This window comes from Odontesthes bonariensis, chromosome 13 (assembly GCF_027942865.1).
Source record: "Odontesthes bonariensis isolate fOdoBon6 chromosome 13, fOdoBon6.hap1, whole genome shotgun sequence".
Taxonomy (NCBI): Eukaryota; Metazoa; Chordata; class Actinopteri; order Atheriniformes; family Atherinopsidae; genus Odontesthes; species Odontesthes bonariensis.
Window position 1 is genome coordinate 38,452,539 of NC_134518.1, and position 140,714 is coordinate 38,593,252.

The window sequence follows — 140,714 nt, forward strand, 5'->3', positions numbered from 1 at the left end:
CGTCAGCACCTGTAACAATTCTAAATTTCACTGGCGTGGACCATATGTGGATCTGCTCTGTCCATTGCTCTGCACTCCTTTGTTTCTGTTTACTCAAAGCACGCTCTTTCATGAATTGTGTTCCGTTTTAGTATGACGTACCCATCAAATTTCTCCAACACAGTCTCATAATCATCCTCTTCCTCAGTGAAGGTGAATGTCTTGAAAATATTTTCGGCTTCGTTGCCCATTGCATAAATGAGCTAACCTGGACGTCTGCATCCTCATAGCTTAGCTTGGAAGCTGACCTGAATCGCGTGAATCTCTGTCTCCACGACGGCCACTCTCCCGGTTTCTCGAAGTTAAAGTTTTCCGGAGGCTTAAACTTGGCCTTTGTAGTGTGTTCTATCCTACAGCACTTCTGACACCATGTCAAATAAACTGTTGGCCGACACAGCTTATTGAACTCGACTTGTGTGCTTTATTCACAACTCGCACATGAACACACATGTCTCAGGTCTCTTTAGTCTAACTCGCGAACTCTCGCGTTACTTCCTGTATATAGTAAGTGACTACGTAATGCAACATTTACATTACTGATACCTTGACACCGGCTATGTGTAAATGTGGCCTCAGCGTCTTTATTTCACCTCCAGAACCTCTGGGATCAGTTTGCTCTCTTTCAGATTCACAGCTTGTGTTGTTCTTTACTTTTTGGTCACATGATCACCCCCCCAACGCTCGCTATGACGTCACATGGTCGCATGAATGGCCGGCTCACATGTTTCTGAGTAAAGATGATGAATAAAACAGGAGGCTGGAGGTTGTTCATGACTGAATGTCAAAGCGAAAATCTGTAGAAATTTAGGTTCCTGATCCGCAAAATGCGCCATCGGCGTAAAGAGCCGCAGGGGGCCGATTACGGGTTTTTTAATTATTATTTTATTTTTTTAATTTTTTATTATTATTTATTTATGTTTAATTATTTTTTTTATTTCTTTTTAATGATTTTATTGCCTTCTTGTGATTTTATGTAGCTTTAAAGCACTTTGAATTGCCTTGTGTAGGAATTGTGCTCTATAAATAAACTTGCCTTGTCTTACCTGTCAACACCTGATTACGTCATCAGTGCCTACAATCACACCAAGTCAAACTCACCGTATCAGTGGTTTATGAGTGTTGGCAACCGGTCTTTCACTGCTCAAACTGCTCAAACTGCTTCCACCGGGTTAAGCACACGGAAGTACGTAGCGTTCCTTTTTCAAAATAAAGGCCTGGCTTTATTAAGATTTAATTCAATTTAAACATTTAATTAAATCAAACAAAGATAATTCAATTCATTTTTATTTATATAGAGCCAAATTACAACAAATGTCATCTCAAGGCACTTAGATAATAAAGTCCAATTAGAGCCAAATCCAATTAATTGTAATCATAATTATTCATAAAATAATCCAGTTCGTTCATATAGAGCCAATTCAAAAACAATAATAATAATTATAAATTTTGTTTATAACGCACTTTATATTTACAATAAAATCTCAAAGTGCTACAGTGGGATAAAAGACAAATATTAGGTTCAAAAGCAGGGAGAGTAAAATGCAAATAAAATACACAAATAAAAGTAGTGAGTCCTTTAAATGCAAAAACGAAATAAATACAGGACAGAGCATTCAAAGGGAGATCATTAAAAACATTGGGTAAAAAGAAAGGTTTTAATAATTTTTTTTTTAATAATAATTTTTAATACAATAAGGATGGACAGCAGACAGCAGTGCTCATTTATCACTTTAAAGATAAAGATGTACTTTAGTGATCCCACACTGTGTTACAGCAGCCGGTGTAATGTGAAATAAAATATAAACACGGTATATAATAAAAGTATTTACAAAAATATACTGAAAAAGTTACGTACAGTAATGTGAAAATGAACAATTTATGTATAAATATTAAATAATGAAGGTACTGCATAACTCTATAGTTTTACTTTTTACTTCAGAAACATGTTATTAAGAATGAAAATGACCTGATTAATGACCTGATCAATGACCTGATCAATGACCTGATTAATGAGCTGATTAATGACCTGATTAATGAGCTGATCAATGGCCTGATCAATGACCTGATCAATGACCTGATCAATGACCTGATCAATGACCTGATCAATGACCTGATCAATGACCTGATTAATGAGCTGATCAATGGCCTGATCAATGACCTGATCAATGACCTGATCAATGACCTGATTAATGACCTGATCAATGACCTGATCAATGACCTGATTAATGAGCTGATCAATGACCTGATCAATGACCTGATCAATGACCTGATCAATGAGCTGATCAATGACCTGATCAATGACCTGATCAATGACCTGATCAATGACCTGATTAATGACCTGATTAATGACCTGATCAATGACCTGATTAATGACCTGATCAATGACCTGATTAATGACCTGATCAATGACCTAATTAATGAGCTGATTAATGACCTGATCAATGACCTGATTAATGAGCTGATTAATGACCTGATTAATGACCTGATCAATGAGCTGATCAATGACCTGATCAATGACCTGATCAATGACCTGATCAATGAGCTGATCAATGACCTGATCAATGACCTGATCAGTGACCTGATCAATGACCTGATCAATGACCTGATCAATGACCTGATCAGTGACCTGATCAATGACCTGATCAATGAGCTGATCAATGAGCTGATCAATGACCTGATCAATGACCTGATCAATGACCTGATCAATGACCTGATCAATGAGCTGATCAATGAGCTGATCAATGACCTGATCAATGACCTGATCAATGACCTGATCAATGAGCTGATCAATGAGCTGATCAATGAGCTGATCAATGACCTGATTAATGACCTGATCAATGACCTGATTAATGAGCTGATTAATGACCTGATTAATGACCTGATCAATGAGCTGATCAATGACCTGATCAATGACCTGATCAATGACCTGATCAATGAGCTGATCAATGACCTGATCAATGACCTGATCAGTGACCTGATCAATGACCTGATCAATGACCTGATCAATGACCTGATCAGTGACCTGATCAATGACCTGATCAATGAGCTGATCAATGAGCTGATTAATGACCTGATTAATGACCTGATCAATGAGCTGATCAATGACCTGATCAATGACCTGATCAATGAGCTGATCAATGACCTGATCAATGAGCTGATCAATGACCTGATCAATGACCTGATCAATGACCTGATTAATGAGCTGATCAATGAGCTGATTAATGACCTGATCAATGACCTGATCAGTGACCTGATCAATGACCTGATCAATGACCTGATCAATGAGCTGATCAATGACCTGATCAATGACCTGATCAATGAGCTGATTAATGACCTGATTAATGACCTGATTAATGACCTGATCAATGAGCTGATCAATGACCTGATCAATGGCCTGATCAATGAGCTGATCAATGACCTGATCAATGACCTGATCAATGAGCTGATCAATGAGCTGATCAATGGCCTGATCAATGACCTGATCAATGACCTGATTAATGACCTGATCAATGACCTGATCAGTGACCTGATCAATGACCTGATCAATGACCTGATCAATGAGCTGATCAATGACCTGATCAATGACCTGATCAATGAGCTGATCAATGACCTGATCAATGACCTGATCAATGAGCTGATCAATGAGCTGATCAATGGCCTGATCAATGACCTGATCAATGACCTGATCAGTGACCTGATCAATGACCTGATCAATGACCTGATCAATGACCTGATCAATGAGCTGATCAATGAGCTGATCAATGACCTGATCAATGACCTGATCAGTGACCTGATCAATGACCTGATCAATGAGCTGATCAATGAGCTGATCAATGACCTGATCAATGACCTGATCAATGACCTGATCAATGACCTGATCAATGAGCTGATCAATGAGCTGATCAATGACCTGATCAATGACCTGATCAATGACCTGATCAATGAGCTGATCAATGAGCTGATCAATGACCTGATCAATGACCTGATCAATGAGCTGATCAATGAGCTGATCAATGAGCTGATCAATGACCTGATCAATGACCTGATCAGTGACCTGATCAATGACCTGATCAATGAGCTGATCAATGAGCTGATCAATGACCTGATCAATGACCTGATCAATGACCTGATCAATGAGCTGATCAATGACCTGATCAATGACCTGATCAATGAGCTGATCAATGACCTGATCAATGAGCTGATCAATGACCTGATCAATGAGCTGATCAATGAGCTGATCAATGACCTGATCAATGACCTGATCAATGACCTGATCAATGAGCTGATCAATGAGCTGATCAATGACCTGATCAGTGACCTGATCAATGACCTGATCAATGACCTGATCAGTGACCTGACTAAGAGATTCAGCTTCCTCCAGCACTGAAGAAACTGATTCAGTTATTTATCGTCTTCTGTAAATTATTAATATAAATGTTCCTTATGTTAAGGATCTAAAAGTTACAGTAAAGAATAAATAGAATTCATGTGGAAGTGATGCATCTTCAGCCTAAATCTATTCAACTACATTAAACTTTATTTATTTAATATTTTAAACAAGAGTAAAACTACATTAAACTTTATTTATTTAATATTTTAAACAAGAGTAAAACTACATTAAACTTTATTTATTTAATATTTTAAACAAGAGTAAAACTACATTAAACTTTATTTATTTAATATTTTAAACAAGAGTAAAACTACATTAAACTTTATTTATTTAATATTTTAAACAAGAGTAAAACTACATTAAACTTTATTTTGTTTAATATTTTAAACAAGAGTAAAACTACATTAAACTTTATTTATTTAATATTTTAAACAAGAGTAAAACTACATTAAACTTTATTTATTTAATATTTTAAACAAGAGTAAAACTACATTAAACTTTATTTATTTAATATTTTAAACAAGAGTAAAACTACATTAAACTTTATTTATTTAATATTTTAAACAAGAGTAAAACTACATTAAACTTTATTTTGTTTAATATTTTAAACAAGAGTAAAACTACATTAAACTTTATTTATTTAATATTTTAAACAAGAGTAAAACTACATTAAACTTTATTTATTTAATATTTTAAACAAGAGTAAAACTACATTAAACTTTATTTATTTAATATTTTAAACAAGAGTAAAACTACATTAAACTTTATTTATTTAATATTTTAAACAAGAGTAAAACTACATTAAACTTTATTTTGTTTAATATTTTAAACAAGAGTAAAACTACATTAAACTTTATTTATTTAATATTTTAAACAAGAGTAAAACTACATTAAACTTTATTTATTTAATATTTTAAACAAGAGTAAAACTACATTAAACTTTATTTATTTAATATTTTAAACAAGAGTAAAACTACATTAAACTTTATTTATTTAATATTTTAAACAAGAGTAAAACTACATTAAACTTTATTTATTTAATATTTTAAACAAGAGTAAAACTACATTAAACTTTATTTTGTTTAATATTTTAAACAAGAGTAAAACTACATTAAACTTTATTTATTTAATATTTTAAACAAGAGTAAAACTACATTAAACTTTATTTATTTAATATTTTAAACAAGAGTAAAACTACATTAAACTTTATTTATTTAATATTTTAAACAAGAGTAAAACTACATTAAACTTTATTTATTTAATATTTTAAACAAGAGTAAAACTACATTAAACTTTATTTTGTTTAATATTTTAAACAAGAGTAAAACTACATTAAACTTTATTTATTTAATATTTTAAACAAGAGTAAAACTACATTAAACTTTATTTATTTAATATTTTAAACAAGAGTAAAACTACATTAAACTTTATTTATTTAATATTTTAAACAAGAGTAAAACTACATTAAACTTTATTTATTTAATATTTTAAACAAGAGTAAAACTACATTAAACTTTAACAGTTACAGATAAAATGAAGTGAACCAACATGTCAGAAATAAGCAACACAATAATAGTATAATACAATAATTAGCACTTTGAGATTTTATTGTAAATGTAAAGTGCGTTATAAATAAAATGTATTATTATTATTAGTAAAACAAGTAAAACAAACATAAGAGTAGAAAAAGGTGTTTTTTTTTAACGTTTTTTTCCGTTAATGATCAGATCACTTTTCACCTTTAATTGTGAAAATCCCAGCCGGAAGTGCGGTGAATTATTTCGTAACCTTGACATTTTGGTGCCCTCAGAGAGGGGAGACAGTAAAGTTTATCGACCGTCTCCTCGGCGGCTCATGTCGGGTTTATAAAACTTTTTAACAAACTTTACAGACACTTCCAGGGAACTTTTCTGAGTTTTGGGGAACTTTTCGTGTCATTTTTCCATTTTTGGACGGAACCGTGAGCCGGAGACACGGAGTTCCGGAGCTGGCAGCGGTGCGCAGCGTCACCTCTTCCTTACTGTAAACCGAAGCTAACCGAAGCTAACAGGCTAGCTCAGCTAGCTCCTAACGGACCGTGACGGAGCCCGGACTGTCACCGTCTCTCCGCGCCTCTTCCCGGGGACCTGGCGGGCTAATCTGACCGGGTCTCTGGCCAAAAACTCCCGAAACTTTTCAACCAAACTTCCCGCAGATGGAGTGTGGAAGCAGCTAACGGTTAGTCCGGGGGAACCGGAGGAAGCAGCCGAACTTCACCGCCCTGCTGTCGCTCCTCGCTTGTCTAAACCAGGTGAGGCTTTATTTTATTCAGCTTTATGCTTCTAAAGTCTGGAACTTCTTCCAGAAAATGTGAGACAGGCCTCAGCTCTGACAATGTTTAAATCCAGGCCGAAAGCAGTTCTGTTTAGCTGTGCATATGACACCTGAAAGTATTTTATCTGCACTCTTCACTTTTTAATTAATAAATTAATGGTTATTTTTAATGGGTTTTTTAATTTTTTCAACGCCTGAATTTATATAGCTGTATATAAAAAATACAGCTATATGTGTTTTAGCCTTTAAGTAGATGGTAAATAATGCTGAGATTATTAATTTCACTTTTGCACAAAAAAAAATGAATAGAATTTTTTTGTATGGTGCAAATTTGCGACAACAGGCATCCTGGTCATTTTGGAGTCAACGCGTTACTCCGGCTCCGGTTTGTAGCATACAGTATGCGACAATAGGCGTTAAGGGGTTACATTTTTATTATTATTTATTATTATTATTTTTTTAAATTATTATTATTATTATTTTTAATTATTATTTTTATTTTATTTATGTATTATTATTATTATTATTATTATTATTATCTTTTTTTTTTCTTTTTTTTTCTTTTTCTTTCTTTTTAATGATTATATTGCCTTCTTGTGATTTTATGTAGCTGTGAAGCACTTTGAATTGTATGAATTGTGCTCCATAAATAAAATTGCCGTGTGTATGAATTGTGCTCCATAAATAAAATTGCCTTGTGTATGAATTGTGCTCCATAAATAAAATTGCCTTGCTTTGCCGGGTTTGAGCTCCAGACCGGCGCCGCCAGGATGGGAGACTCGTCCCCGAACTTCAGCCTCCTGCACCGGATCTGCAAGCTGGTGGTTCTGCTCTGCTTCCTGCACATTTCCGTCACCGTGGTGTTCTACGTGCGCTCCCTGGACATCCGGTTCGCCTTCGTCCAGAACCAGCAGTCCCACCGAGCCTCTCCCGTTCAGGTCCGAGTCCCGGTGACCAAAGAGGCCGAAACCGGGCCGGAGGCGGCCGGGGAGGAGGGGACGCAGCCGGGGAAGAGCCTGGAGAAATGTCCGGAAACATCCCCCCTGCTGGGTGAGTCTGTGTGTGGGTCAGAACCGGGTCTGGAACGGACCGGTACCAGCTGTCATAGTTCAGGGGTTAAAACCCAGTTTAACAGCACCAAGCTGAGGAGGAAGGGTTCTGGACCGGGTTCTGCTGCAGAAACAGTGGGTTCTGCTGCAGAAACAGTGGGTTCTGGTGGGTTCTGCTGCAGAAACAGTGGGTTCTGCTGCAGAAACAGTGGGTTCTGGTGGGTTATGCTACAGAAACAGTGGGTTCTGCTGCAGAAACAGTGGGTTCTGCTGCAGAAACAGTGGGTTCGGTGGGTTCTGCTGCAGAAACAGTGGGTTCTGCTGCAGAAACAGTGGGTTCGGTGGGTTCTGCTGCAGAAACAGTGGGTTCTGCTGCAGAAACAGTGGGTTCTGGTGGGTTCTGCTGCAGAAACAGTGGGTTCTGCTGCAGAAACAGTGGGTTCTGCTACAGAAACAGTGGGTTCTGCTGCAGAAACAGTGGGTTCGGTGGGTTCTGCTGCAGAAACAGTGGGTTCTGCTGCAGAAACAGTGGGTTCGGTGGGTTCTGCTGCAGAAACAGTGGGTTCTGCTGCAGAAACAGTGGGTTCGGTGGGTTCTGCTGCAGAAACAGTGGGTTCTGGTGGGTTCTGCTGCAGAAACAGTGGGTTCTGGTGGGTTATGCTACAGAAACAGTGGGTTCTGCTGCAGAAACAGTGGGTTCTGGTGGGTTATGCTACAGAAACAGTGGGTTCTGGTGGGTTCTGCTGCAGAAACAGTTGGTTCTGGTGGGTTCTGCTGCAGAAACAGTGGGTTCGGTGGGTTCTGCTACAGAAACAGTGGGTTCTGCTGCAGAAACAGTGGGTTCTGCTGCAGAAACAGTGGGTTCTAGTGGGTTCTGCTGCAGAAACAGTGGGTTCGGTGGGTTCTGCTACAGAAACAGTGGGTTCGGTGGGTTATGCTACAGAAACAGTGGGTTCTGCTGCAGAAACAGTGGGTTCGGTGGGTTCTGCTGCAGAAACAGTGGGTTCTGCTGCAGAAACAGTGGGTTCTAGTGGGTTCTGCTGCAGAAACAGTGGGTTCGGTGGGTTCTGCTACAGAAACAGTGGGTTCTGGTGGGTTATGCTACAGAAACAGTGGGTTCTGCTGCAGAAACAGTGGGTTCGGTGGGTTCTGCTGCAGAAACAGTGGGTTCTGCTGCAGAAACAGTGGGTTCTGGTGGGTTCTGCTGCAGAAACAGTGGGTTCTAGTGGGTTCTGCTGCAGAAACAGTTGGTTCGGGTGGGTTCTGCTGCAGAAACAGTGGGTTCTAGTGGGTTTTGCTGCAGAAACAGTGGGTTCTGCTGCAGAAACAGTGGGTTCTAGTGGGTTCTGCTGCAGAAACAGTTGGTTCGGGTGGGTTCTGCTACAGAAACAGTGGGTTCTGCTGCAGAAACAGTGGGTTCGGTGGGTTCTGCTACAGAAACAGTGGGTTCTGGTGGGTTATGCTACAGAAACAGTGGGTTCTGCTGCAGAAACAGTGGGTTCGGTGGGTTCTGCTGCAGAAACAGTGGGTTCTGCTGCAGAAACAGTGGGTTCTGGTGGGTTCTGCTGCAGAAACAGTGGGTTCTAGTGGGTTCTGCTGCAGAAACAGTGGGTTCTGGTGGGTTCTGCTGCAGAAACAGTGGGTTCTAGTGGGTTCTGCTGCAGAAACAGTGGGTTCTAGTGGGTTTTGCTGCAGAAACAGTGGGTTCTGCTGCAGAAACAGTGGGTTCTAGTGGGTTCTGCTGCAGAAACAGTTGGTTCGGGTGGGTTCTGCTACAGAAACAGTGGGTTCTGCTGCAGAAACAGTGGGTTCTGGTGGGTTCTGCTGCAGAAACAGTGGGTTCTAGTGGGTTCTGCTGCAGAAACAGTTGGTTCGGGTGGGTTCTGCTACAGAAACAGTGGGTTCTGCTACAGAAACAGTGGGTTTTGCTGCAGAAACAGTGGGTTCTAGTGGGTTCTGCTGCAGAAACAGTTGGTTCGGGTGGGTTCTGCTGCAGAAACAGTGGGTTCGGGTGGGTTCTGCTGCAGAAACAGTGGGTTCTGCTGCAGAAACAGTGGGTTCTAGTGGGTTCTGCTGCAGAAACAGTGGGTTCGGTGGGTTCTGCTGCAGAAACAGTGGGTTCTGCTGCAGAAACAGTGGGTTCTGCTGCAGAAACAGTGGGTTCTAGTGGGTTCTGCTGCAGAAACAGTGGGTTCTAGTGGGTTTTGCTGCAGAAACAGTGGGTTCTGCTGCAGAAACAGTGGGTTCTAGTGGGTTTTGCTGCAGAAACAGTGGGTTCTAGTGGGTTCTGCTGCAGAAACAGTTGGTTCGGGTGGGTTCTGCTACAGAAACAGTGGGTTCTGCTACAGAAACAGTGGGTTTTGCTGCAGAAACAGTGGGTTCTAGTGGGTTTTGCTGCAGAAACAGTGGGTTCTGCTGCAGAAACAGTGGGTTCTAGTGGGTTTTGCTGCAGAAACAGTGGGTTCTAGTGGGTTCTGCTGCAGAAACAGTTGGTTCGGGTGGGTTCTGCTACAGAAACAGTGGGTTCTGCTACAGAAACAGTGGGTTCTGCTGCAGAAACAGTGGGTTCTGGTGGGTTCTGCTGCAGAAACAGTGGGTTCTGGTGGGTTTTGCTGCAGAAACAGTGGGTTCTGGTGGGTTCTGCTACAGAAACAGTGGGTTCGGGTGGGTTTTGCTGCAGAAACAGTGGGTTCTGGTGGGTTCTGCTACAGAAACAGTGGGTTCTGGTGGGTTCTGTACAGAAACAGTGGGTTCGGGTGGGTTTTGCTGCAGAAACAGTTGGTTCTGGTGGGTTCTGCTACAGAAACAGTGGGTTCGGGTGGGTTCTGCTGCAGAAACAGTGGGTTCTGGTGGGTTCTGCTACAGAAACAGTGGGTTCGGGTGGGTTTTGCTGCAGAAACAGTGTGTTCTGGTGGGTTCTGCTGCAGAAACAGTGGGTTCTGGTGGGTTCTGCTACAGAAACAGTGGGTTCTGGTGGGTTTTGCTGCAGAAACAGTGGGTTCTGGTGGGTTCTGCTGCAGAAACAGTGGGTTCTGCTGCAGAAACAGTGGGTTCGGGTGGGTTCTGCTGGGTTCTGCTGCAGAAACAGTTGGTTCTGGTGGGTTCTGCTACAGAAACAGTTGGTTCTGGTGGGTTCTGCTGCAGAAATAGTGGGTTCTGGTGGGTTCTGCTACAGAAACAGTTGGTTCTGCTGCAGAAACAGTGGGTTCTGCTGGGTTCTGCTGCAGAAACAGTGGGTTCTGCTGCAGAAACAGTGGGTTCTGCTGGGTTCTGCTGCAGAAACAGTTGGTTCTGGTGGGTTCTGCTACAGAAACAGTTGGTTCTGCTGCAGAAACAGTTGGTTCTGGTGGGTTCTGCTGCAGAAATAGTGGGTTCTGGTGGGTTCTGCTGCAGAAACAGTGGGTTCTGCTGGGTTCTGCTACAGAAACAGTGGGGTTCTGCTGGGTTCTGCTGCAGAAATAGTGGGGTTCTGCTGGGTTCTGCTGCAGAAATAGTGGGGTTCTGCTGGGTTCTGCTGCAGAAATAGTGGGTTCTGCTGGGTTCTGCTACAGAAACAGTTGGTTCTGCTGGGTTCTGCTGGGTTCTGCTGCAGAAATAGTGGGTTCTGCTGGGTTCTGCTGCAGAAACAGTGGGTTCTGCTGCAGAAACAGTGGGTTCTGGTGGGTTCTGCTACAGAAACAGTTGGTTCTGCTGCAGAAACAGTGGGTTCTGCTGGGTTCTGCTGCAGAAACAGTGGGTTCTGCTGCAGAAACAGTGGGTTCTGGTGGGTTCTGCTGCAGAAACAGTGGGTTCTGCTGGGTTCTGCTGGGTTCTGCTACAGAAACAGTGGGGTTCTGCTGGGTTCTGCTACAGAAACAGTGGGTTCTGGTGGGTTCTGCTACAGAAACAGTTGGTTCTGCTGCAGAAACAGTGGGGTTCTGCTGGGTTCTGCTGCAGAAATAGTGGGTTCTGGTGGGTTCTGCTGCAGAAACAGTTGGTTCTGCTGCAGAAACAGTGGGTTCTGCTGGGTTCTGCTACAGAAACAGTGGGGTTCTGCTGCAGAAACAGTTGGTTCTGCTGCAGAAACAGTGGGTTCTGCTGGGTTCTGCTGCAGAAACAGTGGGTTCTGCTGGGTTCTGCTGCAGAAATAGTGGGTTCTGCTGGGTTCTGCTGCAGAAATAGTGGGTTCTGCTGGGTTCTGCTGGGTTCTGCTGCAGAAATAGTGGGTTCTGCTGCAGAAACAGTGGGTTCTGCTGCAGAAACAGTGGGTTCTGGTGGGTTCTGCTGCAGAAACAGTGGGTTCTGCTGGGTTCTGCTGCAGAAACAGTGGGTTCTGGTGGGTTCTGCTACAGAAACAGTTGGTTCTGCTGCAGAAACAGTGGGTTCTGCTGGGTTCTGCTGCAGAAACAGTGGGTTCTGCTACAGAAACAGTGGGTTCTGCTGCAGAAACAGTGGGCTCTGGTGGGTTCTGCTGCAGAAACAGTGGGTTCTGCTGGGTTCTGCTACAGAAACAGTGGGTTCTGCTGCAGAAACAGTGGGTTCTGCTGGGTTCTGCTGCAGAAACAGTGGGCTCTGGTGGGTTCTGCTACAGAAACAGTGGGTTCTGGTGGGTTCTGCTACAGAAACAGTGAGGTTCTGGTGGGTTCTGCTGCAGAAACAGTGGGGTTCTGGTGGGTTCTGCTGCAGAAACAGTGGGTTCTGCTACAGAAACAGTGGGTTCTGCTGGGTTCTGCTGCAGAAACAGTGGGTTCTGCTGCAGAAACAGTGGGTTCTGCTGGGTTCTGATGGGTTCTGCTGGGTTCTGCTGCAGAAACAGTGGGTTCTGCTGCAGAAACAGTGGGTTCTGGTGGGTTCTGCTGCAGAAACAGTGGGTTCTGCTGGGTTCTGCTGCAGAAACAGTGGGTTCTGCTACAGAAACAGTGGGTTCTGCTGCAGAAACAGTGGGTTCTGCTGGGTTCTGCTACAGAAACAGTGAGGTTCTGGTGGGTTCTGCTGCAGAAACAGTGGGCTCTGGTGGGTTCTGCTGCAGAAACAGTGGGTTCTGCTGGGTTCTGCTACAGAAACAGTGAGGTTCTGGTGGGTTCTGCTGCAGAAACAGTGGGCTCTGGTGGGTTCTGCTGCAGAAACAGTGGGTTCTGCTGGGTTCTGCTACAGAAACAGTGAGGTTCTGGTGGGTTCTGCTACAGAAACAGTGAGGTTCTGGTGGGTTCTGCTGCAGAAACAGTGGGCTCTGGTGGGTTCTGCTGCAGAAACAGTGGGCTCTGGTGGGTTCTGCTACAGAAACAGTGGGCTCTGGTGGGTTCTGCTACAGAAACAGTGAGGTTCTGGTGGGTTCTGCTGCAGAAACAGTGGGCTCTGGTGGGTTCTGCTACAGAAACAGTGGGTTCTGCTGCAGAAACAGTGGGTTCTGCTACAGAAACAGTGGGCTCTGGTGGGTTCTGCTACAGAAACAGTGGGCTCTGGTGGGTTCTGCTACAGAAACAGTGAGGTTCTGGTGGGTTCTGCTGCAGAAACAGTGGGCTCTGGTGGGTTCTGCTACAGAAACAGTGGGTTCTGCTGCAGAAACAGTGGGTTCTGCTACAGAAACAGTGGGTTCTGCTACAGAAACAGTTGGTTCGGGTGGGTTCTGCTGCAGAAACAGTGGGTTCTGCTGGGTTCTGCTACAGAAACAGTGAGGTTCTGGTGGGTTCTGCTGCAGAAACAGTGGGCTCTGGTGGGTTCTGCTGCAGAAACAGTGGGTTCTGCTGGGTTCTGCTACAGAAACAGTGAGGTTCTGGTGGGTTCTGCTGCAGAAACAGTGGGCTCTGGTGGGTTCTGCTGCAGAAACAGTGGGCTCTGGTGGGTTCTGCTGCAGAAACAGTGGGTTCTGCTACAGAAACAGTGGGCTCTGCTGGGTTCTGCTACAGAAACAGTGGGCTCTGCTGGGTTCTGCTGCAGAAACAGTGGTTTCTGGTGGGTTCTGCTGCAGAAACAGTGGGTTCTGCTGGGTTCTGCTGCAGAAACAGTGGGTTCTGCTGCAGAAACAGTGGGTTCTGGTGGGTTCTGCTGCAGAAACAGTGGGTTCTGCTGGGTTCTGCTGGGTTCTGCTACAGAAACAGTGGGTTCTGCTGCAGAAACAGTGGGCTCTGGTGGGTTCTGCTGCAGAAACAGTGGTTTCTGGTGGGTTCTGCTGCAGAAACAGTGGGTTCTGCTGGGTTCTGCTGCAGAAACAGTGGGTTCTGCTGCAGAAACAGTGGGTTCTGGTGGGTTCTGCTGCAGAAACAGTGGGTTCTGCTGGGTTCTGCTGGGTTCTGCTACAGAAACAGTGGGGTTCTGCTGGGTTCTGCTACAGAAACAGTGGGTTCTGGTGGGTTCTGCTACAGAAACAGTGGGTTCTGGTGGGTTATGCTACAGAAACAGTGGGTTCTGCTGCAGAAACAGTGGGTTCTGGTGGGTTATGCTACAGAAACAGTGGGTTCTGGTGGGTTCTGCTGCAGAAACAGTGGGTTCTGGTGGGTTCTGCTGCAGAAACAGTGGGTTCTGGTGGGTTCTGCTGCAGAAACAGTTGGTTCTGGTGGGTTCTGCTGCAGAAACAGTGGGTTCGGTGGGTTCTGCTACAGAAACAGTGGGTTCTGCTGCAGAAACAGTGGGTTCTGCTGCAGAAACAGTGGGTTCTAGTGGGTTCTGCTGCAGAAACAGTGGGTTCGGTGGGTTCTGCTACAGAAACAGTGGGTTCGGTGGGTTATGCTACAGAAACAGTGGGTTCTGCTGCAGAAACAGTGGGTTCGGTGGGTTCTGCTGCAGAAACAGTGGGTTCTGCTGCAGAAACAGTGGGTTCTAGTGGGTTCTGCTGCAGAAACAGTGGGTTCGGTGGGTTCTGCTACAGAAACAGTGGGTTCTGGTGGGTTATGCTACAGAAACAGTGGGTTCTGCTGCAGAAACAGTGGGTTCGGTGGGTTCTGCTGCAGAAACAGTGGGTTCTGCTGCAGAAACAGTGGGTTCTGGTGGGTTCTGCTGCAGAAACAGTGGGTTCTAGTGGGTTCTGCTGCAGAAACAGTTGGTTCGGGTGGGTTCTGCTGCAGAAACAGTGGGTTCTAGTGGGTTTTGCTGCAGAAACAGTGGGTTCTGCTGCAGAAACAGTGGGTTCTAGTGGGTTCTGCTGCAGAAACAGTTGGTTCGGGTGGGTTCTGCTACAGAAACAGTGGGTTCTGCTGCAGAAACAGTGGGTTCGGTGGGTTCTGCTACAGAAACAGTGGGTTCTGGTGGGTTATGCTACAGAAACAGTGGGTTCTGCTGCAGAAACAGTGGGTTCGGTGGGTTCTGCTGCAGAAACAGTGGGTTCTGCTGCAGAAACAGTGGGTTCTGGTGGGTTCTGCTGCAGAAACAGTGGGTTCTAGTGGGTTCTGCTGCAGAAACAGTGGGTTCTGGTGGGTTCTGCTGCAGAAACAGTGGGTTCTAGTGGGTTCTGCTGCAGAAACAGTGGGTTCTAGTGGGTTTTGCTGCAGAAACAGTGGGTTCTGCTGCAGAAACAGTGGGTTCTAGTGGGTTCTGCTGCAGAAACAGTTGGTTCGGGTGGGTTCTGCTACAGAAACAGTGGGTTCTGCTGCAGAAACAGTGGGTTCTGGTGGGTTCTGCTGCAGAAACAGTGGGTTCTAGTGGGTTCTGCTGCAGAAACAGTTGGTTCGGGTGGGTTCTGCTACAGAAACAGTGGGTTCTGCTACAGAAACAGTGGGTTTTGCTGCAGAAACAGTGGGTTCTAGTGGGTTCTGCTGCAGAAACAGTTGGTTCGGGTGGGTTCTGCTGCAGAAACAGTGGGTTCGGGTGGGTTCTGCTGCAGAAACAGTGGGTTCTGCTGCAGAAACAGTGGGTTCTAGTGGGTTCTGCTGCAGAAACAGTGGGTTCGGTGGGTTCTGCTGCAGAAACAGTGGGTTCTGCTGCAGAAACAGTGGGTTCTGCTGCAGAAACAGTGGGTTCTGCTGCAGAAACAGTGGGTTCTAGTGGGTTCTGCTGCAGAAACAGTGGGTTCTAGTGGGTTTTGCTGCAGAAACAGTGGGTTCTGCTGCAGAAACAGTGGGTTCTAGTGGGTTTTGCTGCAGAAACAGTGGGTTCTAGTGGGTTCTGCTGCAGAAACAGTTGGTTCGGGTGGGTTCTGCTACAGAAACAGTGGGTTCTGCTACAGAAACAGTGGGTTTTGCTGCAGAAACAGTGGGTTCTAGTGGGTTTTGCTGCAGAAACAGTGGGTTCTGCTGCAGAAACAGTGGGTTCTAGTGGGTTTTGCTGCAGAAACAGTGGGTTCTAGTGGGTTCTGCTGCAGAAACAGTTGGTTCGGGTGGGTTCTGCTACAGAAACAGTGGGTTCTGCTACAGAAACAGTGGGTTCTGCTGCAGAAACAGTGGGTTCTGGTGGGTTCTGCTGCAGAAACAGTGGGTTCTGGTGGGTTTTGCTGCAGAAACAGTGGGTTCTGGTGGGTTCTGCTACAGAAACAGTGGGTTCGGGTGGGTTTTGCTGCAGAAACAGTGGGTTCTGGTGGGTTCTGCTACAGAAACAGTGGGTTCTGGTGGGTTCTGTACAGAAACAGTGGGTTCGGGTGGGTTTTGCTGCAGAAACAGTTGGTTCTGGTGGGTTCTGCTACAGAAACAGTGGGTTCGGGTGGGTTCTGCTGCAGAAACAGTGGGTTCTGGTGGGTTCTGCTACAGAAACAGTGGGTTCGGGTGGGTTTTGCTGCAGAAACAGTGTGTTCTGGTGGGTTCTGCTGCAGAAACAGTGGGTTCTGGTGGGTTCTGCTACAGAAACAGTGGGTTCTGGTGGGTTTTGCTGCAGAAACAGTGGGTTCTGGTGGGTTCTGCTGCAGAAACAGTGGGTTCTGCTGCAGAAACAGTGGGTTCGGGTGGGTTCTGCTGGGTTCTGCTGCAGAAACAGTTGGTTCTGGTGGGTTCTGCTACAGAAACAGTTGGTTCTGGTGGGTTCTGCTGCAGAAATAGTGGGTTCTGGTGGGTTCTGCTACAGAAACAGTTGGTTCTGCTGCAGAAACAGTGGGTTCTGCTGGGTTCTGCTGCAGAAACAGTGGGTTCTGCTGCAGAAACAGTGGGTTCTGCTGCAGAAACAGTGGGTTCTGCTGCAGAAACAGTGGGTTCTGCTGGGTTCTGCTGCAGAAACAGTTGGTTCTGGTGGGTTCTGCTACAGAAACAGTTGGTTCTGCTGCAGAAACAGTTGGTTCTGGTGGGTTCTGCTGCAGAAATAGTGGGTTCTGGTGGGTTCTGCTGCAGAAACAGTGGGTTCTGCTGGGTTCTGCTACAGAAACAGTGGGGTTCTGCTGGGTTCTGCTGCAGAAATAGTGGGGTTCTGCTGGGTTCTGCTGCAGAAATAGTGGGGTTCTGCTGGGTTCTGCTGCAGAAATAGTGGGTTCTGCTGGGTTCTGCTACAGAAACAGTTGGTTCTGCTGGGTTCTGCTGGGTTCTGCTGCAGAAATAGTGGGTTCTGCTGGGTTCTGCTGCAGAAACAGTGGGTTCTGCTGCAGAAACAGTGGGTTCTGGTGGGTTCTGCTACAGAAACAGTTGGTTCTGCTGCAGAAACAGTGGGTTCTGCTGGGTTCTGCTGCAGAAACAGTGGGTTCTGCTGCAGAAACAGTGGGTTCTGGTGGGTTCTGCTGCAGAAACAGTGGGTTCTGCTGGGTTCTGCTGGGTTCTGCTACAGAAACAGTGGGGTTCTGCTGGGTTCTGCTACAGAAACAGTGGGTTCTGGTGGGTTCTGCTACAGAAACAGTTGGTTCTGCTGCAGAAACAGTGGGGTTCTGCTGGGTTCTGCTGCAGAAATAGTGGGTTCTGGTGGGTTCTGCTGCAGAAACAGTTGGTTCTGCTGCAGAAACAGTGGGTTCTGCTGGGTTCTGCTACAGAAACAGTGGGGTTCTGCTGCAGAAACAGTTGGTTCTGCTGCAGAAACAGTGGGTTCTGCTGGGTTCTGCTGCAGAAACAGTGGGTTCTGCTGGGTTCTGCTGCAGAAATAGTGGGTTCTGCTGGGTTCTGCTGCAGAAATAGTGGGTTCTGCTGGGTTCTGCTGGGTTCTGCTGCAGAAATAGTGGGTTCTGCTGCAGAAACAGTGGGTTCTGCTGCAGAAACAGTGGGTTCTGGTGGGTTCTGCTGCAGAAACAGTGGGTTCTGCTGGGTTCTGCTGCAGAAACAGTGGGTTCTGGTGGGTTCTGCTACAGAAACAGTTGGTTCTGCTGCAGAAACAGTGGGTTCTGCTGGGTTCTGCTGCAGAAACAGTGGGTTCTGCTACAGAAACAGTGGGTTCTGCTGCAGAAACAGTGGGCTCTGGTGGGTTCTGCTGCAGAAACAGTGGGTTCTGCTGGGTTCTGCTACAGAAACAGTGGGTTCTGCTGCAGAAACAGTGGGTTCTGCTGGGTTCTGCTGCAGAAACAGTGGGCTCTGGTGGGTTCTGCTACAGAAACAGTGGGTTCTGGTGGGTTCTGCTACAGAAACAGTGAGGTTCTGGTGGGTTCTGCTGCAGAAACAGTGGGGTTCTGGTGGGTTCTGCTGCAGAAACAGTGGGTTCTGCTACAGAAACAGTGGGTTCTGCTGGGTTCTGCTGCAGAAACAGTGGGTTCTGCTGCAGAAACAGTGGGTTCTGCTGGGTTCTGATGGGTTCTGCTGGGTTCTGCTGCAGAAACAGTGGGTTCTGCTGCAGAAACAGTGGGTTCTGGTGGGTTCTGCTGCAGAAACAGTGGGTTCTGCTGGGTTCTGCTGCAGAAACAGTGGGTTCTGCTACAGAAACAGTGGGTTCTGCTGCAGAAACAGTGGGTTCTGCTGGGTTCTGCTACAGAAACAGTGAGGTTCTGGTGGGTTCTGCTGCAGAAACAGTGGGCTCTGGTGGGTTCTGCTGCAGAAACAGTGGGTTCTGCTGGGTTCTGCTACAGAAACAGTGAGGTTCTGGTGGGTTCTGCTGCAGAAACAGTGGGCTCTGGTGGGTTCTGCTGCAGAAACAGTGGGTTCTGCTGGGTTCTGCTACAGAAACAGTGAGGTTCTGGTGGGTTCTGCTACAGAAACAGTGAGGTTCTGGTGGGTTCTGCTGCAGAAACAGTGGGCTCTGGTGGGTTCTGCTGCAGAAACAGTGGGCTCTGGTGGGTTCTGCTACAGAAACAGTGGGCTCTGGTGGGTTCTGCTACAGAAACAGTGAGGTTCTGGTGGGTTCTGCTGCAGAAACAGTGGGCTCTGGTGGGTTCTGCTACAGAAACAGTGGGTTCTGCTGCAGAAACAGTGGGTTCTGCTACAGAAACAGTGGGCTCTGGTGGGTTCTGCTACAGAAACAGTGGGCTCTGGTGGGTTCTGCTACAGAAACAGTGAGGTTCTGGTGGGTTCTGCTGCAGAAACAGTGGGCTCTGGTGGGTTCTGCTACAGAAACAGTGGGTTCTGCTGCAGAAACAGTGGGTTCTGCTACAGAAACAGTGGGTTCTGCTACAGAAACAGTTGGTTCGGGTGGGTTCTGCTGCAGAAACAGTGGGTTCTGCTGGGTTCTGCTACAGAAACAGTGAGGTTCTGGTGGGTTCTGCTGCAGAAACAGTGGGCTCTGGTGGGTTCTGCTGCAGAAACAGTGGGTTCTGCTGGGTTCTGCTACAGAAACAGTGAGGTTCTGGTGGGTTCTGCTGCAGAAACAGTGGGCTCTGGTGGGTTCTGCTGCAGAAACAGTGGGCTCTGGTGGGTTCTGCTGCAGAAACAGTGGGTTCTGCTACAGAAACAGTGGGCTCTGCTGGGTTCTGCTGCAGAAACAGTGGTTTCTGGTGGGTTCTGCTGCAGAAACAGTGGGTTCTGCTGGGTTCTGCTGCAGAAACAGTGGGTTCTGCTGCAGAAACAGTGGGTTCTGGTGGGTTCTGCTGCAGAAACAGTGGGTTCTGCTGGGTTCTGCTGGGTTCTGCTACAGAAACAGTGGGTTCTGCTGCAGAAACAGTGGGCTCTGGTGGGTTCTGCTGCAGAAACAGTGGTTTCTGGTGGGTTCTGCTGCAGAAACAGTGGGTTCTGCTGGGTTCTGCTGCAGAAACAGTGGGTTCTGCTGCAGAAACAGTGGGTTCTGGTGGGTTCTGCTGCAGAAACAGTGGGTTCTGCTGGGTTCTGCTGGGTTCTGCTACAGAAACAGTGGGGTTCTGCTGGGTTCTGCTACAGAAACAGTGGGTTCTGGTGGGTTCTGCTACAGAAACAGTTGGTTCTGCTGCAGAAACAGTGGGGTTCTGCTGGGTTCTGCTGCAGAAATAGTGGGTTCTGGTGGGTTCTGCTGCAGAAACAGTTGGTTCTGCTGCAGAAATAGTGGGTTCTGCTACAGAAACAGTGGGGTTCTGCTGCAGAAACAGTTGGTTCTGCTGCAGAAACAGTGGGTTCTGCTGGGTTCTGCTGCAGAAATAGTGGGTTCTGCTGGGTTCTGCTGCAGAAATAGTGGGTTCTGGTGGGTTCTGCTGCAGAAATAGTGGGTTCTGCTGGGTTCTGCTGCAGAAACAGTGGGTTCTGCTGCAGAAACAGTGGGTTCTGGTGGGTTCTGCTGCAGAAACAGTGGGTTCTGCTGGGTTCTGCTGCAGAAACAGTGGGTTCTGGTGGGTTCTGCTACAGAAACAGTTGGTTCTGCTGCAGAAACAGTGGGTTCTGCTGGGTTCTGCTGCAGAAACAGTGGGTTCTGCTACAGAAACAGTGGGTTCTGCTGCAGAAACAGTGGGCTCTGGTGGGTTCTGCTGCAGAAACAGTGGGTTCTGCTGGGTTCTGCTACAGAAACAGTGGGTTCTGCTGCAGAAACAGTGGGTTCTGCTGGGTTCTGCTGCAGAAACAGTGGGCTCTGGTGGGTTCTGCTACAGAAACAGTGGGTTCTGGTGGGTTCTGCTACAGAAACAGTGAGGTTCTGGTGGGTTCTGCTGCAGAAACAGTGGGGTTCTGGTGGGTTCTGCTGCAGAAACAGTGGGTTCTGCTACAGAAACAGTGGGTTCTGCTGGGTTCTGATGGGTTCTGCTGGGTTCTGCTGCAGAAACAGTGGGTTCTGCTGCAGAAACAGTGGGTTCTGGTGGGTTCTGCTGCAGAAACAGTGGGTTCTGCTGCAGAAACAGTGGGCTCTGGTGGGTTCTGCTACAGAAACAGTGGGTTCTGGTGGGTTCTGCTACAGAAACAGTGAGGTTCTGGTGGGTTCTGCTGCAGAAACAGTGGGGTTCTGGTGGGTTCTGCTGCAGAAACAGTGGGTTCTGCTACAGAAACAGTGGGTTCTGCTGGGTTCTGATGGGTTCTGCTGGGTTCTGCTGCAGAAACAGTGGGTTCTGCTGCAGAAACAGTGGGTTCTGGTGGGTTCTGCTGCAGAAACAGTGGGTTCTGCTGGGTTCTGCTGCAGAAACAGTGGGTTCTGCTACAGAAACAGTGGGCTCTGGTGGGTTCTGCTGCAGAAACAGTGGGTTCTGCTGGGTTCTGCTACAGAAACAGTGGGTTCTGGTGGGTTCTGCTGCAGAAACAGTGGGCTCTGGTGGGTTCTGCTGCAGAAACAGTGGGTTCTGCTGGGTTCTGCTACAGAAACAGTGAGGTTCTGGTGGGTTCTGCTGCAGAAACAGTGGGCTCTGGTGGGTTCTGCTGCAGAAACAGTGGGTTCTGCTGGGTTCTGCTACAGAAACAGTGAGGTTCTGGTGGGTTCTGCTGCAGAAACAGTTGGTTCTGCTACAGAAACAGTGGGTTCTGCTGGGTTCTGCTGGGTTCTGCTGCAGAAACAGTGGGTTCTGCTACAGAAACAGTGGGTTCTGCTGCAGAAACAGTGGGCTCTGGTGGGTTCTGCTACAGAAACAGTGAGGTTCTGGTGGGTTCTGCTGCAGAAACAGTGGGTTCTGCTACAGAAACAGTGGGTTCTGCTGGGTTCTGCTGGGTTCTGCTGGGTTCTGCTGCAGAAACAGTGGGTTCTGCTGGGTTCTGCTGGGTTCTGCTGGGTTCTGCTGCAGAAACAGTGGGTTCTGCTACAGAAACAGTGGGTTCTGCTGGGTTCTGCTGGGTTCTGCTGGGTTCTGCTGCAGAAACAGTGGGTTCTGCTACAGAAACAGTGGGTTCTGCTGCAGAAACAGTGGGCTCTGGTGGGTTCTGCTACAGAAACAGTGAGGTTCTGGTGGGTTCTGCTGCAGAAACAGTGGGCTCTGGTGGGTTCTGCTGCAGAAACAGTGGGTTCTGCTGGGTTCTGCTACAGAAACAGTGAGGTTCTGGTGGGTTCTGCTACAGAAACAGTGGGCTCTGGTGGGTTCTGCTACAGAAACAGTGAGGTTCTGGTGGGTTCTGCTGCAGAAACAGTGGGCTCTGGTGGGTTCTGCTGCAGAAACAGTGGGTTCTGCTACAGAAACAGTTGGTTCGGGTGGGTTCTGCTGCAGAAACAGTGGGTTCTGCTGGGTTCTGCTACAGAAACAGTGAGGTTCTGGTGGGTTCTGCTGCAGAAACAGTGGGCTCTGGTGGGTTCTGCTGCAGAAACAGTGGGTTCTGCTGGGTTCTGCTACAGAAACAGTGGGGTTCTGGTGGGTTCTGCTGCAGAAACAGTGGGTTCTGCTGGGTTCTGCTGGGTTCTGCTGCAGAAACAGTGGGTTCTGGTGGGTTCTGCTACAGAAACAGTGGGCTCTGCTGGGTTCTGCTGCAGAAACAGTGGGTTCTGCTGCAGAAACAGTGGGTTCTGCTGGGTTCTGCTGGGTTCTGCTGGGTTCTGCTGGGTTCTGCAGCCCCTCGGTGAGCTCGGCCACATGTTCCCACCTCTGGCTGTGTGCTGCAGCTGTGATGAAAGAGGACGGCCGCCTGTTTCCTCAGCTGGAACACGGCGGCCGTCCGGAGGTCAGAGGTCAGAGCCGGGCTGCTTCCTGCTTCTGAAGGTCAGAGGTCAGAGGTCAGAACCGGGCTGCGTCCTGCTTCTGGAGGTCAGAGGTCAGAACTGGGCTGCTTCCTGCTTCTGGAGGTCAGAGGTCAGAACCGGGCTGCGTCCTGCTTCTGGAGGTCAGAGGTCAGAGCCGGGCTGCTTCCTGCTTCTGAAGGTCAGAGGTCAGAGCCGGGCTGCGTCCTGCTTCTGGAGGTCAGAGGTCAGAACCGGGCTGCGTCGGAGGCGGGTCAGACGCCGTTTTCAGAATCAGAATCAGAAAAAACTTTATTTATCCCCGAAGGGCGAAGAGCGTTACATTAAAAGAAGAACAAGAAAATGGAATCACAAAGAAATAAATAAAAATTAAAATAAATAAATAAAGTAAGGTGTCGATAAAATTAAAACGACAATGTGATTAAAGTGACATTGTAGTTAAAGTGTCACGGTGATGTTGCACATCAGGACATGAGATCCAAACGGACCTCATGTCCTGAGGCTGTTCTGGGAGGTCAGGACTGTTTTTATATCAAATCTGGGAACGTCTTAGAAATGGCGGCCAGTCGGTTTCTGGTGGTTAAGGTTAGCTGAGCAATTTTATCGATATTTTTTTTCCGGATAAAGTATCTTTTTTTTTTTTTTTTTTTTTTTTTTTTTTTTTGCCATGAGTATCAATTTAAAAAAAAATATTATTATTTTTTTTTTTTTTTTAATTTATTAATTAATGCATTCATTTATTTATTTTTTAAGCAAACTTTATTGAAAAGTCAGACGCTCCAAGTGAAAACACAGAACATTAATATAATACAACACGTTTTAACCTGCCAACATGTGATAAATGAGTTCATAAAAATGTTATAAAGTGTTTTAACCGTGTTGTCCTCAGTGGGCGCCCTGCGGGTGGAGTTCGGCTCCGCCGTCAGCCTGGAGCAGATAAAGAAGGAAAACCCCGAGGTGCAGATGGGCGGGCGCTACAAACCCAAAGACTGCCAGGCGCTGCAGAAGGTCGCCATCATCATCCCGTTCAGGAAGCGGGACGAGCACCTGAAGTACTGGCTGTACTACCTGCTGCCCATCCTGAAGAGGCAGCAGCTGGACTACGGAGTCTACATCATCAACCAGGTACGCCGCCGCCGTGCTGCTGTGACTCATCGCAGGAAAGGTTTCCTTTCAGTCTGAGTAACTGCAGCATCAGGTGGTTTTTCCTGCAGTTTTCTGTTTAATTAAGGCGTGAACACTTTGTCTCTATGTGTCGTACGTCGGGAGAAACTTCAGAATCGGGAACTTTACGGATCCCAGAGGAAACTTAACAGAAAAAAATAACATTAAAGGATAAAATATATCAAACAAATGAGAATAAAAACAGAAAAATAAGATAAAATCTCTCGTAAGATATGTAGAAAAATAACTATATAAAGTATCTAACTGAAGTACTCCCGTATATTAAGAATATGAAAAGTTCAGAGTGTACCGGATTCATGATGGTGCCAGGTGATAAATAAAAAAGGTGATGAATAAAAAACTGGAAAACGGTAGAATAACCAGCAACAAACAGCTGAAGCTTACAGTCCTGAGTCCGATGGTCGGGGGAGGAAAGAATGTTTGTTCAGAATGAGACACGTCCTGGTTCAATAAAGAAAATAAAAAGCTGCTGTGAGAGACAGAGAGGGGCCTGATAACTGAAGGCTCTGCCTCCCAAACTGGCAGCTGGTTCCTCAGAGAGGGGCCTGATAACTGAAGGCTCTGCCCCCCAAACTGGCAGCTGGTTCCACAGAGAGGGGCCTGATAACTGAAGGCTCTGCCTCCCAAACTGGCAGCTGGTTCCACAGAGAGGGGCCTGATAACTGAAGGCTCTGCCTCCCAAACTGGCAGCTGGTTCCACAGAGAGGGGCCTGATAACTGAAGGCTCTGCCTCCCAAACTGGCAGCTGGTTCCACAGAGAGGGGCCTGATAACTGAAGGCTCTGCCTCCCAAACTGGCAGCCGGTTCCACAGAGAGGGGCCTGATAACTGAAGGCTCTGCCTCCCAAACTGGCAGCTGGTTCCACAGAGAGGGGCCTGATAACTGAAGGCTCTGCCTCCCAAACTGGCAGCTGGTTCCACAGAGAGGGGCCTGATAACTGAAGGCTCTGCCTCCCAAACTGGCAGCTGGTTCCACAGAGAGGGGCCTGATAACTGAAGGCTCTGCCTCCCAAACTGGCAGCTGGTTCCACAGAGAGGGGCCTGATAACTGAAGGCTCTGCCTCCCAAACTGGCAGCCGGTTCCTCAGAGAGGGGCCTGATAACTGAAGGCTCTGCCTCCCAAACTGGCAGCTGGTTCCACAGAGAGGGGCCTGATAACTGAAGGCTCTGCCTCCCAAACTGGCAGCTGGTTCCACAGAGAGGGGCCTGATAACTGAAGGCTCTGCCCCCCAAACTGGCAGCTGGTTCCTCAGAGAGGGGCCTGATAACTGAAGGCTCTGCCTCCCAAACTGGCAGCTGGTTCCACAGAGAGGGGCCTGATAACTGAAGGCTCTGCCTCCCAAACTGGCAGCTGGTTCCACAGAGAGGGGCCTGATAACTGAAGGCTCTGCCTCCCAAACTGGCAGCCGGTTCCACAGAGAGGGGCCTGATAACTGAAGGCTCTGCCTCCCAAACTGGCAGCTGGTTCCACAGAGAGGGGCCTATAACTGAAGGCTCTGCCTCCCAAACTGGCAGCTGGTTCCACAGAGAGGGGCCTGATAACTGAAGGCTCTGCCTCCCAAACTGGCAGCTGGTTCCACAGAGAGGGGCCTGATAACTGAAGGCTCTGCCTCCCAAACTGGCAGCTGGTTCCACAGAGAGGGGCCTGATAACTGAAGGCTCTGCCTCCCAAACTGGCAGCCGGTTCCTCAGAGAGGGGCCTGATAACTGAAGGCTCTGCCTCCCAAACTGAAGGCTCTGCCTCCCAAACTGGCAGCTGGTTCCACAGAGAGGGGCCTGATAACTGAAGGCTCTGCCTCCCAAACTGGCAGCTGGTTCCACAGAGAGGGGCCTGATAACTGAAGGCTCTGCCTCCCAAACTGGCAGCTGGTTCCACAGAGAGGGGCCTGATAACTGAAGGCTCTGCCCCCCAAACTGGCAGCTGGTTCCTCAGAGAGGGGCCTGATAACTGAAGGCTCTGCCTCCCAAACTGGCAGCTGGTTCCTCAGAGAGGGGCCTGATAACTGAAGGCTCTGCCTCCCAAACTGGCAGCTGTCCTGGTTCTGATTGGCTTACACATCGACCCTTCAGTAGTGAGTGTTTACTGACTCGTGATGATGTAACTGCATGTGTAACATTTCTTCTTCTGCTGCTGCTGCTGCTGCTGCTCTGTTTATGACTCACAGGTGTTCTTCTTCTTCTTCTTCTGCTGCTGCTCTGTTTATGACTCACAGGTGTTCTTCTTCTGCTGCTGCTGCTCTGTTTATGACTCACAGGTGTTCTTCTTCTTCTTCTGCTGCTCTGTTTATGACTCACAGGTGTTCTTCTTCTTCTTCTGCTGCTGCTGCTGCTGCTGCTGCTGCTGCTGCTCTGTTTATGACTCACAGGTGTTCTTCTTCTTCTTCTTCTGCTGCTGCTGCTGCTGCTCTGTTTATGACTCACAGGTGTTCTTCTTCTGCTGCTGCTGCTGCTGCTGCTCTGTTTATGACTCACAGGTGTTCTTCTTCTTCTTCTTCTGCTGCTGCTCTGTTTATGACTCACAGGTGTTCTTCTTCTTCTTCTTCTGCTGCTGCTCTGTTTATGACTCACAGGTGTTCTTCTTCTTCTTCTGCTGCTGCTGCTCTGTTTATGACTCACAGGTGTTCTTCTTCTGCTGCTGCTGCTGCTGCTCTGTTTATGACTCACAGGTGTTCTTCTTCTTCTTCTGCTGCTGCTGCTGCTGCTCTGTTTATGACTCACAGGTGTTCTTCTTCTTCTGCTGCTGCTCTGTTTATGACTCACAGGTGTTCTTCTTCTTCTGCTGCTGCTGCTCTGTTTATGACTCACAGGTGTTCTTCTTCTTCTTCTGCTGCTGCTGCTCTGTTTATGACTCACAGGTGTTCTTCTTCTGCTGCTGCTGCTCTGTTTATGACTCACAGGTGTTCTTCTTCTGCTGCTGCTGCTGCTCTGTTTATGACTCACAGGTGTTCTTCTTCTGCTGCTGCTGCTCTGTTTATGACTCACAGGTGTTCTTCTTCTTCTGCTGCTGCTGCTGCTCTGTTTATGACTCACAGGTGTTCTTCTTCTTCTTCTGCTGCTGCTGCTGCTGCTCTGTTTATGACTCACAGGTGTTCTTCTTCTTCTTCTGCTGCTGCTGCTCTGTTTATGACTCACAGGTGTTCTTCTTCTTCTTCTTCTGCTGCTGCTGCTCTGTTTATGACTCACAGGTGTTCTTCTTCTTCTGCTGCTGCTCTGTTTATGACTCACAGGTGTTCTTCTTCTTCTGCTGCTGCTGCTCTGTTTATGACTCACAGGTGTTCTTCTTCTTCTGCTGCTGCTCTGTTTATGACTCACAGGTGTTCTTCTTCTTCTTCTTCTGCTGCTCTGTTTATGACTCACAGGTGTTCTTCTTCTTCTGCTGCTGCTCTGTTTATGACTCACAGGTGTTCTTCTTCTGCTGCTCTGTTTATGACTCACAGATGTTCTTCTTCTGCTGCTGCTGCTGCTGCTCTGTTTATGACTCACAGGTGTTCTTCTTCTTCTGCTGCTGCTCTGTTTATGACTCACAGGTGTTCTTCTTCTTCTGCTGCTGCTCCGTTTATGACTCACAGGTGTTCTTCTTCTTCTGCTGCTGCTGCTCTGTTTATGACTCACAGGTGTTCTTCTTCTTCTTCTGCTGCTCTGTTTATGACTCACAGGTGTTCTTCTTCTGCTGCTCTGTTTATGACTCACAGATGTTCTTCTTCTGCTGCTGCTGCTCTGTTTATGACTCACAGGTGTTCTTCTTCTTCTGCTGCTGCTCTGTTTATGACTCACAGATGTTCTTCTTCTTCTCTTGTTTGTGCTTCCTCTTCCTCCCGTTTACTCCCTCCTCTCTGCTCCCCCCTCACCCCCCCCCTGCATGTCAGGCGTTTCTGACCAATGGCTGTGGTCACTGGAGCTGCTGAGACCCGCCCCCTGCTCGGCCTCGGCCAATAGCAGCGTGTGTTGGCCGTGTGGTCGCTCTGGTAATACGGCTTCTTCTTCTTCTTCTTCTTCTTCTTTTTCTGTGTTTCTGCTGCCTGATCCGACCCAACGGGCCTCCTCACATCTTTAGTTATTTATATATTATATATAATATATATAATAGTCTTATAATTTAATATATACAATAGGGCCAGCACGGTATATGTATTCGTACCGAACCGTCACGGTACGGGGGTCACGGTTCGGTACGCGCATTTCCACGCAGAATACACACGGTACAGAAGTTTTCTGAACGCGGAACTGTTATTTTGCAAGAGTTTCCTTCAGGACCCATTTAAACACTGCCACATGCAAGCTCTGATTGGTCCGTAGAGATGTACGCTTTCGGACAGAGTGGTTATAAGAACGCAGTTATCAGAACTGTCCTACTCGAATTTCGTTCTGATAACTGTCCTTCCCCAGCGGAGCCGTTTCAGTCTGCATTCGCACATGAGTCGGGACTGATGCGCCGCGCGCAGCCGTCCGCGTCAGTGACGTGTTAGCCGTTAGCCGTTTAGCGCCACATTCAACACCAAAACGGAACAAAACAAAACCCGAGAGAAGAAAAAACACCACAAAGAAGCTAATATGGAGAGCGGGGAGGCCACCGTGTTCATGGTCTGCATGATGGTGATATTAATCACGGACGATCACATCAGGCGTCTAACATGGAGGCTGGAAGAGCTCACAGAGAGAGTCAGGAGACGATACTTTTTCATTTCATGAAGGAAGAAAGGAGAGCAGCGCGCCGCAGACAAATGAGACCAGTGTAAGTTTAACTTATTAAACACGCGCCGGTTCTGTCTGTGTGGTATGATGAAACATTTCAGCCGTGATAGCATGACATGGGGCGTAGCTACCAACCACCACACACCTCCCTCAGATCGTTCTATAGAACCATGAAAAGACCCGACCAATTACGTCTCCCAAATGTATTACAACAACCCCTGGATACGAATACATGCAGAGCAAAAAAAATTACCGAAGCAATTGGAATTTACATCGCATCTGCTATGCGCCCATATTCCACTGTAGAAGAGGCAGGATTCAGATATCTATTACATGTGCTCGAACCTCGCTACACGCCTCCTTCGGCACTGTACCGAAAATGTACCGAACCGTAGGGTCCGTACCGAGGTACGTACCGAACCGTGAGTTTTTTGTACCGTTCCACCCCTAATATACAACCACCGACAACCAATATATATATATATATATATATATATATTTATTTATTTATTAGAAAGGTTCTGAGTATCCGGGTCTTTCTACAGACTTCAGCTCATTTAAAGGCTTGAATGAAGGCATCACAGCCACAGAAAACCTCAGCACAGCCTCTGCAGCGCTTCTCACCTGAGAGCTGTTGGTCGCCTAGCAACCGGGGTTTGTTTACCTCCATGCAGAGCCAGGTACCTGCAGTGGAAACTTGAGGGGGAGGGGTCGGCAGGTGGAGTAGGTTCTGCAGAGGTCACATGACCTCAGGGTCGTCACACCTGTTTACCTGCTGCAGCCTCAGGTGTTTGCTGTCTGTTTACCTGCTGCAGGCTCAGGTGTTTGCTGTCTGTTTACCTGCTGCAGCCTCAGGTGTTTGCTGTCTGTTTACCTGCTGCAGGCTCAGGTGTTTGCTGTCTGTTTACCTGCTGCAGGCTCAGGTGTTTGCTGTCTGTTTACCTGCTGCAGGCTCAGGTGTTTGCTGTCTGTTTACCTGCTGCAGCCTCAGGTGTTTGCTGTCTGTTTACCTGCTGCAGCCTCAGGTGTTTGCTGTCTGTTTACCTGCTGCAGCCTCAGGTGTTTGCTGTCTGTTTACCTGCTGCAGCCTCAGGTGTTTGCTGTCTGTTTACCTGCTGCAGCCTCAGGTGTTTGCTGTCTGTTTACCTGCTGCAGGCTCAGGTGTTTGCTGTCTGTTTACCTGCTGCAGGCTCAGGTGTTTGCTGTCTGTTTACCTGCTGCAGGCTCAGGTGTTTGCTGTCTGTTTACCTGCTGCAGCCTCAGGTGTTTGCTGTCTGTTTACCTGCTGTAGGCTCAGGTGTTTGCTGTCTGTTTACCTGCTGCAGGCTCAGGTGTTTGCTGTCTGTTTACCTGCTGCAGCCTCAGGTGTTTGCTGTCTGTTTACCTGCTGCAGGCTCAGGTGTTTGCTGTCTGTTTACCTGCTGCAGGCTCAGGTGTTTGCTGTCTGTTTACCTGCTGCAGGCTCAGGTGTTTGCTGTCTGTTTACCTGCTGCAGGCTCAGGTGTTTGCTGTCTGTTTACCTGCTGCAGGCTCAGGTGTTTGCTGTCTGTTTACCTGCTGCAGGCTCAGGTGTTTGCTGTCTGTTTACCTGCTGCAGCCTCAGGTGTTTGCTGTCTGTTTACCTGCTGCAGCCTCAGGTGTTTGCTGTCTGTTTACCTGCTGCAGGCTCAGGTGTTTGCTGTCTGTTTACCTGCTGCAGGCTCAGGTGTTTGCTGTCTGTTTACCTGCTGCAGCCTCAGGTGTTTGCTGTCTGTTTACCTGCTGCAGCCTCAGGTGTTTGCTGTCTGTTTACCTGCTGCAAGCTCAGGTGTTTGCTGTCTGTTTACCTGCTGCAGGCTCAGGTGTTTGCTGTCTGTTTACCTGCTGCAAGCTCAGGTGTTTGCTGTCTGTTTACCTGCTGCAGGCTCAGGTGTTTGCTGTCTGTTTACCTGCTGCAGCCTCAGGTGTTTGCTGTCTGTTTACCTGCTGCAGGCTCAGGTGTTTGCTGTCTGTTTACCTGCTGCAGGCTCAGGTGTTTGCTGTCTGTATACCTGCTGCAGGCTCAGGTGTTTGCTGTCTGTATACCTGCTGCAGGCTCAGGTGTTTGCTGTCTGTTTACCTGCTGCAGGCTCAGGTGTTTGCTGTCTGTTTACCTGCTGTAGGCTCAGGTGTTTGCTGTCTGTTTACCTGCTGCAGGCTCAGGTGTTTGCTGTCTGTTTACCTGCTGCAGGCTCAGGGTTTTGCTGTCTGTTTACCTGCTGCAGGCTCAGGTGTTTGCTGTCTGTTTACCTGCTGCAGGCTCAGGGTTTTGCTGTCTGTTTACCTGCTGCAGCCTCAGGTGTTTGCTGTCTGTTTACCTGCTGCAGGCTCAGGTGTTTGCTGTCTGTTTACCTGCTGCAGCCTCAGGTGTTTGCTGTCTGTTTACCTGCTGCAGGCTCAGGTGTTTGCTGTCTGTTTACCTGCTGCAGCCTCACAGATTTCACAGCAGTCAAAGGGCTCCTGGGATTGGTTGAGGGCTGATCATGTGATGAGGCAGAACACCGTGTATATCATGTGATTACCAACGAGTTGAACTGCTTTGGTGTGTTGACCCCTGACCTGAACTAACTGACCGCAGGCGGACATTCAGAAACAAGACTGTCGCATCCCGACGACCAATCAGATATTCCACAGGTCAGAACCACAGCTTGAGCCGTGTGTGTGTCAGAGATGGGACTCGGGTCGCACTTAAAGGGACAGTTCGCCTCTTTAAAGGGACAGTTCGCCTCTTCTGACATGAAGCTGTGTAACATCCCATATCAGCAACATCATTTCTGAACATCTTCTTACCCCCTGCTGCGTCCTGTGAGCAGAGTTCCAGCCTCGTTTTGGTGTTGATGAAGGTAGTCCGGCTAGTTGGCTGGGGTTTAAAAAATAAAGCGGCCCTCAAAGACTTGAGACTTGACTTGGACTCGAACACAAAGGCTTGAGACTTGACTTGGACTCGAACACAAAGACTTGAGACTTGACTTGGACTCGAACATAAAGACTTGAGACTTGGAAAAAAGGACTTATGAACATGTCTGGTGTGTGTGTGTCAGGACGGCGATGAGGTCTTCAACCGGGCCAAGCTGCTCAACGTGGGCTACACGGAGGCCCTGAAGGAGTACGACTACGACTGCTTCGTCTTCAGCGACGTGGACCTCATCCCCATGGACGACCGCAACATCTACAGGTGCTTCAGCCAGCCCAGACACCTGTCCGTGTCCATGGACAAGTTCGGCTTCAGGTGAGTCACCCCTGTGGAGGCGGTCCGATGCGACAGGTTCACCAAGAAAAAGATGGCCAACAAAACTATTCCAGCCATTGGACACAATCCAATGTCCCAAACTAATACCCGACATCACAACAGAAGTGGGACAAAACAGGTGGAGGACAGTCGGTGCCTCTGGGGTCGGTTTCCGTGGAAGGTGTGATTGTTGTCGTCATGTTTCTACAATTATAGTAAAATAACATGAATAAAGTGTCGTACTACAGATGGGGTTAGAATCGGATCGATTGGATTAGAATCGGACCGATTGGATTAGAATCGGACCGATTGGATTAGAATCGGACCGTTGGGTTTAGAATCGGACCGTTGGGGTTAGAATCGGACCGATTGGATTAGAATCGGACCGTTGGGGTTAGAATCGGACCGATTGGATTAGAATCGGACCGTTGGGGTTAGAATCGGACCGATTGGATTAGAATCGGACCGTTGGGGTTAGAATCGGACCGTTGGGGTTAGAATCGGACCGATTGGATTAGAATCGGACCGTTGGGGTTAGAATCGGACTGTTGGGGTTAGAATCGGACCGATTGGATTAGAATCGGACCGTTGGGTTTAGAATCGGACCGTTGGGGTTAGAATCGGACCGATTGGATTAGAATCGGACCGTTGGGGTTAGAATCGGACCGATTGGATTAGAATCGGACCGATTGGATTAGAATCGGACCGTTGGGGTTAGAATCGGACCGTTGGGTTTAGAATCAGACCGATTGGATTAGAATCGGACCGTTGGGGTTAGAATCGGACCGATTTGAATCGGATCGATGGGGGTCAGAATCGGACCGTTGGGGTTAGAATCGGACCGATTGGATTAGAATCGGACCGTTGGGGTTAGAATCGGACCGTTGGGGTTAGAATCGGACCGATTGGATTAGAATCGGACCGTTGGGGTTAGAATCGGACCGATTGGATTAGAATCGGACCGTTGGGGTTAGAATCGGACCGATTGGATTAGAATCGGACCGATTGGATTAGAATCGGACCGATTGGATTAGAATCGGATCGATGGGGGTCAGAATCGGACCGTTGGGGTTAGAATCGGACCGATTGGATTAGAATCGGACCGTTGGGGTTAGAATCGGACCGTTGGGGTTAGAATCGGACCGATTGGATTAGAATCGGACCGATGGGGGTCAGAATCGGAGCGTTGGGGTTAGAATCGGACCGTTGGGGTTAGAATCGGACCGTTGGGGTTAGAATCGGACTGTTGGGGTTAGAATCGGACCGATTGGATTAGAATCGGATCGATGGGGGTCAGAATCGGACCGTTGGGGTTAGAATCGGACCGATTGGATTAGAATCGGACCGTTGGGTTTAGAATCGGACCGTTGGGGTCAGAATCGGACCGTTGGGGTCAGAATCGGACCGTTGGGTTTAGAATCGGACCGATGGGGTTAGAATCGGACCGTTGGGTTTAGAATCGGACCGTTGGGGTCAGAATCGGACCGATTGGATTAGAATCGGACCGTTGGGTTTAGAATCGGACCGTTGGGGTCAGAATCGGACCGTTGGGGTCAGAATCGGACCGTTGGGTTTAGAATCGGACCGATGGGGTTAGAATCGGACCGTTGGGTTTAGAATCGGACCGATTGGATTAGAATCGGACCGTTGGGGTTAGAATCGGACCGATTGGATTAGAATCGGATCGATGGGGGTCAGAATCGGACCGTTGGGTTAAGAATCGGACCGATTGGATTAGAATCGGATCGATGGGGGTCAGAATCGGACCGTTGGGGTTAGAATCGGACCGATTGGATTAGAATCCGATCGATGGGGTCAGAATCGGACCGTTGGGGTTAGAATCGGACCGATTGGATTAGAATCCGATCGATGGGGTCAGAATCGGACCGTTTGGATTAGAATCCGATCGATGGGGTCAGAATCGGACCGTTGGGGTCAGAATCGGACCGTTGGGGTCAGAATCGGACCGATTGGATTAGAATCGGACCGATTGGATTAGAATCCAATCGATGGGGGTCAGATTCTAATCCAATCGGACCGATTGGATTAGAATCGGATCGATGGGGGTCAGAATCGGACCGATTGGATTAGAATCGGACCGATGGGGGTCAGAATCGGATCGATTGGATTAGAATCGGATCGATGGGGGTCAGAATCGGATCGATGGGGTCAGAATCGGACCGATGGGGGTCAGAATCGGATCGATGGGGTCAGAATCGGACCATGATGACTCACTTTGTATTCTTCTTCTAATCATTTGTCCTTTGAGTAATCTTGAAGTTTAGACAAAGATAATCCAGTAAACTGGTTGGGATCCTGACAGCCTGGTGTTCTGACCCAGGCTCGGTTCAGTCTGCGCTATCATTGGTGTTCACAACTCATGAACATCTGGGGACGACGGAGGCGGAGCCACTTGAGGAAGTGCTGACAGAGACACCACAGAGGAAGAGATGTCATGTTCTAAGGCTTTCACTTCCTGTTTCACTCACAGAGCAGCAGCTGTGCTTCCTGTCAGCAACAACCCGACAGCTTGATGAGTCGCTTCCTGTTTTTCTGTGAATGCCTCGAGAACAGTTTGTCCTCGTGGACCTGAGGGTCTCTGGGATCCTGTCAGGATCAGCAACATGTCAGTGTGACATGTGAAATAATCCTGTTGGATAAGATCCCGCTGAACAGGCTTAGGGTTGGATAAGATCCCGCTGAACAGGGTTAGGGTTGGATAAGATCCCTTTGAACAGGCTTAGGGTTGGATAAGATCCCGCTGAACAGGGTTAGGGTTGGATAAGATCCCGCTGAACAGGGTTAGGGTTGGATAAGATCCCGCTGAACAGGGTTAGGGTTGGATAAGATCCCGTTGAACAGGGTTAGTGTTGGATAAGATCCCTTTGAACAGGGTTAGGGTTGGATAAGATCCCGTTGAACAGGGTTAGGGTTGGATAAGATCCCGTTGAACAGGGTTAGGGTTGGATAAGATCCCGTTGAACAGGGTTAGGGTTGGATAAGATCCCGTTGAACAGGGTTAGGGTTGGATAAGATCCCTTTGAACAGGGTTAGGGTTGGATAAGATCCCTTTGAACAGGGTTAGGGTTGGATAAGATCCCTTTGAACAGGGTTAGGGTTGGATAAGATCCTCTTGAACAGGCTTAGGGTTGGATAAGATCCCTTTGAACAGGGTTAGGGTTGGATAAGATCCCGCTGAACAGGGTTAGGGTTGGATAAGATCCCTTTGAACAGGGTTAGGGTTGGATAAGTTCCCGTTGAACAGGGTTAGGGTTGGATAAGATCCCGCTGAACAGGGTTAGGGTTGGATAAGATCCCGCTGAACAGGGTTAGGGTTGGATAAGATCCCGTTGAACAGGGTTAGTGTTGGATAAGATCCCTTTGAACAGGGTTAGGGTTGGATAAGATCCCGTTGAACAGGGTTAGGGTTGGATAAGATCCCGCTGAACAGGGTTAGGGTTGGATAAGATCCCTTTGAACAGGGTTAGGGTTGGATAAGATCCCGTTGAACAGGGTTAGGGTTGGATAAGATCCCGCTGAACAGGGTTAGGGTTGGATAAGATCCCGCTGAACAGGGTTAGGGTTGGATAAGATCCCGCTGAACAGGGTTAGGGTTGGATAAGATCCCTTTGAACAGGGTTAGGGTTGGATAAGATCCCTTTGAACAGGGTTAGGGTTGGATAAGATCCCTTTGAACAGGGTTAGGGTTGGATAAGATCCCTTTGAACAGGGTTAGGGTTGGATAAGATCCCTTTGAACAGGGTTAGGGTTGGATAAGATCCCTTTGAACAGGGTTAGGGTTGGATAAGATCCTCTTGAACAGGCTTAGGGTTGGATAAGATCCCTTTGAACAGGGTTAGGGTTGGATAAGATCCCGCTGAACAGGGTTAGGGTTGGATAAGATCCCTTTGAACAGGGTTAGGGTTGGATAAGATCCCGTTGAACAGGGTTAGGGTTGGATAAGATCCCGTTGAACAGGGTTAGGGTTGGATAAGATCCCGCTGAACAGAGTTAGGGTTGGATAAGTTCCCGTTGAACAGGGTTAGGGTTGGATAAGATCCCGCTGAACAGGGTTAGGGTTGGATAAGATCCCGTTGAACAGAGTTAGGGTTGGATAAGATCCCTTTGAACGGGGTTAGGGTTGGATAAGATCCCGCTGAACAGGGTTAGGGTTGGATAAGATCCCGCTGAACAGGGTTAGGGTTGGATAAGATCCCGCTGAACAGGGTTAGGGTTGGATAAGATCCTCTTGAACAGGCTTAGGGTTGGATAAGATCCCGCTGAACAGGGTTAGGGTTGGATAAGATCCCGCTGAACAGGGTTAGGGTTGGATAAGATCCCTTTGAACAGGGTTAGGGTTGGATAAGATCCTCTTGAACAGGCTTAGGGTTGGATAAGATCCCTTTGAACAGGGTTAGGGTTGGATAAGATCCCGCTGAACAGGGTTAGGGTTGGATAAGATCCCGCTGAACAGGGTTAGGGTTGGATAAGATCCCTTTGAACAGGGTTAGGGTTGGATAAGATCCCGCTGAACAGGGTTAGGGTTGGATAAGATCCCGCTGAACAGGGTTAGGGTTGGATAAGATCCCGCTGAACAGGGTTAGGGTTGGATAAGATCCCGCTGAACAGGGTTAGGGTTGGATAAGATCCCGCTGAACAGGGTTAGGGTTGGATAAGATCCCTTTGAACAGGGTTAGGGTTGGATAAGATCCTCTTGAACAGGCTTAGGGTTGGATAAGATCCCTTTGAACAGGGTTAGGGTTGGATAAGATCCCGCTGAACAGGGTTAGGGTTGGATAAGATCCCGCTGAACAGGGTTAGGGTTGGATAAGATCCCGCTGAACAGGGTTAGGGTTGGATAAGATCCCTTTGAACAGGGTTAGGGTTGGATAAGATCCCGCTGAACAGGGTTAGGGTTGGATAAGATCCTCTTGAACAGGCTTAGGGTTGGATAAGATCCCTTTGAACAGGGTTAGGGTTGGATAAGATCCCTTTGAACAGGGTTAGGGTTGGATAAGATCCTGCTGAACAGGGTTAGGGTTGGATAAGATCCTCTTGAACAGGCTTAGGGTTGGATAAGATCCCTTTGAACCGGGTTAGGGTTGGATAAGATCCCGCTGAACAGGGTTAGGGTTGGATAAGATCCCGCTGAACAGGGTTAGGGTTGGATAAGATCCCTTTGAACAGGGTTAGGGTTGGATAAGATCCCGCTGAACAGGGTTAGGGTTGGATAAGATCCCTTTAAACAGGGTTAGGGTTGGATAAGATCCCGCTGAACAGGGTTAGGGTTGGATAAGATCCCGCTGAACAGGGTTAGGGTTGGATAAGATCCCTTTGAACAGGGTTAGGGTTGGATAAGATCCCGCTGAACAGGGTTAGGGTTGGATAAGATCCCTTTGAACAGGGTTAGGGTTGGATAAGATCCCGCTGAACAGTGTTAGGGTTGGATAAGATCCCGTTGAACAGGGTTAGGGTTGGATAAGATCCCGCTGAACAGGGTTAGGGTTGGATAAGATCCCCTTGAACAGGGTTAGGGTTGGATAAGATCCCGTTGAACAGGGTTAGGGTTGGATAAGATCCTCTTGAACAGGGTTAGGGTTGGATAAGATCCCTTTGAACAGGGTTAGGGTTGGATAAGATCCCTTTGAACAGGGTTAGGGTTGGATAAGATCCCGCTGAACAGGGTTAGGGTTGGATAAGATCCCGCTGAACAGGGTTAGGGTTGGATAAGATCCCTTTGAACAGGGTTAGGGTTGGATAAGATCCCGTTGAACAGGGTTAGGGTTGGATAAGATCCCGCTGAACAGGGTTAGGGTTGGATAAGATCCCGCTGAACAGGGTTAGGGTTGGATAAGATCCCGCTGAACAGGGTTAGGGTTGGATAAGATCCCTTTGAACAGGGTTAGGGTTGGATAAGATCCCTTTGAACAGGGTTAGGGTTGGATAAGATCCCGCTGAACAGGGTTAGGGTTGGATAAGATCCCGCTGAACAGGGTTAGGGTTGGATAAGATCCCTTTGAACAGGGTTAGGGTTGGATAAGATCCCTTTGAACAGGGTTAGGGTTGGATAAGATCCTCTTGAACAGGCTTAGGGTTGGATAAGATCCCTTTGAACAGGGTTAGGGTTGGATAAGATCCCGCTGAACAGGGTTAGGGTTGGATAAGATCCCTTTGAACAGGGTTAGGGTTGGATAAGATCCCGTTGAACAGGGTTAGGGTTGGATAAGATCCCGTTGAACAGGGTTAGGGTTGGATAAGATCCCGCTGAACAGAGTTAGGGTTGGATAAGTTCCCGTTGAACAGGGTTAGGGTTGGATAAGATCCCGCTGAACAGGGTTAGGGTTGGATAAGATCCCGTTGAACAGAGTTAGGGTTGGATAAGATCCCTTTGAACAGGGTTAGGGTTGGATAAGATCCCGCTGAACAGGGTTAGGGTTGGATAAGATCCCGCTGAACAGGGTTAGGGTTGGATAAGATCCCGCTGAACAGGGTTAGGGTTGGATAAGATCCCTTTGAACAGGGTTAGGGTTGGATAAGATCCTCTTGAACAGGCTTAGGGTTGGATAAGATCCCTTTGAACAGGGTTAGGGTTGGATAAGATCCCGCTGAACAGGGTTAGGGTTGGATAAGATCCCTTTGAACAGGGTTAGGGTTGGATAAGTTCCCGTTGAACAGGGTTAGGGTTGGATAAGATCCCGCTGAACAGGGTTAGGGTTGGATAAGATCCCGCTGAACAGGGTTAGGGTTGGATAAGATCCCGTTGAACAGGGTTAGTGTTGGATAAGATCCCTTTGAACAGGGTTAGGGTTGGATAAGATCCCGTTGAACAGGGTTAGGGTTGGATAAGATCCCGCTGAACAGGGTTAGGGTTGGATAAGATCCCTTTGAACAGGGTTAGGGTTGGATAAGATCCCGTTGAACAGGGTTAGGGTTGGATAAGATCCCGCTGAACAGGGTTAGGGTTGGATAAGATCCCGCTGAACAGGGTTAGGGTTGGATAAGATCCCGCTGAACAGGGTTAGGGTTGGATAAGATCCCTTTGAACAGGGTTAGGGTTGGATAAGATCCCTTTGAACAGGGTTAGGGTTGGATAAGATCCCTTTGAACAGGGTTAGGGTTGGATAAGATCCCTTTGAACAGGGTTAGGGTTGGATAAGATCCCTTTGAACAGGGTTAGGGTTGGATAAGATCCCTTTGAACAGGGTTAGGGTTGGATAAGATCCTCTTGAACAGGCTTAGGGTTGGATAAGATCCCTTTGAACAGGGTTAGGGTTGGATAAGATCCCGCTGAACAGGGTTAGGGTTGGATAAGATCCCTTTGAACAGGGTTAGGGTTGGATAAGATCCCGTTGAACAGGGTTAGGGTTGGATAAGATCCCGTTGAACAGGGTTAGGGTTGGATAAGATCCCGCTGAACAGAGTTAGGGTTGGATAAGTTCCCGTTGAACAGGGTTAGGGTTGGATAAGATCCCGCTGAACAGGGTTAGGGTTGGATAAGATCCCGTTGAACAGAGTTAGGGTTGGATAAGATCCCTTTGAACGGGGTTAGGGTTGGATAAGATCCCGCTGAACAGGGTTAGGGTTGGATAAGATCCCGCTGAACAGGGTTAGGGTTGGATAAGATCCCGCTGAACAGGGTTAGGGTTGGATAAGATCCTCTTGAACAGGCTTAGGGTTGGATAAGATCCCGCTGAACAGGGTTAGGGTTGGATAAGATCCCGCTGAACAGGGTTAGGGTTGGATAAGATCCCTTTGAACAGGGTTAGGGTTGGATAAGATCCTCTTGAACAGGCTTAGGGTTGGATAAGATCCCTTTGAACAGGGTTAGGGTTGGATAAGATCCCGCTGAACAGGGTTAGGGTTGGATAAGATCCCGCTGAACAGGGTTAGGGTTGGATAAGATCCCTTTGAACAGGGTTAGGGTTGGATAAGATCCCGCTGAACAGGGTTAGGGTTGGATAAGATCCCGCTGAACAGGGTTAGGGTTGGATAAGATCCCGCTGAACAGGGTTAGGGTTGGATAAGATCCCGCTGAACAGGGTTAGGGTTGGATAAGATCCCGCTGAACAGGGTTAGGGTTGGATAAGATCCCTTTGAACAGGGTTAGGGTTGGATAAGATCCTCTTGAACAGGCTTAGGGTTGGATAAGATCCCTTTGAACAGGGTTAGGGTTGGATAAGATCCCGCTGAACAGGGTTAGGGTTGGATAAGATCCCGCTGAACAGGGTTAGGGTTGGATAAGATCCCGCTGAACAGGGTTAGGGTTGGATAAGATCCCTTTGAACAGGGTTAGGGTTGGATAAGATCCCGCTGAACAGGGTTAGGGTTGGATAAGATCCTCTTGAACAGGCTTAGGGTTGGATAAGATCCCTTTGAACAGGGTTAGGGTTGGATAAGATCCCTTTGAACAGGGTTAGGGTTGGATAAGATCCTGCTGAACAGGGTTAGGGTTGGATAAGATCCTCTTGAACAGGCTTAGGGTTGGATAAGATCCCTTTGAACCGGGTTAGGGTTGGATAAGATCCCGCTGAACAGGGTTAGGGTTGGATAAGATCCCGCTGAACAGGGTTAGGGTTGGATAAGATCCCTTTGAACAGGGTTAGGGTTGGATAAGATCCCGCTGAACAGGGTTAGGGTTGGATAAGATCCCTTTAAACAGGGTTAGGGTTGGATAAGATCCCGCTGAACAGGGTTAGGGTTGGATAAGATCCCGCTGAACAGGGTTAGGGTTGGATAAGATCCCTTTGAACAGGGTTAGGGTTGGATAAGATCCCGCTGAACAGGGTTAGGGTTGGATAAGATCCCTTTGAACAGGGTTAGGGTTGGATAAGATCCCGCTGAACAGTGTTAGGGTTGGATAAGATCCCGTTGAACAGGGTTAGGGTTGGATAAGATCCCGCTGAACAGGGTTAGGGTTGGATAAGATCCCCTTGAACAGGGTTAGGGTTGGATAAGATCCCGTTGAACAGGGTTAGGGTTGGATAAGATCCTCTTGAACAGGGTTAGGGTTGGATAAGATCCCTTTGAACAGGGTTAGGGTTGGATAAGATCCCTTTGAACAGGGTTAGGGTTGGATAAGATCCCGCTGAACAGGGTTAGGGTTGGATAAGATCCCGCTGAACAGGGTTAGGGTTGGATAAGATCCCTTTGAACAGGGTTAGGGTTGGATAAGATCCCGTTGAACAGGGTTAGGGTTGGATAAGATCCCGCTGAACAGGGTTAGGGTTGGATAAGATCCCGCTGAACAGGGTTAGGGTTGGATAAGATCCCGCTGAACAGGGTTAGGGTTGGATAAGATCCCTTTGAACAGGGTTAGGGTTGGATAAGATCCCTTTGAACAGGGTTAGGGTTGGATAAGATCCCGCTGAACAGGGTTAGGGTTGGATAAGATCCCGCTGAACAGGGTTAGGGTTGGATAAGATCCCTTTGAACAGGGTTAGGGTTGGATAAGATCCCTTTGAACAGGGTTAGGGTTGGATAAGATCCTCTTGAACAGGCTTAGGGTTGGATAAGATCCCTTTGAACAGGGTTAGGGTTGGATAAGATCCCGCTGAACAGGGTTAGGGTTGGATAAGATCCCTTTGAACAGGGTTAGGGTTGGATAAGATCCCGTTGAACAGGGTTAGGGTTGGATAAGATCCCGTTGAACAGGGTTAGGGTTGGATAAGATCCCGCTGAACAGAGTTAGGGTTGGATAAGTTCCCGTTGAACAGGGTTAGGGTTGGATAAGATCCCGCTGAACAGGGTTAGGGTTGGATAAGATCCCGTTGAACAGAGTTAGGGTTGGATAAGATCCCTTTGAACAGGGTTAGGGTTGGATAAGATCCCGCTGAACAGGGTTAGGGTTGGATAAGATCCCGCTGAACAGGGTTAGGGTTGGATAAGATCCCGCTGAACAGGGTTAGGGTTGGATAAGATCCCGCTGAACAGGGTTAGGGTTGGATAAGATCCTCTTGAACAGGCTTAGGGTTGGATAAGATCCCGCTGAACAGGGTTAGGGTTGGATAAGATCCCGCTGAACAGGGTTAGGGTTGGATAAGATCCCTTTGAACAGGGTTAGGGTTGGATAAGTTCCCGTTGAACAGGGTTAGGGTTGGATAAGATCCCGTTGAACAGGGTTAGGGTTGGATAAGATCCCGCTGAACAGGGTTAGGGTTGGATAAGATCCCGCTGAACAGGGTTAGGGTTGGATAAGATCCCGCTGAACAGGGTTAGGGTTGGATAAGATCCCGCTGAACAGGGTTAGGGTTGGATAAGATCCCGCTGAACAGGGTTAGGGTTGGATAAGATCCCTTTGAACAGGGTTAGGGTTGGATAAGATCCTCTTGAACAGGCTTAGGGTTGGATAAGATCCCTTTGAACAGGGTTAGGGTTGGATAAGATCCCGCTGAACAGGGTTAGGGTTGGATAAGATCCCGCTGAACAGGGTTAGGGTTGGATAAGATCCCGCTGAACAGGGTTAGGGTTGGATAAGATCCCGCTGAACAGGGTTAGGGTTGGATAAGATCCTCTTGAACAGGCTTAGGGTTGGATAAGATCCCTTTGAACAGGGTTAGGGTTGGATAAGATCCCTTTGAACAGGGTTAGGGTTGGATAAGATCCTGCTGAACAGGGTTAGGGTTGGATAAGATCCTCTTGAACAGGCTTAGGGTTGGATAAGATCCCTTTGAACCGGGTTAGGGTTGGATAAGATCCCGCTGAACAGGGTTAGGGTTGGATAAGATCCCGCTGAACAGGGTTAGGGTTGGATAAGATCCCTTTGAACAGGGTTAGGGTTGGATAAGATCCCTTTGAACAGGGTTAGGGTTGGATAAGATCCCTTTAAACAGGGTTAGGGTTGGATAAGATCCCGCTGAACAGGGTTAGGGTTGGATAAGATCCCGCTGAACAGGGTTAGGGTTGGATAAGATCCCTTTGAACAGGGTTAGGGTTGGATAAGATCCCGCTGAACAGGGTTAGGGTTGGATAAGATCCCTTTGAACAGGGTTAGGGTTGGATAAGATCCCGCTGAACAGTGTTAGGGTTGGATAAGATCCCGTTGAACAGGGTTAGGGTTGGATAAGATCCCGCTGAACAGGGTTAGGGTTGGATAAGATCCCCTTGAACAGGGTTAGGGTTGGATAAGATCCCGTTGAACAGGGTTAGGGTTGGATAAGATCCTCTTGAACAGGGTTAGGGTTGGATAAGATCCTCTTGAACAGGGTTAGGGTTGGATAAGATCCCTTTGAACAGGGTTAGGGTTGGATAAGATCCCTTTGAACAGGGTTAGGGTTGGATAAGATCCCGCTGAACAGGGTTAGGGTTGGATAAGATCCCGCTGAACAGGGTTAGGGTTGGATAAGATCCCTTTGAACAGGGTTAGGGTTGGATAAGATCCCGTTGAACAGGGTTAGGGTTGGATAAGATCCCTTTTAACAGGGTTAGGGTTGGATAAGATCCCGTTGAACAGGGTTAGGGTTGGATAAGATCCCGTTGAACAGGGTTAGGGTTGGATAAGATCCCGCTGAACAGGGTTAGGGTTGGATAAGATCCCGCTGAACAGGGTTAGGGTTGGATAAGATCCCGCTGAACAGGGTTAGGGTTGGATAAGATCCCGCTCAACAGGGTTAGGGTTGGATAAGATCCCTTTGAACAGGGTTAGGGTTGGATAAGATCCCGCTGAACAGGGTTAGGGTTGGATAAGATCCCGCTGAACAGGGTTAGGGTTGGATAAGATCCCGCTGAACAGGGTTAGGGTTGGATAAGATCCCGCTGAACAGGGTTAGGGTTGGATAAGATCCCTTTTAACAGGGTTAGGGTTGGATAAGATCCCGTTGAACAGGGTTAGGGTTGGATAAGATTCCGTTGAACAGGGTTAGGGTTGGATAAGATCCCGCTTAACAGGGTTAGGGTTGGATAAGATCCCGCTGAACAGGGTTAGGGTTGGATAAGATCCCGCTGAACAGGGTTAGGGTTGGATAAGATCCCGTTGAACAGGGTTAGTGTTGGATAAGATCCCTTTGAACAGGGTTAGGGTTGGATAAGATCCCGTTGAACAGGGTTAGGGTTGGATAAGATCCCTTTGAACAGGGTTAGGGTTGGATAAGATCCCTTTGAACAGGGTTAGGGTTGGATAAGATCCCTTTGAACAGGGTTAGGGTTGGATAAGATCCTCTTGAACAGGCTTAGGGTTGGATAAGATCCCTTTGAACAGGGTTAGGGTTGGATAAGATCCCGCTGAACAGGGTTAGGGTTGGATAAGATCCCTTTGAACAGGGTTAGGGTTGGATAAGATCCCGTTGAACAGGGTTAGGGTTGGATAAGATCCCGTTGAACAGGGTTAGGGTTGGATAAGATCCCGCTGAACAGAGTTAGGGTTGGATAAGTTCCCGTTGAACAGGGTTAGGGTTGGATAAGATCCTGCTGAACAGGGTTAGGGTTGGATAAGATCCCTTTGAACAGGGTTAGGGTTGGATAAGATCCCCTTGAACAGGGTTAGGGTTGGATAAGATCCCGTTGAACAGGGTTAGGGTTGGATAAGATCCCGCTGAACAGGGTTAGGGTTGGATAAGATCCCGCTGAACAGGGTTAGGGTTGGATAAGATCCCTGCATTAGTGGGAAAGTCTGACTGTGTTGGTTGGGTTTCATGGGATTAACATCACGATGATGTCACTTCCTTTCCATTTGAGCAAACAGGAAGTGACATCATCATGTGAACTCTGGTGAACTCAATACCAAGAATGCAAAGAACAGACTTGTGTTCTTGAGGAGAATGTTCTTGCTAGTCAACCTCGGAAGAATGAACTCGGGAGATCACAAGTACACATGCTCCGTTTTCAGTTTTGAGACGATGCGTTCTTCGCACCCGAGGCAGCCTGCTCTGATTAAGCTGGGCTTTTTCATCCAAGTGCTCTCTCTCTCGCTCTAATGTGTGTGTGTGTGTGTGACAAGTTTGAGGCGCAGAATTCTTCCGAACAAAATTGTAAATAGCTGGTATTAAGACAAATTAACGATAAAATCGGGATCTAAAGGGCTACTTTCTCGCCTCAAAATGTTTTAAACGTGGATAAAGTGATATATTTAAAGAGTTTAGAGCTAAAATGAAATCAGCTTCAGCCTGTTGATTTCGGCTCGGGTAGGAGCGCAGTGCATTGTGGGATATTTGCGCTGACAAGTTAGCACAAGTTAGCTACCGATGCATCCTCGGTAAAATGGGCGTGTCGAGAACACATCCGGGAACTTTCACCGTTCTCGGCGAAATGCGAACTTGTGTATTGGGACTTGGGCTGCGACTGATGACGTTTCACAAGAACACAAGAACACAAGTACGGACAAGAACGTATATTGAGAAACGGCCTCTGTGTCCCCCTGCAGGTTACCCTACAATCAGTACTTTGGGGGCGTGTCCTCGATGAGTAAAGAGCAGTACCTGAAGATCAACGGCTTCCCCAACAACTACTGGGGCTGGGGCGGCGAGGACGACGACATCTACAACAGGTGTGTTTGTTGTTCTGGTTTTCTGGTGCTGGTCCTGGTCCTGGTCCTGGTCCTGGTCCTGGTTCTGGTCCTGGTGCTGGTCCTGGTTCTGGTTCTGGTCCTGGTCCTGGTCCTGGTTCTGGTTCTGGTCCTGGTCCTGGTTCTGGTTCTGGTTCTGGTCCTGGTCCTGGTCCTGGTTCTGGTCCTGGTTCTGGTCCTGGTCCTGGTCCTGGTTCTGGTCCTGGTCCTCTGAGAGGTCAGGCTGGTCTTCATGTCTCTGGTTCTGTTCCCAGGTTGGCCTTCAGAGGGATGACCATCTCCAGACCGAGCGGGGAGGTCGGGAAGTGTCGCATGATCCGACACGACCGGGACAAGCAGAACGACCCCAACCCCCAGAGGTGCACACGTGCGCACACACACATGCACACACCCACACACACGTACACACACACATGCACACACACCCACACACACACATGCACATACACACACATACACACACACCCACACACACGTGCGCACACACACACACACACACACACACACACACGTGCACACACACACACACATGCACATACACACACATACACACACATGCACACACACACACGTGCACACACAGGTACAGGTATGAATAAGGTGATTTACCGGATCTGTGAGCTCCTCAAAGAACTCAAACTTGTTTTCCTAATTTAATCTTAATGAACTTCCATCATTTTTAGGACCCAGCAGAGACCTGATGGATGGATTCATCTGTGCTGGTTCTGCTGGTTCTGCTGGTTCTGACGGTTCTGGTTGTTCTGGTTCTAGGTTCGACCGGATCGCGCACACCAGAGACACCATGAACAAAGATGGCATCAACTCTCTGACCTACAAGGTGGTGAGCCTGGAGAAGCTGGAGCTGTACACCAAGATCACGGTGGACGTGGGGAAGCCCTGAGGGGTCCCTGAGGGGTCCCTGGGGGTCTCCGGGGGTCCCTGGGGGGGTCCCTGGGGGTCTCCGGGGGTCCCTGGGGGTGGGGTGGGGGGGGGCAGAGCTGGACTCATGCGGTAAAAACCACACGCTGACACTTGAAGTTTTAAGTTCTGGTCTGCTCGGACCGGACCTGCTGGACCAGTTTTTGCACAGAGGCTGATGTTTGGTTGTTTCTTTTCTCCGCGGGGGCCTCGAGGACTCATCTCTGATTGGGCAGCTGCAGCCAATCAGCTGCCTGCATCAGCAACACTTCCTGAACCAGCTTTATAACGGAGACAATCGGGGCGACCCGGCAGGGTTCGGGTTTTGGGTAATGGGGCTAAGGGGATTTAGATCTGGTTCTGGTCTGGTTCTGGTGCAAATTCTGAATGTTGCTCTCTGGTTTGCGTCCGAGCAGAATCGACCAATCGCACCTTAGTGGGCGAGGTCATCAGACGAGCCGATTGGATGAAACCGGATCCAATTGGTCGACCAAACGTCTCGGAGCCTTTCTAATGGAATGGTTCTGACACGGTCTGTCCTGGTTCTGGTTCACGAGTAGATCCAGAAACCGTAAGCAGAGTCAGAACCAAGATGTGGACCAGATGTGGACCGGGTGACCGGTTCCAGTGTCCAAAACGCTGTTTACACATGGACGAGCGGCGCCGAAGCGTCTGAAATGATTTGTGGTTTTCCTGCTCCGTGAATCTGGATCAGAAACCGGATCAGAATCTGGACCAGAAACCAGATCCTGGACCAGAAACCGGATCAGAATCTGGACCAGAAACCAGATCCTGGATCAGAAACCGGATCAGAATCTGGACCAGAAACCGGATAAGAATCTGGACCAGAAACCAGATCCTGGACCAGAAACCGAATCAGAATCTGGACCAGAATCTGGACCAGAAACCGGATCAGAATCTGGACCAGAAACCAGATCCTGGACCAGAAACCGAATCAGAATCTGGACCAGAAACCGGATCAGAATCTGGACCAGAAACCGGATCAGAATCTGGACCAGAAACCGGATCAGAATCTGGACCAGAAACCAGATCAGAATCTGAACCAGAAACCGGATCAGAATCTGGACCAGAAACCAGATCAGAATCTGAACCAGAAACCGAATCAGAATCTGGACCAGAAACCGGATCAGAATCTGGACCAGAAACCGAATCAGAATCTGAACCAGAAACCAGATCAGAATCTGGACCAGAATCTGGACCAGGAGCGGGTCTATCTGAGGCCCTCTGGAACTGGGTCCGGTTCAGAGTCAGATCTGACCTGGGAGGTGTGATTGATAATCAGTTCTGATCGATGGTTCTGAACCCAGATCGGCTTTAAACAGAACCAGCTCCTGATTGATTATTGTGATTATTGATGAATGTGCTGATTGATACTTTAGTTTAAACATTGGAATCTGTAGATATTTTATTGATTTATTGATCTCTAAGTGTCCTTCTCACAGCTGCTGGCACCAAAGACTTTATTGATCCCGTGAGGTCACCTGATTATTGATCCTGTGAGGTCACCTGACAGCTGGACGAGCTCGTCTGATTATTGATCAGCGAGCGAGTGTGTTTTCCTGAATGTTTGTTTACCTGCAGACCAAAAACTGCCCGTGTGAAACTATCACCTGTAATGTGCCTTAATGTGAGCCGCTGGTTCAACTGGTTTAACTGGTTTAACTGGGGTGGTGGAGCCAGTGACCAATAAAAGAGCTGAACTCAGATCTGTGTCAGAACGTTTGGTCCTTCCCATGGTCTCCATGGAGACGGGTAATCTCCATCATAGATGTGTATAGAACGGCTAGATGTGTTACGTCTGAGTTTAGAACGTCCGCACAAGTCGGCCATCTTACCACAGGGTGAGATGTCCGGGAGACAGCCAAACCTGAGGTAACCATAGTTACGGGAAGTGATCTGCTCTGACGCTATTACTCTGATTTTACACCATTTTACATACTGAAAGACCCTGTGCGATATTTTATTTATTCGGTCATCTGTGCAATATCTTATCTGTTTATGGTCAGACTGTGTGCATACAATGTGTAATTAACACAAGTGTAGTGCAATATGGGCAATAACTCAACCGTAGTGCTATAACTTATTTTATTTAACTCTTTACTTTGTATATCTTGTATAGCCTATATTCTTTTTTTACACTTTTTTTAGATTATTCTATATTAATTATATTTTAATGCTATATTATATGAATTATTCTATATTATACTGTATTTTAGATTTATAGAGATCCTATGTGTGTGTTTGGAGCTACTGGGGACTTGAATTTCCCTGAGGGAGTCATCCCAAGGGGTAAATAAAGTTCAGTCATGGGGCAAATAAACGTGAAATATTTACGTTTTTATTTAAAAAATAAATATGGACTTCGTCTGTAATGTGATAATTAGATTACTACTTTGATGTTTATAATAACCTAAACGTTTGAGAATTAAGCAAGTTATGTCTTGAATGTTTGAATGTTTCACCATCAACACAACGAGAGAGCTGCCTGTGGTAAGATGGCCGCCATCTGCGGACGTTTACTCCGAGACATCTAGCCATTCTATACATATCTATGCTCATATATATTTATTTCATGAAATAAATGGTTCAGACTGAAGTTCAAACACAACTTTATTTCAAACACACAAATGTCGCATCATGTGATCAGAAGCATCCTGACCGGTAATCCTTAAAGAAGTACACCAGCAGTGCTGTGATTGGCTGGGGTCTGAAGAGCCAGCCAATCACAGCACTGCATCTGCTAAGCTTGTTTTCATTGGATAAAAGATTTTCAAACAAACTGATGAATCGGTGATGACTTCCTGTTCCCTTACACCTATGGCCCCGCCCCCCGCTGACCCGGCCCGGGCCTACAGCGCCCCCTGCTGGACCCTCCTGAACAGCTGCTGCCTCTGCTGGCTCGTCATGGTGTCGCAGCTCTGCAGCAGGTTGGCAACGATCAGCGTCTGCTGGACGCTGGAGGTTCTGACCCAAACCCGGCCGTTCATTCCCACCACCAGCTCGCAGGGGAACGTCTGCTCCAGGTCGGCCCGGACGTCGCTGTGGGGGGCCAGCAGCCTGCGGGACACAACCAGAGTCAGCATCCTCTCATCGTTTGATCAGGCGTAGGGATGGGAATCGAGAACCGGTTCCCTGTGTTTGAATTCCTCGGAATCGTTTGGCGATTTTGCAAATGATTCCCTTATCGATTCCAGTGGGCGCGAATGACGTCACCACGCAGCGTTGCGTGGCGAGTCCAGCGCAGCCAGCAGCCAACAGTAAACATGGCGCCCAAGCGGTACAAACGCTCGAAAGTTTGGTTACACATCCCTAAAAAAGACGACAACAGGGCAACTTGCAAAGTGAATATTTCACCAAAGGGAGGAAATACTACCAACATGCAATAACTATGAATGAATGTCGCGTTTTCGATCGGCTCCGGACTAACGTTGGTGAATCTGAACCCAGCAACGTTAGCAACGTTAGCATGTCCTCGGCTAACACTGCAGCTAACTAACTAACAAACACTGCCTATCATGTTAGCACCATTTGCCTCATTGTAAAAGCTGCTGTTAGTAACGGTTAAGGTTAAATGAATGCCTTCTCAGGCATTACATTTAGATGAAATCATGAGAGACAGAGCCTGACTGGCTCAGAGCCAGAGGCTGGTGGTACTACCCCCAGTTCACCTCTACCTCCAGCTTCTCCTTTCACCAGAGCAGGAAGAGTTAAATTACCCAGGCCAGGATAGACCAATGTGGACCTCACTGTTGTTGGGTTTGTGAGGTCATGACTCGTGTTACTTCTAAACTAAACAAAGTTGATGCTGATCGACCGGTTTGTTGTCCTTTTTCTCCAAATGAGAATCGATAAGGGAACCGACAAAGAACCGAATCGTTAAGCAGAATCGAAAATGGAATTGGAATCGTAAAAGTCTTATCAGTTCCCAACCCTACAGATGAGTGTTCTCAGGTGAGCGTTCTCAGGTGAGCGTTCTCAGGTGAGTTACCTTCTGACGAGCCCCAGAGAGACCTTGAACAGCAGGCCGCCCCCTCCAAACACTCCCATCCCGTTGGCCCGGCCCGACCCGTCGATGCACACCAGCTCCGGCTCCATGTCCTTGTTGGCGATGATGAACTGAGCGAACACCAGGTCGCCCACCTGCACAGGTGACACACAGGAGGGAGGGGCTTCAGGTACGCTTCAGACCAACCAACGAGCAGCTAAAGCAGGCAGCAGGTTCAGGGGCGGAGCCTCGGGAGCAGAGGCGGAGCCTCAGGTGAGCCCACCTGAAGGAGATTTTCAGGTGCTGATTTGACTTATTTATGCTGCAATATGTACAATAGTCATACAATAACCGGATTGCACTTTAACTTTCTACTTTGTTACTTTATTACTTTTACTATTTTTATTCTCTTGTATATTATTTAGATATCTTTTTATATTTTTTGTGTATACAAAGCCAAGAGCTCCTGAACTAAATTTCATTGTGCCTGCATAGTGACAATAAAGATTTGATGTGATGATGTCACAGCTCTGACATCACTGGTGATATATCCGGTGTAAAGAAATTTCACTTCTTCTGAATATCTGAGTTTTATTTTAAAGGGTGTTCCTAAAATCCTGTTCTTAATCATTTACAGATCTCCAGGATACTGTGCAAGTTTTATTGATGATTTTTCTGAATTATTGTCTGTTATTTCGACTGATTTTAATCATTCTATCTTGACCGGGGATTTTAACATTCACATAGATAATATGACGGATGGTACTGCCCATAATAATATAACAACAGAACCTACCCACCTTCCAGGTCACATTCTGGACCTGCTCATTTCTAAAGGTGTTGATATTTCCTCTGTTGTGGTTATTGATTTGGCCTGATTATTGATCACTCAGAATGTTCAAACAACCAGCTTCTCAGTTAAGAAGAGGAACATCAATGAGAAAACAAGTGCTCAGTTTAGGGAGGCCATAGCTATGTTACCAACAATGAGTGCAATGATAATAATAATAATGAATGTAATGGAAGCTGTTGCACCGATAAGAACAAAGAGCACCTTGATCAAACAGAAAACCCCATGGAGAAACACCACTGCGGTCAAAAATCTGAAAAGAGAATGCAGGAAAGCTGAACATAAATGGAGGAAAACAAAGCTTCAGATTCACTATGAGCTGTACAAAGAAAGCCTGCGTAGTTATAACAATGAGCTGTGCAAGGCCAGACAGCTGCATTTATCTGAAATGATTAATAAGAATGTCAACAAGTCTCGAACTCTGTTTGCTATGGTTGAAAAACTCACAAATCCTCCTAAACAGTCAAACCCAGACCTCCTCTCCACTGAGAAATGCAACCAATTTGCCAACTTTTTTAGCCAAAAAATCAAAACGATTAGACAAAACATTCAACTAATCTGTGTCTAAAAACTAGAAATAATTCTGATGTTATGTCACAATTTAATATTGTTGATTAAAAAATCCTACAGGAAACACACTGAAAAAAATCTAAATCTTACCAAGTATATTCGTCTCATTGAGTATCTCATTACACTTAAAGGGGATAGAGAATCAAAATCGTCTTTTTCCCGTTTTTGGTGTTAGTTCTGAGTCTCCCCGCTGTGGGGAGGACACACCAAGTGCCAGCAAGTGGCAGAACCTCTGTTTCAAGTACTCCCCTTTTTTAATATCCCCCAGAAAAAGTGCCAATCTGTGTTTGTGAAAAAGTGACGTCACTTTTTCATCAATCGCCCCCCCCACACCCAAATCCACTCAGCCCCCCCGTTTCAGACACGCCCCTTCGGCGAGAAACAGGAACAGGTGAGCCTTCCAAGGCTGTGAAAGCGGACTACGATCCCGGAAAGCAATGCTCGCGATCAATGGCTTTCATTTATTTTTAACAGCATCCCCAGTACATACAACCGCCGACTTTTCCTTTGCGCTGCGCATTTCACAGAGGACAGTTTCACAAAGCTTGCTCAGTGAGGGTCAGTTCTGACAGGGACAGACAGACTGCAGCGAGCTGTGCGCTCCGCTGAGAAGCTGATCGGCTGCAGCCTCCCATCTATCCATGACCTGCAGCCTCCCATCTATCCATGACCTGCAGCCTCCCATCTATCCATTAACCTGCAGCCTCCCATCTATCCATGACCCGCAGCCTCCCATCTATCCATGACCCGCAGCCTCCCATCTATCCATGACCTGCAGCCTCCCATCTATCCACGACCCGCAGCCTCCCATCTATCCATTAACCTGCAGCCTCCCATCTATCCATTAACCTGCAGCCTCCCATCTATCCATTAACCTGCAGCCTCCCATCTATCCACGACCTGCAGCCTCCCATCTATCCATGACCCGCAGCCTCCCATCTATCCATGACCTGCAGCCTCCCATCTATCCATGACCCGCAGCCTCCCATCTATCCATGACCTGCAGCCTCCCATCTATCCATGACCCGCAGCCTCCCATCTATCCATGACCTGCAGCCTCCCATCTATCCATGACCCGCAGCCTCCCATCTATCCATGACCTGCAGCCTCCCATCTATCCATGACCTGCAGCCTCCCATCTATCCATGACCTGCAGCCTCCCATCTATCCATGACCTGCAGCCTCCCATCTATCCATGACCCGCAGCCTCCCATCTATCCATTAACCTGCAGCCTCCCATCTATCCATGACCTGCAGCCTCCCATCTATCCATGACCCGCAGCCTCCCATCTATCCATTAACCTGCAGCCTCCCATCTATCCATGACCCGCAGCCTCCCATCTATCCACGACCCGCAGCCTCCCATCTATCCACGACCCGCAGCCTCCCATCTATCCATGACCTGCACGTCTCCAGGACCAGGGGCGTCGCACCCGTGGGGGATGGGGGTGTTTCGACACCCCCACTTTTACAGCAAGATGATTTCACCCCCCCCCACATTTTCCAAAGGTAAACCCGTTTGCCCACCCTCGTAGTGCACCAACATACAAAAAGGAGCGCACCTCAGCTCCCCTACGCTGCACGAAAAGGCATTGGTCAAACTGAACGGACATTCACCCAATCACAGACTGTTGTCCGCGACACAGCCCGGGAAATTTGAAATGTCAGAGACGAACAGTCGGAGCTAGTGATGGGAAGCTCGGCTCTTTTGACTCGGCTCCCAAAGAAGAGCCGGCTCCCGAACGGCCACCTCTGGAACCTGATTGGACACCTCAGGTGTCACTCCAGTTGATTGACAGGCAAGTCTCGTTGAAAGATGAGTGAGAAACGCGGCGCCTTTGAAATGAGTGTCAGGGTTAGAGAGTGTCCTGTTTAACCCACTGTCAGAGTGAACCTACTTTGGTGGAATACATCATTTTCAGTTAAGTTTTAATGTGATTTCCAAATGAATCATTTGTTTTTAAAGACTGCACATTTAGAGAAGAGATTTTGTTGCCAATTGTTAGGCTAAAGTTATGAAAGGCTAATGTCACGTTAGCATGAAGCTATGTAGCACTTTAAAAAAAACATATCATTGTTGGTTTTCAGTAAGTGTGTAATCACACAGTTCATAAGGATTTCATAACTGTAACGTTAGATGAAACTGATATGATCTTTGGGCATTTGTTACAATGTCCATGAAGCTTGTTTGTTATTATAAAGGTATAAAAGTATAACTTTAGCCGGGGTATTTAAACTGACTGACCTACATGATCTAGTTTAATTTTATAGCAGCTCGGCTTGGAGTTGGTTTTAAAGTAAGTTAAAGCACAAGAATGGAGACAAATAGTTTAAGATTAACACAATATTGAGGTTTATCCGGCTGTCTTATTTTGTGTAGGGACAGATAACAATGAAAAGACTTCTTTGTAAAGAAGCACAAGTCAGACCCAGATCAGACCCAGATCAGGCCCAGATCAGGCCCAGTCAGACCCAGATCAGGCCCAGATCAGGCCCAGTCAGACCCAGTCAGACCCAGATCAGGCCCAGATCAGGCCCAGATCAGGCCCAGATCAGACCCAGATCAGGCCCAGATCAGACCCAGATCAGACCCAGATCAGGCCCAGTCAGACCCAGATCAGGCCCAGTCAGACCCAGATCAGACCCAGATCAGGCCCAGATCAGGCCCAGTCAGACCCCAGCCATGAAACCAGCAGCCCTGGCAGCCCCCAACCTGAAGCAGGTCAGTGTGGGCAGACACAGGAGCCAGGCTACCACCCCCAGGTCAGAGTATTCAAAGGCAGCTAAATGCATCTCCACTTTGCCCAGATTGTTAATGTAAAGAGGGGGGTGCGTAGGTCCTGCTGATGAATATTGTGATCACAATAGTGTGAGTGGGTGAGAGATATGCATCATTTTATTTTTTTTTCTGTATACATCAGTAGTGACTGGCCAGACCTGTGGACTGTCAAACAAAAAGAAGAATTTAAATCCTAGTTTTGTTGAATGATTTAAAATAACATTCATCCAAAAAAATTATATTCAATATTTGCAGTGATATTTATATACTGTATATCTAACAAAGTATGCTAGAATAGTGTTCAGCTATTGAGAAGTGAATAGTTTGTTTCAATGTTACGACAGTGCACTTTTGAGTTTATCTGATTGGTTTTGATGTTTGGAAGGGAAGGATGTTTGGTAAAATATGAACAAGGATGCATTGTCACTGCACCTGATCAAGTCATAATAATTTTGTATTAGTGAGACCCCCCCCCAAGCCACACATCGGAACTTAATGGGGAAAAAAAAATAGTGATCAGAATCATACTCTTGAGAGGGCAATTATATATTTTCGAGAGTTTTCAATCAAGCCATGAAGTGCAGAGTTTTTTTCAGGAACTTCGTAGCCTGCAGTAAATCCACGGTGATAACTCCGTGATAGTGATTAAATGTTACATTTTGTGATTAAAAATATGTAAATTATGATACTGTATCTCTATTGTGAGGTTTGACCTTTTTATATACAGTCTATCGACTTGATGTGGTGCTCATGTGCCCCCCCTGGAACACCCCCACATTTAAAATCACTGCTCCACCCCTGTCCAGGACTCTGGGGCGAGCAGGTGGGATCACAGCTGACCCTTCTCTATGTGCACCGCTCCCCTCGGGCAGGAGGCTTCGGTCCATTCGGACCAGAACCTCCCGTCACAAAAACAGTTTTTCCCCCGTGTTAGGGACATATAAGGTTAAATTTGAGGAGCACAATTAGTTTGAGTGTGTATGTTGCAGAGGGGGTGGTTCATATGGGAGTGGGCGTGTGTGCGTGCGGAGGTGTGTGTGCGTAAAGGTGTGGACTCACCGGTGACACAGATGATTGAGAGTCAGGATTGGGAGTAGCCATAATTTTGTTGACCGCTACGCTACGCTACGCCACGCCACGCCACATATATTCATTCATCACCTTATGTATCCGTTTCATCCGCTGGTTTTCATCTTTACAATAATTCATCCTTGCTGCGCTGTGATAACTCTGTGCGGTTTGTTCAATAAAAGCAACAAAAGCATATCTTGGATCTCAGCGTAGCCTATCTCTTGCCATAAATTAGTAGCGCGTCACAAATTAAGGAACCTAAGGACCCAACCTCAAACTCTGAGCGGCTAAAAGGTTTGTGTTGGAAGCCGCAACATTTGTCAACAAAACCTGGCGCAAAAGAAAAAAGTGAAAATCATCAAGCCGCTCCAAGGAACCAAGGAACCAAGTCACCACAAGCCAAACAAAGGAGCCACAGCTAAGTGCCACACCACGCCATCCATTCACCTGGGAACAGGTAGGCCTGAACCTGTTAATTGTTTGTGGATTAAGGAATCCGCTTCGATTGGAATGCATTGTGTGAAATGAGGACAATATGTATTAAATGGATGTTACGCTGGTTGCAAGACGCATTGATGGTGGCGCAACTTCTCCGTGTTTGATTGGATTTTGATGTCGGGACTTGGTGGCATAAGTGGCGGCTGATGTTGTCTAAAGGAAGGCCAATTGCTTGTTGAAATTGCTTGGATCGAATCTGCACTGTCAATGAATTTAAAATGCAATGTCTATGGATGGATTTAAATACGCTCTTGAATGAATAGTGATTGTGTTGCTTCATACAAAATACAATCTAAAGGAAATGAGTCAAATAAACGCTGTTGCTGAAAGTTCAAACATGGAACGTGAAAAAAGGGAAAGCAAACTGACGGTCAAAGCTTTGGAAAATAAAATCGCACGGTTGCAGCATGAGCGCAAAAGTGCCGTTAATAAAATCAAGGAGCTTATCCCGCAAATAAAAGCGCACATGAACTCAAAAGAAAATGTAACTGGAATCTCCTCACAACTGAATAACTTGACTGCACTGTGTAAAAAGGCTACACAACTGCACTGCGAATTATTGCCACTACTTCCTGATGATGAAGATAAAAAACAAAATGAGTGGTTTTCAAGTATTATGGATTACAGTGATGCATTCAAGGAACAAGTGGAAAAATGGATAAAGGAAAATCCGCATGAAAAATCAAATGAATTACCACTACAGACAAATACTTCTGAACAACCAACAAAGGAAATAAACCATGCAGTACAAATTCCTGTCGGAAAAAGCAAGGATTTGTCTGTTTCTGATCCTCAAGATGAACTACAGCCCTGTGACAGCATCTCAAATGCAACCAAGAAATCACGCTCATCTGTTCGCTTAACAACGGAAACAAATCTTGCAGTTTTGGTAGCAAAACAAAAGGCATTAAAGGAAAAGCATGCATTGGATGAAGAGGAGTTAAAGCTACGCAAAAGAAGAGAACAATTTTTACTGGAAAATGAAATTGCTGAGGAAATGGCAAAACTAAGTGTTATAAAATCACAAAGCGGTGTTGGCAGTAAAGCAAAGTCAAAGGTTTCAGATGGGATGAACTCATACTATGATAGGACATGCTCAAAACAACAGCTTAATGTCAAAGCCACTGAATTTGTTCCATCACTGCCAGTTAAACTAAAACCCAATGCAATTGAAACCACACAGACAGCTGTGAAGCCTAAAGTCACTCACTTACCTGAAATAAAAGATCTCCCAGGTCCTTCGTACATGCTCCAACGATATCTAATGGCTCCTGAAGATCCTATGACCAATGTTACACAAACTGATGCATCCCAAAATGACAGTGTACTGGACATAATGAGGAAACAAAATGAAATCTCAACACTTTTAATGCAACAACAATGCCTTTCAGCACTTCCAAAAAGGGAAATTCCCATTTTTGATGGTAACCCACTCAAGTATCATTCGTTTATTAAAGCTTTTGAAAATGGAGTTGAGCGAAACACCAATAACAACTGTGACAGACTCTACTTCCTTGAACAGCACACCAAAGGGCATGCAAAAGGGCTAGTGAGGAGCTGTCAGCACATTGAGTCGGACAGAGGTTATGTGAAGGCAAAGGCTCTCCTGAAAGAGCACTACGGCAATGAGCAAAAGGTGGCAGCAGCGTACATGGAGAGAGCCTTGTCATGGCCCACTATTAAAATGGAAGATGTGAAGGCCCTCCAGGAGTACGGCCTCTTTCTGCGTGGATGCTGTAATGCTATGGAGGATGTGCAGTATTTAAATGATCTGGACACACCCACAAACATGTTGGAAATCATCAGAAAACTGCCGTACAAACTCAGAGACCGCTGGAGGTGCCACGCATGTGACCTACAGGAAAGTCACAACAGAAGAGCAAAATTTGTGGATATTGCCAACTTTGTTGGAAAACAGGTGAAAATTCTGACTGACCCTGTGTTTGGAAACATTCAGGACACTGTTATAACAACTAAACAAATGAAACACAAACCTCACCCTCGCTCCAGCATCAGAGGAACCAGCTTCGCTACCACAGTGAATCGTGTCGAGACACATGTGAATAAAGTTACAGACATACAACCACCAGCCAAGAAGATTTGTCCCTGCTGCACTGGAGGACACACATTGGATGTGTGTGCGCGGTTGGAAAAAATGGCACACAAAGGGAAAATTGACTTCCTAAATGAAAATGGTGCTTGTTTTCGCTGCCTGTGTATAGGACACATCAGCAGAAATTGCCAAAGGAAGATTTCCTGCTCGAAGTGTGGCCAAAGACATCCAACTGTGCTCCATAAGGACAGTGTCACTGCAGAACCGTCTGAGAGAAGCACCAAGATTACAGTGGACGACACCTTGGTATCCAGTGGGCTTACAGGGGCTGGTGAGATGGATTGTAAGCTTCCTATTGTGCCAATCCAAGTGAAGGCAAAGAAGGGCAATAAAATCATTCTCACATACGCCTTTTTGGACCAGGGAAGTACTGCAGTGTTCTGTACTGAGAGTCTGAAGCAGAAGCTCAATTTGTCTGGGAAGAAAGCCAACATTCTTCTCAGGACCATGGGACAGGAAAAGGTGGTCAGTAGCTACATCGTACCAGAGCTGGAGGTGGCAGCACTTGAAGAGGACAGCTTCATTGAGTTGCCAAAAGCGTACACTCAGTTATCAATGCCAGTACACAAAGCAAACATACCCACAAATAAGGATCTGACAAGGTGGCCATATTTAAAACACATCTGCTTACCACAGATTGAGGCTGGAATCGAGTTGCTGATTGGAACGAATGTCCCACGAGCCATGGAACCGCTGGAAGTCATCCGCAGTGAGCATAATGGACCCTACGCTATAAGGACAGTGCTGGGCTGGACGGTAAATGGACCACTGACAGGAAACGGTGGAGGGGCCAATTACTGTGAGCAGTCAGTAACTGTGAACCGTGTGTCCATTGTGAATTTGGATGAACTGTGGCAACAGCAATTTAAGATGGACTTTCCAGAATCAGCTGTGGAGGAACAAGTGGGTCCGTCCAGGGAAGATCTGAGGTTCATGGACATGGTCACAAAGTCAGCCAAACACCTCAATGGTCATTACCAGGTCGCCTTGCCTTTGAAAAATTCAAACCTCAGCATGCCAAATAACAGAAAAGTGGTGGAACAGCGTCAAAACCATCTGAAGAGGAGGCTCCAGAGGGATCCAGCATTTTACAGGGAGTATAACACCTTTATTGAGGATCTACTTGGCAAAGGCTATGCTGAAAGAGTTCCTGATTCAGAGCTGGAAAGAAATGATGGCAGAGTCTGGTATATACCACACCATGGTGTTTACCACCCAACAAAGAAAAAACTCAGAGTTGTGTTTGATTGTGGGACCAGTTACAAAGGACAATCTCTGAATGAAGAGCTGTTGCAAGGACCCAATCTAACCAGCTCACTAATTGGAGTTGTGACCAGGTTCAGGAGGGAACCTGTGGTCATCATGGCTGATATAGAAGCTATGTTTCACCAAGTGCAAGTGCCCCCAGATGATGCTGATCTGCTGCGATTCCTCTGGTGGCCACAAGGAGACTTGAACCAAGCACCTTGTGAATTTAGGATGAAGGTACACCTTTTCGGAGCTACATCCTCTCCTAGCTGCGCCAACTTTGCCCTCAGGAAATGTGCAGAAGATTTTGGTCATGAGCATGAGGAGGAGGCGGTAGACAAGCTGCAGCACTGCTTTTATGTGGATGATTGTTTGGTGGCAGTGGCAACAGAGGAGGAAGCACTGACCCTCAGTCATGAGCTCATGTCTCTGTGCGCTAAAGGGGGATTCTGTTTGACCAAGTGGAACAGCAACAGATCTGAAGTGCTCAAGACCATCCCAGAGCCCCACAGAGCTAAAAGCGTGGAGCAGTTGGACCTGGACCGGGAGTTTGTGCCCATGGAAAGAGTGCTGGGTGTAGAGTGGTGCATCAAGTCAGACACCTTCAAATTCAAAATTGCATGGAAGGACAGACCACTCAACCGTAGAGGCATCCTTTCAACTGTAAGTTCTATTTATGACCCTCTGGGTATGTTAAGTCCCCTTGTTCTTATAGCAAAAAGGATTTTGAGGGATTTGTGCAGAAGAGGAGTTGATTGGAATGACCCCATACCAGAGACTGTCTCCAAAGAGTGGCTTACGTGGGTGCAAGGGCTTTACCTTTTGGACAACTTTGAGCTACCCAGATGTCTAAAACCTCTGGAGTTTGGAGATGTTATTACTGCGCAACTACACCATTTCTGCGATGCTTCTGAGGAAGGCTATGGTACAGTCACTTACCTGCTGTTACAGAATGAGCACCTCCAAATGCACAGTGCTTTCATTATGGGAAAGGCTCGTGTTGCCCCACTGAAGACAGTTACAATTCCAAGAATGGAACTGATTGCTGCAACAATGGCCAGCCGCATGAATGTCCTGTGGGAGAAAGAGCTACACATGAGTCTTAAGGAATCTGTATTTTGGACTGATAGTGTTTCTGTGCTGAAATACATTAACAACGAAAGCTCCAGGTTCAAGGTGTTTGTTGCTAATCGTGTTTCGGAGATACTGAAATCATCTCGCCCTGCCCAGTGGAGGTACGTGGATACAGCTTCAAATCCAGCCGACGCAGCATCCAGAGGTGTCAAAGTGGAGGCATTTCTGAAGGACAGACTCTGGTTAGCGGGACCTCCGTTTCTTTGCCAACCTGAAACAGAATGGCCTGTGAACCCTGAGCCTGTGAGCCATCTCCCCCAGGAAGATCCAGAGGTGAAGAAAAGTGCTGTTGTCAATGCTGTACAAGCTGGAGAGGATCCCACTACTCACCTGATCCATCATTATTCCTCATGGATCCGATTAAAGAAAGCTGTGGCGTGGTGGCTGAAATACAAGGAATGGTTATGGTCCTGTAGGAAGAGAAAAGGCCTGATAGTCAATCACAGTGAAGAGAGCATGCGGCAACAGAGAATAATGGAGAAGGAAAGGAGCAAAAGCGCAGCTGTCCTGGGAGCTCTTACAGTGGAGGACATTGACAAGGCTGAGCTGGCCATAATTCAGTTTTGCCAGAGGAGAAAGTTTTTGGACGAGCTTTCGTGTCTGGAAAAGGGACAAAATGTCAAGAAAAGTAGTCACCTGTACAAGTTGTGTCCAAGGCTGGAGGATGAAGTCTTGCGTGTGGGAGGACGACTTAGTAAAGCAGCACTGCCTTTGGAGTCTAAGCATCCTATTATTCTCTCAAAAGACCTTCATATTTCTACCCTGCTGCTGAGAAATATACATCAAGAGGTAGGACACAGCGGCCGCAACCACATGTTGTCCAAGCTCAGGGAGAAATACTGGATGACAGGAGTAAGCACTGCCATTAGGAGAGTTCTGTCCAAATGCACCATCTGCAGAAGACTTAATGCTACTCCAGTTTACCAGCAGATGGCAGATTTGCCCACAGACCGGCTCAAGCCTGACGAACCCCCATTCACTTGCGTGGGAGTTGATTATTTTGGACCCATTGAAGTGAGGAGCAGGAGGAGTACAGTGAAGAGGTATGGTGTCATATTTACCTGTCTTGTATTGAGAGCTATTCACATCGAGGTGGCACCTTCTCTGGACACTGACTCTTTCATAAATGCACTAAGACGTTTTGTAGCCAGAAGAGGACAGGTCCGTGAGCTGCGTTCGGACAATGGGACAAATTTTGTGGGTGCAGAACGTGAGCTAAAAACAGCAATTGCGCAGTGGAACCAGGCACAGGTGCATGATGTGTTACTCCAAAAGGGCATTAAGTGGACGTTCAACCCCCCTGCTGGATCACATCATGGAGGAGTGTGGGAAAGGCTGATAAGATCGGTGAGGAAAGTCCTTAACTCCACCCTAAAGGTACAGCGCTTGGATGAGGAGGGACTCCACACAGTTCTATGTGAAGTGGAAGCCATTATTAACAGCAGGCCCATCACCAAGGCCTCTACGGATCCTAACGACCTGGAAGCACTGACACCGAACCATCTGTTACTGCTTAAAACCCGGCCTTCATTACCACCTGGAGAGTTCCAAGCAGCAGACCTGTATTCACAGAGAAGATGGAGACAAGTCCAGTACATATCTGATCTGTTCTGGAAACGCTGGACAAAGGAGTACCTGCCTCTGTTACAGGAACGACAGAGATGGACTGGGGTCCAGAGAAACCTTGTCGCAGGAGATATAGTTTTGCTGATGGACAGTACAGCACCTCGTAATTCTTGGATTATGGGACATGTTTTGCAAACCTTTCCGGATCGAAAGGGGTTTGTGCGTCAAATTCGGATTAAGACAAGAACCAGTTGCTTGGACAGACCAATATCCAAGGTGTGTCTGTTGCTGGAGAAGGAGGCAGCACGAGGATGTTGCTGACCTCTATGGATTTTGTGTTTTCCGGACTTGAACTGGACTTTGTACTAATCGGTCATAGAAATGACCAGAAGAAGGAATATTTTGTGATGGCTTATTCATGGACTTGAGCAATTTATTAGTAATTTTTTGTACATTTTCTGAAAATGATGTGATTTATTATGTCCCCTATTGTGTTTGAAATGGGAATTATTATGTGTGACCTAATAATTCGGGGCTGGTGTGTTAGGGACATATAAGGTTAAATTTGAGGAGCACAATTAGTTTGAGTGTGTATGTTGCAGAGGGGGTGGTTCATATGGGAGTGGGCGTGTGTGCGTGCGGAGGTGTGTGTGCGTAAAGGTGTGGACTCACCGGTGACACAGATGATTGAGAGTCAGGATTGGGAGTAGCCATAATTTTGTTGACCGCTACGCTACGCTACGCCACGCCACGCCACATATATTCATTCATCACCTTATGTATCCGTTTCATCCGCTGGTTTTCATCTTTACAATAATTCATCCTTGCTGCGCTGTGATAACTCTGTGCGGTTTGTTCAATAAAAGCAACAAAAGCATATCTTGGATCTCAGCGTAGCCTATCTCTTGCCATAAATTAGTAGCGCGTCACAAATTAAGGAACCTAAGGACCCAACCTCAAACTCTGAGCGGCTAAAAGGTTTGTGTTGGAAGCCGCAACACCCCGTGCAGTTGGACTTATGAACACTTCATAATCACCTCATAACCTGCCCCAGTCACTTTACCATCATTAAAACTGCACTAATGAAGCTGCACTGTTGTTGCTCTGTATATTGGATACTGTGTATTGTTGTACACACCTTGTACATTTTATATTCATATATTTTTATTGTTTATTTTTTATTATTATATCCTATGTTCCATGTTTGCACCTTACGCCGCAGCAAATTCCTAGTTAGTGAACACTGTTCACTAACAATGGCAATAAAACGAATTCTGATTCTGATGAGCTTTCTTTTCAGTCGGTGTGTTACTCTATAGCTCTGTTTCCAGTCAGTGTATTACTCTATAGCTCTGTTTCCAGTCAGTGTATTACTCTATAGCTCTGTTTCCAGTCAGTGTATTACTCTATAGCTCTGTTTCCAGTCAGTGCGTTACTCTATAGCTCTGTTTCCAGTCAGTGCGTTACTCTATAGCTCTGTTTCCAGTCAGTGCGTTACTCTATAGCTCTGTTTCCAGTCAGTGTATTACTCTATAGCTCTGTTTCCAGTCAGTGCGTTACTCTATAGCTCTGTTTCCAGTCAGTGTATTACTCTATAGCTCTGTTTCCAGTCAGTGCGTTACTCTATAGCTCTGTTTCCAGTCAGTGCGTTACTCTATAGCTCTGTTTCCAGTCAGTGTATTACTCTATAGCTCTGTTTCCAGTCAGTGCGTTACTCTATAGCTCTGTTTCCAGTCAGTGCGTTACTCTATAGCTCTGTTTCCAGTCAGTGCGTTACTCTATAGCTCTGTTTCCAGTCAGTGCGTTACTCTATAGCTCTGTTTCCAGTCAGTGTATTACTCTATAGCTCTGTTTCCAGTCAGTGCGTTACTCTATAGCTCTGTTTCCAGTCAGTGCGTTACTCTATAGCTCTGTTTCCAGTCAGTGCGTTACTCTATAGCTCTGTTTCCAGTCAGTGCGTTACTCTATAGCTCTGTTTCCAGTCGGTGCGTTACTCTATAGCTCTGTTTCCAGTCGGTGTGTTACTCTGTTTCCAGTCGGTGTGTTACTCTATAGCTCTGTTTCCAGTCAGTGTATTACTCTATAGCTCTGTTTCCAGTCAGTGTATTACTCTATAGCTCTGTTTCCAGTCAGTGCGTTACTCTATAGCTCTGTTTCCAGTCAGTGCGTTACTCTATAGCTCTGTTTTCAGTCGGTGTATTACTCTATAGCTCTGTTTCCAGTGAGAGCAAGGGCAGCCAATCAAGCAACGGCAACCGAATAGCGCCAACACCTACCTGCATTTCATAATGAGGTTGCCAGATAAGCTCTGAAACGACGCCAATAAGGGAAAAAGATGCATTCTAAACCCAGCATAGTAACAGCTGTTTCAGAGAGCCTTTTAGGGAGGTTCTAAGCCATTACAGACCCAACCAATTTTTTTTGAGCTACATATCACATCACAGAACAAGGATTAATGCCCCATTCAACCTTTCTCTATCACCTTTAATATAAGACACAACTGCCTAACAAGCACCATTTCAGCCAGATATAGGGACTTGTTTTAATGCAATACATCTTGAATATCTTGTTAAGTGAAAAAGTCTTTTTCATCTGAAGAGGTTTTTGAGCTAATTTCAAGATCACTTTTATCTCAAAAGTCCCAAATATCACATCTTATTTCAAGAAATCTTGACAAGCTGATTTTCATTAGTTCTATTGGCAGATTTTTTTGCTTATTTCAAGCAAAAACTTCTTTTATTTGTTGTTTTTTTACTTATTTTTGGAGGGACATTTTTTCCAGTGCAGTTCGGCATCTGAAATCAACAACTTGCACTCTGGACATAATACCATCCGACTTTTTAAAAACTGTTTTTACCTCAGTAGAAAGTGATCTGCTACGAATAGTTAACAGCTCACTGGCATCAGGCATTTTTCCCAAGTCACTAAAGACAGCTGCCATTAAGCCACTCCTAAAGAAGAGAACTGTAGATGCCTCTATGATGAACACCTACAGACCTGTCTCTAACCTCTCTTTTATATCCAAGATTATTGAGAAAGTTGTATTTAACCAGCTCAACGACTTTCTGAATGAAAGTGGAAGTCTTGATAAGTTTCAATCAGGCTTCAGACGTCATCACAGCACTGAAACAGCTCTGGTCAAAGTGTTAAACGACATCAGGTTGAATACTGATTCTGGTAATGTTTCAGTCCTGGTTCTGTTGGACCTCAGCGCTGCGTTTGATACTGTAGATCACAGAATCCTGTTGCACAGGCTGGAAAACTGGGTTGGACTTTCTGGAGCGGTCCTTAACTGGTTCAGGTCCTACTTAGAAGGCCGGAGTTATTTTGTTACAGTTGGCAGCTATGAATCTGAGCGAGTGGCCATGACTTGTGGAGTCCCCCAGGGGTCAATTCTTGGACCTCTTCTGTTTAACTTGTATATGCTCCCTTTGGGTCAGATATTGCAGAATTTTAACATCAATTATCACAGTTATGCAGACGATACACAACTTTATGTGTCTCTGTCACCATGGCGACTGCAGCCCAGCAGACGTACTGTGACCTGGACATTGGGTCTGTGTCTCACCTGGACATTGGGTCTGTGTCTCACCTGGACATTGGGTCTGTGTCTCACCTGGACATTGGGTCTGTGTCTCACCTGGACATTGGTCTGTGTCTCACCTGGACATTGGGTCTGTGTCTCACCTGGACATTGGGTCTGTGTCTCACCTGGACATTGGGTCTGTGTCTCACCTGGACATTGGGTCTGTGTCTCACCTGGACATTGGGTCTGTTTCTCACCTGGACATTGGGTCTGTTTCTCACCTGGACATTGGGTCTGTGTCTCACCTGGACATTGGGTCTGTGTCTCACCTGGACATTGGGTCTGTGTCTCACCTGGACATTGGGTCTGTTTCTCACCTGGACATTGGGTCTGTGTCTCACCTGGACATTGGGTCTGTTTCTCACCTGGACATTGGGTCTGTTTCTCACCTGGACATTGGGTCTGTTTCTCACCTGGACATTGGGTCTGTGTCTCACCTGGACATTGGGTCTGTTTCTCACCTGGACATTGGGTCTGTGTCTCACCTGGACATTGGGTCTGTGTCTCACCTGCACATTGGGTCGGTTCCTCTTGGTGGCTCCCTCGAACGCCAGGTAGGACAGAGATGCCAGCTCACTTCCTCCAAAGTCCACCTTGAAGACGTCCCCGGATTTGGCCGTTATGATGCCGATGACCGTCTCTCCTTTGGCGGGAACATACTGAGGACAAGGGGGACACGTTCAGCTCCCAGCATGCAGCGCAAACTGGATTCCCTGCCGTCTAATCTCGTCTTGTTCAATTCAATTCAATTAATTTTTTTTTTATTTATATAGCGCCAAATACAACAATGGTCATCTCAAGGCATTTAGATAATAAAGTCCAATTCAAGCCAATTGGAATTCAATTAATTGTAATCATAATTATTCATAAAATAATCCAATTCGTTCATATAGAGCCAATTCAAATAAATGTTCCGACCTCCCTTTAAATTCTGTTAATTTTAATTTTGCGGCGGTTTTCTTCATCGGTTTTAACTTTGAGAACAAACTTGAACTTCTCTAAAGGTTCTGCTCGGCTCTCTGACGGGTTCGGCTGCGGTTTCTTCCCGCAGCAGAACCTCCTTTAGCCCACAGAACCGGAATGTAACTCACCCTCCTTTGCTGGGAGTCGATCCAGAAGGTGTGGGGAGGCTTGTGCCTCAGCACGCCGCTCTTGGACACCACCAGCCGGGCTCCGTTCCGCCGCAGCCCCGGCCCGCACACCGCCCGCTCCGGCTTCGAGCTCTCCGTCAGAGAGATGGTGTCCTCGGCCTCGAAGCAGAACTCATCTCCCGGTAACAGAACCTCTCCAACTTTCTCCTTCAGACTGGAAAACATGCTGCTGCTGCGCGGCGGTGTTGTTGAATGTGGCTCCGGAAGCAGCTGCAGCGCCGCCTGCCGGCAGGAGGACCTCAGGTCACATTTATGCAACCAGTGCAGCTGATCAATCATCAATTATTATTATTAGTATTATTATTATTATTATCAGTTCTTGATCTGGTGGTTCAGTGTATCAGAGGATAAACTGAAGAATTATGTTTCTGCTTTTTTATTTCTGACCTAAAATCTGGAGAAAAACCTTGTTCAGCAGGTTCTGGTTCAGAGGTGTGAGCAGAATGGCATGTATCGGTGGAAAACCACTACTACAACTTCAAGCATAATAATAATGATAATAATATTTTATGAATAATTATTATTACAATTAATTGAATTCCAACTGGCTTGAATTGGACTTTATTATCTAAGTGCCTTGAGATGACATTTGTTGTATTTAGCGCTATATAAATAAAAATGAATTGAATTGAAACAAAAACATCCGAAAATGTGAAAATCGCCTTTTTTTTTCAGCAGCGAGGGGTTAAGGGTATGGAGGGGGGGGGCACGATAACAAAAAAATAAATAAAGCTATAAACTTTGCAGATATATTCTTTTTTACAGTCTTTCTCGGTTGGTTCGGCTCATTTCTTGAAACTGAGATGACATTCTCAAAATGACATGGACAAATCCCCAAACTAACAGGCGGCGTCTCAGAACAGAATGGCATTTCTCATTACGTTCATCACATTTCAAATGCTTTGTACATGTCTCCAGCACTTAGTACAGCTTTGCAAATGGTTATGTGCAAGTGGCCTACATGTAACACAATCAGCTTACATTTAACACAATCAGCCTACATTTAACACAATCAGCCTACATTTAACACAATCAGCCTACATTTAACACAATCAGCCTACATTTAACACAATCAGCCTACATTTAACACAATCAGCCTACATTTAGCACAATCAGCCTACATTTAACACAATCAGCCTACATTTAACACAATCAGCCTACATTTAGCACAATCAGCCTACATTTAACACAATCAGCCTACATTTAACACAATCAGCCTACATGTAACACAATCAGCCTACATTTAGAACAATCAGCCTACATTTAGCACAATCAGCCTACATTTAGCACAATCAGCCTACATTTAGCACAATCAGCTTACATTTAGAACAATCAGCCTACATTTAGCACAATCAGCTTACATTTAGCACAATCAGCCTACATTTAGCACAATCAGCTTACATTTAGCACAATCAGCCTACATTTAGCACAATCAGCCTACATTTAGCACAATCAGCTTACATTTAGAACAATCAGCCTACATTTAGCACAATCAGCCTACATTTAACACAATCAGCCTACATTTAACACAATCAGCCTACATTTAACACAATCAGCCTACATTTAGAACAATCAGCCTACATTTAACACAATCAGCCTACATTTAACACAATCAGCCTACATTTAGAACAATCAGCCTACATTTAGCACAATCAGCCTACATTTAACACAATCAGCCTACATTTAACACAATCAGCCTACATTTAACACAATCAGCCTACATTTAGCACAATCAGCCTACATTTAACACAATCAGCCTACATTTAACACAATCAGCCTACATTTAACACAATCAGCCTACATTTAACACAATCAGCCTACATTTAACACAATCAGCCTACATTTAGAACATTTCCCAAAAAAGTGCATGTTGCTGATCTATCCCAATTGGTTGGTTCTCAGTGTAATGGTTGTTCTCTCCAAAACATGTCAGCACAATTTCATTGTATAAGTCATCATCTGCAGAATAGTCTGCTCAATTGTCCAAATTCTTTAAGAAATTGGAATACAATACAGAACACATATTTTGGACCATTTCATACGTTCATGACAATCAGGTGAGTAGGTAACAGGTGGAAGCCGGTTCTGACGAGGAGTGTGGAGGATGACTAAGGCAGTCAAGGCGCTTCTTCCCACGGTGCATTGCTAGAGAAGACATCAGATGCGATGTTGACGAGAATTTATGGCCAAACAGACTGCAGCGGATGGATGGCCCGGAGGATGAGGAGGGTGAGCAGGAGCAAGAGGGAAGTGACACAGAGTAGTCAGAATATTACTCTATTTCATTTGTGATGCTTGACTGGGTTTTTTTTTTACTGAAACATAGGCTACTGGAATGTATTTTGGTTTTGGTTCTTGCAGGTTTTTGTATTTCGTATACATAGGCCTATATTGTATTCCTTTTCCTTTGTAGTTTTTTTCTTTCCTACCTACAGTAATGTGTAAAAATGTACTTGTGAATAAAAATAGTTACAATTTCCTCAGCAGAATGAGTGCAGTGTGTGTGTGGTGTGAAAATTGTATTCCTTTAGCTAGACCTTTTCCATAAAGACGAAACATCTAATCATTTTGACTTGCAGTGCTTACACAATGCCAAAGGGACAATGCATTTTGGAAGCACTGATGATTTGTGTGAGAAAGGAATTTAGTTTTGACACACGGGTAAACTATTTTTGGAGCGATATGAGCATGTGATGAGGATCCATGTAGTTGTGCTGCACCATCCAGTTTATTTGGACAGGAGGACAAAATGAATGAAAATGTGCCAAAGCAATTGAGAAGGATCTATGCTTTTTATATGGTACTGACTATTTATAAAGACAGGGACTTCATTTTGAAGCAAGAATGAATGTTTTGGGAGACATATGACATTTTGCTGGTTATCTCAAGTGTTGCGAAGAACTGCAAGTCTGTTTGGCCAAGTGAGCCTATAGTTATAGGAATCATCTCAGTTTCAAGAAATGAGCCAAACCAATCGAGAAAATCTGTAAAATCACCACCTGCATTTATTCTATCAATAGACACAGACAGAGATAATAAACGTGGCCTTTTTTCTGGCCAGTTTTCTTTGGATGGACGGGGCATTTCTCAGGGGGGCAGGACTTGTTCCTGGGGGGGCAGACGGAGACGAGTCCATTGTTATGTTAGCGGCTATGTGAGGGAGTGCTGATTATTTGCTGGGCATGTATATTTATTGATTCATACTGTAGTCATGTGACTATAGTGAGCTTGCCGTACCTTAGCTTTGGCTGAATTGACGCCGCTGAGGAGTTCCCCAGGGTTCTGTTCTGGGCCCGGTGCTGTTTGCTTCCTTTGGGTCATAGAATCAGGACTTTTAAAGCTGTTTCCTGCCATCGTTGCTCAGCTGTTTTCAGCCTGATGACTTTTCTCTGATCTCTGAGCTGCAGAAAGTCCAGAAACACCGGATGGCAGACACCTTTTCTTCAGCTGGACCCAGATAAAACTGGTTCTGGATGTTCTGTCTTCTTCAGTCTGACCCACTTTACGTAATCTTGGTGTTGTTCTGATCCAGGATCAGCTTGTTGGATCCCAGCAGAGATGGAAATGTTTTGGAGTATGCACATCTACTATCCTCGTGCACTTAAATACGCACGGGTGGCCTTCATCATTTACGCAGGTCGTTTACACACTTTTTCTGAAGTTAAGGGTGCGTGAGCAGCTGGTTCTGCTCAATGATCAGACGGTAAAATCAGACAGAAACAACATTTAAATGTCAGAATATCTGTGATAAATCTATAAACTTTAACTCTGAGCTTCTGTATAAAACTTCCTTTCTTTCATTTATTTTCTTTGCTTTGGGTTAAATTCATTATTTTTTTTATAGTTATTTCATTTGAGTGCAAAGAGCTCACGGAGGAAGAATTTCATGCCCGTCTCCATGACAACAAACTTCTTATCGTCTTCAGTTTATTTCAGTTTGAATTTCAGGTGTATTTATTGAACTGAAACTGGCTGTGTATGAACTAATTTACATGTTTGTTTGGTTACATAAAGTTTAATTACTTTGTTTCAACAGAATACAAATAAAATTAATTTCAAAAGTATATTTTATATATAATATATATACATATATATTATATATATTATAATATATATATCAAGTGTAAAAAGTGCAGCTAAAATTAGGCTCAAATGTCATTTAGAATGAACTTTATTAAAATCTATATTTTAGTTACAGTAACAATTCAGATCAAAAATATACGAAATAAACTTTAGAACTGCAGACAGAGTCCGGCCGCTCAGCTGACTGAGACGCTCTGATGACATCACTCTGATGACATCACTCTGATGACATCACTCCTGTGGGCCAGGTGAGAGCGGACGGTCCACAGGTGGGAAAGGAATCACACACACCGACACACTGAGGCAGGAGTGTGTGTGGTCAAACTTTCAGCTTTATTTTACAAAAACATACAAACAGCTGAAGGTGTCAGAGTCTGCCCTCTGACCTCTGACCTCTGACCTGCCCACATGCTGCAGGACCACACAGACACACCACACAAAGCTCAAACATCCTCCTCCTCTGCTCCCGGCAGCCTCACTGACCCCGGATCATCGTCCTGCTGGAGCCGCTCCTCAGGATCTTCTGGAAGAGTTCGTCTGTGGAAACCAACAGAATCAGAACCAGAACCAGAATCAGAATCAGAACCAGAACCAGAACCAGAATCAGAATCAGAACCAGAACCAGAACCAGAACCAGAATCAGAACCAGAATCAGAACCAGAACCAGAACCAGAACCAGAACCAGAACCAGAACCGGCCTCGGGTCACAAACTACAGCGACACACTCACCATTCCTGAAGCTCCGGGAGTCCACCTGCAAGACAGAGAGCAGGGTGAACATGTGACCTGAAGGACTTTTAGTCTTTAAAGAGCATCTTTTAAATATAAACTCCTGATCAGCCTCATTTCTTTATGTTTTATATAAAAACAGGAAGCAGCTGCTGCACTTCTTCTTTTGTCCTCCACTTGTCCAGTTTCCTCAGATGTTTTAAGGACACACTGCACACCATGCTGAGATATGCCAAGTTTTCAGCTAACCGCTCTTTGGGAATCACCTTGTTGCTGCAGAAATCCTGTTTTCTGTCTGTCACACTGTGTTATCTTTGCTGTTTTTCACACATGCAGCTAAAGAAATGGGAACAAATCTTAATTCCAGCCTAAAACCCACAAAGAGCTTCTAGATTATTCATTTCTGGTGGCATAAAACACTTTAATCATTTCATTTATATTAATATTTTCATAATTAGTCATTAGATTATATCTTATATTCCTTTTTTAAGCTTTAAATTGAATCTTATTTACTTTTTCTTAATGTTGAATAATATATAATTCTTATTATTGTCTGTTTTTTTCCTACTTTTCTACTTTTAGACGTGATAACATTCATTATTTTGGGATTAGGATTTTTTAAACTGAATTTCTTATATTAATTTGACTCTTTTGGTAACTGAAAGCAGTTTTAACGTAAATGTACAAAAAAGTTGAAACTATGAAGCTGTTTTTCACAGATGCAGCTAAAGAAATGGGAACAAATGATTCGTCTCTGAGCCAATCCAAACACGATAACTTAAAGTTCCTCAGGGCTCCATTCTGGGCCCTCGTCCTTTTCCTTTTAACTTTCTATTACCAGACGAAAAGTTTGTAAATGTTAAAGTTAATGAACTCGGTTAGTAAAGAGCACATTTTGTGACCTCAGCGACACGTCATCCATGTCATCTCACAGAGAATCGGCACAAAGCCTCGTTCAGGTGTTCATAACACAGAGTCGTCAGCAAATGAGGAAGAACTGGAGAAAAACTAGTTTCACCATCAGTCATAATGTGAAAATCTTTCTTTTCACTTTTTAATCTCAATCAATATCCTCGTTTTTCCTGTAATAATGTAAAAATTCACATAAATTTGTTCTTTTTTTCCTTCCAAATATACAAATTTAAACTTTTTTCCTTGTAAAAATAATACATTTGTTGCTAATTTTTCGCTTTTTTTCACTAATCTGTACATTTAGCTGTTTTTCACAGATGCAGCTAAAGAAATGGGAGCACGTGATGTGTCTCTGTGACAGGCTGCTGGGAACAAAGTGCCTAAAGATCCAGTTTAAAACGGCTTCTTTGCTATGTTCTCTGTTCTGTGTGTTTTAGCTTCAGTTCCTCTGGTCATCTTACCTGGATTCCCTCAGTTTCCTCAGTTTCTGCCACTTTTTGGAGGCCCTGAGCAGTCTGAGCCCCCCTGACCTTTATCTACACCTGTGAGCTTCAGCTTTTTGTTAAAGTGGTTTTACTGCCTCTGCTTTGGTGGATTGAACAGATGTGGCGTTCTCACCCTGAAGGCAGCAGCGGATCTGAGCGGAGATGCGGGTCCGTCGGCCTGCTCGGCGTCCACCTTTGGAGCTGCAGACACACAAACATCCACATCTGTAAACCGTCAACATCTGGACCTGTTTCTGAACATCTGGACCTCTGCAGCCTCAGAGGAAGAAGAGCTGAAACTCAACCTTCAGCCAATAACACAGAGGTCACATGATGTCAACAAACAAACAGACCAACAAACAAACAGACAAACAAACAAACAGACATACATGTATAAAGTACTAGCGATTCAGACTTGAGTAGAAGTAGAAGTGCTCTTTAAGCACCGTACTTAAGTGGAAGGACTAAAGTATTAAACATGTTTTGTACTTAAGTATTGCAAGTAGTTTATTTTTAAAATTTCTACTCAAGTACTGAAAGTAAAAGTAAAAGTATTGTGTAATGTAGTTATTAAAGAAATCAGTCGAAAGTTTGAAAATCAAATCGTTTCTATTATTCAAAATGTTTGGCTGTAACAGCAGTACAGCCGAATGTACAAGAGCACCTTAAAACATTGAAGGCCAATATTTCGCAATCTCTCGGGAGGCATAGTAGGCACTTCATTTTGTATGAATTGTCTTTCACTCGGGCGAATGAAAACAGAGACTGTAAGTAGGGCCAGGGGCGGTCTTCTTCCTCACCGCCACCACGATCACTCGAAGTTGAAGGTGTTTCTGGTTCTTCCATCTTTGGTTCAAACAAAGCAGGCAGGCAGCAGAGCGAAAGAGGCCGAGCAGAGAGCAGCACGAGCGGTCTTCTTCCCTTCAGTTTGCACACATTAGATCTGCATCATGTATAACTTCGCGCCACAGTAAAATTGGATGCAACGGTTGTTATAGCAACCGTAAACTCTGAACGAGACGTTAGACTTGAACTAGAGTGACTGTGGGGTTTGGAATGATTCCTAACATGTTTATAATAACGAGTAACGATGCAGCACATATAAAATGTATCGGAGTAAAAGTACTAAACTCATTGAAAATATCTACTGAAGTAAAAGTGGAAGTAGGAGAAAAAAATAATACTCCACCAGAGTACAGATACAGCATTTCAGTACTTAAGTAGAGTAGTGAAGTAGTTCTACTTCGTTACTATACATCTCTGCAAAGACAAACAGACAAACAAACAAACAAACAAACAGACAGACAGATAAACAAACAAACAGACAAACAAACAAACAGACAGAAAGATAAACAAACAAACAGACAAACAAACAGACAAACAAACAGACAAACAAACAGACAAACAAACAGACAAACAGACAAACAGACAAACAAACAGATAAACAAACAAACAGATAAACAAACAAACAAACAGACAAACAAACAAACTGATAAACAAACAGAAAAACAAACAGACAGACAAACAAACAAACAGACAGACAAACAAACAGACAAACAAACTGACAAACAAACTGACAAACAAACAAACAGACAAACAAACAGACAAACAAACAGACAAACAAACAGACAGATAAACAAACAGACAAACAGACAAACTGACAAACAACAAACAAACTGACAAACAACAAACAAACAGATAAACAAACAAACAAACAGATAAACAAACAAACAGACAAAGAAACAAACAGACACATAAACAAACAGACAAACAAACAAACAGATAAACAAACAGACAAACAAACAAACAAACAAACAAACAAACAGACAAACAAACAAACAAACAGATAAACAAACAGACAAACAGACAAAGAAACAAACAGACAAACAAACAAACAGACAAACAGACAAACAAACAAACAAACAGACAAAAAAACAAACAAACAAACAGATAAACAGATAAACAAACAGACAAACAGACAAAGAAACAAACAGACAAACAAACAAACAGACAAACAGACAAACAAACAAACAAACAGACAAAAAAACAAACAAACAAACAAACAGATAAACAAACAGATAAACAAACAAACAGACAAAGAAACACAGACAAAGAAACAAACAGACACAGAAACAAACAGACAAACAAACAAACAAACAAACAGATAAACAAACAAACAAACAAACAGACAAACAAACAAACAGACAAACAGACAAAGAAACAAAGAAACAAACAGACACATAAACAAACAGACAAACAAACAAACAGACACACAGACAAGCAAACAGACAAACAGACAAACAAACAAACAGATAAACAGATAAACAAACAAACAGATAAACAAACAGACAGACAAAGAAACAAACAGACAAACAAACAAACAGACACAGAAACAAACTGACAAACAAACAAACCGATAAACAAACAAACAGAAAAACAAACAAACAAACGGCTGACCCAACTCACGCAGAGGTTTGATGATGCTGCTGACGGCGTGCACGACTCCATTGGTCGCCATCAGGTCGGCGTCAGCCACCTGGATCTTGTTGACGTAGACGGTGTAGTTACGCTGAGGCACAGAGACGCAGCTTATCAATCACCTGATCAATTATCAGCAACAACAGCTTTTTAACCAATGAGGACTCAGGATCCGTGTTTGAACAGCTTTTTAACCAATGAGGACTCAGGATCTGTGTTTGAACAGCTTTTTAACCAATGAGGACTCAGGATCTGTGTTTGAACAGCTTTTTAACCAATGAGGACTCAGGATCCGTGTTTGAACAGCTTTTTAACCAATGAGGACTCAGGATCCGTGTTTGAACAGCTTTTTAACCAATGAGGACTCAGGATCTGTGTTTGAACAGCTTTTTAACCAATGAGGACTCAGGATCTGTGTTTGAACAGCTTTTTAACCAATGAGGACTCAGGATCTGTGTTTGAACAGCTTTTTAACCAATGAGGACTCAGGATCCGTGTTTGAACAGCTTTTTAACCAATGAGGACTCAGGATCCGTGTTTGAACAGCTTTTTAACCAATGAGGACTCAGGATCCGTGTTTCCACGGCGAACTGACCACGCCCAGCTCCAGCTTGTCCCCCTGCAGAGGCTTCAGTCTGGTGTGAGATCCGACCCCCCCGCTGACCAGTATGCCCTGACTCAGGTGGTACCGGAGCACACCTGAGAGCTCCTGGGGGTTACCTGGAGAAAGAGAGAGAGACACACTGGAAAAATGCCCCTCCAAAAATAAGTAAAAAAACAACAAATAAAAGACGTTTTTGGTTGAAATAAGAAAAAAAATCTGCCAATGGAACTAGTGAAAATCGGCTTGTCAAGATTTCTTGAAATAAAATGTGATATTTAGGACTTTTGAGCTAAAAGTGATCTTGAAATTAGCTTAAAAACCTCTTCAAATGTAAAAAAAAAAGGCTTGTTTCATGTGAAATGTGACTCAAAACAATTTGTTTTCAAGACTTTTTCACTTAACAAGATATTCCAGATGTATTGTATTAAAACAAGTCCCTATATCTGGCTGAAATGGTGCTTGTTAGGCAGTTGTGTCTGATATTAAGTGTAATGAGATACTCAATGAGACAAATATACTTGGTGAGATTTAAATTTTTTCCAGTGCAGGTTGTCACGCCCAGAGACTCATGTTTTTAGTTTTCATGTTTAGGTTATGTTTTTGGGTTCAGTTCATGTCCAGGTTTTGAGTTTTAGGTTTTGCCATTAGTTCATTCCCCTCACCTGTTCATTCCCCACCAGCTGCACCCACTCACTTAATCACTCAATCCCTATTTAGTTTCCTGCCTCCCCTTTCAGTTGGCCGGATCTTTGTTGCATGTTGTTACTGTTGTGTTGAGGTTGCTGTTAGTTTCCACGCCATGTTTCCACGCCACGTTTTCGTCAAAGTTAAGTATTTATTATCCATGCCATGTTAAGTGTTTTGTTTTTCCAAGTATTTATTAAGTCAAGTATTTTGAATCCGGCTTTGCCGCGCCTTTTGTTTTGTACTTTGTTTTTTGTTAATAAATCACCCTTTTCTTTGTAAGTCCGCATCCGTGTCCTCCCCTTCTACTCCACAACCTGACAGAAAGATCCGGCCAACTGAAATGGACGCGGCGGACTACACAACCTTCTGGGAGCTGGCTGGGGACTTCTGTTGCCTCTCATCGAGCTGCACCTCCTGGGAGAAACTGAACTCTGCCAATGAACTAATTGACTTTTTTGTACGAAAGCAGGTTCTCAGGCACATGTCAGGAGTGACGCACATCTGGGCAGAGGTGAGGGGTGTACAGCGCGCTGCTATGCTGGATATCTTTGGCATGGAGCCACAGAAGGTAGCCGCGCTGTACACACCCTCCCTCACCACTCCAGCATCCCAGGCCCCAGCCCCAGCGGTCCCAGAGCTGGCCCCGGCCCCAGCGGTCCCAGAGCTGGCCCCGGCCCCAGCCGTTCCAGAGCTGGCCCCGGCCCCAGCCGTTCCAGAGCTGGCCCCGGCCCCAGCCGTTCCAGAGCTGGCCCCGGCCCCAGCCGTTCCAGAGCTGGCCCCGGCCCCAGCCGTTCCAGAGCTGGCCCCGGCCCCAGCCATTCCAGAGCTGGCCCCGGCCCCAGCCATTCCAGAGCTGGCCCCGGCCCCAGCCGTTCCCGAGGCTTTAGAGCCTGACCACGACCAAGAGGCCACAGGGCCTGACCACGAGGCTTTAGAGCCTGACCACGGGGCTTTAGGGCCTGACCACGAGGCTTTAGAGCCTGACCATGACCAAGAGGCCATAAGGCCTGACCATGACCAAGAGGCCACAGGGCCTGACCACGAGGCTTTAGAGCCTGACCACGAGGCCGCAGGGCCTGACCACGAGGCTTTAGAGCCTGACCACGAGGCCGCAGGGCCTGACCACGAGGCTTTAGAGCCTGACCACGAGGCCGCAGGGCCTGACCAAGAGGCCGCAGGGCCTGACCAAGAGGCCGCAGAGCCCGACATGGACTCACCGGTTCGAGCCCCTCCCTCCCACCCCCAGACTTTGGGGATGTCTGGGATCCATCCCTTAAAGGGGGGGCTCCCCCCCCGTCGGAGGTCCGTCCGACCTTGGGACGGTCCCCGGCTCCTCCTCCAGCCACGTCATCGGGGGTCCGGGCGTCCGCCGGGCCGTCTCCTGCCGCCACGCAGAGGGAAGTCTGGCCGCCCGCCAGACCACCGCCTCCTGCTGCCACGCCACGGGATGTCTGGCCGCCCGCCAGACCACCGCTTCCTGCTGCCACGTCATCGGGGGTCCGGGCGTCCGCCGGATCACCGCCTGCTGCCACGCCACGGGATGTCTGGCCGCCCGCCAGACCACCGCTTCCTGCTGCCACGTCATCGGGGGTCCGGGCGTCCGCCGGATCACCGCCTGCTGCCACGCCGACGGAAGTCTGGGCGTCCGCCAGACCACCGCCGTCTCCTGCCGCCACGCCGACGGAAGTCTGGGCGTCCGCCAGACCACCGCCGTCTCCTGCCGCCACGCCGACGGAAGTCTGGGCGTCCGCCAGACCACCGCCGTCTCCTGCCGCCACGCCGACGGAGGTCTGGGCGTCCGCCAGACCACCGCCGTCTCCTGCTACGCCGTCTGCGGTCTGGGCGTCCGCCAGACCACCGCCTGTTCCGGCTACGCCGTCTGCGGTCTGGGCGTCCGCCAGACCACCGCCTGTTCCGGCTACGCCGTCTGCGGTCTGGGCGTCCGCCAGACCACCGCCTGTTCCGGCTACGCCGTCTGCGGTCTGGGCGTCCGCCAGACCACCGCCTGTTCCGGCTACGCCGTCTGCGGTCTGGGCGTCTGCCAGACCACTGCCTCCTGCTGCCCGAAGCCGGTACCACGCCCGTTTCTGGTTCCCCGACCGGCTTCGAGCCCCTCCCTCCCACCCTTGGACTTTTGTGGGATGTCTGGGATCCACCCCTTGAGGGGGGGGCTCTGTCACGCCCAGAGACTCATGTTTTTAGTTTTCATGTTTAGGTTATGTTTTTGGGTTCAGTTCATGTCCAGGTTTTGAGTTTTAGGTTTTGCCATTAGTTCATTCCCCTCACCTGTTCATTCCCCACCAGCTGCACCCACTCACTTAATCACTCAATCCCTATTTAGTTTCCTGCCTCCCCTTTCAGTTGGCCGGATCTTTGTTGCATGTTGTTACTGTTGTGTTGAGGTTGCTGTTAGTTTCCACGCCATGTTTCCACGCCACGTTTTCGTCAAAGTTAAGTATTTATTATCCATGCCATGTTAAGTGTTTTGTTTTTCCAAGTATTTATTAAGTCAAGTATTTTGAATCCGGCTTTGCCGCGCCTTTTGTTTTGTACTTTGTTTTTTGTTAATAAATCACCCTTTTCTTTGTAAGTCCGCATCCGTGTCCTCCCCTTCTACTCCACAACCTGACACAGGTGATCTGTTCTGATCTGTTCTGATCTGATCTGATCTGTTCTGATCTGATCTGATCTGATCTGATCTGTTCTGATCTGATCTGTTCTGTTCTGATCTGATCTGATCTGATCTCAGAGTGTTGTTGGACTTCCTGTTCAGCTCCACCGCCTCCACGACTCTCATCACATGACTTTTATGCTTCAGACAGTCGCTATGCTGATGATACTCAGCTGTACTTATCTATGAAACCAGGTGACCCAATAGGTTGGTCAGACTACAACATGTCTTACAGACATAAAGACCTGGAGGACTCAGAACTGTCTGCTGCTAAACTCAAACTGAAGTCGTTATCTTTGGACCTGACACTGTCTGGTTCTATCAATCAATCAAACTTTATTTATACAGCCCTTTACAATAGCCAGCTGGTACTCAAAGTGCTTTACAACAGGATAAAAACAACACTACATAAAACAAAACATAAAACACGGTTCAGAAATGGTAAAAGTGCTGCGGGGCATTAAAAGCCTTCCACAAGGGCAATAAAATGAATAGAAAAGGGGGCAGTTTGTTCCACAGTCAGGGGGCAGTTTGTTCTACAGTCAGGGGGCAGTTTGTTCCACAATCAGGGGGCAGTTTGCTCTACAGTCAGGGGGCAGTTTGTTCCACAGTCAGGGGGCAGTTTGCTCTACAGTCAGGGGGCAGTTTGTTCCACAGTCAGGGGGCAGTTTGTTCCACCATCAGGGGGCAGTTTGTTCTACAGTCAGGGGGCAGTTTGTTCCACCATCAGGGGGCAGTTTGTTCTACAGTCAGGGGGCAGTTTGTTCTACAATCAGGGGGCAGTTTGCTCTACAGTCAGGGGGCAGTTTGTTCCACAGTCAGGGGGCAGTTTGTTCTACAGTCAGGGGGCAGTTTGTTCCACAGTCAGGGGGCAGTTTGTTCTACAGTCAGGGGGCAGTTTGCTCTACAGTCAGGGGGCAGTTTGTTCCACAGTCAGGGGGCAGTTTGTTCTACAGTCAGGGGGCAGTTTGCTCTACAGTCAGGGGGCAGTTTGTTCCACAGTCAGGGGGCAGTTTGCTCTACAGTCAGGGGGCAGTTTGCTCTACAGTCAGGGGGCAGTTTGTTCCACAGTCAGGGGGCAGTTTGTTCTACAGTCAGGTGGCAGTTTGTTCTACAGTCAGGGGGCAGTTTGTTCTACAGTCAGGGGGCAGTTTGTTCTACAGTTAGGGGGCAGTTTGTTCTACAGTCAGGGGGCAGTTTGTTCTACAGTCAGGGGGCAGTTTGTTCTACAGTCAGGGGGCAGTTTGTTCTACAATCAGGGGGCAGTTTGTTCTACAGTCAGGGGGCAGTTTGTTCCACAGTCAGGGGGCAGTTTGTTCTACAGTCAGGGGGCAGTTTGTTCCACAGTCAGGGGGCAGTTTGTTCCACAGTCAGGGGGCAGTTTGTTCTACAGTCAGGAGGCAGTTTGTTCCACAGTCAGAGGGCAGTTTGTTCCACAGTCAGGGGGCAGTTTGTTCTACAGTCAGGGGGCAGTTTGTTCCACAGTCAGAGGGCAGTTTGTTCCACAGTCAGGGGGCAGTTTGTTCCACAGTCAGGGGGCAGTTTGTTCCACAGTCAGGGGGCAGTTTGTTCTACAGTCAGGAGGCAGTTTGTTCCACAGTCAGGGGGCAGTTTGTTCTACAGTCAGGGGGCAGTTTGTTCTACAGTCAGGGGGCAGTTTGTTCTACAGTCAGGGGGCAGTTTGTTCCACAGTCAGGGGGCAGTTTGTTCTACAGTCAGGGGGCAGTTTGTTCTACAGTCAGGGGGCAGTTTGTTCTACAGTCAGAGGGCAGTTTGTTCTACAATCAGGGGGCAGTTTGTTCTACAGTCAGGGGGCAGTTTGTTCTACAGTCAGAGGGCAGTTTGTTCTACAGTCAGGGGGCAGTTTGTTCTACAGTCAGGGGGCAGTTTGTTCTACAGTCAGGGGGCAGTTTGTTCTACAGTCAGGGGGCAGTTTGTTCCACAGTCAGGGGGCAGTTTGTTCCACAGTCAGAGGGCAGTTTGTTCCACAGTCAGAGGGCAGTTTGTTCTACAATCAGGGGGCAGTTTGTTCCACAGTCAGAGGGCAGTTTGTTCTACAATCAGGGGGCAGTTTGTTCCACAGTCAGGGGGCAGTTTGTTCTACATTCAGGGGGCAGTTTGCTCTACAGTCAGGTGGCAGTTTGCTCTACAGTCAGGGGGCAGTTTGTTCCACAGTCAGGGGGCAGTTTGTTCTACAGTCAGGGGGCAGTTTGTTCTACAGTCAGGGGGCAGTTTGTTCTACAGTCAGGGGGCAGTTTGTTCCACAGTCAGGGGGCAGTTTGTTCTACAGTCAGGGGGCAGTTTGTTCTACAGTCAGGGGGCAGTTTGTTCTACAGTCAGAGGGCAGTTTGTTCTACAATCAGGGGGCAGTTTGTTCTACAGTCAGGGGGCAGTTTGCTCTACAGTCAGGTGGCAGTTTGTTCTACAGTCAGGGGGCAGTTTGCTCTACAGTCAGGGGGCAGTTTGTTCCACAGTCAGGGGGCAGTTTGTTCTACAGTCAGGGGGCAGTTTGTTCCACAGTCAGGGGGCAGTTTGTTCCACAGTCAGGGGGCAGTTTGTTCCACAGTCAGGTGGCAGTTTGTTCTACAGTCAGGTGGCAGTTTGTTCTACAGTCAGGGGGCAGTTTGTTCTACAGTCAGGGGGCAGTTTGTTCTACAGTCAGGGGGCAGTTTGTTCCACAGTCAGGGGGCATTTTGTTCTACAGTCAGGGGGCAGTTTGTTCCACAGTCAGGGGGCAGTTTGTTCTACAGTCAGGGGGCAGTTTGTTCCACAGTCAGGGGGCAGTTTGTTCTACAGTCAGGGGGCAGTTTGTTCCACCATCAGGGGGCAGTTTGTTCTACAGTCAGGGGGCAGTTTGTTCTACAGTCAGGGGGCAGTTTGTTCCACAGTCAGGGGGCAGTTTGTTCTACAGTCAGGGGGCAGTTTGTTCCACAGTCAGGGGGCAGTTTGTTCTACAGTCAGGGGGCAGTTTGTTCCACCATCAGGGGGCAGTTTGTTCTACAGTCAGGGGGCAGTTTGTTCTACAGTCAGGGGGCAGTTTGTTCCACAGTCAGGGGGCAGTTTGCTCTACAGTCAGGGGTAGTTTGTTCCACAGTCAGGGGGCAGTTTGTTCTACAGTCAGGGGGCAGTTTGTTCCACAGTCAGGGGGCAGTTTGTTCTACAGTCAGGGGGCAGTTTGCTCTACAGTCAGGGGGCAGTTTGTTCCACAATCAGGGGGCAGTTTGCTCTACAATCAGAGGGCAGTTTGTTCTACAGTCAGAGGGCAGTTTGTTCTACAATCAGGGGGCAGTTTGTTCCACAATCAGGGGGCAGTTTGTTCTACAGTCAGGGGGCAGTTTGTTCTACAATCAGGGGGCAGTTTGCTCTACAGTCAGGGGGCAGTTTGTTCCACAGTCAGGGGGCAGTTTGTTCTACAGTCAGGGGGCAGTTTGTTCCACAGTCAGGGGGCAGTTTGTTCTACAGTCAGGGGGCAGTTTGCTCTACAGTCAGGGGGCAGTTTGTTCCACAGTCAGGGGGCAGTTTGTTCTACAGTCAGGGGGCAGTTTGCTCTACAGTCAGGGGGCAGTTTGTTCCACAGTCAGGGGGCAGTTTGCTCTACAGTCAGGGGGCAGTTTGCTCTACAGTCAGGGGGCAGTTTGTTCCACAGTCAGGGGGCAGTTTGTTCTACAGTCAGGTGGCAGTTTGTTCTACAGTCAGGGGGCAGTTTGTTCTACAGTCAGGGGGCAGTTTGTTCTACAGTTAGGGGGCAGTTTGTTCTACAGTCAGGGGGCAGTTTGTTCTACAGTCAGGGGGCAGTTTGTTCCACAGTCAGGGGGCAGTTTGTTCTACAGTCAGGGGGCAGTTTGTTCCACAGTCAGGGGGCAGTTTGTTCTACAGTCAGGGGGCAGTTTGTTCCACCATCAGGGGGCAGTTTGTTCTACAGTCAGGGGGCAGTTTGTTCTACAGTCAGGGGGCAGTTTGTTCCACAGTCAGGGGGCAGTTTGTTCTACAGTCAGGGGGCAGTTTGTTCTACAGTCAGGGGGCAGTTTGTTCTACAGTCAGGGGGCAGTTTGTTCCACAGTCAGGGGGCAGTTTGTTCTACAGTCAGGGGGCAGTTTGTTCCACAGTCAGGGGGCAGTTTGTTCTACAGTCAGGGGGCAGTTTGTTCCACAGTCAGGGGGCAGTTTGTTCTACAGTCAGGGGGCAGTTTGCTCTACAGTCAGGGGGCAGTTTGTTCCACAGTCAGGGGGCAGTTTGTTCTACAGTCAGGGGGCAGTTTGTTCCACAGTCAGGGGGCAGTTTGTTCTACAGTCAGGGGGCAGTTTGTTCTACAGTCAGGGGGCAGTTTGTTCCATAGTCAGGGGGCTGTTTGCTCTACAGTCAGGGGGCAGTTTTTTCCACAGTCAGGGGGCAGTTTGTTCTACAGTCAGGGGGCAGTTTGTTCCACAGTCAGGGGTAGTTTGTTCCACAGTCAGGGGGCAGTTTGTTCTACAGTCAGGGGGCAGTTTGTTCCACAGTCAGGGGGCAGTTTGCTCTACAGTCAGGGGGCAGTTTGTTCTACAGTCAGGGGGCAGTTTGTTCCACAGTCAGGGGTAGTTTGTTCCACAGTCAGGGGGCAGTTTGTTCTACAGTCAGAGGGCAGTTTGTTCTACAGTCAGGGGGCAGTTTGTTCCACAGTCAGGGGGCAGTTTGCTCTACAGTCAGGGGGCAGTTTGTTCTACAGTCAGGGGGCAGTTTGTTCTACAGTCAGGGGGCAGTTTGTTCTACAGTCAGGGGGCAGTTTGTTCCACCATCAGGGGGCAGTTTGTTCTACAGTCAGGGGGCAGTTTGTTCTACAGTCAGGGGGCAGTTTGTTCCACAGTCAGGGGGCAGTTTGTTCTACAGTCAGGGGGCAGTTTGTTCCACAGTCAGGGGGCAGTTTGTTCTACAGTCAGGGGGCAGTTTGTTCCACCATCAGGGGGCAGTTTGTTCTACAGTCAGGGGGCAGTTTGTTCTACAGTCAGGGGGCAGTTTGTTCCACAGTCAGGGGGCAGTTTGTTCTACAGTCAGGGGGCAGTTTGTTCCACAGTCAGGGGGCAGTTTGTTCCATAGTCAGGGGGCAGTTTGCTCTACAGTCAGGGGGCAGTTTGTTCCACAGTCAGGGGGCAGTTTGTTCTACAGTCAGGGGGCAGTTTGTTCCACAGTCAGGGGGCAGTTTGTTCTACAGTCAGGGGGCAGTTTGTTCTACAGTCAGGGGGCAGTTTGCTCTACAGTCAGGGGGCAGTTTGTTCCACAGTCAGGGGGCAGTTTGTTCCACAGTCAGAGGGCAGTTTGTTCTACAGTCAGGGGGCAGTTTGTTCCACAGTCAGGGGGCAGTTTGTTCTACAGTCAGGGGGCAGTTTGCTCTACAGTCAGGGGGCAGTTTGTTCCACAATCAGGGGGCAGTTTGCTCTACAGTCAGAGGGCAGTTTGTTCTACAGTCAGAGGGCAGTTTGTTCTACAATCAGGGGGCAGTTTGTTCCACAGTCAGAGGGCAGTTTGTTCTACAATCAGGGGGCAGTTTGCTCTACAGTCAGGGGGCAGTTTGTTCCACAGTCAGGGGGCAGTTTGTTCTACAGTCAGGGGGCAGTTTGTTCCACAGTCAGGGGGCAGTTTGTTCTACAGTCAGGGGGCAGTTTGCTCTACAGTCAGGGGGCAGTTTGTTCCACAGTCAGGGGGCAGTTTGTTCTACAGTCAGGGGGCAGTTTGCTCTACAGTCAGGGGGCAGTTTGTTCCACAGTCAGGGGGCAGTTTGCTCTACAGTCAGGGGGCAGTTTGCTCTACAGTCAGGGGGCAGTTTGTTCCACAGTCAGGGGGCAGTTTGTTCTACAGTCAGGTGGCAGTTTGTTCTACAGTCAGGGGGCAGTTTGTTCTACAGTCAGGGGGCAGTTTGTTCTACAGTTAGGGGGCAGTTTGTTCTACAGTCAGGGGGCAGTTTGTTCTACAGTCAGGGGGCAGTTTGTTCCACAGTCAGGGGGCAGTTTGTTCTACAGTCAGGGGGCAGTTTGTTCCACAGTCAGGGGGCAGTTTGTTCCACAGTCAGGGGGCAGTTTGTTCTACAGTCAGGAGGCAGTTTGTTCCACAGTCAGGGGGCAGTTTGTTCTACAGTCAGGGGGCAGTTTGTTCTACAGTCAGGGGGCAGTTTGTTCTACAGTCAGGGGGCAGTTTGTTCCACAGTCAGGGGGCAGTTTGTTCTACAGTCAGGGGGCAGTTTGTTCTACAGTCAGAGGGCAGTTTGTTCTACAATCAGGGGGCAGTTTGCTCTACAGTCAGGGGGCAGTTTGTTCTACAGTCAGGGGGCAGTTTGTTCCACAGTCAGGGGGCAGTTTGTTCCACAGTCAGAGGGCAGTTTGTTCTACAATCAGGGGGCAGTTTGTTCCACAGTCAGAGGGCAGTTTGTTCTACAATCAGGGGGCAGTTTGTTCCACAGTCAGGGGGCAGTTTGTTCTACATTCAGGGGGCAGTTTGCTCTACAGTCAGGGGGCAGTTTGTTCTACAGTCAGGGGGCAGTTTGTTCTACAGTCAGGTGGCAGTTTGTTCTACAGTCAGGGGGCAGTTTGCTCTACAGTCAGGGGGCAGTTTGTTCCACAGTCAGGGGGCAGTTTGTTCTACAGTCAGGTGGCAGTTTGTTCTACAGTCAGGGGGCAGTTTGTTCCACCATCAGGGGGCAGTTTGTTCTACAGTCAGGGGGCAGTTTGTTCTACAGTCAGGGGGCAGTTTGTTCCACAGTCAGGGGGCAGTTTGTTCTACAGTCAGGGGGCAGTTTGTTCTACAGTCAGGGGGCAGTTTGTTCTACAGTCAGGGGGCAGTTTGTTCCACAGTCAGAGGGCAGTTTGTTCCACAGTCAGGGGGCAGTTTGTTCTACAGTCAGGGGGCAGTTTGTTCCACAGTCAGAGGGCAGTTTGTTCCACAGTCAGGGGGCAGTTTGTTCCACAGTCAGGGGGCAGTTTGTTCCACAGTCAGGGGGCAGTTTGTTCTACAGTCAGGAGGCAGTTTGTTCCACAGTCAGGGGGCAGTTTGTTCTACAGTCAGGGGGCAGTTTGTTCTACAGTCAGGGGGCAGTTTGTTCTACAGTCAGGGGGCAGTTTGTTCCACAGTCAGGGGGCAGTTTGTTCTACAGTCAGGGGGCAGTTTGTTCTACAGTCAGGGGGCAGTTTGTTCTACAGTCAGAGGGCAGTTTGTTCTACAATCAGGGGGCAGTTTGTTCTACAGTCAGGGGGCAGTTTGTTCTACAGTCAGAGGGCAGTTTGTTCTACAGTCAGGGGGCAGTTTGTTCTACAGTCAGGGGGCAGTTTGTTCTACAGTCAGAGGGCAGTTTGTTCTACAGTCAGAGGGCAGTTTGTTCTACAGTCAGGGGGCAGTTTGTTCTACAGTCAGGGGGCAGTTTGTTCTACAGTCAGAGGGCAGTTTGTTCTACAGTCAGGGGGCAGTTTGTTCTACAGTCAGGGGGCAGTTTGTTCCACAGTCAGGGGGCAGTTTGTTCCACAGTCAGAGGGCAGTTTGTTCCACAGTCAGAGGGCAGTTTGTTCTACAATCAGGGGGCAGTTTGTTCCACAGTCAGAGGGCAGTTTGTTCTACAATCAGGGGGCAGTTTGTTCCACAGTCAGGGGGCAGTTTGTTCTACATTCAGGGGGCAGTTTGCTCTACAGTCAGGTGGCAGTTTGCTCTACAGTCAGGGGGCAGTTTGTTCCACAGTCAGGGGGCAGTTTGTTCTACAGTCAGGGGGCAGTTTGTTCTACAGTCAGGGGGCAGTTTGTTCTACAGTCAGGGGGCAGTTTGTTCCACAGTCAGGGGGCAGTTTGTTCTACAGTCAGGGGGCAGTTTGTTCTACAGTCAGGGGGCAGTTTGTTCTACAGTCAGAGGGCAGTTTGTTCTACAATCAGGGGGCAGTTTGTTCTACAGTCAGGGGGCAGTTTGCTCTACAGTCAGGTGGCAGTTTGTTCTACAGTCAGGGGGCAGTTTGCTCTACAGTCAGGGGGCAGTTTGTTCCACAGTCAGGGGGCAGTTTGTTCTACAGTCAGGGGGCAGTTTGTTCCACAGTCAGGGGCAGTTTGTTCCACAGTCAGGGGGCAGTTTGTTCCACAGTCAGGTGGCAGTTTGTTCTACAGTCAGGTGGCAGTTTGTTCTACAGTCAGGGGGCAGTTTGTTCTACAGTCAGGGGGCAGTTTGTTCTACAGTCAGGGGGCAGTTTGTTCCACAGTCAGGGGGCATTTTGTTCTACAGTCAGGGGGCAGTTTGTTCCACAGTCAGGGGGCAGTTTGTTCTACAGTCAGGGGGCAGTTTGTTCCACAGTCAGGGGGCAGTTTGTTCTACAGTCAGGGGGCAGTTTGTTCCACCATCAGGGGGCAGTTTGTTCTACAGTCAGGGGGCAGTTTGTTCTACAGTCAGGGGGCAGTTTGTTCCACAGTCAGGGGGCAGTTTGTTCTACAGTCAGGGGGCAGTTTGTTCCACAGTCAGGGGGCAGTTTGTTCTACAGTCAGGGGGCAGTTTGTTCCACCATCAGGGGGCAGTTTGTTCTACAGTCAGGGGGCAGTTTGTTCTACAGTCAGGGGGCAGTTTGTTCCACAGTCAGGGGGCAGTTTGCTCTACAGTCAGGGGTAGTTTGTTCCACAGTCAGGGGGCAGTTTGTTCTACAGTCAGGGGGCAGTTTGTTCCACAGTCAGGGGGCAGTTTGTTCTACAGTCAGGGGGCAGTTTGCTCTACAGTCAGGGGGCAGTTTGTTCCACAATCAGGGGGCAGTTTGCTCTACAATCAGAGGGCAGTTTGTTCTACAGTCAGAGGGCAGTTTGTTCTACAATCAGGGGGCAGTTTGTTCCACAATCAGGGGGCAGTTTGTTCTACAGTCAGGGGGCAGTTTGTTCTACAATCAGGGGGCAGTTTGCTCTACAGTCAGGGGGCAGTTTGTTCCACAGTCAGGGGGCAGTTTGTTCTACAGTCAGGGGGCAGTTTGTTCCACAGTCAGGGGGCAGTTTGTTCTACAGTCAGGGGGCAGTTTGCTCTACAGTCAGGGGGCAGTTTGTTCCACAGTCAGGGGGCAGTTTGTTCTACAGTCAGGGGGCAGTTTGCTCTACAGTCAGGGGGCAGTTTGTTCCACAGTCAGGGGGCAGTTTGCTCTACAGTCAGGGGGCAGTTTGCTCTACAGTCAGGGGGCAGTTTGTTCCACAGTCAGGGGGCAGTTTGTTCTACAGTCAGGTGGCAGTTTGTTCTACAGTCAGGGGGCAGTTTGTTCTACAGTCAGGGGGCAGTTTGTTCTACAGTTAGGGGGCAGTTTGTTCTACAGTCAGGGGGCAGTTTGTTCTACAGTCAGGGGGCAGTTTGTTCCACAGTCAGGGGGCAGTTTGTTCTACAGTCAGGGGGCAGTTTGTTCCACAGTCAGGGGGCAGTTTGTTCTACAGTCAGGGGGCAGTTTGTTCCACCATCAGGGGGCAGTTTGTTCTACAGTCAGGGGGCAGTTTGTTCTACAGTCAGGGGGCAGTTTGTTCCACAGTCAGGGGGCAGTTTGTTCTACAGTCAGGGGGCAGTTTGTTCTACAGTCAGGGGGCAGTTTGTTCTACAGTCAGGGGGCAGTTTGTTCCACAGTCAGGGGGCAGTTTGTTCTACAGTCAGGGGGCAGTTTGTTCCACAGTCAGGGGGCAGTTTGTTCTACAGTCAGGGGGCAGTTTGTTCCACAGTCAGGGGGCAGTTTGTTCTACAGTCAGGGGGCAGTTTGCTCTACAGTCAGGGGGCAGTTTGTTCCACAGTCAGGGGGCAGTTTGTTCTACAGTCAGGGGGCAGTTTGTTCCACAGTCAGGGGGCAGTTTGTTCTACAGTCAGGGGGCAGTTTGTTCTACAGTCAGGGGGCAGTTTGTTCCATAGTCAGGGGGCTGTTTGCTCTACAGTCAGGGGGCAGTTTTTTCCACAGTCAGGGGGCAGTTTGTTCTACAGTCAGGGGGCAGTTTGTTCCACAGTCAGGGGTAGTTTGTTCCACAGTCAGGGGGCAGTTTGTTCTACAGTCAGGGGGCAGTTTGTTCCACAGTCAGGGGGCAGTTTGCTCTACAGTCAGGGGGCAGTTTGTTCTACAGTCAGGGGGCAGTTTGTTCCACAGTCAGGGGTAGTTTGTTCCACAGTCAGGGGGCAGTTTGTTCTACAGTCAGAGGGCAGTTTGTTCTACAGTCAGGGGGCAGTTTGTTCCACAGTCAGGGGGCAGTTTGCTCTACAGTCAGGGGGCAGTTTGTTCTACAGTCAGGGGGCAGTTTGTTCTACAGTCAGGGGGCAGTTTGTTCTACAGTCAGGGGGCAGTTTGTTCCACCATCAGGGGGCAGTTTGTTCTACAGTCAGGGGGCAGTTTGTTCTACAGTCAGGGGGCAGTTTGTTCCACAGTCAGGGGGCAGTTTGTTCTACAGTCAGGGGGCAGTTTGTTCCACAGTCAGGGGGCAGTTTGTTCTACAGTCAGGGGGCAGTTTGTTCCACCATCAGGGGGCAGTTTGTTCTACAGTCAGGGGGCAGTTTGTTCTACAGTCAGGGGGCAGTTTGTTCCACAGTCAGGGGGCAGTTTGTTCTACAGTCAGGGGGCAGTTTGTTCCACAGTCAGGGGGCAGTTTGTTCCATAGTCAGGGGGCAGTTTGCTCTACAGTCAGGGGGCAGTTTGTTCCACAGTCAGGGGGCAGTTTGTTCTACAGTCAGGGGGCAGTTTGTTCCACAGTCAGGGGGCAGTTTGTTCTACAGTCAGGGGGCAGTTTGTTCTACAGTCAGGGGGCAGTTTGCTCTACAGTCAGGGGGCAGTTTGTTCCACAGTCAGGGGGCAGTTTGTTCCACAGTCAGAGGGCAGTTTGTTCTACAGTCAGGGGGCAGTTTGTTCCACAGTCAGGGGGCAGTTTGTTCTACAGTCAGGGGGCAGTTTGCTCTACAGTCAGGGGGCAGTTTGTTCCACAATCAGGGGGCAGTTTGCTCTACAGTCAGAGGGCAGTTTGTTCTACAGTCAGAGGGCAGTTTGTTCTACAATCAGGGGGCAGTTTGTTCCACAGTCAGAGGGCAGTTTGTTCTACAATCAGGGGGCAGTTTGCTCTACAGTCAGGGGGCAGTTTGTTCCACAGTCAGGGGGCAGTTTGTTCTACAGTCAGGGGGCAGTTTGTTCCACAGTCAGGGGGCAGTTTGTTCTACAGTCAGGGGGCAGTTTGCTCTACAGTCAGGGGGCAGTTTGTTCCACAGTCAGGGGGCAGTTTGTTCTACAGTCAGGGGGCAGTTTGCTCTACAGTCAGGGGGCAGTTTGTTCCACAGTCAGGGGGCAGTTTGCTCTACAGTCAGGGGGCAGTTTGCTCTACAGTCAGGGGGCAGTTTGTTCCACAGTCAGGGGGCAGTTTGTTCTACAGTCAGGTGGCAGTTTGTTCTACAGTCAGGGGGCAGTTTGTTCTACAGTCAGGGGGCAGTTTGTTCTACAGTTAGGGGGCAGTTTGTTCTACAGTCAGGGGGCAGTTTGTTCTACAGTCAGGGGGCAGTTTGTTCCACAGTCAGGGGGCAGTTTGTTCTACAGTCAGGGGGCAGTTTGTTCCACAGTCAGGGGGCAGTTTGTTCCACAGTCAGGGGGCAGTTTGTTCTACAGTCAGGAGGCAGTTTGTTCCACAGTCAGGGGGCAGTTTGTTCTACAGTCAGGGGGCAGTTTGTTCTACAGTCAGGGGGCAGTTTGTTCTACAGTCAGGGGGCAGTTTGTTCCACAGTCAGGGGGCAGTTTGTTCTACAGTCAGGGGGCAGTTTGTTCTACAGTCAGAGGGCAGTTTGTTCTACAATCAGGGGGCAGTTTGCTCTACAGTCAGGGGGCAGTTTGTTCTACAGTCAGGGGGCAGTTTGTTCCACAGTCAGGGGGCAGTTTGTTCCACAGTCAGAGGGCAGTTTGTTCTACAATCAGGGGGCAGTTTGTTCCACAGTCAGAGGGCAGTTTGTTCTACAATCAGGGGGCAGTTTGTTCCACAGTCAGGGGGCAGTTTGTTCTACATTCAGGGGGCAGTTTGCTCTACAGTCAGGGGGCAGTTTGTTCTACAGTCAGGGGGCAGTTTGTTCTACAGTCAGGTGGCAGTTTGTTCTACAGTCAGGGGGCAGTTTGCTCTACAGTCAGGGGGCAGTTTGTTCCACAGTCAGGGGGCAGTTTGTTCTACAGTCAGGTGGCAGTTTGTTCTACAGTCAGGGGGCAGTTTGTTCCACCATCAGGGGGCAGTTTGTTCTACAGTCAGGGGGCAGTTTGTTCTACAGTCAGGGGGCAGTTTGTTCCACAGTCAGGGGGCAGTTTGTTCTACAGTCAGGGGGCAGTTTGTTCTACAGTCAGGGGGCAGTTTGTTCTACAGTCAGGGGGCAGTTTGTTCCACAGTCAGGGGGCAGTTTGTTCCACAGTCAGGGGGCAGTTTGTTCTACAGTCAGGGGGCAGTTTGTTCTACAGTCAGGGGGCAGTTTGCTCTACAGTCAGGGGGCAGTTTGTTCCACAGTCAGGGGGCAGTTTGTTCCACAGTCAGAGGGCAGTTTGTTCTACAGTCAGGGGGCAGTTTGTTCCACAGTCAGGGGGCAGTTTGTTCTACAGTCAGGGGGCAGTTTGCTCTACAGTCAGGGGGCAGTTTGTTCCACAATCAGGGGGCAGTTTGCTCTACAGTCAGAGGGCAGTTTGTTCTACAGTCAGAGGGCAGTTTGTTCTACAATCAGGGGGCAGTTTGTTCCACAGTCAGAGGGCAGTTTGTTCTACAATCAGGGGGCAGTTTGCTCTACAGTCAGGGGGCAGTTTGTTCCACAGTCAGGGGGCAGTTTGTTCTACAGTCAGGGGGCAGTTTGTTCCACAGTCAGGGGGCAGTTTGTTCTACAGTCAGGGGGCAGTTTGCTCTACAGTCAGGGGGCAGTTTGTTCCACAGTCAGGGGGCAGTTTGTTCTACAGTCAGGGGGCAGTTTGCTCTACAGTCAGGGGGCAGTTTGTTCCACAGTCAGGGGGCAGTTTGCTCTACAGTCAGGGGGCAGTTTGCTCTACAGTCAGGGGGCAGTTTGTTCCACAGTCAGGGGGCAGTTTGTTCTACAGTCAGGTGGCAGTTTGTTCTACAGTCAGGGGGCAGTTTGTTCTACAGTCAGGGGGCAGTTTGTTCTACAGTTAGGGGGCAGTTTGTTCTACAGTCAGGGGGCAGTTTGTTCTACAGTCAGGGGGCAGTTTGTTCCACAGTCAGGGGGCAGTTTGTTCTACAGTCAGGGGGCAGTTTGTTCCACAGTCAGGGGGCAGTTTGTTCCACAGTCAGGGGGCAGTTTGTTCTACAGTCAGGAGGCAGTTTGTTCCACAGTCAGGGGGCAGTTTGTTCTACAGTCAGGGGGCAGTTTGTTCTACAGTCAGGGGGCAGTTTGTTCTACAGTCAGGGGGCAGTTTGTTCCACAGTCAGGGGGCAGTTTGTTCTACAGTCAGGGGGCAGTTTGTTCTACAGTCAGAGGGCAGTTTGTTCTACAATCAGGGGGCAGTTTGCTCTACAGTCAGGGGGCAGTTTGTTCTACAGTCAGGGGGCAGTTTGTTCCACAGTCAGGGGGCAGTTTGTTCCACAGTCAGAGGGCAGTTTGTTCTACAATCAGGGGGCAGTTTGTTCCACAGTCAGAGGGCAGTTTGTTCTACAATCAGGGGGCAGTTTGTTCCACAGTCAGGGGGCAGTTTGTTCTACATTCAGGGGGCAGTTTGCTCTACAGTCAGGGGGCAGTTTGTTCTACAGTCAGGGGGCAGTTTGTTCTACAGTCAGGTGGCAGTTTGTTCTACAGTCAGGGGGCAGTTTGCTCTACAGTCAGGGGGCAGTTTGTTCCACAGTCAGGGGGCAGTTTGTTCTACAGTCAGGTGGCAGTTTGTTCTACAGTCAGGGGGCAGTTTGTTCCACCATCAGGGGGCAGTTTGTTCTACAGTCAGGGGGCAGTTTGTTCTACAGTCAGGGGGCAGTTTGTTCCACAGTCAGGGGGCAGTTTGTTCTACAGTCAGGGGGCAGTTTGTTCTACAGTCAGGGGGCAGTTTGTTCTACAGTCAGGGGGCAGTTTGTTCCACAGTCAGGGGGCAGTTTGTTCCACAGTCAGGGGGCAGTTTGTTCTACAGTCAGGGGGCAGTTTGTTCTACAATCAGGGGGCAGTTTGTTCTACAGTCAGGGGGCAGTTTGCTCTACAGTCAGGTGGCAGTTTGTTCTACAGTCAGGGGGCAGTTTGCTCTACAGTCAGGGGGCAGTTTGTTCCACAGTCAGGGGGCAGTTTGTTCTACAGTCAGGTGGCAGTTTGTTCTACAGTCAGGGGGCAGTTTGTTCTACAGTCAGGGGGCAGTTTGTTCTACAGTTAGGGGGCAGTTTGTTCTACAGTCAGGGGGCAGTTTGTTCCACAGTCAGGGGGCAGTTTGTTCTACAGTCAGGGGGCAGTTTGTTCCACAGTCAGGGGGCAGTTTGTTCTACAGTCAGGGGGCAGTTTGTTCCACCATCAGGGGGCAGTTTGTTCTACAGTCAGGGGGCAGTTTGTTCTACAGTCAGGGGGCAGTTTGTTCCACAGTCAGGGGGCAGTTTGTTCTACAGTCAGGGGGCAGTTTGTTCCACAGTCAGGGGGCAGTTTGTTCTACAGTCAGGGGGCAGTTTGTTCCACCATCAGGGGGCAGTTTGTTCTACAGTCAGGGGGCAGTTTGTTCTACAGTCAGGGGGCAGTTTGTTCCACAGTCAGGGGGCAGTTTGCTCTACAGTCAGGGGTAGTTTGTTCCACAGTCAGGGGGCAGTTTGTTCTACAGTCAGGGGGCAGTTTGTTCTACAGTCAGGGGGCAGTTTGTTCCATAGTCAGGGGGCAGTTTGCTCTACAGTCAGGGGGCAGTTTGTTCCACAGTCAGGGGGCAGTTTGTTCCACAGTCAGGGGGCAGTTTGTTCTACAGTCAGGGGGCAGTTTGTTCCACAGTCAGGGGGCAGTTTGTTCTACAGTCAGGGGGCAGTTTGTTCTACAGTCAGGGGGCAGTTTGCTCTACAGTCAGGGGGCAGTTTGTTCCACAGTCAGGGGGCAGTTTGTTCCACAGTCAGAGGGCAGTTTGTTCTACAATCAGGGGGCAGTTTGTTCCACAGTCAGGGGGCAGTTTGTTCCACAGTCAAGGGGCAGTTTGTTCTACAGTCAGGGGGCAGTTTGTTCCACAGTCAAGGGGCAGTTTGTTCTACAGTCAGGGGGCAGTTTGTTCCACAGTCAGGGGGCAGTTTGTTCTACAGTCAGGGGGCAGTTTGCTCTACAGTCAGGGGGCAGTTTGTTCCACAGTCAGGGGGCAGTTTGTTCCACCATCAGGGGGCAGTTTGTTCTACAGTCAGGGGGCAGTTTGTTCTACAGTCAGGGGGCAGTTTGTTCCACAGTCAGGGGGCAGTTTGTTCTACAGTCAGGGGGCAGTTTGTTCTACAGTCAGGGGGCAGTTTGTTCTACAGTCAGGGGGCAGTTTGTTCCACAGTCAGGGGGCAGTTTGTTCTACAGTCAGGGGGCAGTTTGTTCCACAGTCAGGGGGCAGTTTGTTCTACAGTCAGGGGGCAGTTTGTTCCACAGTCAGGGGGCAGTTTGTTCTACAGTCAGGGGGCAGTTTGCTCTACAGTCAGGGGGCAGTTTGTTCCACAGTCAGGGGGCAGTTTGTTCTACAGTCAGGGGGCAGTTTGTTCCACAGTCAGGGGGCAGTTTGTTCTACAGTCAGGGGGCAGTTTGTTCTACAGTCAGGGGGCAGTTTGTTCCATAGTCAGGGGGCTGTTTGCTCTACAGTCAGGGGGCAGTTTTTTCCACAGTCAGGGGGCAGTTTGTTCTACAGTCAGGGGGCAGTTTGTTCCACAGTCAGGGGTAGTTTGTTCCACAGTCAGGGGGCAGTTTGTTCTACAGTCAGGGGGCAGTTTGTTCTACAGTCAGGGGGCAGTTTGTTCCACAGTCAGGGGGCAGTTTGCTCTACAGTCAGGGGGCAGTTTGTTCTACAGTCAGGGGGCAGTTTGTTCTACAGTCAGGGGGCAGTTTGTTCCACCATCAGGGGGCAGTTTGTTCTACAGTCAGGGGGCAGTTTGTTCTACAGTCAGGGGGCAGTTTGTTCCACAGTCAGGGGGCAGTTTGTTCTACAGTCAGGGGGCAGTTTGTTCCACAGTCAGGGGGCAGTTTGTTCTACAGTCAGGGGGCAGTTTGTTCCACCATCAGGGGGCAGTTTGTTCTACAGTCAGGGGGCAGTTTGTTCTACAGTCAGGGGGCAGTTTGTTCCACAGTCAGGGGGCAGTTTGTTCTACAGTCAGGGGGCAGTTTGTTCCACAGTCAGGGGGCAGTTTGTTCCATAGTCAGGGGGCAGTTTGCTCTACAGTCAGGGGGCAGTTTGTTCCACAGTCAGGGGGCAGTTTGTTCTACAGTCAGGGGGCAGTTTGTTCCACAGTCAGGGGGCAGTTTGTTCTACAGTCAGGGGGCAGTTTGTTCTACAGTCAGGGGGCAGTTTGCTCTACAGTCAGGGGGCAGTTTGTTCCACAGTCAGGGGGCAGTTTGTTCCACAGTCAGAGGGCAGTTTGTTCTACAATCAGGGGGCAGTTTGTTCCACAGTCAGGGGGCAGTTTGTTCCACAGTCAGGGGGCAGTTTGTTCTACAGTCAGGGGGCAGTTTGTTCCACAGTCAGGGGGCAGTTTGTTCTACAGTCAGGGGGCAGTTTGCTCTACAGTCAGGGGGCAGTTTGTTCCACAATCAGGGGGCAGTTTGCTCTACAGTCAGAGGGCAGTTTGTTCTACAGTCAGAGGGCAGTTTGTTCTACAATCAGGGGGCAGTTTGTTCCACAGTCAGAGGGCAGTTTGTTCTACAATCAGGGGGCAGTTTGCTCTACAGTCAGGGGGCAGTTTGTTCCACAGTCAGGGGGCAGTTTGTTCTACAGTCAGGGGGCAGTTTGTTCCACAGTCAGGGGGCAGTTTGTTCTACAGTCAGGGGGCAGTTTGCTCTACAGTCAGGGGGCAGTTTGTTCCACAGTCAGGGGGCAGTTTGTTCTACAGTCAGGGGGCAGTTTGCTCTACAGTCAGGGGGCAGTTTGTTCCACAGTCAGGGGGCAGTTTGCTCTACAGTCAGGGGGCAGTTTGCTCTACAGTCAGGGGGCAGTTTGTTCCACAGTCAGGGGGCAGTTTGTTCTACAGTCAGGTGGCAGTCAGGGGGCAGTTTGTTCTACAGTCAGGAGGCAGTTTGTTCCACAGTCAGGGGGCAGTTTGTTCTACAGTCAGGGGGCAGTTTGTTCTACAGTCAGGGGGCAGTTTGTTCTACAGTCAGGGGGCAGTTTGTTCCACAGTCAGGGGGCAGTTTGTTCTACAGTCAGGGGGCAGTTTGTTCTACAGTCAGAGGGCAGTTTGTTCTACAATCAGGGGGCAGTTTGCTCTACAGTCAGGGGGCAGTTTGTTCTACAGTCAGGGGGCAGTTTGTTCTACAGTCAGGGGGCAGTTTGCTCTACAGTCAGGGGGCAGTTTGTTCCACAGTCAGGGGGCAGTTTGTTCCACAGTCAGAGGGCAGTTTGTTCTACAATCAGGGGGCAGTTTGTTCCACAGTCAGGGGGCAGTTTGTTCCACAGTCAAGGGGCAGTTTGTTCTACAGTCAGGGGGCAGTTTGTTCTACAGTCAGGGGGCAGTTTGTTCCACAGTCAGGGGGCAGTTTGTTCTACAGTCAGGGGGCAGTTTGTTCCACAGTCAGGGGGCAGTTTGTTCTACAGTCAGGGGGCAGTTTGCTCTACAGTCAGGGGGCAGTTTGTTCCACAGTCAGGGGGCAGTTTGTTCTACAGTCAGGGGGCAGTTTGTTCCACAGTCAGGGGGCAGTTTGTTCTACAGTCAGGGGGCAGTTTGTTCTACAGTCAGGGGGCAGTTTGTTCCATAGTCAGGGGGCTGTTTGCTCTACAGTCAGGGGGCAGTTTTTTCCACAGTCAGGGGGCAGTTTGTTCTACAGTCAGGGGGCAGTTTGTTCCACAGTCAGGGGTAGTTTGTTCCACAGTCAGGGGGCAGTTTGTTCTACAGTCAGGGGGCAGTTTGTTCTACAGTCAGGGGGCAGTTTGTTCCACAGTCAGGGGGCAGTTTGCTCTACAGTCAGGGGGCAGTTTGTTCTACAGTCAGGGGGCAGTTTGTTCTACAGTCAGGGGGCAGTTTGTTCCACCATCAGGGGGCAGTTTGTTCTACAGTCAGGGGGCAGTTTGTTCTACAGTCAGGGGGCAGTTTGTTCCACAGTCAGGGGGCAGTTTGTTCTACAGTCAGGGGGCAGTTTGTTCCACAGTCAGGGGGCAGTTTGTTCTACAGTCAGGGGGCAGTTTGTTCCACCATCAGGGGGCAGTTTGTTCTACAGTCAGGGGGCAGTTTGTTCTACAGTCAGGGGGCAGTTTGTTCCACAGTCAGGGGGCAGTTTGTTCTACAGTCAGGGGGCAGTTTGTTCCACAGTCAGGGGGCAGTTTGTTCCATAGTCAGGGGGCAGTTTGCTCTACAGTCAGGGGGCAGTTTGTTCCACAGTCAGGGGGCAGTTTGTTCTACAGTCAGGGGGCAGTTTGTTCCACAGTCAGGGGGCAGTTTGTTCTACAGTCAGGGGGCAGTTTGTTCTACAGTCAGGGGGCAGTTTGCTCTACAGTCAGGGGGCAGTTTGTTCCACAGTCAGGGGGCAGTTTGTTCCACAGTCAGAGGGCAGTTTGTTCTACAATCAGGGGGCAGTTTGTTCCACAGTCAGGGGGCAGTTTGTTCCACAGTCAGGGGGCAGTTTGTTCTACAGTCAGGGGGCAGTTTGTTCCACAGTCAGGGGGCAGTTTGTTCTACAGTCAGGGGGCAGTTTGCTCTACAGTCAGGGGGCAGTTTGTTCCACAATCAGGGGGCAGTTTGCTCTACAGTCAGAGGGCAGTTTGTTCTACAGTCAGAGGGCAGTTTGTTCTACAATCAGGGGGCAGTTTGTTCCACAGTCAGAGGGCAGTTTGTTCTACAATCAGGGGGCAGTTTGCTCTACAGTCAGGGGGCAGTTTGTTCCACAGTCAGGGGGCAGTTTGTTCTACAGTCAGGGGGCAGTTTGTTCCACAGTCAGGGGGCAGTTTGTTCTACAGTCAGGGGGCAGTTTGCTCTACAGTCAGGGGGCAGTTTGTTCCACAGTCAGGGGGCAGTTTGTTCTACAGTCAGGGGGCAGTTTGCTCTACAGTCAGGGGGCAGTTTGTTCCACAGTCAGGGGGCAGTTTGCTCTACAGTCAGGGGGCAGTTTGCTCTACAGTCAGGGGGCAGTTTGTTCCACAGTCAGGGGGCAGTTTGTTCTACAGTCAGGTGGCAGTTTGTTCTACAGTCAGGGGGCAGTTTGTTCTACAGTCAGGGGGCAGTTTGTTCTACAGTTAGGGGGCAGTTTGTTCTACAGTCAGGGGGCAGTTTGTTCTACAGTCAGGGGGCAGTTTGTTCCACAGTCAGGGGGCAGTTTGTTCTACAGTCAGGGGGCAGTTTGTTCCACAGTCAGGGGGCAGTTTGTTCCACAGTCAGGGGGCAGTTTGTTCTACAGTCAGGAGGCAGTTTGTTCCACAGTCAGGGGGCAGTTTGTTCTACAGTCAGGGGGCAGTTTGTTCTACAGTCAGGGGGCAGTTTGTTCTACAGTCAGGGGGCAGTTTGTTCCACAGTCAGGGGGCAGTTTGTTCTACAGTCAGGGGGCAGTTTGTTCTACAGTCAGAGGGCAGTTTGTTCTACAATCAGGGGGCAGTTTGCTCTACAGTCAGGGGGCAGTTTGTTCTACAGTCAGGGGGCAGTTTGTTCCACAGTCAGGGGGCAGTTTGTTCCACAGTCAGAGGGCAGTTTGTTCTACAATCAGGGGGCAGTTTGTTCCACAGTCAGAGGGCAGTTTGTTCTACAATCAGGGGGCAGTTTGTTCCACAGTCAGGGGGCAGTTTGTTCTACATTCAGGGGGCAGTTTGCTCTACAGTCAGGGGGCAGTTTGTTCTACAGTCAGGGGGCAGTTTGTTCTACAGTCAGGTGGCAGTTTGTTCTACAGTCAGGGGGCAGTTTGCTCTACAGTCAGGGGGCAGTTTGTTCCACAGTCAGGGGGCAGTTTGTTCTACAGTCAGGTGGCAGTTTGTTCTACAGTCAGGGGGCAGTTTGTTCCACCATCAGGGGGCAGTTTGTTCTACAGTCAGGGGGCAGTTTGTTCTACAGTCAGGGGGCAGTTTGTTCCACAGTCAGGGGGCAGTTTGTTCTACAGTCAGGGGGCAGTTTGTTCTACAGTCAGGGGGCAGTTTGTTCTACAGTCAGGGGGCAGTTTGTTCCACAGTCAGGGGGCAGTTTGTTCCACAGTCAGGGGGCAGTTTGTTCTACAGTCAGGGGGCAGTTTGTTCTACAGTCAGAGGGCAGTTTGTTCTACAATCAGGGGGCAGTTTGTTCTACAGTCAGGGGGCAGTTTGCTCTACAGTCAGGTGGCAGTTTGCTCTACAGTCAGGGGGCAGTTTGTTCCACAGTCAGGGGGCAGTTTGTTCTACAGTCAGGTGGCAGTTTGTTCTACAGTCAGGGGGCAGTTTGTTCTACAGTCAGGGGGCAGTTTGTTCTACAGTTAGGGGTGCAGTTTGTTCTACAGTCAGGGGGCAGTTTGTTCCACAGTCAGGGGGCAGTTTGTTCTACAGTCAGGGGGCAGTTTGTTCCACAGTCAGGGGGCAGTTTGTTCTACAGTCAGGGGGCAGTTTGTTCCACCATCAGGGGGCAGTTTGTTCTACAGTCAGGGGGCAGTTTGTTCTACAGTCAGGGGGCAGTTTGTTCCACAGTCAGGGGGCAGTTTGTTCTACAGTCAGGGGGCAGTTTGTTCCACAGTCAGGGGGCAGTTTGTTCTACAGTCAGGGGGCAGTTTGTTCCACCATCAGGGGGCAGTTTGTTCTACAGTCAGGGGGCAGTTTGTTCTACAGTCAGGGGGCAGTTTGTTCCACAGTCAGGGGGCAGTTTGCTCTACAGTCAGGGGTAGTTTGTTCCACAGTCAGGGGGCAGTTTGTTCTACAGTCAGGGGGCAGTTTGTTCTACAGTCAGGGGGCAGTTTGTTCCATAGTCAGGGGGCAGTTTGCTCTACAGTCAGGGGGCAGTTTGTTCCACAGTCAGGGGGCAGTTTGTTCCACAGTCAGGGGGCAGTTTGTTCTACAGTCAGGGGGCAGTTTGTTCCACAGTCAGGGGGCAGTTTGTTCTACAGTCAGGGGGCAGTTTGTTCTACAGTCAGGGGGCAGTTTGCTCTACAGTCAGGGGGCAGTTTGTTCCACAGTCAGGGGGCAGTTTGTTCCACAGTCAGAGGGCAGTTTGTTCTACAATCAGGGGGCAGTTTGTTCTACAATCAGGGGGCAGTTTGTTCCACAGTCAGGGGGCAGTTTGTTCTACAGTCAGAGGGCAGTTTGTTCTACAATCAGGGGGCAGTTTGTTCCACAGTCAGAGGGCAGTTTGTTCTACAATCAGGGGGCAGTTTGTTCCACAGTCAGGGGGCAGTTTGTTCCACAGTCAGGGGGCAGTTTGTTCTACAGTCAGGGGGCAGTTTGTTCCACAGTCAGGGGGCAGTTTGTTCTACAGTCAGGGGGCAGTTTGCTCTACAGTCAGGGGGCAGTTTGTTCCACAATCAGGGGGCAGTTTGCTCTACAGTCAGAGGGCAGTTTGTTCTACAGTCAGAGGGCAGTTTGTTCTACAATCAGGGGGCAGTTTGTTCCACAGTCAGAGGGCAGTTTGTTCTACAATCAGGGGGCAGTTTGCTCTACAGTCAGGGGGCAGTTTGTTCCACAGTCAGGGGGCAGTTTGTTCTACAGTCAGGGGGCAGTTTGTTCCACAGTCAGGGGGCAGTTTGTTCTACAGTCAGGGGGCAGTTTGCTCTACAGTCAGGGGGCAGTTTGTTCCACAGTCAGGGGGCAGTTTGTTCTACAGTCAGGGGGCAGTTTGCTCTACAGTCAGGGGGCAGTTTGTTCCACAGTCAGGGGGCAGTTTGCTCTACAGTCAGGGGGCAGTTTGCTCTACAGTCAGGGGGCAGTTTGTTCCACAGTCAGGGGGCAGTTTGTTCTACAGTCAGGTGGCAGTCAGGGGGCAGTTTGTTCTACAGTCAGGAGGCAGTTTGTTCCACAGTCAGGGGGCAGTTTGTTCTACAGTCAGGGGGCAGTTTGTTCTACAGTCAGGGGGCAGTTTGTTCTACAGTCAGGGGGCAGTTTGTTCTACAGTCAGGGGGCAGTTTGTTCCACAGTCAGGGGGCAGTTTGTTCTACAGTCAGGGGGCAGTTTGTTCTACAGTCAGAGGGCAGTTTGTTCTACAATCAGGGGGCAGTTTGCTCTACAGTCAGGGGGCAGTTTGTTCTACAGTCAGGGGGCAGTTTGTTCTACAGTCAGGGGGCAGTTTGCTCTACAGTCAGGGGGCAGTTTGTTCCACAGTCAGGGGGCAGTTTGTTCCACAGTCAGAGGGCAGTTTGTTCTACAATCAGGGGGCAGTTTGTTCCACAGTCAGGGGGCAGTTTGTTCCACAGTCAAGGGGCAGTTTGTTCTACAGTCAGGGGGCAGTTTGTTCTACAGTCAGGGGGCAGTTTGTTCCACAGTCAGGGGGCAGTTTGTTCTACAGTCAGGGGGCAGTTTGTTCCACAGTCAGGGGGCAGTTTGTTCTACAGTCAGGGGGCAGTTTGCTCTACAGTCAGGGGGCAGTTTGTTCCACAGTCAGGGGGCAGTTTGTTCTACAGTCAGGGGGCAGTTTGTTCCACAGTCAGGGGGCAGTTTGTTCTACAGTCAGGGGGCAGTTTGTTCTACAGTCAGGGGGCAGTTTGTTCCATAGTCAGGGGGCTGTTTGCTCTACAGTCAGGGGGCAGTTTTTTCCACAGTCAGGGGGCAGTTTGTTCTACAGTCAGGGGGCAGTTTGTTCCACAGTCAGGGGTAGTTTGTTCCACAGTCAGGGGGCAGTTTGTTCTACAGTCAGGGGGCAGTTTGTTCTACAGTCAGGGGGCAGTTTGTTCCACAGTCAGGGGGCAGTTTGCTCTACAGTCAGGGGGCAGTTTGTTCTACAGTCAGGGGGCAGTTTGTTCTACAGTCAGGGGGCAGTTTGTTCCACCATCAGGGGGCAGTTTGTTCTACAGTCAGGGGGCAGTTTGTTCTACAGTCAGGGGGCAGTTTGTTCCACAGTCAGGGGGCAGTTTGTTCTACAGTCAGGGGGCAGTTTGTTCCACAGTCAGGGGGCAGTTTGTTCTACAGTCAGGGGGCAGTTTGTTCCACCATCAGGGGGCAGTTTGTTCTACAGTCAGGGGGCAGTTTGTTCTACAGTCAGGGGGCAGTTTGTTCCACAGTCAGGGGGCAGTTTGTTCTACAGTCAGGGGGCAGTTTGTTCCACAGTCAGGGGGCAGTTTGTTCCATAGTCAGGGGGCAGTTTGCTCTACAGTCAGGGGGCAGTTTGTTCCACAGTCAGGGGGCAGTTTGTTCTACAGTCAGGGGGCAGTTTGTTCCACAGTCAGGGGGCAGTTTGTTCTACAGTCAGGGGGCAGTTTGTTCTACAGTCAGGGGGCAGTTTGCTCTACAGTCAGGGGGCAGTTTGTTCCACAGTCAGGGGGCAGTTTGTTCCACAGTCAGAGGGCAGTTTGTTCTACAATCAGGGGGCAGTTTGTTCCACAGTCAGGGGGCAGTTTGTTCCACAGTCAGGGGGCAGTTTGTTCTACAGTCAGGGGGCAGTTTGTTCCACAGTCAGGGGGCAGTTTGTTCTACAGTCAGGGGGCAGTTTGCTCTACAGTCAGGGGGCAGTTTGTTCCACAATCAGGGGGCAGTTTGCTCTACAGTCAGAGGGCAGTTTGTTCTACAGTCAGAGGGCAGTTTGTTCTACAATCAGGGGGCAGTTTGTTCCACAGTCAGAGGGCAGTTTGTTCTACAATCAGGGGGCAGTTTGCTCTACAGTCAGGGGGCAGTTTGTTCCACAGTCAGGGGGCAGTTTGTTCTACAGTCAGGGGGCAGTTTGTTCCACAGTCAGGGGGCAGTTTGTTCTACAGTCAGGGGGCAGTTTGCTCTACAGTCAGGGGGCAGTTTGTTCCACAGTCAGGGGGCAGTTTGTTCTACAGTCAGGGGGCAGTTTGCTCTACAGTCAGGGGGCAGTTTGTTCCACAGTCAGGGGGCAGTTTGCTCTACAGTCAGGGGGCAGTTTGCTCTACAGTCAGGGGGCAGTTTGTTCCACAGTCAGGGGGCAGTTTGTTCTACAGTCAGGTGGCAGTTTGTTCTACAGTCAGGGGGCAGTTTGTTCTACAGTCAGGGGGCAGTTTGTTCTACAGTTAGGGGGCAGTTTGTTCTACAGTCAGGGGGCAGTTTGTTCTACAGTCAGGGGGCAGTTTGTTCCACAGTCAGGGGGCAGTTTGTTCTACAGTCAGGGGGCAGTTTGTTCCACAGTCAGGGGGCAGTTTGTTCCACAGTCAGGGGGCAGTTTGTTCTACAGTCAGGAGGCAGTTTGTTCCACAGTCAGGGGGCAGTTTGTTCTACAGTCAGGGGGCAGTTTGTTCTACAGTCAGGGGGCAGTTTGTTCTACAGTCAGGGGGCAGTTTGTTCCACAGTCAGGGGGCAGTTTGTTCTACAGTCAGGGGGCAGTTTGTTCTACAGTCAGAGGGCAGTTTGTTCTACAATCAGGGGGCAGTTTGCTCTACAGTCAGGGGGCAGTTTGTTCTACAGTCAGGGGGCAGTTTGTTCCACAGTCAGGGGGCAGTTTGTTCCACAGTCAGAGGGCAGTTTGTTCTACAATCAGGGGGCAGTTTGTTCCACAGTCAGAGGGCAGTTTGTTCTACAATCAGGGGGCAGTTTGTTCCACAGTCAGGGGGCAGTTTGTTCTACATTCAGGGGGCAGTTTGCTCTACAGTCAGGGGGCAGTTTGTTCTACAGTCAGGGGGCAGTTTGTTCTACAGTCAGGTGGCAGTTTGTTCTACAGTCAGGGGGCAGTTTGCTCTACAGTCAGGGGGCAGTTTGTTCCACAGTCAGGGGGCAGTTTGTTCTACAGTCAGGTGGCAGTTTGTTCTACAGTCAGGGGGCAGTTTGTTCCACCATCAGGGGGCAGTTTGTTCTACAGTCAGGGGGCAGTTTGTTCTACAGTCAGGGGGCAGTTTGTTCCACAGTCAGGGGGCAGTTTGTTCTACATTCAGGGGGCAGTTTGTTCTACAGTCAGGGGGCAGTTTGTTCTACAGTCAGGGGGCAGTTTGTTCCACAGTCAGGGGGCAGTTTGTTCCACAGTCAGGGGGCAGTTTGTTCTACAGTCAGGGGGCAGTTTGTTCTACAGTCAGAGGGCAGTTTGTTCTACAATCAGGGGGCAGTTTGTTCTACAGTCAGGGGGCAGTTTGCTCTACAGTCAGGTGGCAGTTTGCTCTACAGTCAGGGGGCAGTTTGTTCCACAGTCAGGGGGCAGTTTGTTCTACAGTCAGGTGGCAGTTTGTTCTACAGTCAGGGGGCAGTTTGTTCTACAGTCAGGGGGCAGTTTGTTCTACAGTTAGGGGTGCAGTTTGTTCTACAGTCAGGGGGCAGTTTGTTCCACAGTCAGGGGGCAGTTTGTTCTACAGTCAGGGGGCAGTTTGTTCCACAGTCAGGGGGCAGTTTGTTCTACAGTCAGGGGGCAGTTTGTTCCACCATCAGGGGGCAGTTTGTTCTACAGTCAGGGGGCAGTTTGTTCTACAGTCAGGGGGCAGTTTGTTCCACAGTCAGGGGGCAGTTTGTTCTACAGTCAGGGGGCAGTTTGTTCCACAGTCAGGGGGCAGTTTGTTCTACAGTCAGGGGGCAGTTTGTTCCACCATCAGGGGGCAGTTTGTTCTACAGTCAGGGGGCAGTTTGTTCTACAGTCAGGGGGCAGTTTGTTCCACAGTCAGGGGGCAGTTTGCTCTACAGTCAGGGGTAGTTTGTTCCACAGTCAGGGGGCAGTTTGTTCTACAGTCAGGGGGCAGTTTGTTCTACAGTCAGGGGGCAGTTTGTTCCATAGTCAGGGGGCAGTTTGCTCTACAGTCAGGGGGCAGTTTGTTCCACAGTCAGGGGGCAGTTTGTTCCACAGTCAGGGGGCAGTTTGTTCTACAGTCAGGGGGCAGTTTGTTCCACAGTCAGGGGGCAGTTTGTTCTACAGTCAGGGGGCAGTTTGTTCTACAGTCAGGGGGCAGTTTGCTCTACAGTCAGGGGGCAGTTTGTTCCACAGTCAGGGGGCAGTTTGTTCCACAGTCAGAGGGCAGTTTGTTCTACAATCAGGGGGCAGTTTGTTCCACAGTCAGGGGGCAGTTTGTTCCACAGTCAAGGGGCAGTTTGTTCTACAGTCAGGGGGCAGTTTGTTCCACAGTCAGGGGGCAGTTTGTTCTACAGTCAGGGGGCAGTTTGCTCTACAGTCAGGGGGCAGTTTGTTCCACAATCAGGGGGCAGTTTGTTCTACAGTCAGAGGGCAGTTTGTTCTACAATCAGGGGGCAGTTTGTTCCACAGTCAGAGGGCAGTTTGTTCTACAATCAGGGGGCAGTTTGCTCTACAGTCAGGGGGCAGTTTGTTCCACAGTCAGGGGGCAGTTTGTTCTACAGTCAGGGGGCAGTTTGTTCCACAGTCAGGGGGCAGTTTGTTCTACAGTCAGGGGGCAGTTTGCTCTACAGTCAGGGGGCAGTTTGTTCCACAGTCAGGGGGCAGTTTGTTCTACAGTCAGGGGGCAGTTTGCTCTACAGTCAGGGGGCAGTTTGTTCCACAGTCAGGGGGCAGTTTGCTCTACAGTCAGGGGGCAGTTTGCTCTACAGTCAGGGGGCAGTTTGTTCCACAGTCAGGGGGCAGTTTGTTCTACAGTCAGGTGGCAGTTTGTTCTACAGTCAGGGGGCAGTTTGTTCTACAGTCAGGGGGCAGTTTGTTCCACAGTCAGGGGGCAGTTTGTTCTACAGTCAGGGGGCAGTTTGTTCTACAGTCAGGGGGCAGTTTGTTCCATAGTCAGGGGGCTGTTTGCTCTACAGTCAGGGGGCAGTTTTTTCCACAGTCAGGGGGCAGTTTGTTCTACAGTCAGGGGGCAGTTTGTTCCACAGTCAGGGGTAGTTTGTTCCACAGTCAGGGGGCAGTTTGTTCTACAGTCAGGGGGCAGTTTGTTCTACAGTCAGGGGGCAGTTTGTTCCACAGTCAGGGGGCAGTTTGCTCTACAGTCAGGGGGCAGTTTGTTCCACAGTCAGGGGGCAGTTTGTTCCACAGTCAGGGGGCAGTTTGTTCTACAGTCAGGGGGCAGTTTGTTCCACAGTCAGGGGGCAGTTTGTTCTACAGTCAGGGGGCAGTTTGTTCTACAGTCAGGGGGCAGTTTGTTCCACAGTCAGGGGGCAGTTTGTTCTACAGTCAGGGGGCAGTTTGTTCTACAGTCAGGGGGCAGTTTGTTCTACAGTCAGGGGGCAGTTTGTTCTACAATCAGGGGGCAGTTTGTTCCACAGTCAGAGGGCAGTTTGTTCTACAATCAGGGGGCAGTTTGCTCTACAGTCAGGGGGCAGTTTGTTCCACAGTCAGGGGGCAGTTTGTTCTACAGTCAGGGGGCAGTTTGTTCCACAGTCAGGGGGCAGTTTGTTCTACAGTCAGGGGGCAGTTTGCTCTACAGTCAGGGGGCAGTTTGTTCCACAGTCAGGGGGCAGTTTGTTCTACAGTCAGGGGGCAGTTTGCTCTACAGTCAGGGGGCAGTTTGTTCCACAGTCAGGGGGCAGTTTGCTCTACAGTCAGGGGGCAGTTTGCTCTACAGTCAGGGGGCAGTTTGTTCCACAGTCAGGGGGCAGTTTGTTCTACAGTCAGGGGGCAGTTTGCTCTACAGTCAGGGGGCAGTTTGTTCCACAGTCAGGGGGCAGTTTGTTCTACAGTCAGGGGGCAGTTTGTTCCACAGTCAGGGGGCAGTTTGTTCTACAGTCAGGGGGCAGTTTGTTCTACAGTCAGGGGGCAGTTTGTTCTACAGTCAGGGGGCAGTTTGTTCCATAGTCAGGGGGCTGTTTGTTCTACAGTCAGGGGGCAGTTTGTTCTACAGTCAGGGGGCAGTTTGTTCCACAGTCAGAGGGCAGTTTGTTCTACAGTCAGGGGGCAGTTTGTTCTACAGTCAGAGGGCAGTTTGTTCTACAATCAGGGGGCAGTTTGCTCTACAGTCAGGGGGCAGTTTGTTCCACAGTCAGGGGGCAGTTTGTTCCACAGTCAGAGGGCAGTTTGTTCTACAATCAGGGGGCAGTTTGTTCTACAATCAGGGGGCAGTTTGCTCTACAGTCAGGGGGCAGTTTGTTCCACAGTCAGGGGGCAGTTTGTTCTACAATCAGGGGGCAGTTTGCTCTACAGTCAGGGGGCAGTTTGTTCCACAGTCAGGGGGCAGTTTGTTCTACAATCAGGGGGCAGTTTGCTCTACAGTCAGGGGGCAGTTTGTTCCACAGTCAGAGGGCTGTTTGTTCTACAGTCAGGGGGCAGTTTGTTCTACAGTCAGGGGGCAGTTTGTTCCACAGTCAGAGGGCAGTTTGTTCTACAATCAGGGGGCAGTTTGCTCTACAGTCAGGGGGCAGTTTGTTCCACAGTCAGAGGGCAGTTTGTTCTACAATCAGGGGGCAGTTTGTTCCACAGTCAGAGGGCAGTTTGTTCTACAATCAGGGGGCAGTTTGTTCCACAGTCAGGGGGCAGTTTGCTCTACAGTCAGGGGGCAGTTTGTTCCACAGTCAGAGGGCAGTTTGTTCCACAGTCAGGGGGCAGTTTGTTCCATAGTCATGGGGCAGTTTGCTCTACAGTCAGGGGGCAGTTTGTTCCACAGTCAGGGGGCAGTTTGTTCTACAGTCAGGGGGCAGTTTGTTTTACATTCAGGGGGCAGTTTGTTCCACAGTCAGGGGGCAGTTTGTTCTACAGTCAGGGGGCAGTTTGTTCTACAGTCAGGGGGCAGTTTGTTCCACAGTCAGGGGGCAGTTTGTTCCACAGTCAGGGGGCAGTTTGTTCTACAGTCAGGGGGCAGTTTGTTCCACAGTCAGAGGGCAGTTTGTTCTACAGTCAGGGGGCAGTTTGTTCCACAGTCAGGGGGCAGTTTGTTCTACAGTCAGGGGGCAGTTTGTTCTACAGTCAGGGGGCAGTTTGTTCCACAGTCAGGGGGCAGTTTGTTCTACAGTCAGGGGGCAGTTTGTTCCACAGTCAGGGGGCAGTTTGTTCTACAGTCAGGGGGCAGTTTGCTCTACAGTCAGGGGGCAGTTTGTTCCACAGTCAGGGGGCAGTTTGTTCCACAGTCAGGGGGCAGTTTGTTCTACAGTCAGGGGGCAGTTTGTTCCACAGTCAGGGGGCAGTTTGTTCTACAGTCAGGGGGCAGTTTGTTCCACAGTCAGGGGGCAGTTTGTTCCACAGTCAGGGGGCAGTTTGTTCCACAGTCAGGGGGCAGTTTGTTCTACAGTCAGGGGGCAGTTTGTTCCACAGTCAGGGGGCAGTTTGCTCTACAGTCAGGGGGCAGTTTGTTCCACAGTCCAGGAGCAGCAATGGCAAAGGAACCATCACTGTTCAGATCTCCACCTTTATAGTTACTCTGATGGTGTTTCTTCAGCTTCTGGTCCTGCAGTGAGGCACCCTGGAGTTATTTCTGACCAGGATACCAGGATCTGTTCTTTGACTCACATATAAAACAGGTTTCTTACTGTTTAGACATAGTTTTTTCTCTGCGCTCGGCTACTTTTTTAAATTGATTCTGTGTGAATTGGACCAATTTAGAGTTTTCTGAATTGGATTCTAATTGGCTTGAATTGGACTGTATATTTGAAATGCCTTGAAATGACGTTTGTTGTAATTTGGCGCCTTATAAACAAAAGTGAACTGAATTGAACTGATCGGTGATCATCCGTGTGGCCACCAGAGGGCGGTGTCACTGTGTCACATGGTCCCTCAGATCAGGCTGAGCAGAGCAGGATGTTTCCATGGTGACTCACATAAACAATCTGAGGATGTTCAGACCAAACAAGGAGAAGAAGAACCAGGTGGTTCCACAGCAGGACCTCCTGTTGGTTTAAAACCTTAAACACTCACTCAGCAGCCGGTTGAGTTCGGCCCGCGGCAGCGCTCTGAAGGCGTCGTTGGTGGGAGCGAAGAAGGTGAGCGCCCCCTGCTGGTTCAGCAGCTCCGTCATCCCTGCAGTCTGCACAGCTCCGACCAGCTCGCTGTAGGAAGGCCACAGACGGTAAGACAGACGGTAAGACAGACGGTAAGACAGACGGTAAGACAGACGGTAAGACAGACGGTAAGACAGATGGTAAGACAGACAGTAAGACAGACGGTAAGACAGACGGTAAGACAGACGGTAAGTCAGAGGGTAAGACAGACGGTAAGACAGACGGTAAGACAGACAGTAAGACAGACGGTAAGTCAGAGGGTAAGACAGACGGTAAGACAGACAGTAAGACAGACAGTAAGACAGACGGTAAGACAGATGGTAAGACAGACGGTAAGACAGACAGTAAGACAGACGGTAAGACAGACGGTAAGACAGACGGTAAGACAGACAGTAAGACAGACGGTAAGACAGACAGTAAGACAGACGGTAAGACAGACGGTAAGTCAGAGGGTAAGACAGACGGTAAGACAGACGGTAAGACAGACGGTAAGACAGACAGTAAGACAGACGGTAAGACAGACGGTAAGACAGACAGTAAGACAGACGGTAAGACAGACGGTAAGACAGACAGTAAGACAGACGGTAAGACAGATGGTAAGACAGACGGTAAGACAGACGGTAAGACAGACGGTAAGTCAGAGGGTAAGACAGACGGTAAGTCAGAGGGTAAGACAGACGGTAAGACAGACGGTAAGACAGACGGTAAGACAGACGGTAAGACAGACAGTAAGACAGACGGTAAGACAGACGGTAAGACAGACGGTAAGACAGACGGTAAGACAGACGGTAAGACAGACGGTAAGACAGACGGTAAGACAGACGGTAAGACAGACGGTAAGTCAGACGGTAAGACAGACGGTAAGACAGACAGTAAGACAGACGGTAAGACAGACGGTAAGTCAGACGGTAAGACAGACGGTGAGACAACGGCTGCATGGCGGTCTGTACAGAGCAGGTAACCACGAGCACACCTGAAGCGGTCGTCGGCCTTCAGGATGTCCATGACCGTCCCCATCGGAGGAGCGAGGACTTTGTCCACGGTGAACATGGAGGCGTAGCGTCCGGTTTTGTCGTGAGCAGCGATGCAGGCGTTCTCGATGCACAGGTTCTGCAGACACACATCAGAGGAGAGATCACCTGATCATTCAGCTGCTCAAACAACCAATCAGAGAGCCGGAAGGTCCAGAGAACCGTGTGTTCTCTGAGATGAAAATCCTAAAATCTGAGTTTGCTGCCGAAAACATTGAACACACAAAGAAACAGCTGATTGGGATCTGCAGAACTGTTAAACAGCCACAAGTCCAGGACCTGGAACACATGCGGACCACCAGGCCCTCAGGACCAGGCCGGGCCGGCAGAACGCCTCTGACTGGGGTTGCCAACTCCCAGAAAAATAAAATAAAGGACACCTCATTGGCCCAGTTGCCTTCACTCTTCCTGGTGAATTTTTTAGCCCATTTTTTTGTGAGTGGAATTATTTTTTTTAACTATTTGACTCAAACCTGAATTGAATTAGATGCATATTTTTGATTGACATTAACACAAGTAAAAACATTTATTATCCAGCAATTCACTTTGATAAAAAATAACTGTTTATTAATTGAATAAAATCAGTATCTTTCTTAAACAGAAACCTGTCCTGCTTAAATTAAAACTGTACACATTAATATAAAACAATAGGTAGAAAGCAGAACATTCATTCGGTAATAGTGCACACTTTTAGTGCAATAACAACAGCGCAAACAGAAAATCTGTAGAAAACTTTCTGTTTGCTTTGTGTCTTCCGCTATCTGCCTCCTCGACCAATGGGATGAGTGTATTCTTGTGTGTCAATATGCTGTCAGCTCATTGGTCGCAGAGCAGGAACAAGTTTACCTACATTTTCACATAAAGCCCTGTTATTCATTTCCATTGGCATGACACTGACTATTTTTTGACTCTCAGTAATATGGGACGGTTGGCAACCTCTGACTAACACAACCACAGCGAGATGTCGTCGTCTCAAGTGGAATCTGTAGCAGGAAGCTGTGCCGCCTCCACCATGAGAAACAGTTTCATGACTGAGACTGTGTGGGTGTTTCCTCCCAGGCTCATTGTAAAAACTGGACCGGTGGTCGGGTTCAGACCCACAAATGAAGAGTTTAAAAACTATACCATCACCAGCGTGAACCGTTTGACTTTAACAGCTGAGAGGCCGACTCATCAGGAGGTTCTGACAACCACGATGACCACAAAGCACCAGATGGCAGCCAGGCTGCTGGTTCTGTTGGGAAAACTGCGTCCCGCTGTGGGTTAGTTTGACTCAGGACTTAAAGAAAATCACCTCCAGTTACTGGAATCAAACAGAACCTGAAGACTTCGATGCAGGAAAAAGGAATAAACCAGTCTTCATTGTACTGTTGCATTGTGCAGGCCTTTATTCACTCACTTCCTGTTAAAGCCCCGCCTTTTTCCTCTTCTGCCCGGCAACAGTTAGATCACACCCCACACTGCTTCTTTGTTGGTTCGGTTTTCAACCAACATCTCATGTTCCTTCTGTCTGACCTGATGGCACCGTGTGTGCTGTCGGGCCGGATCAAACCGGTTCCACCCGGTTCCACCTGGTTCCAACCGGTTCCAACCGGTTCCAACCGGTACCAGGCAGCTCTAAGCTGCTCTCAAACTTATTTTTCAACACTGTTTTTGGGCCAAAACCTTGGATGAAACAGCATCAGTTTGTCCAGACACTACCTGACATGGTTCTGACATGGATCCAAATCAACCTCAGAGGGGCTCTGCAGACAGGGAGGTCAGTGTTTACGGGTCAAAATGAATGAATGAAGAAACGAGGAACAGTTCTTACGTTCCTGTAGACGAAGACCCTGAGTTTGAGGCCTAGCAGCGTCTCCAGCTCCTGGCCGTGGTACAGCGACTTAGAGGACAGCTGCTCCTTCAGGATGTGGTTGCTCATCAGCTTCCTCATGCTAGGAGTCATCGTCAGGCTTCCTGCTGGAGCCACAGTGTTCAGCGTTAAACACTGATGTGCACCTGCTTCTGAGCCTCCGAGGCCTTAACAGCTGAGCCTTACCTGTGAAGGCGTCGTTCAGGGGAGCCAATATGGTCAGAGCCTCAGAACCCGTCAGGTGGGAGGCCAGGCCGGCGTCAACAAACAGCCTGGTTGCTGTGGAAACAGAGGAACCTTCCACCAGCTCCATGAGAGTTTTAGCTGTAATACAAGAACAAGTTCAGAGACACATGTTCTTCAGCTTTGTTCTTCTGAACAGTCTTTATGGTACGGGATACCTCAGGGCTCTGTTTCAGGCCCTTCGTTATTCTCTGTATTTTTTCCCTCTGGGACATCTTAATAAAACTCCAGAGGTTCTTTCACTGTTATGCTGATGATATTCAGTCTATATGGTACGGGATACCTCAGGGCTCTGTTTCAGACCCATCGTTATTCTTCGTTATAAACTTTACTTCATCACTCAGTAAAGGTTGCAACACGGGAGGTTCAGTTATGGACAGATTATTTCATTTTCCCTTTATTTGCATTAGTTTCTGAGCAGAACACTCATTACCTGAGTCTGGGATGAGCAGCTCGTTGATGTAGTGAATAACTCCGTTGGTTCCCAGCTGGTCCTTCTTGGTGATGATGGCCTTCCCGTTCAGAGTCATCTGGTCTCCGTCACAGCCGACCTCCAACATGGTGCCCTGTAGAGTCTCCATCGGGGTCCCCGACACAATGGATTCAGCACACTGCATGCTCTTCAGGATGTGGTAGTTCAGCAGGTCTGAGGTGTGGACAGAGAAGGACTCCAGCAGGTTTCAAACGGACAAAGATCATCTCGAACATCTCAAACAGCACGTTCAGAAGTTTACCTCGAAGGGCCACGGGGTCTCCCAGGATCCTGTTCATGGTTTCCTGAGGAATCTTCTCAAAGGCATCATTGGTGGGGGCAAAGATGGTGAACTGACCCTCACTCTCCAACATGGTGGTCAGACCAGCGGCGGCGAAGGCCATCTAAAGCACAAGCACGGGGAGTCAGGAATACTTTTAAAGAGTTTCAACTGACAGAGATTTGTTTGGAAACTTCTCCATCATCTGATATCATATTCATCTTTAAAACACAGTCAACGGCTGTGTTCGAAACTGCATACTACTCCCACTACTCATACTAACTTTAACTTTTTTTAAGTTCCCAGATGCATACTAGATTCTCTAAATGTTGGGTATGCATCATGAGGTTACTACTCATACTCAAACTACCCAAGATGCAACGTAATGTGACGTCACCGATCGTCATTTCCTGTCAAAACGGCAGTTTCAAGCTAGCTACAACGAGGGTAGGTTCACTTCCTGTTTTCAAAACAAAAGCACCAATTGTATGGTAATGGCTTTCCCTATGATAAAAGGCAACGGGTATTTTATTTTGTGAAAATAACAGGAAGTGCGTTGCTCACTGCGGCTAGCTTTAGTAGCGCCGAATTCGTGGGAACAAAATTGTAAACAGCCGGTATTTTGTCAGGTTTTCAACACGTTGGGGATCTAAACGACTACTTTCTCTCCTGAAAATGTTTCAAATGTTGCTAAAGTTTACAGAGTTTAGAGCTTAAGGGAAATCAGCTTCAGGCCGGCTGATTTCGGCTCGGGCAGGAGCGCAATGCATTGTGGGTAAACGCTCTGCATACTGTCTGATCAATGAGTATACAGTATGCAAGTATGTAGTATGCAGTATGTAGTATGCAGTATGTAGTATGCAGTATGTAGTATGTAGTATGTAGTATGTAGTATGTAGTATGTAGTATGCAGTATGTAGTACGCAGTATGTAGTATGCAGTATGTAGTATGCAGTATGTAGTATGTAGTATGTAGTATGTAGTATGTAGTATGCAGTATGCAGTATGTAGTATGCAGTATGTAGTATGTAGTATGCAGTATGCAGTATGTAGTATGTAGTATGCAGTATGTAGTATGCAGTATGTAGTATGTAGTATGTAGTATGCAGTATGTAGTATGTAGTATGTAGTATGTAGTATGTAATATGCAGTATGTAGTATGCAGTATGTAGTATGTAGTATGTAGTATGCAGTATGCAGTATGTAGTATGCAGTATGTAGTATGTAGTATGCAGTATGTAGTATGTAGTATGTAGTATGTAGTATGCAGTATGTAGTATGTAATATGCAGTATGTAGTATGCAGTATGCAGTATGTAGTATGTAGAATGTAGTATGCAGTATGCAGTATGTAGTATGCAGTATGTAGTATGTAGTATGCAGTATGCAGTATGCAGTATGTAGTATGTAGTATGTAGTATGCAGTATGTAGTACGCAGTATGTAGTATGCAGTATGTAGTATGCAGTATGTAGTATGTAGTATGTAGTATGCAGTATGTAGTATGTAGTATGTAATATGCAGTATGTAGTATGCAGTATGCAGTATGTAGTATGTAGTATGTAGTATGCAGTATGCAGTATGTAGTATGTAGTATGCAGTATGTAGTATGTAGTATGCAGTATGCAGTATGTAGTATGTAGTATGTAGTATGCAGTATGCAGTATGTAGTATGTAGTACGCAGTATGTAGTATGTAGTATGTAGTATGTAGTATGCAGTATGCAGTATGTAGCATGTAGCATGTAGTATGCAGTATGCAGTATGTAGTATGTAGTACGCAGTATGTAGTATGTAGTACGCAGTATGTAGTATGCAGTATGTAGTATGTAGTATGTAGTACGTAGTATGTAGTATGCAGTATGTAGTATGTAGTACGCAGTATGTAGTATGCAGTATGTAGTACGTAGTAGGCGGTTTCGAACACAGCCAACCACTCAGTGACTGGTTACCCGCTGCACTCACCCGCAGGGTCTCCAGGTCATCGTCAACGTCGATGATGGACTGCATGTCGTTGGTGACGGCGGTGATGACGCGGTCCACCACGTGAACGATGCCGTTAGTGGCGTGTTGGTCAGGTTTGATGAGACGTGCGCAGTTCACCGTCACAATCTGAGAAGTGAGAGGGAAGCTTGTTAATCTATCGATCAGATTTATACAGAAACTGTTACTACTCAGGCTTCACTGCCAACGTTTGTGACACCAAACAGGCGAGATGACGACATCCAGAGCCGTCTGGTTTAGTCTCTGCTCTGTGTTCCTGTCTGGTATTTTGTTTGAGCTTTATTCCTTGTATTCTGTTTGGGTTTCAGTCCTCAGGTGTCTCGGTCTGTCCCCTGGTCAGTCACCTGTTGTCCCTCTGCTCATCATCCCTACCAGTATTTATAGTTCTCTGGGCACCTCTGTCACTTTCTGTTTTTGGTTTTCTATCCTTTCTTGGCAGCATGTTTTGTTCGGTTTTAAATAAAACCTTTGTTCATCTACCACCTGTCTTTGCCTCCTTACCTGCTAGGTCAGAGTTTGGCTCCTTTACCTACACGAACCCTAACAGAATAATCTGGCCACTCTCGGACGCAGCGGACTATTCGCCTCTGCTTGAGGACCACACAAGGTTCAATGCCTCAGAGTACCTCAGAGTGTGTCAGAGTGTGTCAGAGTGTGTCAGAGTGTCTCAGAGTGTGTCAGAGTGTCTCAGAGTGTCTCAGAGTGTGTCAGAGTGTGTCAGAGTGTCTCAGAGTGTGTCAGAGTGTCTCAGAGTGTCTCAGAGTGTGTCAGAGTGTGTCAGAGTGTGTCAGAGTGTGTCAGAGTGTCTCAGAGTGTGTCAGAGTGTCTCAGAGTGTGTCAGAGTGTCTCAGAGTGTCAGAGTGTCTCAGAGTGTCTCAGAGTGTCTCAGAGTGTGTCAGAGTGTGTCAGAGTGTCTCAGAGTGTGTCAGAGTGTCTCAGAGTGTCTCAGAGTGTGTCAGAGTGTGTCAGAGTGTCTCAGAGTGTGTCAGAGTGTGTCAGAGTGTCTCAGAGTGTCTCAGAGTGTGTCAGAGTGTGTCAGAGTGTGTCAGAGTGTGTCAGAGTGTCTCAGAGTGTGTCAGAGTGTGTCAGAGTGTGTCAGAGTGTCTCAGAGTGTGTCAGAGTGTGTCAGAGTGTGTCAGAGTGTCTCAGAGTGTGTCAGAGTGTGTCAGAGTGTCAGAGTGTGTCAGAGTGTCTCAGAGTGTCTCAGAGTGTCTCAGAGTGTCTCAGAGTGTGTCAGAGTGTCTCAGAGTGTCTCAGAGTGTGTCAGAGTGTGTCAGAGTGTGTCAGAGTGTCTCAGAGTGTCTCAGAGTGTCTCAGAGTGTGTCAGAGTGTCTCAGAGTGTGTCAGAGTGTGTCAGAGTGTCTCAGAGTGTGTCAGAGTGTGTCAGAGTGTGTCAGAGTGTCTCAGAGTGTGTCAGAGTGTCTCAGAGTGTGTCAGAGTGTGTCAGAGTGTCTCAGAGTGTCTCAGAGTGTGTCAGAGTGTGTCAGAGTGTGTCAGAGTGTGTCAGAGTGTCTCAGAGTGTGTCAGAGTGTGTCAGAGTGTGTCAGAGTGTGTCAGAGTGTGTCAGAGTGTCTCAGTGTGTGTCAGAGTGTCTCAGAGTGTCTCAGAGTGTCTCAGAGTGTGTCAGAGTGTCTCAGAGTGTGTCAGAGTGTCTCAGAGTGTCTCAGAGTGTCTCAGAGTGTGTCAGAGTGTGTCAGAGTGTCTCAGAGTGTCTCAGAGTGTCTCAGAGTGTGTCAGAGTGTGTCAGAGTGTGTCAGAGTGTCTCAGAGTGTCTCAGAGTGTGTCAGAGTGTGTCAGAGTGTCTCAGAGTGTGTCAGAGTGTGTCAGAGTGTCTCAGTGTGTCAGAGTGTGTCAGAGTGTGTCAGAGTGTCTCAGAGTGTGTCAGAGTGTCTCAGAGTGTGTCAGAGTGTCTCAGAGTGTGTCAGAGTGTGTCAGAGTGTGTCAGAGTGTCTCAGTGTGTCAGAGTGTGTCAGAGTGTGTCAGAGTGTCTCAGTGTGTCAGAGTGTGTCAGAGTGTCTCAGTGTCTCAGAGTGTGTCAGAGTGTCTCAGTGTCTCAGAGTGTGTCAGAGTGTCTCAGTGTCTCAGAGTGTGTCAGAGTGTCTCAGAGTGTGTCAGAGTGTGTCAGAGTGTGTCAGAGTGTCTCAGTGTGTCAGAGTGTGTCAGAGTGTGTCAGAGTGTCTCAGTGTGTCAGAGTGTGTCAGAGTGTGTCAGAGTGTGTCAGAGTGTCTCAGAGTGTGTAAGAGTGTGTCAGAGTGTCTCAGAGTGTGTCAGAGTGTCGCAGAGTGTGTCAGAGTGTGTCAGAGTGTCTCAGAGTGTGTCAGAGTGTCTCAGAGTGTGTCAGAGTGTGTCAGAGTGTGTCAGAGTGTCTCAGAGTGTGTCAGAGTGTGTCAGAGTGTGTCAGAGTGTCTCAGAGTGTGTCAGAGTGTGTCAGAGTGTCTCAGAGTGTGTCAGAGTGTCTCAGAGTGTCTCAGAGTGTGTCAGAGTGTGTCAGAGTGTCTCAGAGTGTGTCAGAGTGTCTCAGAGTGTGTCAGAGTGTGTCAGAGTGTGTCAGAGTGTGTCAGAGTGTCTCAGAGTGTGTCAGAGTGTGTCAGAGTGTGTCAGAGTGTCGCAGAGTGTCGCAGAGTGTGTCAGAGTGTGTCAGAGTGTCTCAGAGTGTGTCAGAGTGTGTCAGAGTGTGTCAGAGTGTCTCAGAGTGTGTCAGAGTGTCGCAGAGTGTGTCAGAGAGTGTCAGAGTGTGTCAGAGTGTGTCAGAGTGTCTCAGAGTGTGTCAGAGTGTGTCAGAGTGTGTCAGAGTGTCTCAGAGTGTGTCAGAGTGTGTCAGAGTGTCTCAGAGTGTCTCAGAGTGTCTCAGAGAGTGTCAGAGTGTGTCAGAGTGTGTCAGAGTGTCTCAGAGTGTGTCAGAGTGTGTCAGAGTGTCTCAGAGTGTCTCAGAGTGTCTCAGAGTGTCTCAGAGTGTCTCAGAGTGTGTCAGAGTGTGTCAGAGTGTCTCAGAGTGTGTCAGAGTGTCTCAGAGTGTGTCAGAGTGTCTCAGAGTGTGTCAGAGAGTCTCAGAGTGTGTCAGAGTGTCTCAGAGTGTCTCAGAGTGTGTCAGAGTGTCTCAGAGTGTGTCAGAGTGTGTCAGAGTGTGTCAGAGTGTCTCAGAGTGTGTCAGAGTGTGTCAGAGTGTGTCAGAGTGTGTCAGAGTGTGTCAGAGTGTCTCAGAGTGTCTCAGAGTGTGTCAGAGTGTGTCAGAGTGTGTCAGAGTGTCTCAGAGTGTGTCAGAGTGTCTCAGAGTGTGTCAGAGTGTCGCAGAGTGTGTCAGAGTGTGTCAGAGTGTGTCAGAGTGTCTCAGAGTGTGTCAGAGTGTCTCAGAGTGTCTCAGAGTGTGTCAGAGTGTCTCAGAGTGTCTCAGAGTGTGTCAGAGTGTGTCAGAGTGTGTCAGAGTGTGTCAGAGTGTCTCAGAGTGTGTCAGAGTGTCTCAGAGTGTCTCAGAGTGTGTCAGAGTGTGTCAGAGTGTCTCAGAGTGTCTCAGAGTGTGTCAGAGTGTGTCAGAGTGTCTCAGAGTGTGTCAGAGTGTCTCAGAGTGTCTCAGAGTGTGTCAGAGTGTCTCAGTGTGTCTCAGTGTGTCAGAGTGTCTCAGAGTGTCTCAGAGTGCGTCAGAGTGTGTCAGAGTGTGTCAGAGTGTCTCAGAGTGTCTCAGAGTGTGTCAGAGTGTGTCAGAGTGTCTCAGTGTGTCTCAGTGTGTCAGAGTGTCTCAGAGTGTCTCAGAGTGCGTCAGAGTGTGTCAGAGTGTGTCAGAGTGTCTCAGAGTGTCTCAGAGTGTCAGAGTGTCTCAGAGTGTCTCAGAGTGTCTCAGAGTGTGTCAGAGTGCGTCAGAGTGCGTCAGAGTGTGTCAGAGTGTGTCAGAGTGTCTCAGTGTGTCATCAGAGTGTCTCAGAGTGTCTCAGAGTGTGTCAGAGTGTGTCAGAGTGTCAGAGTGTGTCAGAGTGTGTCAGAGTGTCTCAGAGTGTCTCAGAGTGTCTCAGAGTGTGTCAGAGTGTGTCAGAGTGTCTCAGAGTGTCTCAGAGTGTCTCAGAGTGTGTCAGAGTGTCTCAGAGTGTGTCAGAGTGTGTCAGAGTACCTCAGAGTGTCTCAGAGTGTGTCAGAGTGTCAGAGTGTCTCAGAGTGTCTCAGAGTGTCTCAGAGTGTCTCAGAGTGTGTCAGAGTGTGTCAGAGTGTGTCAGAGTACCTCAGAGTGTGTCAGAGTGTGTCAGAGTGTCTCAGAGTGTCTCAGAGTGTGTCAGAGTGTGTCAGAGTGTGTCAGAGTGTCTCAGAGTGTGTCAGAGTGTTGGATAGTGTGCTCTCACCCCGTTGCTGTAGTGGTGGATGTGGACGTTGGAGTCTTGGTACATGGAGGGGAAGGTGCTTCCATGTCTCAGCTCCTCGGAGGTCAGGCGGCGGTTCACCATGTGATAATGAAGAGCGTTCAGCAGCTCGATGTTCACGTTGCTCACCAGAGCGTCCAGGATCTCCTGCAGGGGGCGACAGAGTCAGCACGAGTTTCATGTGTTAGCTGCTGATGTGTTACCGTGTGTCGGAGTTGTCGTACTGACCGCTGGCAGTGCCGCCCAGGCCTCGTTGCTCGGAGCAAAGAAGGTGAAGCTTCCCGGACCTTCGATCTCCTCCCTCAGATTGGCTCGTTCAGAGTACATCTGGGTGGTGGAGGCCCCGACGACCCCCAGAGTGTTGTAGATGTTCACCAGAGGCAGCGCTGCAACACACAGTTCAGTTAGTAAAAACATGGATCTGGATGTTGTTCAGTTGCTGACCCCACTCACCCCTGACAGCCACTGTTCCAGCTCCAGTTAACCCTAACCCTAACCCTAACCCTAACCCCTTACCAGTTAACCCTAACCCTAACCCAACCCTAACCTAACCCTAACCCTAACCCAACCCTAACCCTAACCCTAACCCTCTAACCCCTTACCAGTTAACCCTAACCCTAACCCAACCCTAACCCTAACCCTATCCCAAGCCTAACCCTAACCCTAACCCAACCCTAACCCTAACCCTTCCAGCTCCAGTTAACCCTAACCCTAACCCAACCCTAACCCAACCCTAACCCTAACCCTAACCCAACCCTAACCCAACCCTAACCCTAACCCTAACCCAACCCTAACCCTTACCCTAACCCTAACCCCACTGGATCACAGGACTATTTGCCTAAACATAAGTCCGAGTATGAGCCAGATTTGGAAAAATCAAAGTTCAACTCAAAAATTAAACATTTTTTATAAATTCACAGTCCCGATTCATAATAAATTCATAATCCCCTCTCATCAACTCTAAAACCTAACCCCAACCCTAACTGAATCACGGGACTATAGGCCTAAACATAAGCCCAAGTACTAGCTACATTCTGAAAAATGGAATTCCAATAAATAATCCTGTAGAAATCAATACTTTAACAAACCCATAATTAATCTTTTCCAAACCCCCCCCCTCTTTTCCTTCCCTTCTTTCCTTTCTCCCCACAACACATGACACACACGGATACGGACCTTGTGTCACACCCATTTTTTAACATAAACCCAGAAATGCACGGAGTTTCCCACGGCCTCCTGAGTTACTCCAAGACCATTCCAGCACACGCAGCAGCCATCAGTCGGGTACTGAGACCTATGGCATCTATACCAAACTCCATGGTGATTGAACAGGAGTCCGAACTGAGACATCACGTAGGAGGGGGCCATTGAGCCTAACCCCAACCCCAACCCTAACCCTATCTAACCCTAACCCTAACCCTAACCCCTAACCCATAACCCTAACCCTATCTAACCCTAACCCTAACCCTAACCCCTAACCCATAACCCTAACCCTATCTAACCCAACCATAACCCTAACCCCTCCATACATGACATGTCTTTAAGCCCTTTACTTTTCAGGCTTTAAATGAACTTCATCTATGTCCGTAGATATACTGACTTATTTAATATTGCTCTTTGTTTTTATGTAAGTTTTTGTTCTCTGTTTTATTTGTATTGAACTAAAAGCTCAGAGAGCTCGCTGTTGTGTGTCAGAGGTCATACCAGCAGGACAGCCCCTCTCTCCAGGAATCTTCTCATAACCTGGACAGCACTCGTAGGTGATCACCCTGCAGAAGACACACCATGTAAGGACACATGAGGACCCCAGAAAACACATGAAGACCCCCTGTGGACCCCCTGTGGACCCCCTATCCTCATGCACAGACCTCCTCGGCTCTCAGTGTTGTGCCTGAGTTGCCCTCCTTTTCCTGTTTCTCCATAAAAACCCGACGGTCTGAACTGTTTCTGCTGCAGGAGACACATAAATTCCTGTCTGTTCATAATGATGCTAATAAAGTTATGAGCTCCAAACAGTCTTTCCATGGGCTCATAAATAAAGAAGGTCCCGTAACACAGCACAGTATTTCATCACCCAGAGCTTCGCTGTCAGCTCTAATGGAGGTCTGGATCCTCAGGACCAGGACCAGAACTCAGAACGGGACCAAAACTCGGACCAGGACCAGAACTAGGATCAGGACCTGGGTGGGAGCCGTACAGAACTTTGTTGTTACTATAAAAATAATGTTCAGCACACAGGGATTGATGAGGATAAACACAGTTTATTTCCTGAACTCAACATATTTCCTGTTCATTTCATCTGTTGACAAACATCTTTTTACATTTCTGACCTGCAGCACATTCCATAAAGTTTGTTTCCACTCTGTTAACCCTAACCCTAATACCTAACCCCAACCCTAACCCACTCTGTTAACCCTAACCTAACCCCAACCCTAACCCACTCTGTTAACCCTAACCTAACTCTAACCCACTCTGTTAACCCTAACCTAACTCTAACCCACTCTGTTAACCCTAACCTAACTCTAACCCACTCTGTTAACCCTAACCTAACCCTAACCCACTCTGTTAACCCTAACCCACTCTGTTAACCCTAACCTAACTCTAACCCACTCTGTTAACCCTAACCCACTCTGTTAACCCTAACCTAACCCTAACCCACTCTGTTAACCCTAACCTAACTCTAACCCACTCTGTTAACCCTAACCCACTCTGTTAACCCTAACCTAACTCTAACCCACTCTGTTAACCCTAACCCACTCTGTTAACCCTAACCTAACCCTAACCCACTCTGTTAACCCTAACCTAACTCTAACCCACTCTGTTAACCCTAACCCACTCTGTTAACCCTAACCTAACTCTAACCCACTCTGTTAACCCTAACCCACTCTGTTAACCCTAACCCACTCTGTTAACCCTAACCCAGAGAGGAGGAGGAGGGCTGCAGGCTGAAGCAGATTAAACAGAGTGGAACTGATGGTGTCGGTTATAATCTGAAATCCGGCTGTCTGACATGTGAAATGATCTGAAACTCTGATCTCTAACACCTGAAGCTTCGGCTGAGGACCAGCAGAGTCAGCTGGCAGCTTCTCCACCCATTGGTGTTTGCAGAGGACTGCACCCAGCTGCTGCATCTGAAGGGTCATCACTGACAGCGGGTACGACCTCCGGGGTCACAGCCTGCCAGCTTCTGGATCTATCAGAACAACTCAGCAGGAACGAGTGGAACCACAAGAACCACACGGTTCTGTCCGGGTGACTCAGTCAGGGATGAGGGACGGAAACCAGACACAAAGAGGTACACAGCGACCAGCTGACCGTCAGAAAGACTCTGCAGGATTTACAGGCGTCAGCTGGGGACCAGGTGGAGCTGAGGAGGTCTGTCTGCTGGAAAACCGGCTACATGTGGGCTGTAATGACGCGTGCAGGCCCGGCCGGGCCTTCAGGACTTCATGTAGAGATTTCCATAATAAACGTGGACCCGCCGTCTGGCCTCATAAAGCTGGTTTCCTCTGAGAGAAGAAGAATCTGCAGCCAGGCTCCAGACAGGGGACCTGCTATCCCCGCCAGGAAAAACGCTTCCTGTTCACTCCAAAATAAAGGATTCACAGAGAGGCTTTCAGCCGATGAACAGAGTTTATAAAATTTAACCGTTTCAGATTTAAACTCTTCTAACATTCAGTCCCTTAGGACGTTCTGACCTCCAGCTGCACAGCAACGGCTGGATGAAGACAGTGATGCACCATTCCAACCACACAGTAAACTCGTCTTTATGAACATTATTTAAGTTTTAGAGGAAGATTCAGATGAAGATGATGAGGTGTCCATCACCAGAGGAAACCTGCAGCATCAGGAGAGACCACGTGGAATGAAAAGGTTTTTTTGTGTGTCATTTTTAAATTTCTAACTAGAAGAAATACTAGAACATTTCTGAAGAAATTTTGATTTCTTGATTTGAATTTTGAATTTTGAATCAGCAGATTGGCACCCATCAACAAACCCTTTAGTTCAGTTAAAGCTGAGAGTCTCCTGTCACATATAAACTTTGAATGAGGTCTCTGTGATGTCGCACAGGCCCAAAATTCCTAGGACAGGTCTGATGAAGACAGTTATGTCATTTTTATCAAGGTCCTGTTTAAAATACAGCTTTTATGGCATTTTCAAAATGGCCTCGTTAAGTGCTTTTCAATGCATTTTCCCATTGCATTGTGGGTATTTTCAAACTTCCCCTCACTATCAGTTTAAAGGAGAAACGCAGATCAGATTTATAACATGAAGCTGTTATAACAGGGCAGCCATCTTGGCTCTTCCCTCATAAGCAGTCTTAGAACAGAGCAGGCTAACAAGTCGTTGCCCTGGTAACAGGAGCAGGTGCGGCTCGTTGCCCCGGTAACAGGAGCAGGTGCAGCTCGTCTGTGTCTCTGACATGTACGCTCACTATGGCTTCTTAAAATCACACTATAATTTTGACTGCCCTCGACTGTCTCGAACAAATGGTCGCTGTTCGAAAAGTAAAAGTCGTATCTGAATAATTCTTGAACCGTCAGCACCCCAAGAGACGGCAGAAGCCAGCGGTGTAATTTTCATTCGGATACTATGTGTGGCTCGTTTTTTATGGCAGTTTTAAAATAATTTTTTACCTGAATTTTATGATTTTAGGTGTTTATAATGGGCGGAATGTCAGCTGGAGGGCCAACTCTCTGCGCTCAGAGGCAATTTGTGAGGAATCTGTGAGGCAGAACTCAATGAGTGTGACTTTGTGTGAAAGAGGACAAAAATGCGTACATTTTGAAGTAATATTTGTCCAGATCGGGCAGATATTTTGGAAATGAGAGACATTTTTTTGTGGAATTGGTGCAGTATCGAAATTAGAGTGGGAGAGACACCTCGGCCGAGATGTAGTCTTACTAAAACGTAAACTGCTGTTGTGTCAAAGCTGTAAAATGTATCAACAAACCCTTTAGTTAAGTTAAAGCCGAGAGTCTCCTGTCACATATAAACTTTGAATGAGGTCTGTGCGATGATGTATGGCTGAGTTATAAGGCCTCATAAGGGATATAAGAGGCGCAAACTGCCAAAATATGCCCTATTTTTTAATTTTCAATGCATTTTCCCATCCACACTTTCCCCACATTTTTCCATTTTGCCGGAATTCCTTTCGATAAATGACAGCCAAACGGTATAGCACACTGATTGAGGTCCATTGCGCACGCAGCGGTGTGCTATTTATGCCGATCGGACCATCGGTGCCAGACTAGTAGTGCGTTGAAATTCATGACGGAAACGGGAAAATAATATGAGGTATACACAATCTAATGTCTAATGCCTTTGCATTGGCACCCATAATGAATTAATGTCATAATGAAGGTCAGTTTGGTTGAATGAGGGCTCTGCCACCCCTCTGAAATGGTTTAGTCCACACCTGAGAGCAGCCGACAGGCTTCATTCAGGGACAACACAGATTAATTACAGAAATTCATCAACGTTAGTGACAACAATCATTAAAAATGTCCCGGACCTCACAGTTAAAACTGTTTAACTTTAAAGAGAGATTTTGATCATTCAAAATCATTGAGATCATTGAGATGAAATAAAACTGAATACACCAGAGCCCAAAACTGTTTAAACTTGTATTAAAGAACGATGAATAAGTCTAATTAAGGACCAAAGAAGAAGTCGTCCAGCTGACCTGATTCATGTGTGTTTTTAAAGAACCTTTATTACTACAGATGGACACTAAACGGATGCATTTTATCAATATTTCTGTTGTAATCAGTTCAACTTTTTACTTTTTCTATTAAATCCTTTTTAAATATAAGAACAATAAGCCATGCTTCTGCTTTCCCAGCTGTTTGGACATTAAAAACAGAAGCTAAAACGAGAACTCTGTCGTCCTGAATCAGTTTCCAGGTCCAAGGAAATGATGATGTAACGCAGCCAGAACCAGCAGTGGCCCGGCTGTAAACACGTGTAAACATGTCTGCTGTCAGGCGACACACTGAGACCAGAGACTGCCTGATAATTACAACTGATGAATAATGTTTCAGGATGTGTTTCAGTATGCATCACACAGAGCCGGTTCTGTTCTCTGACCCGGTCCCGCTCGCATCACACAGAGCCGGTTCTGGTTCTGCTTTAACAAAATAAAACGTTTGGAGGCTGAAGAAGGAAAAACTCCCCGAGCTGCTGCAGTAAATGTAAACAGATGGAGATCAGCTACCGTGTGTGTGCATGTGTTGGCACACATGCACACACACGCACACACACACACACACACACACATGCACACACATGCACACACACACACACACTGGACTGATTATCAAACCAGACGGAAACTCGACTCAGGTTTGTTCTCCACATAAACAAAGATGGGTGCCGTGGAGCTCTGACAAAACAAACAGAGCAGGGAACATTCCAGAAACATCCAGCAGAGTCAGGGGCCTAACCCAGGGGCCTAACCCAGGTGCTTAACCCAGGTGCTTAACCCAGGGCCTAACCCAGGGGCCTAACCCAGGGCCTAACCCAGGGGCCTAACCCAGGGGCCTAACCCAGGGCCTAACCCAGGGGCCTAACCCAGGGCCTAACCCAGGGGCCTAACCCAGGGGCCTAACCCAGGGCCTAACCCAGGTGCCTAACCCAGGGGCCTAACCCAGGGGCCTAACCCAGGGGCCTAACCCAGGGGCCTAACCCAGGGGCCTAACCCAGGGCCTAACCCAGGGGCCTAACCCAGGGCCTAACCCAGGGGCCTAACCCAGGGCCTAACCCAGGGGCCTAACCCAGGGGCCACGGTGAGAAGCAGCACATAAAGAGGCTGAACCTGTTTCCTGGAAAGTTCTGCAGCAAGATGGTTCAGAGGTGGAACCATAAAGCTTTTTGTTCAGAAAACAAACGTAAAACCCAGGAGCTCCATCACCTCTGAGGCCCCGACACTCAGGGGCCCCGATACTCTGAGGCCCGACACTCTGAGGCCCTGACTGCTGCTGTAAAGTCTGTGTTTGTGTTAGAAGAAGAAGAAAGTCTGGCTGTGTCTGGCCGCCTACTTCTCCCACTAACTTTAACTTTTTTAAGTTCCCGGATGCATACTAGATTCTCCTAAATGTTGGGTATGCATCATGAGGTTACTACTCATACTCAAACTACCCAAGATGCAACGTAATGTGACGTCGCCGATCGTCATTTCCTGTCAAAACGGATGGAAGTATGCAGTATGCAGTATGCAGTATGCAGTATGTAGTATGTAGTATGTAGTATGTAGTATGCAGTATGTAGTATGTAGTATGCAGTATGCAGTATGTAGTATGTAGTATGTAGTATGCAGTATGTAGTATGTAGTATGCAGTATGTGGTATGTAGTATGCGGTATGTAGTATGCGGTATGCGGTATGCAGTATGTAGTATGTAGTATGCGGTATGCGGTATGCAGTATGTAGTGTGTAGTATGCAGTATGTAGTATGTAGTATGCGGTATGCGGTATGCAGTATGTAGTGTGTAGTATGTAGTATGTAGTATGTAGTATGTAGTATGCGGTATGCGGTATGCAGTATGTAGTGTGTAGTATGTAGTACGTAGTATGTAGTATGCGGTATGCGGTATGCAGTGTGTAGTGTGTAGTATGCAGTATGCAGTATGTAGTATGCGGTATGCAGTATGTAGTATGCAGTATGTAGTATGTGGTATGCGGTATGCGGTATGCAGTATGCAGTATGTAGTATGTAGTATGCGGTATGCGGTATGTAGTATGTAGTATGCGGTATGCGGTATGCAGTATGCGGTATGCAGTATGTAGTATGTAGTATGTAGTATGCGGTATGCGGTATGCAGTATGTAGTATGTAGTATGCGGTATGCGGTATGCAGTATGCGGTATGCAGTATGTAGTATGTAGTATGCAGTATGTAGTATGTAGTATGCAGTATGCAGTATGTAGTATGTAGTATGCGGTATGCGGTATGCAGTATGCGGTATGCAGTATGTAGTATGTAGTATGTAGTATGCGGTATGCGGTATGCAGTATGTAGTATGTAGTATGCAGTATGTAGTATGCAGTATGCAGTATGCAGTATGTAGTATGTGGTATGTGGTATGCGGTATGCGGTATGCAGTATGCAGTATGTAGTATGCAGTATGCAGTATGTAGTATGCAGTATGCAGTATGCAGTATGTAGTATGTAGTATGTAGTATGCGGTATGCGGTATGCAGTATGTAGTATGTAGTATGTAGTATGCGGTATGCGGTATGCAGTATGTAGTATGTAGTATGCAGTATGTAGTATGCAGTATGCAGTATGCAGTATGTAGTATGTAGTATGCGGTATGCGGTATGCAGTATGCAGTATGTAGTATGTAGTATGCGGTATGCGGTATGCAGTATGCGGTATGCAGTATGTAGTATGTAGTATGTAGTATGCGGTATGCGGTATGCAGTATGCAGTATGTAGTATGTAGTATGCGGTATGCGGTATGCAGTATGCAGTATGTAGTATGTAGTATGCGGTATGCGGTATGCAGTATGCGGTATGCAGTATGTAGTATGTAGTATGCAGTATGTAGTATGCAGTATGCAGTATGCAGTATGTAGTATGTGGTATGCGGTATGTAGTATGTAGTATGTAGTATGCGGTATGCGGTATGCGGTATGTGGTATGTGGTATGTGGTATGCGGTATGCGGTATGTAGTATGTAGTATGTAGTATGCAGTATGCAGTATGCAGTATGTAGTATGCAGTGTGCAGTATGCAGTATGCAGTATGTAGTATGTAGTATGTGGTATGTGGTATGCGGTATGCGGTATGCAGTATGCAGTATGTAGCATGTAGCATGAAGTATGTAGTATGTAGCATGTAGCATGTAGTATGTAGCATGTAGTATGCAGTATGTAGTATGTAGTATGCAGTATGCAGTATGTAGTATGTAGTATGCGGTATGCGGTATGCAGTATGCAGTATGTAGTATGTAGTATGCGGTATGCGGTATGCAGTATGCGGTATGCAGTATGTAGTATGTAGTATGTAGTATGCGGTATGCGGTATAAAGTATGCAGTATGTAGTATGCAGTATGTAGTATGTAGTATGCAGTATGCAGTATGCAGTATGTAGTATGTGGTATGCGGTATGTAGTATGTAGTATGTAGTATGCAGTATGCGGTATGCGGTATGTGGTATGTGGTATGTGGTATGCGGTATGCGGTATGTAGTATGTAGTATGTAGTATGCAGTATGCAGTATGCAGTATGTAGTATGCAGTGTGCAGTATGCAGTATGCAGTATGTAGTATGTAGTATGTGGTATGTGGTATGCGGTATGCGGTATGCAGTATGCAGTATGTAGCATGTAGCATGAAGTATGTAGTATGTAGCATGTAGCATGTAGTATGTAGCATGTAGTATGCAGTATGTAGTGTGCAGTATGTAGTATGTAGCATGTAGCATGTAGCATGCAGTATGCAGTATGCAGTATGCAGTATGTAGTATACAGTATGTAGTATGCAGTATGCAGTATGTAGTATGCAGTATACGGTATGTAGTATGCAGTATGTAGTGTGCAGTATGTAGTATGTGGTATGCAGTATGCAGTATGTAGTATGCAGTATGCAGTATGCAGTGTGCAGTATGTAGTATGCGGTATGCAGTATGCAGTATGTAGTATGTAGTATGCAGTATGCAGTATGTAGTATGCAGTATGTAGTATGGAGTATGCAGTATGTAGTATGTGGTATGCAGTATGCGGTATGTAGTATGTAGTATGCGGTATGCGGTATGCAGTATGTAGTATGTAGTATGCGGTATGTGGTATGCAGTATACAGTATGTAGTATGCAGTATGCAGTATGTAGTGTGCAGTATGTAGTATGTGGTATGCGGTATGCAGTATGCAGTATGTAGTATGTAGTATGCAGTATGTAGTATGCAGTATGCAGTATGTAGTATGCGGTATGCGGTATGCAGTATGCGGTATGTAGTATGTAGTATGCGGTATGCGGTATGCAGTATGTAGTATGTAGTATGCGGTATGCGGTATGCAGTATGTAGTATGTAGTATGCAGTATGTAGTATGTAGTATGCAGTATGTAGTATGTAGTGTGTAGTATGCAGTATGTAGTATGTAGTATGTAGCATGTAGCATGTAGCATGTAGCATGCAGTATGCAGTATGCAGTATGTAGCATGAAGTATGTAGTATGTAGCATGTAGCATGTAGTATGTAGCATGTAGTATACAGTATGTAGTGTGTAGTATGCAGTATGTAGTATGTAGCATGTAGCATGTAGCATGCAGTATGCAGAATGCAGTATGCAGTATGTAGTATGCAGTATGTAGTATGTAGTGTGTAGTATGCAGTATGTAGTATGTAGCACGTAGCATGTGGCATGCAGTATGCAGTATGCAGTATGCAGTATGTAGTATGCAGTATGCAGTATGTAGTATGTAGTATGCAGTATACAGTATGTAGTATGCAGTATGCAGTATGTAGTATGCAGTATGCAGTATGTAGTATGTGGTATGCGGTATGCAGTATGCAGTATACAGTATGTAGTGTGTAGTATGCAGTATGTAGCATGTAGCATGTAGCATGCAGTATGCAGAATGCAGTATGCAGTATGTAGTATGCAGTATGTAGTATGTAGTATGCAGTATGCAGTATGTAGCATGAAGTATGTAGTATGTAGCATGTAGCATGTAGTATGTAGCATGTAGTATACAGTATGTAGTGTGTAGTATGCAGTATGTAGTATGTAGCATGTAGCATGTAGCATGCAGTATGCAGAATGCAGTATGCAGTATGTAGTATGCAGTATGCAGTATGCAGTATGTAGTATACAGTATGTAGTATGCAGTATGCAGTATGTAGTATGTAGTATGCAGTATACAGTATGTAGTATGCAGTATGCAGTATGTAGTATGCAGTATGCAGTATGTAGTATGTGGTATGCGGTATGCAGTATGCAGTATGCAGTATGTAGTGTGCAGTATGTAGTATGTAGTATGTAGTATGCAGTATACAGTATGTAGTATGCAGTATGCAGTATGTAGTATGCAGTATGTGGTATGCGGTATGCAGTATGCAGTATGCAGTATGTAGTATGTAGTATGCAGTATGTAGTATGTAGTATGCAGTATGCAGTATGCAGTATGTAGTATGCAGTATGTGGTATGCGGTATGCAGTATGCAGTATGCAGTATGTAGTATGTAGTATGCAGTATGTAGTATGCAGTATGCAGTATGCAGTATGTAGTATGTAGTATGCAGTATACAGTATGTAGTATGTAGTATGCAGTATGCAGTATGTAGTATGCAGTATGCAGTATGCAGTATGTAGTATGTAGTATGCAGTATGTAGTATGTAGTATGTAGTATGCAGTATACAGTATGCAGTATGTAGTATGTAGTATGCAGTATGTAGTATGTAGTATGTAGTATGCAGTATACAGTATGTAGTATGCAGTATGCAGTATACAGTATGTAGTATGCAGTATGCAGTATGTAGTATGTAGTATGCAGTATGTAGTATGTGGTATGCAGTATGTAGTATGCAGTATGCAGTATGTAGTATGTGGTATGTAGTATGCGGTTTCGAACACAGCCTCTGCGTTTGTGTCAGAAGAAGAAGAAGAAGAAGAAAGTCTGTGGGTGGAGCTCTGGTGAACCTCAGACTGTTTCCACATGAAATGCAGACGTGGTTGGAGTGTTTGGACAGAGTTCAGTTGGAGGGCTGAGCGCCGAGGGACGGGGGGAGTCGGGTCTGGAGGGGGCTGTGAGTAATGAGTCCTCCCTCTGCTGACCTCTGACCCCCCCACAGATCCGGAGCTGCAGACAAAGACACTTCTGTCCTGCTTCGACCCCCCGGCGGCGTAAATCCAACCCGACCAACACTGAGCGTGTGTGTTCGGGGGGATTTGTGTGCCGGGCGCTCAGGTTCTGCTGCAGCTTCCTCCAAACGTCCACAGAAAGTCTCACTTCCTGTTTCTGAGCTGGGAGCTGCCTCAGCGTCCTGAACCCGACCGCAGAGCCGGAGGCCAAAAGATTAAAGAGCGACCAGAGGACAGAGCGAGAAAGAAAAGAGGGGAAAGGAGAAGAAACTCGAAGCAGATGAGAGAAAATTAAAGACGAGGAGAAGGCAAAGAGGGGAAATGAGGAACAGATGAGTCTGCTGAGGCAGCCGTTTCCATGGAAACCAGCCCACCACTCAGCCATCTGAGGGTAATCACTGAGTCAGCCTTAGAGCTCCGCCCCCAGACATCCACCAGGTGGGAGGTCCAACCAGGAAGCAGCTGGGACACCATGTGGTCAGGTGCTGGTTCTGATCCGAGCCTCTGTCATTCAGAGTGGCTTCATGTCGACCCAGAGGAGGAACCACGTCAAAGCTGAGGACAAACCCAACCAGAACCGGGCCAGAACCGGGCCAGAAGTCCAGAGTCAGAGGGACTTAAGTGAGAGCATCTGGGAGCTGGTTCCACCATCATGAAACCACCAGTGAGAACAGACTGGACTGAGACTGTCGGAACGGAGACTGTCAGAACCAGAACCAGACGAGGTTCCTGAGTTTAACCCAGAACTCTCTCTGTAGGCAGCATCAGGGACCGGTTCTGATTCAGGCAGCCAACCCAACTTCAGGGGTTCTGGACCATCTGCAGGGGGTTCTGAACCATCTTCAGGGGCTTCTGGACCATCTGCAGGGGGTTCTGAACCATCTTCAGGGGATCTGGGCCACCTGCAGGGGCTTCTGAACCATCTTCGGGAGGTTCTGGACCATCTTAGGGGGTTCTGGACCATCTACAGGGGGTTCTGAACCATCTTCAGGGGTTCTGGACCATCTTCAGGAGGTTCTGGACCATCTGAAGGGGTTCTGGACCATCTGCAAGGGGTTTCTGGACCATCTGAAGGGGTTCTGGACCATCTTCAGGGGTTCTGGACAATCTGAAGGGGGTTCTGGACCATCTGCAGGGGGTTCTGAACCATCTTCAGGAGGTTCTGGACCATCTGAAGGGGTTCTGGACCATCTGAAGGGTGTTTTGGACCATCTGCAAAGGGTTCTGGACCATCTTCAGGGGGTTCCGGACCATCTGCAGGGGGTTCTGGACCATCTGCAGGGGTTCTGGACCATCTGCAGGGGGTTCTGAACCATTTTCAGGGGTTCTGGACCATCTTCAGGGGGTTCTGGACCATCTGCAGGGGGTTCTGGACCATCTGCAGGGGGTACTGGACCATCTGAAGGGGGTTCTGGACCATCTGAAAGGGTTCTGGACCATCTGAAGAGGTTCTGGACCATCTGAAGGGGGTTCTGGACCATCTTCAGGGGTTCTGGACCATCTGAAGGGGGTTCTGGACCATCTGCAGGGGGTTCTGAACCATCTTCAGGAGGTTCTGGACCATCTGAAGAGGTTCTGGACCATCTGAAGGGGGTTTTGGACCATCTGCAAAGGGTTCTGGACCATCTTCAGGGGTTCTGGACCATCTTCAGGAGGTTCTGGACCATCTGGAGGGGTTCTGGACCATCTTCAGGGGGTTCTGGACCATCTGCAGGGGTTCTGGACCATCTTCAGGGGGTTCTGGACCATCTGAAGGGGTTCTGAACCATCTGCAGGGGGTTCTGGACCATCTGCAAGGGGTTCTGGACCATCTTCAGTGGTTCTGGACCATCTGGAGGGGTTCTGGACCATCTGCAGGGGTTCTGGACCATCTGCAGGGGGTTCTGGACCATCTTCAGGGGTTCTGGACCATCTGGAGGAGTTCTGGACCATCTGCAAGGGGTTCTGGACCATCTTCAGGGGTTCTGGACCATCTGAAGGGGGTTTTGGACCATCTGCAAGGGGTTCTGGACCATCTTCAGGGGTTCTGTAGCAGGAACTGGTGTCAGACTGATACAACCAGACTTACCTGATGTTGCAAAGAGACGATGATCCAAAGCTCAGGCGGCCTTCCTTCACCCGAGTGTGAAATCCTTCTGACCTTAGCGTTGGTCAGAGGTCAACTGTGTTTACCTGGCTGTGAACACCTGATTCTGTGGGTCGGTTCATAAAGGTTTTATCTTCTGTTCGCAGACTTTTACCTTCTGACATGTGAATCTTCTAAAAACCTTTTCATGAGTTTATCTTCTTTAACGTTTCCCATGAACACGTGTTGGAAACACTGCATTACCCATGATGCACCTGGGGAAACGGGCAGTGGATGGTCCAGGCTGAAGCTGTGAGGACGGGTCATCGGGGGGTTCCATCATGGTCAGCCCGTCAGAAGCTCCGCCTCCAGAACCAAAACACTCAAACTCTGAAAGTTTTGGTCCAAACTGAGACGAGAAACCCAAAATGTGTCCAAACGTCCCGTTTTAATGTGAGTTCACATCTGTTTCCAAGCTTCCAGGAAGACTCTCCGACTGTTTGTCATCTGCCTGTGATCTGAAGCAGAACCTCTGTGTAAACACAGCGAGCTGCAGCAGGGAAACTCTGCCTCTTAAATCAGGCCCTCAGCTTCCTGTCCTGTTCACAGCTCTGCAGGGACACGTTTGGGCTCCTCAGCCCTGATCCGTCTCTCAGGACGTCGGGTCTCGTCCTGTCCGGGCCCGCTTAAGACCTCGTTTTGGGGCTTAGGCCCCAGGTCAGAACTGGTTCACATCACATCTCACTGACAGAACAGAATATGTATCCCTGGGAGCTGCAACAGCAGACCGTTACCTGTGGTGTCCCTCAAGGTTCCGTCCTCGGCCCACCCTCTTCACACTGTACATGCTCCCCTTGGTCGTGTCTTGGAATATCTTTCCACTGCTACGCTGATGACACCCAACTCTACATTAACCCCTTAACGCCTGAATTTATATAGCTATATATAAAAAAATGTTTTGTATGTGTTTTAGCCTTTAAGTAGATGGTAAATAATGCTGAGATTATTAATTTATCTTTTTTTCCACAAAAAATAAAAATAGAAATTTTGGTATGATGCATATTTGCGACACCAGGCATAATGTTCAATAATAAGTTAACAACAACACAGTAATATAACAGTGAAAAAACAATGTTTTTTTATACACCCTTTTTTTTTTTTTACATATTTATTTATATAAAGGTTCCTTATATAAAGGTCCGTAGTGAAAATGGACTAACCGGCATTGGGGGAATGAAGATGCTATCTCAGCTGGTTGATTGAGTCAAACGGTTTGGAGCATATATGCGACAGTAGGTGTTCAGGGGATAAAACAACCCCCCCCCCCCCCCCCTGCAGCCTTATCCACAGTTTCGACCTTGAGGAGATCATGGATGTCGGCAAACGTCCTGCAACCTATCAGCTCAAAAACAGAAGCCATTCTTGCCAGCATCACCTTCTCCGGCCACAACATCCACCTCTCACCCTCAGTCAGTCACTAATCTCGGTGTCAGGATGGACCCTCACCTGACCTTTGAGGCCCACATCAAACCTCCTTCTTCCACCTCAGAAACGTCGCCAAACTCCGTACTCACTCTCCCTGATTCCCAAAAACTTGTCCAACGCCTTTGTCTCACTCAGGACTCTGGGCCACCGCACCTTCAGCCCAGCTGCCAGTCTGTGGAAGGCTCTCCCTGACCATCTAAGGGCCCCACAGACTGTGGAAGGCTCTCCCTGGCCATCTAAGGGCCCCACAGTCTGTGGAAGGCTCTCCCTGACCATCTAAGGGCCCCACAGACTGTGGAAGGCTCTCCCTGACCATCTAAGGGCCCCACAGTCTGTGGAAGGCTCTCCCTGACCATCTAAGGGCCCCACAGTCTGTGGAAGGCTCTCCCTGACCATCTAAGGGCCCCACAGACTGTGGAAGGCTCTCCCTGACCATCTAAGGGCCCCACAGTCTGTGGAAGGCTCTCCCTGACCATCTAAGGGCCCCACAGACTGTGGAGGGCTCTCCCTGACCATCTAAGGGCCCCACAGTCTGTGGAAGGCTCTCCCTGACCATCTAAGGGCCCCACAGTCTGTGGAAGGCTCTCCCTGACCATCTAAGGGCCCCACAGTCTGTGGAAGGCTCTCCCTGACCATCTAAGGGCCCCACAGACTGTGGAAGGCTCTCCCTGACCATCTAAGGGCCCCACAGACTGTGGAAGGCTCTCCCTGACCATCTAAGGGCCCCACAGTCTGTGGAAGGCTCTCCCTGACCATCTAAGGGCCCCACAGACTGTGGAAGGCTCTCCCTGACCATCTAAGGGCCCCACAGACTGTGGAGGGCTCTCCCTGACCATCTAAGGGCCCCACAGTCTGTGGAAGGCTCTCCCTGACCATCTAAGGGCCCCACAGACTGTGGAAGGCTCTCCCTGACCATCTAAGGGCCCCACAGACTGTGGAAGGCTCTCCCTGACCATCTAAGGGCCCCACAGTCTGTGGAAGGCTCTCCCTGACCATCTAAGGGCCCCACAGACTGTGGAAGGCTCTCCCTGACCATCTAAGGGCCCCACAGTCTGTGGAAGGCTCTCCCTGACCATCTAAGGGCCCCACAGACTGTGGAAGGCTCTCCCTGACCATCTAAGGGCCCCACAGACTGTGGAAGGCTCTCCCTGACCATCTAAGGGCCCCACAGACTGTGGAAGGCTCTCCCTGACCATCTAAGGGCCCCACAGACTGTGGAAGGCTCTCCCTGACCATCTAAGGGCCCCACAGTCTGTGGAAGGCTCTCCCTGACCATCTAAGGGCCCCACAGACTGTGGAAGGATCTCCCTGACCATCTAAGGGCCCCACAGACTGTGGAAGGCTCTCCCTGACCATCTAAGGGCCCCACAGACTGTGGAAGGATCTCCCTGACCATCTAAGGGCCCCACAGTCTGTGGAAGGCTCTCCCTGACCATCTAAGGGCCCCACAGACTGTGGAAGGCTCTCCCTGACCATCTAAGGGCCCCACAGTCTGTGGAAGGCTCTCCCTGACCATCTAAGGGCCTCACAGTCTGTGGAAGGCTCTCCCTGACCATCTAAGGGCCCCACAGACTGTGGAAGGCTCTCCCTGACCATCTAAGGGCCCCACAGTCTGTGGACTCTTTTAAAAAAGGCCTGAAAGCTCACCTTTTTATAAAAGCCTTTAGCTTAACTGAAACTAAATTGTTTTTTTAAATGCTAGTTTTAAAACGTAGCCCTCTGAGGTCATTAAGTTGATGTAAAGTGCTTTATAAATAAAATATGTTATTATTATTATTGTCAGAGGGGTCCTCACAAAGAGGGAAACACCTGAAGGTCCGCTCAGCGGGACTCCGGTCCGGGTTAGGGTTAGTCTATATGATGTGTTCTATATAAGAAGGTTTTCACTCAGAACCGGGCCAGAACTGGATCAGAACCGGACAGCGCGGCCTCGTGCAGAGCGTGTCTTCGTGTTCTCGGTGGGACTCACGTGGGCTTGCCGCAGATCTTCCGGTGGTACCACTGTTTGCAGTTGGTGAAGTACTTCTTGTTGGTGTCTTTGATCTGCTGCATGGCACAAACGTTGGGCCTGGAAGAGAGAAAGAGGGGGCACGTTTACACACTCTGACATCTGACCCTGAACGCACCGCAGCCTCTCATTCCACCTTAAATTACAGACACCGCCGTCATACTATGGTGGTGACGTCACCGTGGGTTTGGACCCACTGACCGTCTGACTCAGAACCACAAAGTCTGATGTTTCTGCTCGTTAATTCAGTCCAGCTGAGTCCATCTCACCGTCCACCTTAAACCGTCTAATTCCACCTTAAACTGTCTAATTCCCACCTTAAACTGTCTAATTCCACCTTAAACTGTCTACTTCCACTTTAAACTGTCTAACTCCACCTTAAACTGTGTAATTCCACCTGAAACTCTCTAATTCCACCTTAAACTGTCTAATTCTCACATTAAACTGTCTAATTCTCACATTAAACTGTCTAATTCCCACATTAAACTGTCTAATTCCACCTTAAACTGTCTAATTCCACCTTAAACTGTCTAATTCCACCTTAAAGCAAGGAGGGCTCCGGTTCTACTGCTGTACTTTAGTTCCTGCTGGTTCGGTACTCGTACTTCGCGTTAGTACTGCTGTACTTTAGTTCCTGCTGGTTCGGTACTCGTACTTCGCGTTAGTACTGCTGTACTTTAGTTCCTGCTGTACTTTAGTTCCTGCTGTTTCGGTACTCGTACTTCGCGTTAGTACTGCTGTACTTTAGTTCCTGATGTACTTTAGTTCCTGCTGGTTCGGTACTCGTACTTCGCGTTAGTACTGCTGTACTTTAGTTCCTGCTGGTTCGGTACTCGTACTTCGCGTTAGTACTGCTGTACTTTAGTTCCTGCTGGTTCGGTTATCGTACTTCGCGTTAGTACTGCGGTACTTTAGTTCCTGCTGGTTCGGTTATCGTACTTCGCTTTAGTACTGCTGTACTTTAGTTCCTGCTGGTTCGGTACTCGTACTTCGCGTTGGTACTGCTGTACTTTAGTTCCTGCTGGTTCGGTTATCGTACTTCGCGTTAGTACTGCGGTACTTTAGTTCCTGCTGGTTCGGTACTCGTACTTCGCTTTAGTACTGCTGTACTTTAGTTCCTGCTGGTTCGGTACTCGTACTTCGCGTTAGTACTGCGGTACTTTAGTTCCTGCTGGTTCGGTACTCGTACTTCGCGTTAGTACTGCTGTACTTTAGTTCCTGCTGGTTTGGTACTCGTACTTCGTGTTAGTACTGCTGTACTTTAGTTCCTGCTGTACTTTAGTTCCTGCTGTTTCGGTACTCGTACTTCGCGTTAATACTGCGGTACTTTAGTTCCTGCTGGTTCGGTACTCGTACTTCGCGTTAATACTGCGGTACTTTAGTTCCTGCGGTACTTTAGTTCCTGCTGTACTTTAGTTCCTGCTGGTTCGGTACTCGTACTTCGCGTTAGTACTGCTGTACTTTAGTTCCTGCTGGTTCGGTACTCGTACTTCGCGTTAGTACTGCTGTACTTTAGTTCCTGCTGTACTTTAGTTCCTGCTGGTTCGGTACTCGTACTTCGCGTTAGTACTGCTGTACTTTAGTTCCTGCTGGTTCGGTACTCGTACTTCGCGTTAGTACTGCTGTACTTTAGTTCCTGCTGTACTTTAGTTCCTGCTGGTTCTGTACTCGTACTTCGCGTTAGTACTGCTGTACTTTAGTTCCTGCTGTACTTTAGTTCCTGCTGGTTCGGTACTCGTACTTCGCGTTAGTACTGCTGTACTTTAGTTCCTGCTGGTTCGGTACTCGTACTTCGCGTTAGTACTGCTGTACTTTAGTTCCTGCTGGTTCGGTACTCGTACTTCGCGTTAGTACTGCGGTACTTTAGTTCCTGCTGGTTCGGTACTCGTACTTCGCGTTAGTACTGCTGTACTTTAGTTCCTACTGGTTCGGTACTCGTAATTCGTGTTAGTACTGCTGTACTTTAGTTCCTGCTGTACTTTAGTTCCTGCTGTACTTTAGTTCCTGCTGTACTTTAGTTCCTGCTGTACTTTAGTTCCTGCTGGTTCTGTACTCGTACTTCGCGTTAGTACTGCGGTACTTTAGTTCCTGCTGTACTTTAGTTCCTGCTGGTTCTGTACTCGTACTTCGCGTTAGTACTGCTGTACTTTAGTTCCTGCTGTACTTTAGTTCCTGCTGGTTCGGTACTCGTACTTCGCGTTAGTACTGCTGTACTTTAGTTCCTGCTGGTTCGGTACTCGTACTTCGCGTTAGTACTGCTGTACTTTAGTTCCTGCTGGTTCGGTACTCGTACTTCGCGTTAATACTGCTGTACTTTAGTTCCTGCTGGTTCGGTACTCGTACTTCGTGTTAGTACTGCTGTAGTTTAGTTCCTGCTGTACTTTAGTTCCTGCTGTTTCGGTACTCGTACTTCGTGTTAGTACTGCGGTACTTTAGTTCCTGCTGTACTTTAGTTCCTGCTGGTTCTGTACTCGTACTTCGCGTTAGTACTGCGGTACTTTAGTTCCTGCTGTACTTTAGTTCCTGCTGGTTCGGTACTCGTACGTCGTGTTAGTACTGCGGTACTTTAGTTCCTGCTGTACTTTAGTTCCTGCGGTACTTTAGTTCCTGCTGGTTCGGTAGTCATACTTCGTGTTAGTACTGCGGTACTTTAGTTCCTGCTGGTTCGGTACTCGTACTTCGTGTTAGTACTGCTGTACTTTAGTTCCAGCTGTACTTTAGTTCCTGCGGTACTTTAGTTCCTGCTGGTTCGGTACTCGTACTTCGTGTTAGTACCGCGGTACTTTAGTTCCTGCTGGTTCGGTACTCGTACTTCGTGTTAGTACTGCTGTACTTTAGTTCCAGCTGTACTTTAGTTCCTGCTGTTTCGGTAGTCGTACTTCGCGTTAGTACTGCTGTACTTTAGTTCCAGCTGGTTCGGTACTCGTACTTCGTGTTAGTACTGCTGTACTTTAGTTCCTGCTGGTTCGGTACTCGTACTTCGCTTTAGTACTGCGGTACTTTAGTTCCTGCTGGTTCGGTACTCGTACTTCGCGTTAGTACTGCTGTACTTTAGTTCCTGCTGGTTCTGTACTCGTACTTCGCGTTAGTACTGCTGTACTTTAGTTCCTGCTGGTTCTGTACTCGTACTTTGTGTTAGTACTGCTGTACTTCAGTTCCTGCTGGTTCTGTACTCGTACTTCGTGTTAGTACTGCTGTACTTTAGTTCCTGCTGGTTCGGTACTCGTACTTCGCGTTAGTACTGCTGTACTTTAGTTCCTGCTGTTTCGGTACTCGTACTTCGCGTTAATACTGCGGTACTTTAGTTCCTGCTGTAGTTTAGTTCCTGCTGTACTTTAGTACTGCTGTACTTTAGTTCCTGCTGGTTCTGTACTCGTACTTTATGTTAGTACTGCTGTACTTTAGTTCCTGCTGTACTTTAGTACTGCTGTACTTTAGTTCCTGCTGTACTTTAGTTCCTGCTGGTTCGGTACTAGTACTTCGCGTTAGTACTGCGGTACTTTAGTTCCTGCTGTACTTTAGTTCCTGCTGTACTTTAGTACTGCTGTACTTTAGTTCCTGCTGTACTTTAGTTCCTGCTGGTTCTGTACTCGTACTTCGCGTTAGTACTGCGGTACTTTAGTTCCTGCTGGTTCTGTACTCGTACTTTATGTTAGTACTGCTGTACTTTAGTTCCTGCTGTACTTTAGTTCCTGCTGGTTCGGTACTCGTACTTCGCATTAGTACTGCGGTACTTTAGTTCCTGCTGTACTTTAGTTCCTGCGGTACTTTAGTTCCTGCTGGTTCGGTAGTCATACTTCGTGTTAGTACTGCGGTACTTTAGTTCCTGCTGGTTCGG

The 140,714-nt window shown here is 48.0% G+C and overlaps 3 protein-coding genes across 5 annotated transcripts in view; 1 reads left to right on the plus strand and 2 right to left on the minus strand.

Moving 5' to 3' along the window:
* The first annotated feature begins 6,207 nt into the window (after positions 1-6,207).
* On the plus strand, positions 6,208-47,835 carry b4galt1l (DP-Gal:betaGlcNAc beta 1,4- galactosyltransferase, polypeptide 1, like). 2 transcript variants are annotated; one of them, XM_075482053.1, is made up of 7 exons: positions 6,208-6,719; positions 7,498-7,792; positions 23,462-23,697; positions 31,508-31,695; positions 45,050-45,172; positions 45,445-45,549; positions 45,962-47,835. In XM_075482053.1, exons 2-7 carry the CDS (start codon positions 7,513-7,515, stop codon positions 46,089-46,091), a joined length of 1,062 nt encoding a protein of 353 aa, XP_075338168.1. In that variant the 5' UTR covers positions 6,208-6,719; positions 7,498-7,512; the 3' UTR covers positions 46,092-47,835. The 2 variants fall into 2 exon arrangements, with proteins under 2 accessions (XP_075338168.1, XP_075338167.1); XM_075482052.1 differs by having other exon boundaries at positions 6,209-6,719; positions 7,492-7,792.
* An 886-nt stretch (positions 47,836-48,721) lies between these two features.
* On the minus strand, positions 48,722-66,887 carry exosc3 (exosome component 3). Its single transcript, XM_075482054.1, has 4 exons — positions 66,621-66,887; positions 66,039-66,188; positions 50,118-50,269; positions 48,722-49,186 (listed from the first exon to the last, which is right to left on the minus strand). The coding sequence occupies exons 1-4, from the start codon at positions 66,843-66,845 to the stop codon at positions 48,979-48,981; spliced, it is 735 nt and encodes a 244-aa protein (XP_075338169.1). The 5' UTR covers positions 66,846-66,887; the 3' UTR covers positions 48,722-48,978.
* Positions 66,888-71,073: 4,186 nt separating this feature from the next.
* Positions 71,074-140,714, minus strand: part of tgfbi (transforming growth factor, beta-induced) — an 83,152-nt gene continuing 13,511 nt past the window's right edge. Inside the window, exons 2-17 of one of the 2 annotated variants that reach the window (XM_075482057.1) lie at positions 136,838-136,936; positions 121,218-121,282; positions 119,742-119,899; positions 119,496-119,660; positions 115,132-115,278; positions 113,152-113,293; positions 112,851-113,063; positions 112,361-112,498; positions 112,136-112,278; positions 110,265-110,401; positions 109,209-109,339; positions 75,963-76,087; positions 75,356-75,458; positions 73,023-73,090; positions 71,493-71,517; positions 71,074-71,300 (exon numbers count right to left, since the gene is read on the minus strand). In XM_075482057.1, coding sequence (XP_075338172.1) covers positions 71,239-71,300; positions 71,493-71,517; positions 73,023-73,090; positions 75,356-75,458; positions 75,963-76,087; positions 109,209-109,339; positions 110,265-110,401; positions 112,136-112,278; positions 112,361-112,498; positions 112,851-113,063; positions 113,152-113,293; positions 115,132-115,278; positions 119,496-119,660; positions 119,742-119,899; positions 121,218-121,282; positions 136,838-136,936 — 1,921 coding nt within the window. In that variant the 3' untranslated portion in view covers positions 71,074-71,238. Of the gene's footprint in view, positions 71,301-71,492; positions 71,518-73,022; positions 73,091-75,355; positions 75,459-75,962; positions 76,088-109,208; positions 109,340-110,264; positions 110,402-112,135; positions 112,282-112,360; positions 112,499-112,850; positions 113,064-113,151; positions 113,294-115,131; positions 115,279-119,495; positions 119,661-119,741; positions 119,900-121,217; positions 121,283-136,837; positions 136,937-140,714 lie in introns of both variants that reach the window. The other variant, XM_075482056.1, reaches the window with a different exon arrangement.

What these genes read in the sequence shown, in the direction of transcription:
- b4galt1l (XM_075482053.1), top strand. Translation starts at nt 7,513, where the DNA reads ATGGGAGACTCGTCCCCGAACTTCAGCCTCCTGCACCGGATCTGCAAG. An exon ending in GGAAACATCCCCCCTGCTGG is followed by an intron (nt 7,793 to 23,461) that starts GTGAGTCTGTGT and finishes TGTTGTCCTCAG; the next exon opens with TGGGCGCCCTGCGGGTGGAG. An exon ending in GAGTCTACATCATCAACCAG is followed by an intron (nt 23,698 to 31,507) that starts GTACGCCGCCGC and finishes TGTGTGTGTCAG; the next exon opens with GACGGCGATGAGGTCTTCAA.
- exosc3 (XM_075482054.1), bottom strand. Translation starts at nt 66,845, where the DNA reads ATGTTTTCCAGTCTGAAGGAGAAAGTTGGAGAGGTTCTGTTACCGGGA. An exon ending in GGAACCGACCCAATGTGCAG is followed by an intron (nt 50,270 to 66,038) that starts GTGAGACACAGA and finishes TCACCTGTGCAG; the next exon opens with GTGGGCGACCTGGTGTTCGC. An exon ending in TCTCTGGGGCTCGTCAGAAG is followed by an intron (nt 49,187 to 50,117) that starts GTAACTCACCTG and finishes TGTGTCCCGCAG; the next exon opens with GCTGCTGGCCCCCCACAGCG.